Raw genomic sequence first — 144179 nt, 5'->3', positions numbered from 1 at the left:
ACGTGCGGATTTCGAGCGATTCGTCCAGTCAACCGAAGCACCATCGTTACCGATTCGTGACCTTACCGTGCAACTCGTAAAACTGCGCGATGAAAATATTGTTAAATTATCGTTGCGCGATGCTTGTATTTACCTAAAACCTGCAACTATGTTATTTATATTCAACTTGGAACATTGTGTCGAGCACATGTATTATACGCTGCATCAAAGCATTGCAACTGCGACTGAGAAATTTAAACATTTTGTAAAATTTTTACGTCAAAACTTTGCCATGAACAAACCAGACGCGACAGAATTATTGCGCAAATTTTACGATAAGAGTTCGCAAATTGAGTGTGAATTAATAGCTTACGCTATTGATACTATTGTGAACGAAGCATTACATGAACAATAAAAAAGAATTTTAAAAAACTCTTTAAAATGTATTTGAAAATCTATCCTTATCCATTGTTTCCTATTTTCTTAGTAAATAATATGCGAGATAGTAGACATTAAGGAGGCACGCGGAAGAAACAAGCGTGTCGAGGTGGAACAGACTAAACGCGCAAGCACACGCTTGACCATGTACGAGAAAATTGAGCGAGCGAGCACTATAGAAGAGTTTCTTTCTTTGAAAGTTTACATTAGTAATCGGGGGATACTTCAGTTGTTTATATGACGTAGATTTTTGAAGAGGAGGAACTGCATAGACTTCTGCTTGCAGTCAGAGAGTCAGTCAGTCGTGAGACAGTCTTCTTGTGTAAAAGACTAAAAACAGTATTCAGTTTTTCGAAAAAATGGAAAGATTATTTCACGTAATTCGAGTTACGTATCCGGCGGATGCGGTAAGTTCTTTTCATCTTTTTTAACCCTGACATTTTTGAAAAAATATATACATATGTTTTTACATTTTTAATATTTTTTTTCAGAGATTGATGGTACATAATGAGGAGCAACTCGTTGTGCCGATAAGGCACTTATTAGAATTAAGGATTACCAGTCCCCACCCCGTAAGTTTTATTATTTATATCAATTTTAAATTACTATTTTATGTGTACAATTGTAATATTAAATGTTTTTTCCTGCTTTTGTTTCAGAACATTTCTCGAGACCAAATTGAGATAGCAGGATTTATCAATATATCCGATGCGAAATATAGGCGCTGGTACTGTCAGTGGGACCAGTGGTATAATGAAAGAGAGTGGGTCTGCAACGAGTGGGACCTGGAGGATCAATGGGACCTTCAAATATTATTCGGAGAGCGGGTCTACCAGGAGGAGATCTGGTGAAAAAAATTATTATTATAGAATTTTTTAATACAAAAATTTTTTTTCTGTTTTTGTGTAAAATTTTTCAAAATACATATATGAATTTTAATTTATGTACCAATTTTTTTCTCCTATCACTTGTTCACCTTTCCTTCAATCCCCTCATTAAAAAAATTATCGTGAAAACAGCAATAGCGGTAGGGCGGTAGCGGGTGCTGGGTGGGGGGATGGGTCGCATACGACGAGCGAACGCGCTATAGAAGCGAGTGGATGGAAAAAGCGAGCGAGCGAGCGAGCGAGCGAGCGAGCGCGTGAAAGAAACAAGCGTGGCGAGGTGGGGGAGACTAAACGCGCAAGCATGCCCGTTACCGCGTACGGGAAAATCGAGCGAGCGAGTAAGCGAGCGAGGGACGGAGAGAGCGAATGCGTAAGCGCCAGCGGGTGGCAGCAGCGGTGGATGGTGGTGGTGCCAGCGGCGGTGGCGGATCGCCCCAGCGGACCCCGCGTTAGACGCGCATCCCCTGCACGCACGCGGCGGCGGCGGCGGTGGCGGCGGCGGCGGCGGGCCCCGCGGAAATAGCCGCGCACACCCCACAAAATATTCGCCATCGTATCGCTTATCCCCCTCGTGATGACAGACATTTCCGATTTCAAAGTACAGTCATACACACCTCCTCGCGGTGTGATTTATTATGTTTATGTAAACAGAGTGACAAGTACATGGTCCATGTTTACATTAAATGGTCAGTTGCCTCCACGCGGTACATTTCGAAGGTGTCAAATTTATTTAAACATCGGCCAAGAACATGGTCCTCGAATCGTTATCACTGTTTATATAAACATTGATTACGCAGAACTACCGGTTAGGTTTACACGTGTGACCCCGTTTTAAGCCCCCCTCCCCCCCCCACCCGGTTTGGTCCACCCGCGGGACCTTATCATCGGTTAGGTCCCCCCCGCGCGACACGAAATATTCCCTCCCTTCCCCGCAACCCCCTGAGATCCCTGGGTTAGAACCGGCTTATACATTCTACTTATAATAATAACAATAATAAAATGATACCTTTGATTATCCAGATCTTGTTGCGCACTTCTAATTTTAGAGTCGAGTTCTTTATTTGCTCTTGAACGAAGTCGTCGAGGTCTAATACCATTAATCGACGTAAATCTAATTTTTGATCAGTAATTAAATGTGACAATTTATCTGAGAAAAAAAAGAAAATATAAAACAATATAAAACAAACTAGAAAAGATCGTACTGTGTATAATATGTATGTATAATATCAAATGCTGTGATTTAATTTTAACAAAACAAGATACTGATATAAACATTGTAAAACTTGATTGTACTGTATTTTGAAAGACGTATGTTTATAGAAATTGCGGCTTTTGGAGTTATTCTAGGTCTAAATATCTAATATATAGAGATTTTATTTGTGCAAATGCATGTTGTTAACCAAACCAAAGATATTTAAACTTGTTTTGTATATGTAATTACAAGCGTTGTAATTTGAAGCAGTACTTTAACAAAATAAAATATTGAAACATTTTAAAACTTTGATTTATATACTGTTACGTCCTGCGGAGTAACGATTCTTTCCTTCGCAACCAGCGGATATTCTAATTAACGGGCGAGCGACGGTGATCTCACCCCGATCCCAAGAATTCGGTGACTCTCACGGCAATAACCGGATGTCGGAAATTAAGTAGTTATAAATTCATCAATTGAGGAGATCTGAGGTGACACCGTTGCTCGATACCGGAAACACTCAAGATAGTAAAATCAGGGATCTGGAAGACGCACGTGTGCATCCCTTTGAGTTCTGATGCCCGACACCCGCATAGCAACAAATCAAAGAATTTTTTGACATTTAATGCTTCTGAGAGTTCAATTGTCAAACCTGCCGCTTTCTCGGATAACAATTACCGAGGAATATAAAAATGTCGTAAAAGTAAATATTGCACGTGGGCGCATTAATGAATAAAGTGGTGCACACGGCCCTCGATGGAACAAAGGGAATCATAGACGAAAATTTGTATAAATAGGCGCGTTTTCCAGCGGAGCGCGCAGTCTAGTCTTGATCATTCCGAGTCGCAGTTCCGTGGCATCTTGTATGCTCGAGTTCTCTGACTCTCGGATCGCGGCCTTTAAACTCGTGCGGAGCGTACGTCTCGGTCGAAAGAAAAAGTGCCATTCGAAACGTGGCTGGTTGGGGTCTGCAGACCATTGCCCATCGCACGCGGAATCCCTCCGACCGGACCATCTCCCGCTGAGTACGGCCCAGTTTGGAGGCCTGCGGCTCCGAGAGTATTCCATTCACTATTATCAACACTCACACATTCAGCAAGTAGTAAGTCTAGAATTAATCACCTAGTTTACTTCCGCTCTTGTTCTTTTTCTCGAACACCTTTTCTCTCTTTGCGAAGGATTTTTTTGTATAAACATAATATATTCACTAAATTTATTACTCTCCCATACTCTCTCTCTCTCTCTCTCTCTCTCTCTCTCTAATTTTCCTCTTTCTTAGGATTTACTCACAAGAGTCAATCCGGAGGAATCTTTTTATTATTAAATTTCCTCTTTCTTAGGATTTACTCACAAGAGTCAATCCGGAGGAATCTTTTTATTATTAAATTTCCTCTTTCTTAGGATTTACTCACAAGAGTCAATCCGGAGGAATCTCTTTATTATTAAATTTCCTCTTTCTTAGGATTTACTCACAAGAGTCAATCCGGAGGAATCTTTTTATTATTAAATTTCCTCTTTCTTAGGATTTACTCACAAGAGTCAATCCGGAGGAATCTTTTATTTACTAATTTTCCATTCTTCTTGGGATTTACTCACAAGAGTCAATCCGGAAGAATCTCTTTATTATTAATTTTCCTCTTTCTTAGGATTTACTCACAAGAGTCAATCCGGAGGAATCTTTTATTTACTAATTTTCCATTCTTCTTGGGATTTACTCACAAGAGTCAATCCGGAAGAATCTCTTTATTATTAATTTTCCTCTTTCTTAGGATTTACTCACAAGAGTCAATCCGGAGGAATCTTTTTATTATTAAATTTCCTCTTTCTTAGGATTTACTCACAAGAGTCAATCCGGAGGAATCTCTTTATTATTAATTTTCCTCTTTCTTAGGATTTACTCACAAGAGTCAATCCGGAGGAATCTTTTTATTACTAATTTTCCATTCTTCTTGGGATTTACTCACAAGAGTCAATTCGGAAGAATCTCTTTATTTCTTCTCTTCAATCGTAAAAATTTCTTTCTTCCTCTTCCTCTCTTTAGATTTAGCCGAACCCTTTTTACCTTCAATCTCCTCTGGTTTCACTCGAACCCTGTTCGGGTTAACCCGAAGGAGTGTTTAAACTACAACCTTTCGATAAACATAGAGAGAAACGGAGTTTCGTTTTTTTTTGTCAATAATGATAATATTCCCCGAATCCACGAATATAAGTCCCGAGCAGCCGTGAAGCATATTTGATTTTAGCCTTCTCTTAGTTTAACATTATAATTATATCATAAGTCCAGTTGTATTCGACATTGTAATTGTTAACTTAAAAATTATAGAGCCTTTAGTTTAAACCGTTGTTTTTTTTTTATGAATATAAATCATTTTTCAAAATAAACAAATTTGTATTCTCATTTACTACTGATTAAAATAAACCAGGTACAATAATTAATTGGTGCTAATTTCATAACCACTACCACCATCCCTCGCTCTTACAAGATAAGCACTAGGTCCAATCCAGAGGTAAAGCAGTTAAGTTTGTTGCCTCAAAATAGGACCAAGGGACGCGGAGCATCCCGGATATTTTGCCATTGGGGCCTCCCGCTGCGGGCCCTACTGACCTATATCCCGGGTTGTCGACGCGGTCTCCCGTGCCGCACGTGCACACTCTCGAATTGTTACGTCCCTCCCTTCTCCCTCTATATCTTGTCTACCCTTCTTTAACCCTGGACGTAACATATGAGAATTTTTGGGGGCTCGTCCGGGATGACAAGTGCAAGCTTAAAGAGCAGGGATGAATACGAGGTCGGGATCGAATAAAGAAGAAGTTGAAAGTACTTACAAAGGTGCTATCGAGAATCAGGGTATTCCTGGACGTTCAAAGAACACGATAATACACACATCAACCCCTGTCCTACCCCCTCGAATCACTCCTAAATCAATTAATTTTACCTATTACGATTCAGAAGCTTCATTAAAGGATAACGACAAGACGCTTGTACCTGGTTCTGGTGATTCCGACGATTCTGGCGATTCCGACGGTTCCGGCGATTCCGGAGACAATACCGTGAAAGAGCGCGACGCCGAACTTACCCTTAAGCGTAAACTAAAGCGTAAAAAAATGACACATCCTCTAACTTTAAATACTTTAAAATACGCTGTAGAGGCCGTCCCGTTTTTCGACGGGCAAAACATCCCGCTATTCTATTTTATTGAAGGATGCGAAGAAGCAAAATCTAGGTTACCCGGCGAGGCCGAATCTCAATTCGGGCGTATTATAAGAACGCGAATTGTAGGCGAAGCTCGTCGGACGATTCAAGACCAAAATTTTGACAGCATTGCTCAAGTAACCGCGTTTTTGAAACAAGTTTACGGCCCATCTAAAACTTTATACCAGTTGCAGGGAGAATTAGGTTGCATATATCAAAAAAATGAAGAGGATGTAGTTACTTACGCGAATAGAGTGAAATTATTGGGCAAACAGATATTGGAAGCGTATAAATCTTGGGGAAATGCCCCCCCCCCCGATCAAAATATTAAAGCGTCATTAGAGAGGGATATGAGCAAATGCTTTATTAGAAGATTAAAACCCGAAATTGAACAAAGAATCGCGAGAAATTTAAGTGTTCACGAGACAGTATCCGACGCGTTACGAATAGAAAGAGAATTGCGTTCTATAACCGACCTACGACAGGGTAAAAATAACACCCCAGGGCAACTATCAATTATCAATCAATCACGTGAGATCTGTCAAATCTGCTACAAAGAAGGACATTCTGCTTCTAAGTGTAGGAAGTTGACTCAAACTGTTCAGAACCTTGATAAAATTAATTTAGGAACAGAAATTTTAATCTGCCAAATTTGCAAAAAACGCGGACATTCTGCTGACAAATGTCGATTCCGCGATCCTCAGAATCGACAATCCGTCAAATTAATACAACAAACTAATATTATTTGCCAGCTGTGTTCCAAACCCGGTCATAATGCTAAATCCTGTCGAACTAATAGGACTAGTAGTCAAAATAAGCCCTCGGTAATTTGTCAATGGTGCGATAGACTAGGGCATATGGCTAATAACTGTTGGAAAAAGCAGAATGAACAACGTAACACGGAAAATAAGCCTAGGCCCACCTGTCAAAATTGCAATAATTTTGGGCATACCGCGAGAGATTGTCGGTCTAACTCGAGGGCAAATGTGGCGCCTAAAGATACAGTAACGTGCCGTTATTGCAAAGAGCAAGGGCATCTCCTTGAGAATTGCGAACTGCGAATTGCAAGTACTAATCGAAGGAAAGCTAACGGTTCGGGAAATGCGAGCGGGCCCTCGACGTCGGGTGTGCAGCAGGGGTCTGGAAGGATCTCACACCCGCCGGGAGCCCAAGAGACCAAGTGAGTAACCATGCATTTACCGCCCGTCAAGTTATCATAAATCTCGACAAGCATAGTCGTGTACCTACCATTCAGGTAAAACTTTGTGAATCAATTCCGCAAACTACCTTTTTATTAGACACAGGCAGTGGACCCAATATAATTAAAGAACGCTTTGTACCCGAAGATAAAATTATCAATTATAACAATATTTTGAAATTAAGCGGAATAAATGAGTATCCTGTTTATACTATCGGAGAAATTATTCTGCTCCTTTTTGGGAAGGAGATAACATTCCACAATGTGTCAAGTAATTTTCCGATATCACAGTCCGGTATTTTAGGCAACGATTTCTTTAAACAAACCTTTTCGAAAATAGACTATGCTAAAGGCTATTTAAATGTATCAGGCACTAATGTTCCTTTCTTTTCTCCAGAAATTATTACCGCAGCTCCCCGGTCTGAGTCACTGTTTTATGTAAGAATAGGAAACCCTGAAGTAAAAATCGGGTATATCCCTAAACAAAAAATCGCTCACGGGATTTATTCGAGAGAGACCATAGCAGAAAATATCGACGGCAAAGCATACCTTAGCATTATAAGTACCTTGGACGAAGAGGTAGACGTTCAGGTACCTACATTGCATCTTAAACCCTTGAATGATATATTCGACGATTATAAGTTAGAAGATGAGAACAAACCAGAAAAAACTGTCGACTTAAGGGATGAAATTAATAAAGGAGAAGCAGAAGAGGAAACTAATGACGGAAGAAGAAATAATACACATTACGGAGATATAAAATTGATTGATGATAAAAGTGAAATCTCGAAAATAAAAACGAGAGAGCATGGTAAAAATAAAAATAAAGAAATAAAAAATAAAGATAATCAATCTAAAAACGAGACAAAAATTAAAAGGAAAAATGAACATAAGATTCAAAGGGAGAACAAAACATTAAGTGAGAATTCTAATTCTCGAAATTATGGAGATGGAAGTTTCCAAACCTCTTCCAAAATACTCTTCGATCCAAAAATTCATGAGGAGGGAAGTTACCAAACCTCCCTTGAATTGTCCAAGGATCTAAAATTTATTAGAGGGGAAAATTTCCAAACCCCTCCCCCTATGCCCCCCACTCCTGCCGATCGTGAAAAGGGAAGTTACCAAACCTCGAGCGATGCGGTTTTTATTCCAAGAGAGCCGGAAGAAAAGAGCTCTTTTACTCTCCCTGAAAAAATAAATGTTCTAAAAGGGGAAATGCTTATAGGAAGTGATGACCTCTTTCGTTCTATCATCAAGAAACCAGCAAAAGAATTAAATAGTTTACGCTGTTCTGAAGAAAGCGAATCATCCTCGGAAAATATGGCCTCATTTCAACAAATAATTGGAAAATCCGAGGATAAACAAATTTCAACAAACACAGAGAAGCAAAAGATGCAAAAGGAAATATCTCACGAATGCTTAAAAATCTCCAAAACAAATGAACAAACTAGACTTGCAGAAATTATAGAATTATTGCGATTAGAGCACTTAAATACGCAAGAAAGAAATAGCGTAACGAATCTTATATCTTATAGTCAAGATAGATTTTACATTCCCGGAGAAAATTTAACGGCAACTCATGTGTTGCAACATCAGATACCGACAACAGATGATCGACCCATTAATACTAGGCAGTATCGGTTCCCACAAATCCATAAAGAAGAAATAAACAAACAGGTCCAGGAATTGTTAGAAGGAGGCATAGTAAAATTATCTCAGTCACCTTACAACACACCCATATAGATAGTACCCAAGAAGGAAGACTCAAAGGGAAATAAACGTTGGAGAATGGTTTTAGATTTCCGAGCTTTGAATGAAAAAATCATAGGCGACGCTTACCCATTACCCAACATTGTTGATATCATTGACCAGTTAGGTGGAGCACAATACTTTTCAGTGTGCGATTTAACCTCCGGATTTCATCAGATTAAAATGGATCCGGTTGATAGTCACAAAACTGCATTTACGACACCTTTTGGTCACTACGAATTTGAACGAATGCCCTTCGGTTTAAAAAACGCTCCAGCCACCTTTCAACGCCTCATGAATCTAGTATTATCTGGATTACAAGGCAAAGAATTGTTTGTTTATATGGACGACATCGTCATTTACGCTACCTCATTAGAGGAACACGAAAGAAAATACAATCTGTTGATGGACCGACTCCGAAAGGCTAACTTAAAATTGCAACCCGATAAATGCGAGTTTTTAAAAACACAGGTAACTTATCTAGGGCATATAATAAGCCGAGATAGGATTAGGCCCGATCCCAAGAAATTAGAAGCCGTCCGACGATTCCCCAGACCCAAGACACCGAAAAATATTAAACAATTTTTAGGATTGGCAGGGTATTATAGGCGATTCATACCAAATTTTTCAAAATTAGCCAAGCCTTTAACAAATCTCTTAAAGAACGATGTCCGCTTCGAATGGACATCGGATCAAGAAAACTCCTTCGAAACATTAAAGGAGAATTTATGCAAAGAACCAGTGCTTCAATATCCCGACTTCTCCAAACCATTTATTTTAACTACCGACGCATCCGGTATAGCAGTAGGAGGTATCTTATCACAAGGTGAAGTGAATAAAGACCGACCGATAGCATACTCGTCGAGAACCCTAACAGATAACGAAATTAAATATGACACTTACGAAAAGGAAGCTTTAGCTATTGTATATTGTGTAAAACATTTCCGACCTTATTTATACGGACGAAAATTTACATTAGTAACCGATCATAAACCTCTGCTTTGGTTTAAAAATGCTCAAGATGCAAATATGAGGATACTTCGCTGGAGATTGAAATTATCGGAATACGAATACGACGTTGTATATAAAGCAGGAAAAACCAATGTAAACGCGGATGCCTTGTCTCGAAACCCCGTAAATATGGAAGAAGTTGACTGCAATGTCATCACTCGGAGGAAAATTTTTAACCCCGATGACCCAGAAGGTGCGAAAATCATTTCTAAAATATTAGAGAAGTCCGAAGATGAAGAAAGAGAAGAAGATGACGATTTCAAACTTTACCTTTCGGACAATGAGGAAATTGAAGATCTAATACCCGACGAGAATTTACCTGAAGAAAACTCCGATCTGACACCTTCCTTGTGCAAGGAACAAAATGAATCGCAGCCATTACAAACCACAGAGGAGGTATTAATACATGAACCACCTCGCTCTACTGGAATGCAAACTCGAAACCAGACCAAAAATAAAAATATCCAACAAAAAATATCACTTCAAGATTCGCATGAACATATAGATGAAATAGAGCAAATAGAAGAAAGAAACGATCCGCCGGACAAAGGTAGGGATGACGAAGAGGGGAGCCAAGAAGAAGAAAGAGAAAAAGAAGTAAGGAGAAAGAAACATAAATCAAAACCCATTATTGTTGAACATCAAATAATTAAGGCTAATATAATCGATTCTCGCGAATTATTATTTTTACGAAAAGATAATATTGCATATTTTGTTGACACTGATGGAAGTCCGTTAGATTTGGGCTCGCAAAAATTATTTGAGCGAAATGAAATACCAAATTTAGGAGCTCTAACCCTGGGTGAAGCTAAGACAGTAAAATATAAAAAACATTATCATGTAGCGTTGCCCATTAGCGAAAGACAACGTGAAGGACCAACTATGACTTTAATTCAAATCACAACAGTCATCAGAGACCTACGCAATATTATTGAAAATTTAAAACTGGAAACAGTAAGCATCGCAAAATCAGACGTTGTGAATAACGTCCCATGGAGTAGCATTAAGCCTTTACTTCAATCAACCTTTATAAATTCAACTTCAAAATTAATAATATGTAATGGGTTAATTAAATATCCCCCCAAGGATCTTCGTCCAATCATAATCGGAGAGGTACACTGCTCACCCACAGGCGGACACCGTGGAGTTACAAAAACGTATAGCAGAATAAAACACCATTATTATTGGGAAAATTTAAAGTCCGATATCCAACGATACATACAACAATGCTTACAATGTCAATTAAAAAAGTTAGTGCGAGTCAAAACTAAACAACCCATGATAATTACTGACACGCCTGGTTCCTCTTTCGATAAAGTAGCTATGGATATTGTAGGACCTTTGCCAAAAACTAAAAGAGGAAGCGAATACATTTTAACATTACAAGATCAATTAACTAAGTTTTACATGGGAATACCCCTTCCAGATCAAACATCTGAGACAATCGCAGAAGCCTTTGTTGATAGATTTATTTGTGTGTTGGGAGCACCTAAGGCGATACTAACAGATCAAGGACGAAATTTTATTAGCGAACTAATGAAAAAGATCGCAAAGCTGTTCAGAATTCGTAAGTTTCGGACAACTGCCTTTCACCCGCAATCCAACGGATCTCTAGAAAGATCACATCACGCGTTAGGTGAATATTTGAAACAGTACGCAAATAATCAAAGAGAATGGGATCGATGGATCGGATTGGCAATGTTCAATTATAATACTGGTGTCCATGAAGCCACCAAGCATACACCATACGAGTTAGTTTTTGGTAAAATAGCAAGAATTCCATCAGGCGAATTATTCGGGCCTGAGGATAAACTAACAAGCTATAACGATTACTTAATAAACTTAGCCACTCAGCTCCACGCTATCCAAACTAATGCCCGAGAAAATGTAATTGAGGCAAAAATTAAATCCAAAAAACATTATGATAAAAAAATCAACCCGCAAACATTTAGGCCTGGGGATCAAGTGTTCTTATTAAAAGGGCCTAAACCCGGTAAATTTGGGGATCATTACACTGGGCCACATGAAGTCTTAGAAATACTGAACAAAAATAATGTAAAAATTAAAATAAAGAAAAATAGCCGAATTGTGCATCCAAACCGATTGAGAATTTCTTATATAAAACCTGCCTCTAACAAATTAAATAAATAGTAACAACAATAATCCAAATTTCAGATGGATTCCCGGCTTATTGCTATAATGTTGATAATAGCATGGACGCGCAAAACGAATGGAATAATAGGCTACGATTGTGGATCACCAATGGCTAATATAACTACAATGTCTTTACTCAATACCGAAGAATGCGATATACCCCCTCAACGCGTGAACCAAACCAAAACCTACATACAACTCATACAGATTAACGAATTTAAAACCGTAAGGGTCAGGCAATGCAAGGTCGAAATCGATAGAATAGTGAAAACATGCGGAATGTTTTCCCATACCAGCGATGTACTTAATGGCAAATATTCGTACATAGAGGAAACATCTCGTGAATCCTGTATGCGAATGCAATGGATCGGAGTCTATCGACATGGAAACACTGTTATATCCGAATTAAAGGCTAATCAATCAATCTCCCGGCCGTTGATTTTAGCAGGGCACATAGATGAAGGAGGGTGCCACGGAGGTAGTTATTCCGACACTTTCGGGAGTTGGCCTAACGTGATCGTGCTCGCCACTGTTAAAATCACACTTCAAGATTACGAAGCAACAGTCCAACTAAACTCTAATCGCTTAATGCTCCGCTCAGGAGTGACTTGCGATTTCAAGGCTACTCATTGTATAGATTTAGAAGGAGGAAACACATTCTGGGACCCGCTTCCTGCGGATCAATGTGCACTCTCTAATTACGCATCCCTCTATGACGGATTCGCAGACGTGTTAATAGATGATACCGGGAAGGAATCCCAGGTAGTCTACACTGTAAAATCTCACGAAACAATTTTCGCATTAACAATGAGGGGAAAGTACACACATTGTGGGTATACACTCATAAGAACCGAACATCCGAAACTATTGATTTACGAAACAACCTTCGGAAATTCGATATTTGGTAAACAATACCGCCCACAAAACCTCGATATTTTTACCTATATAAACTCTAAATTTTTGTACGTAGAAAAACATGTGCGCACCCAAGTAAACCAGTTATATCGAGATGTTCTCCAGCAACAATGTATTCTCGAACAGAAAGTATTAAAGAATGCATTGGCTCTCGCCACTCACGCCCCAGACGCTTTCGCTTATCACATAATGCAAGGGCCAGGATATATGGCCCTGCTAGCTGGAGAAGTGATACACATAGTGAAATGCGTACCCGTTGAAGTAAAGATCGCTCGTACTGAAAAATGTTACGATCAACTGCCGGTATTACGAAATAATGAAAGCCTGTTTTTAACTCCGCAAACTCACATTTTGTTACGCCAAGGAACAGAAGTTACGTGCAACTCACTTGCACCTGCCATGTACCTTCTCGAAGATTCATGGTATAAGTTTACACCTAGACCAGTCGAATCACTTCCTCCAATAATTATGAAACCCATGACCAAATCGACATGGAAGTATATTAGTCCCGGCTCACTCGCTACGAGTGGAATATATACAGATAATGACTTTGAAACACTTCGAGATCACATAATGTTTCCTGCTGAACGACCCGCGTTACTCAATACGGTGGCTCGAGGAATGATGGGCCAATCAAGCTCTATAAATGGGGGATCTATTTCTAACCTCTTGGACGAAGCCTCCATACAGAAAATAGCCGCGACAGCATGGGAAAATTTTTGGAATCGATTCTTAATTTTTGGAAACGTCAGCGCCGGCATAATTGGAATCTATATGTCGGCAAGAGTTGTTAAAATAATAATAGATACCTTTGTACACGGGTACGCCTTACATACCGTGTACGGATGGTCAGTATATTTAGTGGGAGCAATATGGGATTCTATCACCCAACTCCTGCTACATTTAGGAAAGGAAAAATGCAAATTAAGAAAATCATCGCCCTCAGCTCCTACTGAGTCCGAACTACAAGAAGTAAGACTTTCTGAACTACAAGACGATCCTACGCAAGAAAGACATACCTATCCCTTGCTTCCCCCGCGGGAAGCCACTACCTACACCCTTGAATTAAAAAACTAAACCAATCCTTTACTTCCCAATTCCCATTCTATTGTTATAGATGACTATGGATATTGGCCACACGAACATAAGACTTCTGACAAGAAGCCCATTGAGAGTGAAAATAATAAAAGCAGACGCGCCCACTCTAATCTGGGTACATCTGCAAAACTCTGCCGACGACTTCGAAGAGCTACTAGAGGAACTCCAACGCAGAATGGCACGGCGAAGCCGATTTTTGCACTACCCACCCGAAGATATTAAACCGGACGAAATTGTTGCTGTCCATGATAGGCACAGATGGCAGCGCGGAATTATTCTTGACACCCACGAAGATGGGACAGCCACTATTCTTCTCAGGGATTGGGCTCGCGTCGTCGAACGGCTCTTCTGCGACATTTACCAGCTTGAGGACAGATTTCGCGACTTTGAATGGCGGGCAATTCCTTGCGCAATAGCTCACGTAGGGCCCTGTCCAATAAAAAGGATATGGCCCCGACGAGCCAGAGAGCTCTTAAAGTTCCTAGTTGAACAAAGAGAAGGTTGGATCAGCATCATGGGCGATGTGGAAGAAGAAGCAGCGCTTGTAAAACTAGAAACAAGAAACGACTGCGGGAGCGAAATGCTCAACGTCAAAGACATTCTTTTGAAATTAGAGCATGCTCGGGACACCGAGAATATTTTGGAAAAAGTATACCCCTCGATCTAAAGCATAGATGTAGTAATAATAAAGTTGGTTAGGTAGAAAACCAATAGTCTAATAATAATCAAGCAACTATCTTATAAAATACTCACCAATATTTACTCACATAATAAAAATATATACACGTATATACATATCTCGCAATTAATATGTGCATTCTTAAGGCTAAGAAGTCTGCAACCATTCTCTTATAGATATGCAAATCGAACGCACTAACCCAAGACTGCTGACTGAGAACCCACAAGCGGTCGAAGTGGTAAAAGTAGACTCACCCACTCGATTCTGGATACATCTGAAGGACATGCGGAAAGATTTTAAGAAAATGCAAAGGGATTTAAATAAAAAGGCGAGCCGAAAGGCACAATTGTTACAACCTATAATTAATTACGCAATAAGCGGAGAACCAGTAGTTACACGAGAAGGACAAAAATGGAAAAGAGGAATCATTACAGATGGAATCGAAGAAAATGGTAAAGTAACTGTAGCCCTGTTAGATTGGGGACGCATCGTCCGAAGACGACCCACAGAAATTTACACGCTAGAAAATAGATTCAAAACACTACCATGGCAAGGAGTACCTTGCGGACTGGCTTACCTAAAATCAACCTCGGGAGGACCATGGTCACCAAGAGCAAAAAGGGCAATCAAAGCAATAATCGAAAAGCAAGAAGGATGGATCAATATATTAGGAACCCTAAGGGATGAAGTAGCCCTTGTTGAATTACGATTAAGGAGTGAAAACAAAGGTGAAATCAAAATAAAAGAAATAATGATATTGCTAGGACATGGTGAACATTGCGACGATATTCGATCCGTCCCAGCGGTCGAAGTACCAACGAGTCGCGAGGATCCATGGATCACCACGTGGAGCCAGACCGTAAGCCACGATTCACGAAATAATCAATACCTGAGAGAGGAACTTCGATGCATCACCCTGTTAGAAGGACGACCAATCTATATGAGCCTCGACAACCTACAACTGTTCTGCAGCGACTGTTACCAGAATATGGCGGCTGATCAAAAATCAAAATATATACCGCTATTCCCGCACAACTTGGTCCATAGGAAATCAGTAGAACGCAGAGACAAATGCACAATTTGCAAAGGAAGGATGATAAATATCAGACCAACAAGTAGCTGTAAGGGATGCACTACGGGATATCAACGTGCCTTCAAAAAACGCTTAGACCAAGGATGGGGAATAGCCATCGCAATCACACCTGAGGACTACAACAATCATCGAGAGAACTCCAGCAACCATCGAGAGGGCGAGACATCTACAAAATTTTAATACCGCGTTAACATTATAAACAACTACATATTTCTTTATACCATCAGGAACAGTAGCAAAAAATTAATGTCCATCAACTATGTCAAAGATAGTACAACAGAACTAAATACTCAGGGAGGGGGAAGAACCTCCCAATTAAGGAAATTCATCGAATACCTTATCCCCGAATAATAATAATAATAAAAAAAAAAAAATATTTATATATGTATATATATATGTAGTAGTAGTTAAATATATAACTCAATCGATGAATTTTCAATGACAGCATGTAACATGCGGGAGTCCTTCAGCCTCCACTGGGCCGAGTTGTTCTGGGAAGACTATCTATATCTGAGCGATCTCCGGTGTGTTACCAGCTTAGGAAATTTGAGAGTATTTCAACAACTTGATGATTATTCAAAAATTTGCAGCAAATGTTATGTAGTTCTGACACCCGTCGTGAAACTCAGATATACTCGTCTATTTAGGCACCATCTAGTCCATGTAAACGCCGTGCGCCAAACCCATTGCGCTATATGTCACGAAATAATGGTAATTATTAGAATGGCCAAATCTTGTCAGGATTGTCTAGAACGTTTCGACCACGCCGACAAAACACTCCTAAATGCCGGCCACGGCATACCTGTAGCCGTTCCCCCAAGGGAAACTTAAGATTACACAAGAGTAGTGTTACGTATAATACTAAGGGAAAATAAGATTGCATTAGGATAAAAAAGAATAACAATTTCTCAAAATTTACTGAACTGATCGTCACCTGTATTTGAGCATAAGGTAAAACGAGGGAAAATCTTCCTTTGTTCCTTTTATATGTATACATCTATTCACTACTTGATCGATTACAGCACACGTATACGCAAAAGATGTCTGCAATTCGCAACTTCTGCTGGGGAAAAAAGGGACGAGAAGAAGAAGAAAAATTTTCATCACGTTGTCTGAGCACTGTCATACTCATGGGAAAACTCCGATGCGTCACTACATTGAGAGGACGCCCGATATATCAACGATTCATCAGTTATAAAAAAATATGTGAAGGTTGCTACCTGGCAATGACATTCGACCAACAAAGAAAATACGCGGCTGTCTCAGCACACCTCCTGGCCCACATGGATTTTCTCCACAACCAGGACAAGTGCACCTGCTGTCTGCAGGTAATGCTGAGATATAGGGATATTGAAGAATGTCAGGAGTGCCTCAATACATTCGAATACGCAGACATCGTGGGCCTGAAAATGGGATGGGGGTATCCCTCTATTGGTCAACAAAGGTATCATAGACCCGGTTAGACCGGATGAATGATTCTCCCCTGCTGTTAACCGCGATCAAGTAGTGTTCCACATATCAGTACAAGAAAGAAAGAGAGAAATAGGTAAACCTTGTGCCAAAGATAACTATAAACGTATATTTTACCAAAGATAACATAACACCTAGCACCGCAGGCGTAACCTCGGTAGTTTAGGTAATTAATAGGGGACAAATAAGCAATCAGAAGCATAGAAGAGAAAAAAAAATAATAAAAATTTACCTTTTCTTCCATGTCTTTACAATTAGGAATAAAAAGAAGAGTATATGCTAATTATAAACATACATATTCATAAAACAATAATATATATATATACATATAAAAAAAAAAAAAAGAATCTTTTAATATATTCTACTCTTAATAACATTAGGGACCTTAATTCTGTATAAGCATCTTAAATATTAAGGTAACTAACAATAAACAATTAAGCAGCTAGCGATAGACCAATAAGTATTCGATAGACCAATAAGTATTCGATAGACCAATAGGTATATCATACGAAGAAAAAAGGGGATTTAAATTTGCCTTTTCTTTCCGTCATTACTCACACGTAGCATACGCATACGTATATATAAATATACATATATATAATTATACGCATATAATAGAATAAAAGTGAAAAAAAAAATGGAGAAGAAAATTATGTGAGAAAGGTATATATATATATATATTTCTATCAACAAATTATATAAATTAATAACGACAATAATAATAAAAAAAAAAAAAAAAAATTTATTGATTTATCTTTACAGAGAGTGTAATTGTAAAACACATATTTATATATATATATCTTCCCTTGAAATAATATAGAACTCTAACCTTGTGTAAGTACCTTAAACGTTTAGATAATTAAACGAGTGCTAATAAATAAATAAGTGTTTGGGAACACGAAGGAAATAGAAAATATTCTTTGTTCTTCCTGTTTTCACCCACATATATAGAGAAGAATAAAGGGATAAATATATAAGTATGTAAGAAATGCAAAAAAGAAAAAAAAATCCTTATAAAAAATATTATTATTAAAAAAAAAAAGAGGGGAAACCTTTATTGTATATTATGCAAATATTTTTATAAGAATATATATATTTATGCCTTGCATCTATCAGGGAATTATGTAAAACCTTACCAAAAATAAGAATTTTTATATTATAAACGCGGCGGTGGTAGTTAAGTAAATAACACTAAACAAATAAATAACCAGGAATACGAAAGAAAAAAAGGGAAGGGGATCTGGAGGTCGCCCTTTTCTTTCCTATTTCTATATAACTCACAACGCACACCTGAGCGCAGATATAGATCTTCCCTCTTCGATATAAGAATTTATATTTGTCGAAGGAAAAGAATCAAATCTCTTTGCAAATGTTGTACATCCCCAACATTTGTCTAAGCCGGGGGGTGTTACGTCCTGCGGAGTAACGATTCTTTCCTTCGCAACCAGCGGATATTCTAATTAACGGGCGAGCGACGGTGATCTCACCCCGATCCCAAGAATTCGGTGACTCTCACGGCAATAACCGGATGTCGGAAATTAAGTAGTTATAAATTCATCAATTGAGGAGATCTGAGGTGACACCGTTGCTCGATACCGGAAACACTCAAGATAGTAAAATCAGGGATCTGGAAGACGCACGTGTGCATCCCTTTGAGTTCTGATGCCCGACACCCGCATAGCAACAAATCAAAGAATTTTTTGACATTTAATGCTTCTGAGAGTTCAATTGTCAAACCTGCCGCTTTCTCGGATAACAATTACCGAGGAATATAAAAATGTCGTAAAAGTAAATATTGCACGTGGGCGCATTAATGAATAAAGTGGTGCACACGGCCCTCGATGGAACAAAGGGAATCATAGACGAAAATTTGTATAAATAGGCGCGTTTTCCAGCGGAGCGCGCAGTCTAGTCTTGATCATTCCGAGTCGCAGTTCCGTGGCATCTTGTATGCTCGAGTTCTCTGACTCTCGGATCGCGGCCTTTAAACTCGTGCGGAGCGTACGTCTCGGTCGAAAGAAAAAGTGCCATTCGAAACGTGGCTGGTTGGGGTCTGCAGACCATTGCCCATCGCACGCGGAATCCCTCCGACCGGACCATCTCCCGCTGAGTACGGCCCAGTTTGGAGGCCTGCGGCTCCGAGAGTATTCCATTCACTATTATCAACACTCACACATTCAGCAAGTAGTAAGTCTAGAATTAATCACCTAGTTTACTTCCGCTCTTGTTCTTTTTCTCGAACACCTTTTCTCTCTTTGCGAAGGATTTTTTTGTATAAACATAATATATTCACTAAATTTATTACTCTCCCATACTCTCTCTCTCTCTCTCTCTCTCTCTCTCTCTAATTTTCCTCTTTCTTAGGATTTACTCACAAGAGTCAATCCGGAGGAATCTTTTTATTATTAAATTTCCTCTTTCTTAGGATTTACTCACAAGAGTCAATCCGGAGGAATCTTTTTATTATTAAATTTCCTCTTTCTTAGGATTTACTCACAAGAGTCAATCCGGAGGAATCTCTTTATTATTAAATTTCCTCTTTCTTAGGATTTACTCACAAGAGTCAATCCGGAGGAATCTTTTTATTATTAAATTTCCTCTTTCTTAGGATTTACTCACAAGAGTCAATCCGGAGGAATCTTTTATTTACTAATTTTCCATTCTTCTTGGGATTTACTCACAAGAGTCAATCCGGAAGAATCTCTTTATTATTAATTTTCCTCTTTCTTAGGATTTACTCACAAGAGTCAATCCGGAGGAATCTTTTATTTACTAATTTTCCATTCTTCTTGGGATTTACTCACAAGAGTCAATCCGGAAGAATCTCTTTATTATTAATTTTCCTCTTTCTTAGGATTTACTCACAAGAGTCAATCCGGAGGAATCTTTTTATTATTAAATTTCCTCTTTCTTAGGATTTACTCACAAGAGTCAATCCGGAGGAATCTCTTTATTATTAATTTTCCTCTTTCTTAGGATTTACTCACAAGAGTCAATCCGGAGGAATCTTTTTATTACTAATATTCCATTCTTCTTGGGATTTACTCACAAGAGTCAATCCGGAAGAATCTCTTTATTTCTTCTCTTCAATCGTAAAAATTTCTTTCTTCCTCTTCCTCTCTTTAGATTTAGCCGAACCCTTTTTACCTTCAATCTCCTCTGGTTTCACTCGAACCCTGTTCGGGTTAACCCGAAGGAGTGTTTAAACTACAACCTTTCGATAAACATAGAGAGAAACGGAGTTTCGTTTTTTTTTGTGAATAATGATAATATTCCCCGAATCCACGAATATAAGTCCCGAGCAGCCGTGAAGCATATTTGATTTTAGCCTTCTCTTAGTTTAACATTATAATTATATCACAAGTCCAGTTGTATTCGACATTGTAATTGTTAACTTAAAAATTATAGAGCCTTTAGTTTAAACCGTTGTTTTTTTTTGTGAATATAAATCATTTTTCAAAATAAACAAATTTGTATTCTCATTTACTACTGATTAAAATAAACCAGGTACAATAATTAATTGGTGCTAATTTCATAACCACTACCACCATCCCTCGTTCTTACAAGATAAGCACTAGGTCCAATCCCGAGGTAAAGCAATTAAGTTTGTTGCCTCAAAATAGGACCAAGGGACGCGGAGCATCCCGAATATTTTGCCTTTGGGGCCTCCCGCTGCGGGCCCTACTGACCTATATCCCGGGTTGTCGACGCGGTCTCCCGTGCCGCACGTGCACACTCTCGAATTGTTATGTCCCTCCCTTCTCCCTCTATATCTTGTCTACCCTTCTTTAACCCTGGACGTAACATACTGTACTGTGTTATAAATATTTAATACTACAATGCATAAAGCAGTTAATTAAAACAAATGTTCCAAAATTGTCAATAATAACACATTTGCTATTAATCGAATAAAATAACTTGCGACATACTTTTTCTGCGTTCGCCAGGCTCAAGAGAGTACGCCCAATAAAAGGGGAAAAGAGAGCGGTAGTGGAAATTTCTTAGCGTAATTCGTAATTGGGCGCCAGGCGCGATCTCTCGCACCACTTCATAAAGAGCGGTAAATCTGCGACACGGTAGGACGAATCTCGCTGCCCACGGCTCGCTCTGCAAATGGCAGAGGGGCGTGGTTCTCAAGTATAGCGGGAAAGGGGAAGGAAACGCAATCACAACGCTCGGGGTAGTTTAACAATGAAAGATAATATATTTGAACATGGTTATAGACACGGTGAACGATTACCGGGGGTTTTACAAACGTTACGCAGTTACAAGCGGGGAAAATACTCTTAACGCAACCGGGAGAATAGAGAATTAACGGGAAATACGGATCAACGCGAACGGCACGTGAACCAGCGGACACGCAATCTCGCTACTCGGAAGCATCCCTAAGAAGATCGAGGGATCTCCACATCGCGGTACCCATCAGGACGGGACGAATTACTAACCACGCGGCACAATAATCACTACGACCTAACAACACGCGGCACGAGCATGATCGCCACGTGAACTCGCACGGCGCAAGCAGTGCTCTTCTCGCCCGCAAAATCCGTACGGGCGTCACAGCCTCACTCGCGACTAACAATCCCGACAATTATCCCGCGGAACTCCGATCGCCGGCGGCTCTCGCGGCAACCCCGCGGCGCTACGAATCTCGCGGAGACCGAACGGTATCGCGTCTCGCCGAGACCGAGTCGCGCGAACTCCGCGCACCGAGCGATCTTGCTATCACACAAAAAAACTCTCCACGACGGGATCGATCGGAGCACAATCCCGCTCCGAAATCCCCCGGGTACGGCACAATACGGTACGGTAATTCCTAAGGTTGCGGTTCGATACGAGACGGCAACTTACAATCACGCGGCACAAAACGATACGCGATTTTGCTTACAATCTAAACGATACGAGTGACTGTCGGTGTTCGCGCCCCGAGAGGGATCTGACGATACTTGAGCTACGGTCGATCTCTCTAGACGTGCCCTCACTTCGGCACGGTTAATTACTCGCGGGAGGTTCCGCTTCCATAAGTGCGGTATACGGTAGGGTTACGGGAAAAATACGGAGATCGACCCTCACTCGAGAACTTAACTTACGATTACCGGAGCGGCGGCTTACAATGAAATCTCGGCAGGCGGTAGTTCTCGGCTCCTTGGCTGTCCTCTCTCCGTCAGGGCACACACGACAGTGATAAGCCGGTCCGCGCTTTCCGGCTCGTCGGGCTCGGCCGAATTTTCTCGTGACGTCACAATGTCCCTCTTCGCCGATTTTCGCCGTTGATTGGCTCGCGTTCCCACACGCATCCTTCTCGCTCCTAGCGATAGTCTCTCTTGAGCGGTCGGTAGTGCGTCCCTTCTCCCTTGCTCCGGTACTTGCGATTTGCTCTCTCGCTCTCCCTCGGTGCTCCGCGCCGTTGTCACGTGATGCGATGACTGCCGCTTTCCTATTCAGCGGTCGGCGGGACGGACGGGACGCTCCGGAATTTTCCTCGGCGTTGATGCTCCAGGTTCGCATCCTAGTCCCGGTTGCGGTCAGGCTGGCCAGGCCTTTTGATGGCATTCTTCGGGATGATGGTTCAGCGGCCTGCAGTCCGCTGATTTTATTAGGAGGCTCCGCCGGCAAGATTCACTACGATAAAGGATGGCGTTAATACAGGCGTTACTCGGGAAGATAGGCGGTAGTGATAGATAAGCGGAACCGCGACTTAGCTTTCCGGCGCGGGTCCGGCGGCAGCGTGTCTTCCGTCGTTCCTTTGGTTTCCTCGTTGACGTCCCCGCTCGGATCTTCGTCGGGCACACACAGTTCGCGCTGCCGTCCGCTCGGGTTTCGCCGATTCGGATACTCCTTAACGCTCTCGATAAGACATACGTGACGGTGCAAAAAAAAGAACATGCGGATAATTTAATTCAAAGAGCGGTAAAAGGCGGTAAAAGGCGGTCCAACGGGGTTTTCGCGTCCCCGTCTCCCTCCCGGGGGAGAGAGAGGCGCAACCCAGGGTACCCTCCACGGCCTTATCGCTTTCCGGGACGGCGCTGCGGAGCGTCACGTCACAAACTGTACGGTCTTCGTTATGTCTTTATTAATCTTTTTTTAATCCCATCTTTATCTAAATTATACTTGCTTGTGTGTATCTCCATACAATATAAAATATATAAAGCGTGCTGAAATCAATGTAAAGATCATGACAATACCCTTGGGTTACATGGACATATGAGTGGATTTCACTTTGACAGATATTATAAATAAATCAAATGTCACCTTTTTACGATTTCACACTTTTGCATATATATATACTGAAATAAAATAAAAGCACTGAACATATTTTTCCAAAATTAATTTTTATTTTACACCAAAACCATTTAAGTCTGCGATATTTCCGTACGGGTTCCGATAGCGATCCGGTGTGATAGCCCACCAACTAATCATCTTGACTTATCTAACCTAAGCTACGGAAAAACATTAGGCATTGGACGCTGTAAGTGGTTGTGTGCTATCGGTCCTGTGCGCTATCGGGACCTACTCGACCAATAAATTATGATGAATTACATTGTACATGGTACACGTCACATAGTATTATATGTGTACCAGAAACACAGTATTATATGTGTAACAGAAACACAGGCGTTTTTGTACCGATAGCACACATAGTTACGTGCTACTGCTATGTATGCTAACGGGAATTAAAATATCTTTTTTCCGATAGCGCACATAGTCGCGTGCTACCGGGATGTGCGCTATCGGGATGTGAGTTATCGGGATGTGAGCTATCGGGATGTGCGCGAGTAAACGTGCACAAACTTGTTTGAAGGCACCCTCTCATTCTCTCTCACTCTTTTCTTCCCTTTTCGTACGTTTGAAATGTGGTATTTTTAACTTGCAAATGATATTTGAGCGATCCTATTTGCCTTAAATTTTATTATTCGCGAGCGTGCACACAGCATAATTGATTCTGTCCCTCGAAAAATTTTTTATTTTGAGTAATCGCTATCTTTAAAAATATTTACAGAACATGATTAACGTAACGACTAATAAGTTTTAGTCATTACATTAATCATAAACTGGGAATATGTAGAAAGATGATAACTCCTCTGTTTGGAAAATTTTCCGATGTAAAGAATCAATGACGCTGGATGTACATTCATTACAATAATGTTGCGCATATATGTGGCGTCTGTGAGCGTGTACTCGAAGATCTCACGGTCATCCTGGTATTTGACGGCCAGATGACAGAGACCGGTATTAGACAAGTTAAATAGAGCATAATTAAAGTGAAAGAGAGAAAGCGAAACTTTAAATGTGAAAATGTCGGTATTCTGTTGTGTCATCTGAGTGCATCAGGCGCCTCACGGAAACACCCGCATGTAACAGTGAGTTGCGCCTCCCCTGTATACCACTATTATCCGACACGTCATACGCTATTTCTTTTTATAACTTAACAACTAAGTTCAAGACAAATATTTTTCTAAAGGAAAAATCATCTCAGAGTTCAATTACGAATATGGAAATAAAAAGACTAATACATTATAATGAATCACATTGTATACGGTACACGTTAGTATTATATATGTGCTAAGGGGAACATACGCGTCTTTTTCCCAATAGAGGACATAGTCGCGTGCTATCGAGATGTGCGCTATCGAGATGTGCGCTATCGGGATGTGCGCTATCGGGATAATGCGCTTTTTGCATTGTGTGCTATCGGGATAATGCGCCTTTTATGTTGTGCGTTATCGGGACAACGCGCCTTTCTCTGTTGTGCGCTATCGGGATGTGCGCTATTGGGAAATACTTTAAATTTTATGTGTGCTATCGGGATGTGCGCTACCGCACTGTGCGCTAACGGCACTCACTCCCGGAGGGCGAGGTCCAGAGCTCTCAGCTTGTCCGAAAACGAGGCCGAGCCCCTTTCTCGGCCGAGCAAGCCGTCTCCTATGTCGGCACCAGTGGCGGCGCCCTGTACAATGTCTGTTGCGCGGCGGGCAGACGACAAAGCGTCGCAGGGGATGGGTGAGTCAGCCCTACCTCAGGATGACATGCTTGTCCGCAGAGTCCTAGAACAGGTGGAGTTGATGCTCGACGCGCGTCTCGGCGCCTTGCAAGGGAGACCGCTCCCTGAGCAGCCGTTGCGCCCCCAGCTGGGAGCCAAACTCTTAAGTAAAGAGACTGCAAAAGGGATGAGGACATCCCTGGAGAGCCGGCCAGCCAACAATCAGTCCGCTTACCGACCCATCTGCCTTATAGATGAGGTCGGTAAGCTGTACGAGAGGGTCCTGGCCGACCGGGTCACGACGCACTTCTTCTCAGTGGGCCTCGACCTAGAATACTGCCAATACGGGTTCAGACCGGGGAGATTAACCGTCGGAGCTATCCGGCGGTTAAGATCCCTGGTCGATAAGGCGGTTTTCCGGGGCAGAGTGGTATTGGCTATCAGCTTGGATATCTCCAACGCTTTTAACACTCTGCCCTGAGAAAGTATAAGGAAAGTATAAGGACTCCGCAGGAAGGGCGTTTCCCCATATCTCGAGGAAGCTATTAATTCCTACCTCGGGGGCCGCGCTGTCACTTGCGGCGACAGAGACGGGGGACGCATGAACCAGACGATCACACGGGGTATTTCACAGAGGTCGGTCCTCGAACCACTACTGTGGAAAATAGGCTGCGATTGGGCCATCAATTGATACACCCCGGCGAGGGTGTCGTTGGTATGCTACGCCGACGACACCCTCGTTGTGATCTCCGGCGACGACGGCGGCCATGGGCATCACAATGATGTTGAGGAGGATCCGCTCCCTGGGTCTCAAGGTAGCCTTCCATAAGACGGAGGCTTTGTGGCTCGGGGGGCCCAGGGAGGCGGGTCCGCGCTGGCGAACAGTCTTAGTGGAGGACGCTTGGGTCCAGGTGAAGTCCCAGAGAAAATATCTGGGACTGATCCTGGACTCGAAATGGACTTTTGGTTCACATTTCGATTGGGTGGCCTCTAGGTTGGACAAAGCAATCACAAGCTTCGGTCGCATCATGCCCAATCTGGGGGGCCCCTCAGAAAGTGCACGTCGCCTCTACATGGGTGTGATGCGCTCTTTCGCGCTATACGGTACCCCTGTGTGGTACGAGTCTCTGGTGGCCAGCAGGCGCAACTTTGACGTTCTGTATCGAGAACGACGAATGGCCATCAGGGTTGCACGCTCGTACAACATCGTGGCTTGGGATGCCGCTCTGGTGCTAGCCGGGTCAGCTCCATGGGTGTACGTGTCGGGCACCCATGTTGCTCGACATGTATGATTGGAAGGAGGAGCTGGTCCGGGAGGGCACGGTGGTGACGCCTAAGATGCTGGAAGCCAGGAGAAACCTGGCCAAGGCGGGCATCATCCAGCACTGGAGAGAGCGGCTCCCACACGCCAGGGTGGGCCTAAGGGTGGTGGAGACCTTCTAGCCCATCCTCAGGGAATGCGGGGTGGTTGCGTCGTATGGAAGCCCAATCTTTCATATGACGCAGGTACTCTCCGGGCATGGTTGCTTCGGAGAGTACCTGCACGAGATGACCGGGCGGAAGGCCACACCAAAGTGTTACCACTGCCCTGAGGAACGGGACACGGCCCAACACACCTTGGAGGGGTGCCCAGCGTGGGCGGCGGAGCGGCGCGCCCTTGTAGAAGTGGTAGGGAGTGAGCTAGATCTTCACACAGTTGTGGGGAAGATACTGGCTGTCCCCGAGAACTGGGACGCTTTCGCCTTTTTCTGCGACACTGTTATGTCGCAGAAGGAGGCGGCAGAGCGAACGCGGGAGGAAGCTCCCAACGCGCCGCCGGAGAGGAGGCGGAGGGGGGGGGGAGACGGAGGAGGGTATACCTGCAACATCAGTAAGTCCTCCTCCCTCTCCATCCCCTTCAGCGGTTAGGACGGGGTAGGAAGAGGGTTGGTTTCGCCGCCCTCTCCCTGCCCTCTAGAGTTCGCCGGCATCTCGGCGATGACAATATGTCGTCGCCGGGAAAGCCCGCCGGCGCGGCTATTTGCTCCCCTCATGGAGGGTTTGAGCGGAGCCGAGAAGGAACAGTGGGGAGGGGGTACTCTCGCAGCGCCGGACAAAAGGCCCTACCCTCTCCACTGTTGAGGAGGTACGCCTCGGGCGGAGTAGTTACCCGGCTGACCCGCCTTAGGGCTTGGGATGCGGGAGTGCAAACCTAGATCCCTCTTTCGCGGGGGCCCGTCCCACTTCTGACATCCCGGTTCGGGCAGTTGGGACTCGACTTCGGTCGAATCCCGGCTGTTAACCCTGGAGGGGTGTTCTTGCTCTCAGGCGGGGACCCGTTTGGGCTAGGACGGATCGCGGTGCATGCTCGTTCGATCCCGTGATCCGTCCCGAGCCCAGATGTCAGAAAAAGTTGGATTTTAGTGAGTATGCCGGCCACTTCTAGGTCGGAGAGTCTCACATACCCCGCATCCTGTCCCCACAGGACCGGGGACCCATAAAGGCTTTTCCCAACTATAAAAAAAAAGGATAGTAATCGTGTTGTCGAAGTGATCTGTCGGTCAAATGACCCTGTCGGTCAAATGACCCTGTCGGTTAAGTGATTTGTCGGTCAAGTGACCCTATCGGTTAAATGACGAAGTCAGTTAAGTGATTTGTCGGGCAAATGGTTTCGGTTAAGTGACCCAATTTATATACATATAGTGATATGACATCTTATAGCATATATATTTCAAATTTATATAATTGTAATACTTAAATTAATATTTTGGAACGTGATACTATCGATTATTTTAAACAAACAAATATTCATACTCGCGTGTATTATTTATTCACACAATTTCCGAGATAGTTTAAATTTGATATTGCCACTAATGGGCCCCCAGGCCCCAACCATCGTTGGATTTTTGTTTATGAAATTAAACGAAGGGTCAAGTGTACAAAAAGAATGAATATCTTTTGAGATCTTTCCTACTGAAATATTCTGTAGATAAGAGGAGAGTAAGATGACAACCTTAAAATTTGTCGATCTTTGCTCATATATTTCTGTATTAATATAAAAATAGCAATCTATTTTTTCAGATTTACTAAAACCTTGTTTATCATCAATAAAAAATAGAAATTGTTAAATAAACTAGAATTTTTTTAAATTTGAATTCTTTTAGGACATGTCAATTGTCATCTTGCTCCTAATGGGGGTAAGAACACTTTTAATGCTACGTAAGATGGAAAAACAATCAACTAAGATTAAAAATGTACTCTTATGAATAAAATACATTTATTATAAAATATCTTATACTATTTTGTTATTACAATATAGTTAAAGAAAAACGTTAATAGAACAAAAAATACTTATATAATCTATAAAAATAATATTAAAATTGTGATATACATTACGATACATTTTACGATTAAAATTTCATTATATATATATATATATATATACATATACAGTCGGAATGCTGATAAGACCAGAAAAACTAATACATGAATGCATTATCTTAATACCAAAAAATAATGTAAGTGCTTTCTTATTTTATGGTATAGTACTTTTACAATTCTTCAAAGCTAAGAAACTCAGGAAAAGTGGATGTCCCCCTAAACGTTCAATTTCTATTTCCATTTCCTTCTTTAATTTCTTAAATACATCCTTCGTGTATTTGAGAGAACCAAAACTTTCTAGTAAATTTACGCAGTACCGTTTCATCTTTCTGTCGGTTGTCCGTTGTTTTAAAATATCTTTATATATTACATTAAGGAGTTATATTTATAAAAAATATAGAAATTATACACATTTTTTTCTAATTAATTTCTTATATATTAATTACATTATTTGATATTAAATATAATGTTTAATAAAGGATACTTAATATTTGTTTATCCTCGGGATTTCTTGTAATTGCGTGAATTACAGGAAAGCTAAATTTTCCTTCAGATAAATCCGAACAATAATTGTGATCATCATCAGTTTCCTATAATAACAATAAATTTAGTCACAGTACAAATTCATTTAATTAATTTCATTTAATTAAATTAAACAAATATTGCTTACCTCACACAAATTGCAATAATCGTCATTTATCTGATAATATAATGCGATATTATTAATTAACGGTGATAAATCTTCTTCGTACAAAGAAAATAATTTCATTAACTTATATGCCAACCTTGGAAACCAACCACATTCTGCAAAATTAATTAATGTTTGAATTTTATAGAGAAAAAAAGCATTATCTTCAGATAGTGTAGTAATATGTAAAAAAAATAAATATTTACTTCTTGCCACCATTTTATATTCCTCTTCGGTTGGACAAATATAATTTTCTTTCCAATACATGTCCAATCCTTGACCTCTATAAAATTCTTGTAATCCTTCTATTGTTATCTTAATTGCCTGTTAAATTATTAAAAAGCTAGATAACTTAGTTTACGTTTTATTTATTTATAGATAATACATTATACTAGTCCGATTTTAATATATAAGCTTTTATAAATGTGCTTAAATAGATCATTAAGTCATCCTTTTACCGATTAAATACAATAACTTTCAGGATGTATTACTTTTATATATTTGGAAATCCTTTATCTCTTTTTTACAAGTATAAGATGCAATTATTTACCTCTGGATGGATGGTGCCCATTTTTTCTAACGCATTCATTTGTGCGTAATTGGCAGCATTTATAGTATTACCAATTCCATAAATGGAATTGGCTACGGGAAAGTCTCCTCGATAAGTAGCCTTATCTTGAATATCGTCTAATCTAAAAGAAACAAAAAGGTTTTATTATTTTATAAAAATATGTTCAAATAAATCTTTTCAATTAATCATTTCAATTATAAGATTAATTAAACTTTTCTAGAATTGTATTTGTATATGTTTAAAAGTAAATACGAAAGAAAAGAATAAGATTAAATAGAAAGAGAGAAAATAAGCAGTATAAAGACCATAAAGGTGTTGTATGTATAAAATATATTTCTTTACCAAAACTTTTTTGTGCGATTTTTTTCGTGAAGTTCATAATTCCTAACTAATCTATTTGTAATATTTATTTTTTTTTATAAATATAGCCAAAATCGTTCTTTAATTCTTTTATTCCGTTTATTTAAAAAAACTAATAATGCAATAGGCAATTTTTCCAATCACTCGTGTTTTTCCACGTACAATTAAACAAAAAATTTTTCATACATAATTATATATAGTTATACATAATTATATACTAAGGTATTATATATATTAAATAGGTCCGTATACTATACTATATTGTATCTATAATTATTATATATATTATTATTGGTACTTTAATATATATATATATATATATATATATATATATATATATATATATATATATATATATATATATATTAGGAGTACAAATTGAAAACCGCCGTTTTCCAGTAGATGGCGCCAGCGGTAAATGCTGGCGCCAAACGTTAGATCAAAAATTTTAAATGTAAGTTTGGGCATCTGGCAACAATTCCTTATCATTGCAGTTGTGAATTTTTATCGGCGTTATATATTTTTTTGTGATCGAAAATGTCGAAATTTGTGCCCAATAAGCGTCATTTGCGGGAAGTTTCGCTTTTTGCCTTCAATTCGAAAAAATCTGCGGCTGAGGTGCGTCGAATGATTGTAAAAACTTATGGTGAGGCTTCCATTAGTGAAAGAACGTGTCGAGAATGGTTCCAACGCTTCAAAAGTGGTGATTTCGGCGTAGAAGACAAGGAGCGTCCCGGATAGGTGAAAAAGTTTGAAGACGCACAATTGGAAACATTACTGAATGAAGATTCATCTCAAACGCAACAGTAGCTTGCAGATTCATTGGGCGTGACTCAACAAGCTATTTCACATCGTTTGAAAACCATGGGAATGATCCAAAAGCATGGACACTGGGTGCCATACGAATTAAAGCCGAGAGACGTCGAACGGCGTTTTTTCGCATGCGAACAGCTGCTCCAACGGCAAAAACGGAAGGATTTTCTGCATCGTATTGTAACCGGCGATGAAAAGTGGATCCATTATGATAATCCAAAGCGAAAAAAATCGTGGGGCTACCGCGGCTATGCATCAACATCGACGGCCAAGCCAAACATCCATGACTCGAAGCTCATGCTGTGTATTTGGTGGGACCAGCTCGGCGTGATTTATTATGAGCTGTTGCAACCGGATGAAACCATCACAGGAGCTCGCTACCGAACACAACTAATGCGTTTGAGCCGAGCATTGCAGGAAAAACGGCCACAATACGAGCAAAGACACGAAAAAGTGATGTTGCTGCACGACAACGCTCGGCCACATGTTGCTCAGGTCGTTAAAACCTATCTGGAAACATTGAAATGGGACGTCTTACCTCATCCGCCGTATTCTCCTGACATCGCCCCTTCAGATTACCACTTGTTCCGATCAATGGCTCATGGCCTGGCTGAGCAGCACTTCCATTATTACGAAGAGGCCAAAAACTGGGTCGATTCGTGGATCGCCGCAAAAGACGAGCAGTTTTTTCGACGCGGGATTCGTATGCTGCCCGAAAGGTGGGAGAAAGTAGTGACCAGCGATGGACAATACTTTCAAGAATAAGTATGTAACCATTTTTCAATAATCAATCCTCAAATTTTGACAAAAAACGGCGGTTTTTAATTTGTACTCCTAATATATATATATATATATATATATATATATATATATATATATATATATATATATATATATGTATATATATATATATATATATATATATAGACATGTTTGATATATCATTATTCATAACTGTATATAATTATAAATGGAAAAATTTTTTACCGGAAAAATTGGGTAGGAAATCATTTATAATTATCAAACAACAAAATTCGCAGAATAATGAGATGTGTTATGGAACACTGCACAATACAGGACACACACACACAGACACAGACACAGACGCACGCACGCACGCACGCACGCACGCACACACACACACACACACAAGTCGATAAAGGGTATAGCGGAATAAGAAGTGTGATTTTGGGCCCCGCGCGTAATCAATCGTTATATAGAGCAAAATATCCAACTAGATAAAAGAAAATTTGGTACCAAGTTTTATTTCAAAAGACCCCCACAGTTTCGAGATATTGCAAGAAATGTGAGTTTTCATTAATACTTTTTTCTCCGTTAAATCTAAATTAATCTTTACAAAAAAATGTATGGTTATAAAGGGCAAAAAATTTTGTTTTTAAAAAATCTAGAATTCTTAAAATCGCATTTTTTTTATCTAAAATAGTGGCCATTTTTAAAAAAATTCAGTGAATGAGTAATATACATTATATTCAAGATTTTTTTCAGATTTTTGAATTTAGTGGAACGTGTCGAAAAAAAAAAAAATTTTTTAAATTATTTTTCGGTCTTAATTACATCTGATTGACATATATTACGTTGTTTTTAAATACAATTACCTCCAATTACACATCTGTAAACAGTAGTATAAAATTATAGAGTTCACGTAATTTAAACTATAAGATTTTAGTTTTTTTGTCAGAAAAATTAATTTAACTAATTGTAGCAGTTTTTTCATTTTCTTCAAATGTATTGGATGTACATCTTGATTCGGTCTGTTTTCAAAAAATGGCTCTAAGTGCTATAAATGTGTGGCGGCTTTCTATTACGCCGACAGACGGCTGGACAAATCCCACTGGACAAAGAAAACAACCAATTAGAACGCTACACGTAATACCACGGAGTCCGCGCGCGATTCTTGGCGCTAGCATGGGAGACGCTCGCTCGGCATCACTCACTCCGTTAGAGACCACGAGGAGAGACAAGACTTAATTTGTGCCATTGAATTAAGCCAAAGAATAAGACTGACGCATTATTGAATAAAGTTTTGTTATCTTACTTAATCTTGTGTATATATTGGGAACCTTTACCCCCACAAATGGTTGATGGCGACAGTTGAGTTTTGCTGTATCGTAAAGTGTCAACATCTGTCAACCAAATATTGTTTACAAGTTATTGAGTTTTGTACAACATTTTAATTTTTACTGCGTTGAAAATGTCGAGTTTTGTTCCAAATAAACCACATTTGCGGGACCCTGGTAAAAATTACGGATAGAAACAGACAGAAAACGTATCCTATCCGTATTTGTCTGCTTTACTATGCGTTTCTTAATCCGTAATTACAGACAGAAACCGATAGAAATGTGTTTTGCAATTTATCGGTTACTGTTTGTAAAAACGGATAGACAATTCCGAATTCTATCCGTTTCTGTCTGCAAATGCGTATATGCATCATATGCATTTCTGTCTACAATTGGATACGTACGCACCCTATCCGTTTCTGTTTGCAAATACGTACACGCATCCTGTCTGTTTCTATATGCAAACGCGTATACAAAAAATTTTTATTATAAAAAAGATTTTTTTGTTTTCTTGCAAATCTTATTATTCTTATTTTTATTATAGGTTAATCAAATTCGCATATATTCTATTTTATTAATTACGATTACGCATTATTTTACAATTTTTAAAAACGCATATTGGCATCGGCGGGATTCGAACCTAAGATTTTGAGACAACAACCTAATACGCTAACACTGAGCTAATCGTACACATGTGATATCGTTAATAAAAAGTTATATTTGAAGTAAAACTGATTTGAACAAGAAGAAACTTACATGTTGAGTATCGCGCGAACACTCTCACTAACCCTTTGATTTTTCGAGCTTAGATATTTTTAAAATAAACTATATAAACTATATAAATAATTAAAACCTGTTCTTTTTCTTTCTACATTCTACACTCCAGGATTCGCATTGATCTGCAATTACGCATCAGAATCCTATCCGTTTTTATCCTCATTATATCCGGCGCGTTCTTTATCTGCACCTGTCCGCGATTACGGACAACAGTCCTGTCCGTTTCTATTTGCATCCGTAATCACATTTCACTGTATCTGTCTGCAATTGCATACAGAAATTCTGTCTGCATTCTAGACGCCGCGATTTCTGTCCGCATCTTTTTGCAATTACGTACAGGAATCGTATCCGTATTTATCCGTATTGCATCCATTAATATTTCTATCTATTTCTATCTGCCAGCATATATAATTAATTAAAACCTGATCCTGCTCATGGTCCAACCAACAAAAATAGCAACAAGAATTTAAATTAAAAATAGGACCAAAGCATGAAAAAACATTACTGACGTAAAAAGAATTTTTCAAAACTTAATTTTGTAACCAATTGTTATAAATAAATTACTAAAAATTGATTGTAAAGGAAAACTGATTATGATTCTATGTAAAAAATGACTCGATAAACATATATACTAATGCTTTCTTAATTGGTATAGTTGTTATAATTGTTATAAACAAATTAGTTTCAAAATTGCTTTTTGCAATGTGCTTTTAATGTTTATAACAATTACAATTGTTCCGTTTGCAATATGCTTTTTATGTTTATAACAATTTATTTATAACAATTAAAATTGTTGTAAACATTGTTATAAACATAAAAAGCACATTGCAAAAACCAATTTTTCAACTAATTTGTTTATAACAATTAAAATAACTATTATAATACCAGTTAAGAAAGCGTTATATATGTTTATTGAGTCATTTTTCACGCAGGATCGATTAGCGTAATCAGTTTCTTTTACAGTCAATTTTTAATAATTTGTTTATAACAATTGGTTGCAATATTGAGTTTTGACAAGTTCTTTTTACGTCAGTAATGTTTTTTCATGCTTCGGTTCTATTTCCAATTCAAATTCTTTTTGCTATTTTTCCTGGTTGGACCATTGGCAGGATACGGGCAGATGCAGATAGAAATCTTGATGGACACAATACGGATACATACGGATCGAATTTCTGTACGCAATTGCAGACATATACAGAAATGTAATTACGGACAAGATGCTAATAGAAACGGACAGGGCTGTTGTCCGTAATCGCGGAAAGATGCACATAAAATCGCAACAGATACAATGCGGATAGATTCTGGATAGAATTCTGATACGTAATTGCAAACAAATGCGGACAGAAAGCGCGGCGTATAGAATGAAGACAGTAACTGACAGAACCTCTGTACGCAATTCCAGACAGATACAAATGAAATATGATTCCGGACAAGATGCGCATAGAAACAGACGGGATTGTTGTCCGTAATCGTGGACAATTGCGGATAGAAATCGCAATGAATAGAATGCAAATAGAAACGGATAGAATTCGTTCACATAATCGCGGATAGAAGTAGACAGAAATCCCGATGGATACATTGCGGATAGTAACGGATGTCTTCTGTACGTAATCGCCGATAGGAGCAGATAAAAATCGCGACGGATACAATGCGGATAAAAACGGAAAGGATTCGTTCACCTAATCGCGGACAGAAGCAAACAGAACTCGCAATGGATACAATGCGAATACAAACAAATAGGATTCCTGCACGTAATTGCGGCCATGTGCAGATAGAAATCGCGACGTATAGGATGCTAACAGAAACAGACAGAACTTCTGTACGCAATTACGGACAAATGCAAGTGAAGGGTGATTACGGACACGATGCGGATAGAAACGGACAAGATTGCTGTCCGTAATCGCGGACAGATGCAGAGGAAATGTAATTACGGACATAGACCCTAATTCTAATTTCACCTCAAAGTCCCCAGAGCCAACTACTTCGTCTTCTATTACTAATATCAATCAAAGTAATAATTTGGCAGTTAATTCTAATGTGATTGTAAAGGATCCAGCTTTATGGGTAATAAACGATGCTACACGTAAATACGTTTTGCAGCATGGAATTAACCAAGATCATGTTCATGATAAAAATTTTGATTTTTCCCGCTCAAAGAGACTTTGTGGTAAGCAATATCGATATTTAAATGAATCTTTATTTAAAACCCAACTTGTCAATGGCCAAATAGTAAAGCGATCGTATTTAATGTACTCAGAAAGTTCTGGTTCAGTGTTTTGTGTTCCTTGTCAATTATTTGGTGGAACTACAAAAAGAGCAAAAGAAGGATTTGACGACTGGAAGCATGGCAATGATGCATTGAAAAATCACGAGAATTCTTTTGAACACAAGTCGTGTGTTTTAGAAATGAAAATGAGATCAAACACTCTTGGAAAAATTGATACAAATTTTTCTTGTCAAATAGACACAGAGAAAAAGTACTGGCGTAACGTTTTAAAACGGGTTGTAGCCACTGTCCGTGCTTTGGTAACTGCAGGTTTACCTTTAAGAGGTCATATCGAGAAGTTTGGTTCGTCAAGCAGTGGTAACTTTATAATGAGTCTTGAACTTATTTCTGAATTCGATCCTTTTTCGGCAGAGCATATAGCTAAGTACGGTAATCCAGGTCAAGGCCACACTTCGTATTTATCTTCTACTACATATGAACATTTCATTAAGTTAATGGCTGAAGAAGTAACGAAACAAATAATTAAAGAATTAAAGAGTGCCAAGTATTTTTCTATTATAGTAGATTCAAGTCCAGACATATCTCATACTGATCAACTTGCAGTGATTGTGAGATATGTTTTGGAAAATGGACATCCTGTAGAGAGGTTTCTGTGTTTTGTTCCGAATGCTGGTCATAAATCAATCGAACTTTTTGATGCTGTTGTCACTGTGCTTGTGGGTTTTGATATCGATATTGCAAATTGTAGAGGTCAATCATATGATAATGCCATGAATATGTCTGGAAAATATGCCGGATTACAAGCTAGAATTAATGAAATTTCTCCAAATACTGTATACTCTCCCTGCTCAGCTCATTCCCTGAATTTAGTTGGAGAACATGCAGCAAGTTGTTGTAAAGAAAGTAATGACTTTTTTCTTCTTCTTCAAAATTTGTATGTATTTTTTTCAAGTTCTACTTATCGCTGGGAAATATTACAGAGACACTTAACACAACGTGAAAACAGAACTCTAAAAGGCTTGTCACAAACACGATGGTCAGCCCGTTATGACGCGTGTCAGAGTCTTAATAAAGATTGGAATGAAGTGATTGAGACTCTTACATCAATTGCGGAAGATGAAACAGAAAAATCTTGTACCCGATGTGAAGCTTCAGGTATCCTCCGACAACTACAACGTCTTGAAACAGCTATTCTTTCTTCAGTATGGATAATTTATTACAGAGATTTTATTTTTCTAGCAAGAAGCTCCAAGCAGCTGACATTGATCTTTATACTGTAGCAGAACTATACGGTTCACTAATAAACTATGTTGAAAGTATTAGGAAAACTTTTGATACCTACGAAAATGCTGCTCTTAAAAAATCATTTGTTACAGAGTATGAAGATATATCGAAAAGAAAAAAGATAAGAAAACTCCAAGACGATGAATCACGAAATTTTTAAACCGAATTTATTGGGCGAGAAAACTTTAAAATCAATACTTTTTATGTCATAATTGATAGAATAGTTGCAGAGTTAGAACGTCGAAAAGTAGTCTATGAAAAGTTAAGCACGAGTTTTGGTTTTTTAACTAAAGGAATTACAATGGATGATAAAACTATTGCTAAAAATGCTGCCAGATTAAGTAATGAATATAAAGAAGACTTGCCAGATTCAGAATCGTTTCAAAATGAATGTCTCCATTTCTTTGGATTTTTAAAAAATTTAAATGAACCTCCAAGCACTATTCAAGAGATCTGCAAAATGATTTACGATAAAGGCCTCCAAGAAGTATATCCTTACATTAATATCGTACTTAGAATCTTCTTATGCATAGCTGTAACAAACTGTTCAGCAGAAAGATCTTTCTCAGTATTACGGCGCGTCAAAAATTATCTCCGATCTACGATGTGTGATGAATGTCTCAACTATTCAGCAGTTCTTACAATTGAGTCAGAAATCGCAAAACGTATAAATTATGATGATATAATTGATTCATTTGCTCAGTCGCGTAGAAAGGTAATAAAATAAGTAATAATTGAAGAAGTAATTCACAATTAAAGGACCTTCATTTAACAAGTATTTTATTGTCAAAATCAACATTTTAATTAAAAATTAAACTATAATAAAATCAAATAAAAAAATAAACTTTAAAAAATTAAAAAAAAATTAAAAAACAAGAAAACACAAAAAAACAAAAAACCGGAGTGTGAAGTCCTATCGTGCAGCCTTCTCGTGGCACACTCTGAGTGGTATTTAATAATTCATTTAATATAATAAATAATCAATTATGATACCAGCTAATGCGCGTAGGTTTTTTTACAATATTATACAGAGTGACCCAGAAAATCTGCCCATGCCCTCATGGGTTGATAGAGCAAGTAAAACTGAGAAGAAAAGTCCTTTACCATTTTTCGAAATTCGCAATAGTTAACGAGATAAAAATTAATTAAAGTCGGCGAATGAAGGCGTACTTTCCCTACCCACCGCGCGCGGGACCGCCTAGCCGTCACCAAGCCCTTGGCTCGGCGACAGCCAGGCGGTCCCCCCCGCGCGCGGTAGTTGCTGCTTTACTCCCTCCTCGCCGCGCCGCCTGGTCCTAGCTTGGTGACGGCTAGGCGATCCCGCGCGCGGCGGGTAGGGAAAGTATGCCTTCATTCGCCGATTTTAATTAATTTTTATCTCGTTATTGCAAATTTCGAAAAATGGTAAAGTACTTTTGTTCTCAGTTTTACTTGTTCTATCAACCCATGAAGGGCAGATTTTCTGGGTCACCCTGTATATACAAGTTGACAAGTTATATCCTAATATTAATCTATTAAAAGCTGTTACATTTGGAATTTATTTTACACAGGCATTAGACTTGTTAAGTTAAAAGTTGTTACATTTAGGAATCATCATGTTCAGGTCGCGTTATGCATTTCTTATAAAAATTCTAATTTTCACTGTACAAGGGGCGGCTGCTACTTTTCAGCCCCAAGCAGCAAAATACGTAAATCCGCGCCTGGTGCCGGTAATTGAATGGAGGCACTTCACGCGCCTAATCGAGAGAGAGAGCCTAAAACAAAAGGGTTTCCATAGAGATCGTGCTATCGAGGATAAATAAGTAGGTAGCGATCGGAGAGAGGATTGAACAGTACAGAAAAAGGAAACGTGTGTGATCGACGCGAGCGTGCACGCTGTATGTGTCTTCGATTTATTTAAATTAATCGTGAAGGAACTGGTTGGATCGTGCCTCACAAGCACATTAGTTGTCATATCGTGCCTCACAAGCACATATCGAGGCAATTGAGTGGAGACTGTGCCTCACAAGCACACAATCTAAGTATAAAGTGCCTCACAAGCACAAGGGGACTCGTCTCCTGTCGATATTTTTCTATTCACAGGTCACGCTGTATTCATACATAAATCCAAAAAGAAGCAAGAAGGAAAGCTAAACCGATGAATAATTTTCGAGACAAACGACTTCTTACAGACTATAAAAAAGGTTGAACCTCTTAGGCATTGTAAATAATTATCTTGTTTATGTGTGTTGCTAAGCAACCACGATTTACGCAATACGCCACTTTATAAATAATTCATTTCAATATTCTAATCCTTTTATTGTATTTTCATCATTATCGTCGTAACTTATTGAAAGATTTAAGACAGATTTATATATTAGATAAGTTTTGAGTGTCTCGAGCCTGCAAAATGTGATTTTTAATACTACGTTTCTTTTATTTTCACTCTTTCTTTTAATTACAATTGAAAGAATTTTGCTATGTTTAGTGACTTCTGAAAACGTTATAATTCTATGCTTTTTGACTAAGATTCGAACATTATATATTATCAGATATTTATTATTATTTCGTTTATTCTAATCTGTTAATTAAAAACTATATTGTTCTTTTTTGCGAATGTAAGTTTCTATACAACGTTACTAAAATAAGAGTTATATGTATGTAAAAAATACATTCTTATTAAATAACAATAAAGTGAATCTCCTTTTTTTTGAAATATTAAACTCTGCAATTAAATCATCTTAGTTATTTCAGGTAAGATGTCTTCCCATTTTGTTGTTCTTTCTCTGTCGTCATAATAAATCAATTTATCTTATTTAACAGAATCTACTACTGTAAATGCGGATTTTCTATCCGCATGTTGTATTTGCAGATAGAACGGACAGCTTGCAGTCTGAAATAGATAGAAATCCTGTCTGTTTCTGTCAGTTTCTGTCTGTAATTTTTACTAAAGAAAGTTTTAATTTTCTGTTTCAATTGAAAAAAAATGCAACTGAAGCTCATCAAATGCTTGTGGAAGTGTATGGTAAATCTGTATCACCGAATAAATCTTGTAGAGGATGATTTCGACAATTTAAAAGTGGTGATTTTAGTGTTGAAGATAAAGAGCGTTCGGTCCAACCAAAAAAGTTTGAAGATAAGGAATTAGATACATTACTCGATCAAGATTTGTGTCAAACGCAAGAAGAGCTCGCAAAAACATTGAAAGTTACTCAACAAGTTATTTTGAAACGACTCAAAGCTGCGGGATACAACAAGAAAATTGGGTCCCATACGAATTGAAACCGAGAGATATCGAAGGACGATTCTGCATGTCCGCGATGTTGCTTAAACGGTACAAAGAAGAGTCTTTTCTGCATCAAATCATTACCGGAGACAAAAAATGGATTCACTACATCAACCCGAAACGCAAAAAATCGTATGGCCAACCGGAAACATCAACACCGAAGCCGAATATCCATGGCGTCAACGTAATGCTCTGTATTTAGTGGAATCAGAAGGATGTGATCCATTATGAGCTGCTAAAACCTGGTCAAACCTGGTCAAACGGGAGACATCTACAGGCAACAATTTAAAACGAGTTACAATTAAAAAACGTCCAGAATATGCGACCAGACATGAGTCCATATTTTTTCACCATGACAATGCTTGGCCTTACGTTGCTGTTTCGGTTAAAAGCTATTTGGAAAAAACGGATGGGAAGTTCTGGCTCACCCGCCTTATAGCCCATACCTTGTCCCTTCTTATCATTTGTTTTGATTAATGCACAACGCTTTGATTGGAATACGCTTCACTTCAGAACAAAGTATCAAAAATTGGCTCGATTCATTCTTAGCTTCGAAAGATGAATCCTTCTTCCGCGACGGAATCCATAAATTGCCAGAAAAACGAGAAAAAGTAGTAACTAGCGATTGATAATACTTTGAATATAAGATATTAATTTATTTTATCGTTCAAATAAATGCGTTTTTAAAGCAAAAAAAAAAAAACAGACCGAATTAAGTTGTACACTCAATATATTTTCTTCAATTTTTAACTTTGTCGAGTACATAATGCATATGATAAAGTTATCTACTTATGATGATGCTGAAGTTAGCGGCCACTTCCAGCGGCCAGATCTGAAAAACCAGGGGCGAATAGCGGTGCAAGGCCCCAGATAATAAAATGCATATAACAACGTGTTTAAGTTAAAAAAAGAATAAATACCTATAATTTACAGTTAAAAAGTTATATAAATTATAACTTATGTTATATAATTAAACTCAAAATAAAGATAAGTAATGAAAATCCACGCGGTTGTTGGTGAGTATAGAACTAATTTATTCTAACATTATAAATATCTAGTACAGAAAATAACAAACGTTTCGATCCGATTTTGGGCCATCTTCAGCAAAAACACAAAATTAACAGAGAAAGCTTAACCTTATCACATGGCGAATGCAATAACTTTATCCTATTCAGGTGTTAATTCGAGTAATTACACTATATTAAATTGTGACAATAAGCATCAGTAAAAAGATTGATTCTGTGTAAGTTACGAGTCGCCATGCGAAAAGAGGAAATGCGAAGAATATAGTAGTTGACTCTGGCATATGGTTGAAATTCAATGTATAAGAATCCAAATCTACAGCGTTGCCCCAAGTGTCAATAGTTCTGTTCACTGGGACGGTCCAATCAATAGATATTAATTAGTTATATATGTATACGCACCAACAACCGCGTGGGCTCTCATTGCCTATCATTATTTTGAGTTTAATATTCGTGAGTCCTGTTAACTTTACTTTATATAATTAAGTTATGTAATTTTTTTATGTGCGTAAAAGACATCACGTCTTTGAGAGACGTCATCTTCGTCAAAAGGAGTATGTAACAAAAAACTTTGTCTATGAAAAATATCGCCTGATGAAAACAGGTACGTGGATTCCACGTTCTATCCACGTGTATTATGTAAAATTCGTGGATAAGACTTCATCGACCTGATATACACATGAATTCTACGTGGACATTTCTATGTAGATTTTAATACATTTTATCCACGTAGAATTACTGATAAAATTTTACGGAGATTAAAATAGGTAACAGCAATGTGGATTTCACGGGAATAAATTCACATCAATTTTTTTCTTATACAATCTACGTAGAATTATTGATTAAATTTGAAGGAGATAAAAATAGGATATAGCAACCTAGAATTCACGTGTGTAAATTTAAATTGATTTTTAGCCTATGTAATCCATGTTGAAATTTTGTTATTTTGATGATATGGAAGTAGACACATTAAGCTCACAAAAAATTTCTCTGAATTTCATAAAATATATAAAAAGTAGAAAATTTCACAGAATGTTTAATTTAGATAAATTATATTTTTTTTAAATTTATACCGATATTTATCCCATGTAATCAATTTTATAATTGATAAAAACAAATGTGTTATTCAATAAATGATTGAATTACTGATTAAATTGATATTATTTTATAATATTCTATCATTAAATCTAAAAGTATATCTATTTTAAATGTATTTAATTTATATATAACAGACAATATATAAACATTTACAATTAAAATTAATGGACACAAATTAATTAACGATGAAAAAAGTCAGCATTATTTTATAAAACGATTAAGTCTATGCGAGCTCATACCAAATAAATTTTTTTATAATTATCATTTAGAGAAAAACATTTAAACAAAATAAGCTTATATGTACAAATAAAATATATAAAAACGCAACTAATGATATATACTAATAGAAATAAATTGAAACAAGGAAGTATAAATAATTTCGTCTTATTTATTTATAGTCAACATTGGCTATTTTACAAAAAAGTTGAAAATCTACATAACACTTATATTGAAATTTATAAACATTCGACACAGCACAAAGCTCCGATTAAGTTCCCAGGAAGTTCAGATTACTGAGCTCACAGGGAGCTTCCAAAATAAGACAAATGAAGCTCCCAGGGAGTTCAGATTGCTGAGCTCACAGGAAGCTTCCAAAATTTGATGAAATAAGCTCCCAGGGAGTTCAGATTGCTGAGCTCACAAGAAGCTTCCAGAATTCCATGAAATAAACTTCCAGGGAATTCAGATTGCCGAGCTCACAGGAAGCTTCCAAAATTCAACAAAAGAAACTTCCACGCTAGATAGCACATTGCCGTCTTTGTTGTCGTTTTGACACCAAATTGACGCCAAAATTGTCACTTGACACCAATTTAACGTAAAATTGATGCCAAGTGACAATTTTGGTGTGATTTTGGTATCAAAACGACAACAAAGACGGCAATGTGTTTCTGGGCACAAAGCTCAAATTGCTGCGCTCACAGGGAACTTCCAAAATTCGACAAAATAAGCTTCCAGAGAGTTCAAATTGCTGAGTTTCTAGGAAGATTCCAAAATTCAATAAAATATAAGTTGGAATACCTGTAAGATTTTTATACAATAAAAATTATATATAGACATATATGTATATGTGTGCGTGCGTGCGTGCGTGCGTGCGTGCGTGCGTGCGTGCGTGCGTGCGTGCGTGCGTGCGTGCGTGCGTGCGTGCGTGCGTGCGTGCGTGCGTGCGTGCGTGCGTGCGTGCGTGCGTGCGTGCGTGCGTGCGTGCGTGCGTGCGTGCGTGCGTGCGTGCGTGCGTGCGTGCGTGCGTGCGTGCGTGCGTGCGTGCGTGCGTGCGTGCGTGCGTGCGTGCGTGCGTGCGGGCGGGCGGGCGGGCGGGCGGGCAGGCGGGCGGGCGGGCGGGCGGGCGGGAGGGCGGTATATGTGTGCGTGTGTGGAGTGCGATTGATGAGCAGGTGTTAGGGGATAAGGTGATACGTGGTGAAGTACGAGGAGGTGAAGGGAAAGAAAAAAGGTTGGTGGTGGAGAGTAAATAAGGGTAAAGAGCAGGTTAAAGGAATGGTGAGACAGGAGTAATAATAGGGCTGGGACGGGATTTGGTGGTTAGACGGGAGAGCAGGTAAAGAGAGTAGAGAGGAAGCAGAAAAGAGGCGGGGTAGTGACATCAGGCGTTAGAAGTGAGAAGCGTAGCAGGAGAGAGTAAGTGCAGTTGCGGGAAATTTTGAATTGGAGTCACTTTTGAGTAACCGATATATTATCTTAATATATAATTTCGTATTTTTACATTTGCTACATCTGTATAATGATTCACAAATAAGCTAAAAATATTATTGAACTTGATTAAATTGTTTTCTTAGATTAAAAAGTGTGATCATCTTAAATATAAAAAGAGTCATAATTTCTACTAAATATTTTCTGCAAAAATAGATCATTTAATTAAAAAATTTTTTCATTTACATTTTATTTACATAAATATTAAAAAAAATAAATAAATAAACAAAAAAATAATTAAATATTTAAAAAGTTTTTAACCCGACTGCAAGTAAATAAACTCTTGAATAGGGAAAGTTGGCAGGTTAGAAGAAAGACAAGATAGGGGAAGGAAAGAAGGGAGGAAAGGAAAGGGAAAGGGAAGTAAAGGAGGGGAAAATGGAGGAGGAGAAGAAGGTGGGAAGACCGAGCAAAGCAGAAGGGATGAGGGATAGAATATACAGTCTGTCGCTAATAGATGCGTTTAAGAGAGGAGAGTGAAGGAGATAGATGCATTACAGGCAGACATCTTAAAGGAAAGTATAAAGGTATTGAGATCGTCGGAAAAACAGCTGGAAAAGTAGCCGGGAAAGCAAGGAAAAGGATGGTTGAGTGAGATGTTAAGGGAAGTGAGGGAGGATTTTGAAGAAATTAAACCGGAATTAAGAGAGGTGAAGGAGGGGAAAGCAGAGATGAGGGAATGAATGGAAGATATGAGGAATAGATTAGACAGTTTAGAGAAATGAGTAGAAGAGATCGAGAAAGTTAGGGGGAAGGAGGAGAAAAAAGAAGGGGATGAGGAAAGGAAGGAGGAGGAAAAGGTAAAGTAGATAGAGAAAAGAAGAAAGAGAGAGATGAAGGAATTAAGAAAAAAGGATAAAGAAAATAGAGTTAGAGGGGGGAAAAGAGGAAAAGGGAAGAGAGGAAGAGAAATATAATCATAAAAGGAGTGAAAAGCAAAGGAGAAAGGGATAGAGGGCTTAAGAAAAGAAATAAAAGAGATAGTACGGCGACGGGGGCGACAGCGAGAGTAGAAGGGATAAGGAGTACAGGGAAGAAAGATAAGGAGGGAAGGGAAATAGTATGGGTAATATTAGCGTGTGTAGGGGAGAAAATTGAAGTGAAGAAAGGAAAAGCGAAGCTGTGGGAAAGAAGAAAGTGGATAGTAAATGATCTGACAAAAAAAGAGAGAAAGTGGATAAGAAAGAAAGCGGAAAGGATAAGAAGGGAAGGTAGGAAGGTAAGAGTAGGATATATGAAAAATGGATTCAGGAGAAATTATGGGTATGGAATGAGATTAAGGATGAGTTGAGGGAATGGCACGGAAAACAAGTAAGAGAATAGAAGGTGGCGATAGAGAAGGGTAGAGGGGTGGAAAAAAAGAAAAAAGATTTTTAGTAGGGTGGTGGACGGAGGGAGAGAGATAGGGGAAAAAGGAAGGAAATATAGAAAATGAGAAGCATAAAAAAAGAGGAGGAATACGAAAAAAGAAAATGGTAAAAAGTATAAAACAAGTTTTTGGAATGTGGCAGGCATGGAAAACAAAGAGAAGGATTTCAGGGAGAGACTAAAAGAATGGGATGTGATGTTCCTGAGTGAAACTTGATTACAGAAGAAGGGATAAGAAAGAGTTTGAAAATGGCTACCAAAAAGATAGGTATGGGAAGTGCAAGAGGCGGCAAGGAAGAGTAAGAAATGGAGGGCAATGGGAGGAATAATTGTGGAGATAAGGAATGGGATAGGGAGAGGAAAGGATGATAAGGAAAAAAAAGAGGAGGGATTACAAGCAGTAAAAGTAAATTTAGGGGGAGAGTGGAGGATAATAGGAGTGTATGTGAATAGAGATTTGAAGGAAAAAATGGGGAAGCTGAAAGAGTGGATGGAGGATAGAGTGGAAGAGGTGAGGGTGTTAATAGAGGGGAATTTTAATGCTAGGACAGAGAGAGAAGGAAGAAGAATAGGTGAGGATAAAGAGGGAGGGGTAGAACAGGGAAAGAGGAGCTCAAAGGATGAAAAGGGGAAAAAAGAGAGAAAGAAGCTATGTTTTATACAGGGGAATTGGGATGGTCAATATTGAATGGAAGCGTAAAAGGGGATGAGGAGGGAGAATGGACGTATACAGGAGAAAAGGGAGGGACCGTAATAGATTACGTGATCGAGAATGAGGAGACAAGAAGGAAGGTGGAAAACATGAAGGTGGAGGATTGGATGGACTCCGATCATCAGCCGATAACGGTGGCCAGAGGAGGGTGGAGGGAAGAGAGGACCGGGAAAAGGAAAGGGAGAGGAAGAAAGAGGTTTGGACGGAAAAGAAAAAAAAATTTGAGGAATACTTTGAGAAGAGAGATAGTGATGGTGAGGGGGTAGGGGAAGTTTGGAGGAAAATGAAGAGAAAAGTAGAAGTAGCATTAGAGAGAGTAGAGCAGGAAGAGAAGAAGGAACGGAGAGGATGGTGGAATGAGGAATGTAAGGATATGAAGAGAGATGTTATGAAAGAATTAAAAATGTGGAGGAGGAAAGGGGTAAGGAAAAAAATATAAAAAAATGAGAAAGAGGTACAGGGAACATTGTGAGGAGAAGAAGAAAAGGGACAGGGAAAAATGAGAAAGAAAAATAGAAGAAATAAGATCCGAAAAGAATGTGTAAAAGATAGTAAATAAAGGAAGGAGGAAGAAAAAGACAGTCAGGGAAGGGATTGAAATAGGGGAGTGGAAAAAACATTTTAGAGGAGTGCTGGGGGGAGTGGAGTGGAGGATAAGGGGGGAGGTAATGGGGAGAGGGGTAGAGGAGGAAGAAGAGATTAATAGAGAGGAAATTGGTAGGGCGATAATGAAATTGGAAGACAGAAAAGCAGCAGAAGGGGATGGGATTATGAACAAAGTATGGGAATATGGGGGAAAAGAAATAAGGGAATGGCTTTGGAAGATATGCAATAGAGTGTGGAAGGGAAAGGGATGTCCGGAAGAATGGAGAGAAGGGATAGTGGTACCGATAATTTAAAAGGGGGATGGGAAAAAGGTAGAAAACTTTAGGGGGGTTACGCTTACGGCGTATAAAGTGTACGCGGCGGTTTTGGCGGAAAATTTGAAGGAAGAAGTAAAAAATAAAGGGATAATACCACCGAGTCAAACGGGGTTTAGGAGAGGGGTAAGAACGATAGACCACATAAACGTGTTAAATTATTTAATAAATAAGAAAATAGCGGAAACGAAAGGCAAAATAGTATTTATGATCGTGAATATGAAAGCAGCATTTGGCTAGGTGAATAGGGAGATACTGGTACAGACAATGAAGAGGAAGGGAGTGAGAGAGAGTTTGGTGGTGAGGTGTGAGAAAGTTTTGGAGGAGACAATAAGTAGAGCAAGAGTGGGGGAAAAGGTAGGAAACTTTTGGACAGGTAGAGGAGTGAGACAGGGATGTCCGTTGAGCCCATGCATGTTCACACTACTGTTAGCGGATTTGGATGAGTAGTTGGAAAAGTGGGGATTGGGTGGAAGTAAAGGTGAAAGGAAGAAAAATCTATTCCCTGGCGTATGCGAATGATGTGGCGGTGGTGGCAGAGGATGAAGCAGAGATGAAAGGATTAATAAAAACATTAGAAGAATATGTAGAACAGAAAAGATTAGAGGTAAATGCTGAGAAAACAAAAGTGATAAAGGGTAGAAGAGGGGGTGTGAGACAAGTAAAGATAATATGGAAATGAAAAGGAAATGAAATAGAAAAAGTGAAAAAGTATAAATATCTGGGGTACATGATGATGGCAAATGGGGGACAGAAAGAACATATAGAGGAGAGAGTCAAAAAGGAGCGGTGGTGATGAGAGAGATATGGGGAATAGGAAACAGGAAATTCGGAAAGTACTGGGCTAGAAGGATGTGGTTATTTGTTAAGTTGGTGTGGACGGTGGTTAGTTATGGTGCAGAAATTTGGGGGTGGAAAGAAAGGGAAAGTGTAGAGAGGATACAGGACAGGTATTTGAAATAGGTAATAGGGGTGGGAAAGTACACACGGAGTACATGGTAAGGGAAAAGGTGCAGAGAAAAAAAATTAAGGGGAAGGGCAGGAATGAGGGCATGGAGCTATGAAAATAAGCTGAGAGAACGAGAAGGGGGGGAGTTGGCAAGGTTGTGTTGGGAAGAGATAAGAGGTAGAGCGAAGGAAGGAAAGGTGATGGGAAAATGGGGGGAAGAAAGAAGAGATTTCTATGAAGAAAGGACCTGGAATATCAAGGAGATAGAAAAATTGTGAGAAGAGGGAGGGTTAAGGGGGGAAGAGTTGATAGCAAGAGAGAGGAGGCGGCAGGAAGAGGAAAGGTTGGAAAGAATTAGGAGCTCGAGGTTCAACAGATGGTATAACATTGTGAAGGGAAAGGGAGTGCCGGAGTACTTGAAGACAGATTGGAAAGAGGAAAGATGAAAAAGGATTGCGAGGTTTAGGAAACGGTATGAGAGGCGGTAGATACTGGGAAGAGAAAGAGAAAAGAAAGTGTAAGATATGTGGATGGGGAGAGGTAACGTGGGAACATATATGGGAGGAATGCACGGATTGGGGGACGGAAAAGGGATGGCAGGAGATGGTAGATGAGGTTTTAGATGAGAGGAGGGAGGGAGAGGTTTGGATGAAGAAACTGGAGAAGATGAGAGAAGGAGGAGGGTGGCTGGGTATGAATGAGAATGTGGAAGGAAGAGGGGAAAATGCGGCGAAAACGGAGGTCCAGATAATGAGTGTAGAGGTATGAATGGATGAGTAATCTTTTTCTTTTTCTTGTGAAGGATGCAAGGAATAAAATGTTGAAACTATGTAAGCGGAGTGGAGGTCCGCAGTGTACTCGGCAAAGAATAAAGTACCTTTGTTAATATTATAAAAAACTACAAATTTGGTGCTGCTATATAAGAAAAGCATTAAAAGGAATTTACATAAAAAAAATAAAATAACACTTGTAAAATATGCGTTATAATAGTAATTACGCAAAGTTAGTTACAGATTAAGTTTCTTTAGTATTATTTAAGTAACATTGGAAATCATTATAAATTTTCTAAGTTACTATAATTATTTTATTTTACAACATTATATTTAGTTATAATTAGACATCTAGCAGCGCCAAGTTTTGTACATTAAAAATTTTTTATTTTGATAAAATTTTCACATTTTGTTTTTTCTCCTCTTTAATTCTTTGAAATTAAATGTTATACACTACTCAAAAGAAAATAGGGAACACTTTCCAGACACCAAAAATTAGGCTATCTTCAAATGACTGTAACTCGGTGAAAAATCATCGTAGATAAAAAATAAAAAAAGCATTTTGAAGCTTGAAGATCCAACTTTAACGCTCTATCAGCAGATTTTCAAAATTCTTTTAACTTCCTTGTCTTATGCAGTAAAAAAGCACACCCTGTTTTGTTCCTTAAAATTTTGTATTTTTGACACTTTGCAGCTCGACCAACAAATTTTTTTCGAACAATTCAAGTAAAGCTTCATAAACTACAACATTTTGCCTACAAAATGCTTTTTTTAAAATTTCTCTACGATTTTTTTTGACCGAGTTACGCTACTTTGAAGCTAAACCTGCATTTTTTACAAATGATATCCCTACTCCGTGAAAAATCATCGTAGACAAAAAATCAAAAAACCATTTTAAAGCTCGAAGTTCCAGCTTTAACATGCTGTTAATGGTTTTCAAAAATTTTCTCAATTTCTTAGTACTATGCCCCAAAAAAGATACACTGTTTTTTCCTTAAAATAACGTATATTTAACAGCCTGTAGCTCAATAAAAAAATTTTTCTCGACAAATCCAATGCAAGTGCCATAAAGTATGACATTTTCTCTACAAAATGCTTTTTTTAAAGTTTTCTCTACGATTTTTTTTGACCGAGTTACAAGACTTTGAAGATATACATTTTTTACAGTACATTTTTCCGAAAAATGACGTCTACCGCCGACATTAGCATTACCCAATGTGCACCACGTGGAGGTTGTCGGTCGGATTTTTGCACATCGTGTGTGTGTGTGTGAGTGTGTGTGTGTGTGTGTGTGTGTGTGTGTGTGTGTGTGTACGTATCACAGCAGAGATAAGGACCCCGCAGTTCGTCACTTCTGCAGTATTTAATGACTCCAAACCCTCTCTGCTGTGTGTGTATGCGCTCGCGCGCATGAGAGTTCAATAGTGTGTATTTCCTCCTCTCTGATCAATTACTGCTTGCAAGCGTTCTCGCATATTTATACATCTTGCAATACGATCTTGCGGAATGTTGTGCCAAATTTCCGTTAAAATTTCTCCCAATTCTTCTAAATTTCGCGGCTGTTCCTCGCGACGCCTTAATCGTCGTTCCATTTCATCCCAAATGTGCTCGATTGGATTTAAGTCCGGGCTATTGGCGGGATGATTTAACAGTCTAATTGCGTGTCGTTGAAAAAAACGTCGCGTTATATTCGCCGTATGAGGTTGAGCGTTGTCCTGCATAAAAATAAAGTTCCGACAGGTTCGATTTAATAGCAAAACGTGTTGTCGTAGAATATCGTTGATATAACGAACACCCGTCATTGCCGGAGGTGGCAGGATCACTAGATCACTTCGTCTTGTAAGTGATATACACCCCCACACCATCACGGAACCGCCGTTGTAGGATCGTACTGGCATAACGCAACGTCGATCATAGCGTTCATTTCGTCGACGCCAAGTACGTATACGAGCATCATTGCCATAAAGGCAAAAACGTGATTCGTCGGAGAAATATACATTTCTCCAATCCCTAGCGGTCCAATTTATGTGATCGCGCGCAAATTGATAACGTACTTGGCGATGTACGAGTGTGAGTCTTGGTACTTGTGCACGAACACGAGAACGAAGACCGGCTTCTCTCAAACGGTTGCGAATTGTTTGTTCGCACACATGGCGCAAATGAATGTCATTACGAATGTTTCTTGCGGTAATTATTCGTCTTTCTAATGCATAACGAACAATGGCTCGATCTTGTCTATTTGTCGTTAATCGAGAACGACCACTACCTTCACGTCTCGTGTAATTTCCCGTGTCTTGATATCGTAACCAAGCTCTACTCACTACGGACACAGATGCACCAATATCTTGCGCCACATAACGCATACTAAAACCTTGTTGCAAAAGCGCAATTAGGCGTGCAACTTCTACGGCCGATAAATGTCTACGCGGCATTTTGAAAATTCCGTGTCGCTTATCACACTGCGAGAATCGCCGGCGTACTAAACAAAATTTTATTGTATTGAGCATGCAATGTTTACATATGGTCATCTTTGTCTAAAAAGAGATTTTTTTTAGACTAAGACGACTATATGTTTACAGTTCACAGGATTGGAGAAATGTATATTTCTCCGACGAATCATGTTTTTGCCTTTATGGCAATGATGCTCGTATACGTACTTGGCATCGACGAAATGAACGCTATGATCGACGTTGCGTTATGCCAATACGATCCTACAACGGCGGTTCCGTGATGGTGTGGGGGTGTATATCACTTACAAGACGAAGTGATCTAGTGATCCTGCCACCTCCGGCAATGACGGGTGTTCGTTATATCAACGATATTCTACGACCACACGTTTTGCTATTAAATCGAACCTGTCGGAACTTTATTTTTATGCAGGACAACGCTCGACCTCATACGGCGAATATAACGCGACGTTTTTTTCAACGACACGCAATTAGACTGTTAAATCATCCCGCCAATAGCCCGGACTTAAATCCAATCGAGCACATTTGGGATGAAATGGAACGACGATTAAGGCGTCGCGAGGAACAGCCGCGAAATTTAGAAGAATTGGGAGAAATTTTAACGGAAATTTGGCACAACATTCCGCAAGATCGTATTGCAAGATGTATAAATATGCGAGAACGCTTGCAAGCAGTAATTGATCAGAGAGGAGGAAATACACACTATTGAACTCTCATGCGCGCGAGCGCATACACACACAGCAGAGAGGGTTTGGAGTCATTAAATACTGCAGAAGTGACGAACTGCGGGGTCCTTATCTCTGCTGTGATACATACATACACACACACACACACACACACACACATACACTCACACACACACACACGATGTGCAAAAATCCGACCGACAACCTCCACGTGGTGCACATTGGGTAATGCTAATGTCGGCGGTAGACGTCATTTTTCGGAAAAATGTACTGTAAAAAATGTATATCTTCAAAGTCTTGTAACTCGGTCAAAAAAAATCGTAGAGAAAACTTTAAAAAAAGCATTTTGTAGAGAAAATGTCATACTTTATGGCACTTGCATTGGATTTGTCGAGAAAAATTTTTTTATTGAGCTACAGGCTGTTAAAAATACGTTATTTTAAGGAAAAAACAGTGTATCTTTTTTGGGGCATAGTACTAAGAAATTGAGAAAATTTTTGAAAACCATTAACAGCATGTTAAAGCTGGAACTTCGAGCTTTAAAATGGTTTTTTGATTTTTTGTCTACGATGATTTTTCACGGAGTACGGATATCATTTGTAAAAAATGCAGGTTTAGCTTCAAAGTAGTGGAACTCGGTCAAAAAAAATCGTAGAGAAATTTTAAAAAAAGCATTTTGTAGGCAAAATGTTGTAGTTTATGAAGCTTTACTTGAATTGTTCGAAAAAAATTTGTTGGTCGAGCTGCAAAGTGTCAAAAATACAAAATTTTAAGGAACAAAACAGGGTGTGCTTTTTTACTGCATAAGACAAGGAAGTTAAAAGAATTTTGAAAATCTGCTGATAGAGCGTTAAAGTTGGATCTTCAAGCTTCAAAATGCTTTTTTTATTTTTTATCTACGATGATTTTTCACCGAGTTACAGTCATTTGAAAATAGCCTAATTTTTGGTGTCTGGAAAGTGTTCCCTATTTTCTTTTGAGTAGTGTATATTCCATTGAAACTTGTTAAAATTGAATACATCCACTTGTGTTAAATAAAAAGATTTTTCAATGGAAATACAAACATAAGTACTACTTGAATTTTGTTTTGGAAAAAATTAATAATATCACCATTTGGATTAGACTGATTTTGTATTGGTTAGCATAGAAAAATTTTTCTGTCAAAATACAAAAATATTACCACTTGAGTTTTAAAGAAAGAAAAATAAAGATTTGAGGTGCGTTTATTATACAACAGTTATTTCCAAATAATATATGCTTTTTATAATGGCGCAATTTAAAGATTTCATACATTTTTTTGAATACATACCACTTGAACTAGAATAGGAAAATTTTTCAATAAAAATACATAGTACATTGTAATACTTCGATTTTGTAGAATTAGCAGAATTAATTTTGTAGATTTAAAATTAAACGTAATTACCACATCGGTTAGCATAGAAATTTTTGTATTTTTTCTGTTAAAATACAAAAACAGTACCACTTGGGTTTTGAAGAAAAATTAAAGGTAAACTGCGCGCACACACATACTTTGGCGCCTTTTTTTACCTTTTTTTTCTTCTTTACGTCAAATAAAATATTTTCCAATTTTTTCGATAGTACAGTTTCTAGACCCAAATAATACCATGATACCAAAATTCTTCACCACCTTTAAATTTTTTTATAAGTGACGTTGTTTTTCTTGGAGTTCTCAAAAATGTCTTTGCACATCGAGAGCGGAATGGGTGATTATTTTCTATTAAAATTATTAGAAGTTCAGATAATGCATTAAGATTTATATTATTTTGAAGAGCCCACTCAACAAGTTGTGCTAACTTGAAGTCAAGTTTTTTAGTTTCTTTCATATTTGCGTTTATGTATTATTAATGCTTCAATAAATATTAAATACGAAATTTGAAAGAATTGTACTGTAAATTATAAAAATTATATTAAAATTATACTAAAATTATATTAAATTTTGAAATCATTATTTTTTTAAAATTCTTTATATTTTATGTTTTTATTCTTTTATAATAGAAAAACTGTAGGTTCTTACATTGGAAACTGGTTGAAAGATGCGAAAAAACGTTTTGAAAATGAGTTAAAATGAAAAAAGAGATTCAGCAAATATAAATAACAGTGATGAAGATGTTAAGGAAGTAAAACAGCCTCTTGTACAAGATTTTTAAAAGTAGATTTATATGGGTGATAAAAAAATATTTGTGTTTGTAAATAAGAAACAATTCAATAATAGGCTCAAGTACGATCCACAAACAGACCCTACATGAGAAGCCGTCATAAGGATCTTACGCGTCACTGCACGTGCTCCCTTCACTTTTGCTCTATCTTGCTCAGTTTCCGCCTATGCACACGCATACGTCTCTTAATTGTATTGCGTTATAGAATAAAATCTGTGATTAAGCTTAGTTCTCCAGTGTTTTCTATCGATCCGTCTGCCTCGTATTCTGCATAACTCTAACAGGTTATGGGACCAGGTGCACCGTGATAATCAAAATAGTAAAACTATCGGATTCTGCGAAACATAATCTCTTTGACCATAAACATCGGTGGCGTGACACGAATCGAGAGCCTAGGAAAAGACAACTACGATACATGGAAGCTCCACATGGAAGCTCTCCTCATCAAAAACGACGCGTGGTCGTATGTTAACAGTAATTCCGCCAAACCTGAAGTCATTGCCGGCGATCCAGCATCGGAAGCCGCGCGGAAGGCATGGGATAGAGGCGACGCAAAGGCAAAGTCTGATATCATCCTGGCGATCGGCAGCTTTGAGCTAAAGCAGATCAAAGGCTGCACAACCGCACGCGACGTTTGCCTAAAATTGTAGACTACCTATCAATCGCGGAGACCTGCCAAAAAAGCCACGCTGCTCAGAAAATTAATGCTTTACAGCATGGAGGAAGGCAGCGACGCTCGCAAACATATAAGTAAGTTTTTCGACGCAGTCGATAAACTGCAAGATATGCAAGTCGAAATTTATCCCGACGTTCTTGCTACAATGTTTTTAACAGTCTACCGTCGAATTTCGACAATTTCCGATGCGTAATCGAAGCTCGCGACGAATTGCCCGCACCGGATACTCTACGCATAAAAATCGTGGAAGAGAACGAGGCGCAAAAGAGTGACACACAAAACTCTGGCGCTAAGGCAATATACGTCAATAAAAACAGAAACTGAACATGCAGAAATAAAGCATTCGAACCTAGAGACAGTGCACAAGGTGACGAACAAAACACAGGCAAGTCTCGCTGCAAGTGCAATAAACCGGGTCACAAAGCCGCAGAGTGTCGTTCGAAGAGCAAATCGGCGAAAAGTGGAGAGGAAAAGGTGTCATTACGTCGACGTTGCATTACGGCGTACCTCCGACGCAATCGAATCGCGCTGAACCTGTGTTTGGATAACGGCGCGACCGCTCATCTGTGTAGCGATTTAGACACTTTCCACGAAGTTAATCTTTCTCGACCCGGAAAACTAAATCTGCCAAACAGCGCTTCAACTGAAACGTCTGCCGAGGGAAAAGTAAAGTTCACAGCCGACGTACTCGGCGACAATAAAATCATATCTCTGAACAAGACGTTGCACGTTTTGGACTTACGCACTAATTTAATGTCGGTAAGCAGAATAACTGATAACGGTCTTAACGTGAATTTTACAAAGGAAAACGCAACAATAATTGACGGAAATATCAAGTTGATCTCAGATAGAGTTGGCGGCTTGTATTTCGTGCGCGAATCCGGTCAGTACAATTCTAAACCTAGCTGCGCGTTAACGTCGTCAAGAAAACTTTCAGCCACCGAGCTATGGCATCGCAGACTTAGCCATCTGAACGTGAGAGACCTCATCAAGGTACAGCAACAAGAAACAATCAACGGTGTAAAAATTGACACAATTGCAAAAAATTTTATTTGCAAAACCTGCCTCGAAGGAAAGATGACTCGCATGCCGTTTCCCAAGAAATCCAGTAGAATTTCAAAGTTCCTTGACTTAATTCACTTGAACGTTTGCGGCCCCATACTGGTCGGATTAATAGAGAAAGCCAAATACTTCATCGAGTTTATCGACGACCATTCAAGATGGAGTAAAGTTCGCTTTTTGCGACACAAGAGTGAGAAACTTCAGGCGACCAGAGAATTCATCGCACTCGCTAAAAGACAAGTAGGTAAAAAGGTAAAATCATTTTAGTCCGATAATGGTTTGGAGTTTACAGGCAAAAACTTTGACAAGTTCCTGAAAGACAACGGCATCACTAGACGACTTACTGTCCCGTACAATCCTGAGCAGAACAGGATTGCGGAACGACAAAATTGTACTTTTCAGGATATGGCCAGATGCTTGCTCGCACAGTTGGGCTTGCCATCCAAATTTTGGGCCACAACTGTCAACATTGCCAACTTCGTCCGGAACCGATGCCAGTCTAAAAATTTTGATGGTTTAACGCTACATCAGTTGTGGACCGAAAATGTTCCCAACGTCAAGCACCTCAGGGAATTTGGATGTCGAGTCCTCTGTTTAAACACAGAACCAGATCGAGGAAAGCTGGACCGACGCTGCAAGGAAGGCATCTTCATAGGTTATCCCAACGAGTCTAAAGGATTCAGAATATGGCTACCTGACGAAAACAAGGTTATTATATCACGTGACGTCAAATTCATCGAGGATGATAAATTACTTCCCCAGAATCTCGACCTCTTTGGAATCATCAACCGATGATTCCAAAGAGAGATCAGCGAATGTGTCAAACACGGAACCCGAAACCATTGACATTGAATTAGTCCCCCACATCGAGGAAGAACCCGTCGAAGAACAATCCGATAAAGACAGCTACGACAATGAAATTGCATCTGAACTACCCCGGTCTTTATCGCGGGGGAGAGGAAGACCAAAAGTCTTGAAAACAGGACAAAGAGGAAGACTTCGCAAAGTTTATTTGTCCGCCAGTACCCATGTCGGATATGCTGAACAAGAAACAATCGTCTTAGTATCTGAGGTACCAATGAAACAGGCCCTGGCGAGCCCGGAAATTAAGGAATGGCATGACGCTATGGTATCCAAAATCAAATCCATAATACAAAACGGAACTTGGCAACTTGTGGACCGTCCAAAGAACTCTACCACAATAGGAAACCGCATCGTTTTGAGAAACAAATTTAATACGGATGGTTCTTTTTGCAGACGCAAAGCCCGCCTAGTCGCTCAGAGTTTCGGCCAGCAGCCTGGATTACATTTCGGCAAAGTCTTTGCATCCGTAGCCTGACAAGAAACAATACGGCTGATCACAGCATTATCAGATCGCATAAGTATGAAAATGCATTATTTCGAAATAACGACCGCCTACCTAAACGGCGACTTGGACGAACAAATTTTCATGGAACCTCCTAAACAACTAGCCGGAATTCTAAGAACTATTTCGGAGGAAAAAAACGATCAAAATCTGGCAAATAAAGCCAATAAAATGCTTTTAGACCTGCAAAACAGAGACAAAGTATGCCTTCTGAAGAAGTCGCTATACGGTCTTTGCCAGGCCGGAAAAAATTGGCACACCAAGTTGAACAGTACACTCAGGAAGCTCGGGACTATTTCCTCCGACGCCAATCCTTGCCTTTATACACGAGGAAAAGGGGAGGATTTCATCGCCATCGTGGTTTATGTCGACGACATCTTAGTCGTTTCTCGTAACTCCAAGAGTATCGTAAAATTTTGCGACACGATCACCGAACTTTTTGACGTGAAGGATTTCGGCGAAATTGGTTACTGTCTCAACATAGAGTTCAACATTTCTCAGAACGTAGCTATTATGCATCAACAGGGTTACATCGACGATATACTTAAACGATTCGGGATGCAACCCTATTAGCACACCAATAGACGCTAGTGTAAAGCTCACCAAGAAGAAATCGAAACATGATAAAGAAGAAATGAATCTTCCCTACCGAGTGCTTGTAGGAGCTCTAACCTACCTGGCTGTATCAACACGTCCCCATATAAGCTACGCCGTTAGCTACCTGGGGCAATTTAATAATTGTTACGGCCAAGAACACTGGACTGCTGCTGGTCCTTCGATATCTCAAAGGATCCTGAGACCTTAGATTAGTCTATCGAAGAGACTTCAAGCCCATTAAAAGTTGGGGCAGCTGCCTTGAAGATCGACGATCATATACCGATTTCTTGTTCAAGCTTTTCGGCAATCCCATTTCCTGGGATTTTAGGAAACAACCAACGGTCGCCCTTTCATCCACTGAGGCCGACTACATGGGGCTTACCGAATGTGCCAAGGAAGCTATTTACTTACAAAAATTTTTGGAGCAACTCGGACTCTCCAAACTTGGCAACGTGACCATTTTCAACGACAACTTGGGGGCGTTACGACTGGCCCAAAACCCTGTCTTTCACTTCCGGAGTAAGCATATCGATATGCGCCATCATTTCATCCGCGAGACTCTAAACCGAGGATTATTGAAGGTGACTCACGTCTCTACAAATGACATGCTAGCCGACATGTTGACCAAAGGTCTTCTTAGACCTAAGCACGTCAAGTGCATGGAGATTTCCGGACTTGAGCGCGTTTCCGCATAACATCACCGTTCATAGATCGAGGTGTCGGAGCAACTATAATAGGCTCAAGTACGATCCACGAACAGACCCTACATGAGGAGCTGTCATAAAGATCTAACGCGTCACTGCACGCGCTCCCTTCACTTCCGCTCTCTCTCGCTCAGTTCTCGCCTATGCACACGCCTCAGAACATATACTATGAAAAATAAAAGCTCTGTACTTAACATGGGAAACAAAAAGCAAGACACTGCCATCTAGTGGTGAAGTGGGAAATTAAATGAACTGTAGAAGGGTGTAAGGGGGTCTTCAGAAGAAAGAACATACAATTTTATTTATGCAGGCAACAACCATTAACTTATGCCGGAACCGATAAAGTTCATTATTAGAATTTCAATGCTTCTGTTTACCGAGGTCTCGATAAACAGTAGCCGTGAAATTCTAGTATTGAACTTTACCGGATTCTGCATAAATTAATTGTTATTATCTGCATAAACTGTTACTCTGCATTGTTGAAGAAAGCAGTTTATCAATGCTACCACACTAAAATCGAGTGAGCAGACGCTCACTCTTACCAACTTATATCAAGGCATTTTCTGATTAGTCATTTTAACTCCCACTTTCAAGTGAGCTACACTTTTTCTGTGTTTCCCCACCGGAAACCGCTGTATTATTTTCACCCCTGTGGCACACACATACGTCTCTTAACTGTATCGCGTTATTGAATAAATTCTGTGATTAAGCTTAGTTCTCCAGTGTCTTCTATCAATCCGTCTGCCTCGTATCCTGCATAATTCTAACAAAAAAGTATTGTGTCAAGCATAAAAAAGTTAAAAAAATTACATTAACTAAAATGTTAATATTGGATTAATAACAATGTTAATTACGAATACATGTAAGGGTGTTTATGACGCTCTTATTGGCCTTCGCTGTCGTGAGTAAATAAAGCTGTTCGATGCCTCTATAAACAGGAATCGAAAGCAATGCTCCATCTCATACGGTCTTAGGTTAATTTGGATTGGAGTTGAAAAAGTCCTTCGTTTACCTATCTATTTCGCCTATTCCAAGTAATAAAGTAAGTGGTTCCGTCCTTTCTACAAACCAAGAAGACAAGTCATCCTTGCGATTTCTACAAATTCCAAGCTGTCGAGAGTAACTAGCAAGCACACAACTGCTCCCGTCAACGGCGAGTGTAGCAGTGTAGCACTTGAAAGGAAATCTTCATATGGTTTTCTTTTACATACATATTAATGTTTTAATTTATTGAAAATAGTTAAACTTGTAAAACGTTTACCATTTTTCTTAAGAGGTAATTTGTTAAGAAAATTTTTAAAACTTTTTATATTTTTTTTTTTTTTTATTGAACTTGCAAGTTTCAAAAATTCAGAAATTTTATGATTTGGAGAATTGTCAAAACATTTCACAATTCACGGTTAGCTCGAGTGAACAGAAGTTTAAATTGCTGAACTCAGTTTAGCGCATTTGTAGCGTTCCACAACTATCTTAAACCTTCGTTAACGTTCATTTGCCTCGGTTAAAAATGAACCCTTAGATTTTGGGCGTTTAACTAATTTAACCGAGGTTTATAACCAATGAAATTGCTGTAAAAGTTTCGCACATTTTGCAATCATATTTACTTTTAAGATTATGTATAATTATATATACATATATATATATATATATATATATATATATATATATATATATATATATATATATATGTGTGTGTGTGTGTGTGTGTGTGTGTGTGTGTGTGTGTACTTTCTGTTATTGAATAGGGAGATTATTGCATTTTACGATAAATATTGGAAAGTATACTCTTAAATTTATTGAAATTTAAAATTTGTTATATACTATGACTCTTGCACATGTATTATCATCATCAGACCTTTGACTATATACCGCTAGACTGCTAATACCTCCATTTTTCCATAAAATAAAAGGAGAAGTCTGAGAATCTAAGATCTCAGCGCCCCCGAGTCCGGAAATTGGCCAAATCGAGAACTACTTAGCAATTTTCTAAGTAAGAATCGGTACGATCGGTACGAATAACTCCGAATAAATGATTGAGTAATTCAAAAGTATTACTAAATAAAAAAAATGATTCGTTCTTGTTTTGTTAAATTATGTAATAATACGAGATAAAAAATTGTAGGAGTAATTAAATGTAATCCGTGAAAAATACAAATTGATTTAAAATTAATTCAAAAAAATTAAAAAATTTAATAATCGTCAATTAATAATAAAATAAAGTATGTACATAGTAAATAATACAGTAAAATAAAATATATGTAAAAAGAAACATGGTACTAACAAATGTAAGTAATAATAAGTAATTCTTTAAATTATTATTACTTGAACAGAAAACAAGTAAAGTGTAAGATGTGAAGTTCACATCTCATAAAATCTAATTTACCTGTAAAATAACACATTTTTAGATTTTGTTGAAGCTGCTTCTGCAGGATTGTATTTCATGTTTTTATTATTGCACATTTTTGCAGAACAACAACGAACCATTTTTATATTTTATATTTTTGTTTGTACAACATAAATAGGTCAAATAATAATAACCTCAACACGCGCTTCGGTTGTACCTTTGACTGTACAGTCTCAAAGAGTCAAAGAATTGTACCGATTATTACTTGAAATGTAGCTAGGTAATTCTCAATTTGACCAATTTCCGGAGGGGCGCTGATGTCTTAGATTCCACTAATGGCTGCCGTTAGCAGTCCAGAGGTATATAGTCAAAGCATCAAACAATGAAGACTTTATTTTTTCATCTTTTAAAAAATTTGGCAGTCGCTTTTTCAGATTATATTAGGTGTTGGAATTAATTCGTAGCGTTTTTTTAGAGAGAAACAACGATTTATTCTAAGTTTAAATATAAAAATACATTACTAAAAATATTTTCCATCGCTTGCCACAACTTTTTCCCATCTTTCGGGTAAGAGACGGATACCCCGTCGAAAAAACGCTTCGTCCTTAGAGGCGATCCATGAATCAATCCAAGTTTTGCATTCTTCATAAGAAGTAAATTTCTCCGCGGACAAACCATGGGCCATCGACCGGAACAAGTGATAATCCGAAGGAGCAATATCTGGAGAATACGGCGGGTGGGTTAGGACTTCCCATTTCAGTGTTTGCAGGTACGTTTGCACTGGCTTTGCGACGTGCGGTCTAGCATTGTCGTGCAGCAAAATAATTTTGTCGTGCCTTTCGCTCCATTCCGGCCGTTTCTCCTTCAATGCCCGACTCAAGCGCATCAATTGCAGTCGGTAACGATCCCCAGTGATGGTTTCATTCGGATTCAGCAGTTCGTAGTAAACCACACCCCGTTGATCCCACCAAATGCAAAGAAGAAGCTTAGATCCATGAATATTACGTTTTGGTACTGATGATGATGGTTGTCCAGGCTTAACCCATGACTTTTTGCGCTTGGGATTATCGTAATATATCCACTTTTCATCACCCGTAACAATCCGTTGTAAAAAACTTTTTCTTTTGTACCGTTGAAGCAGTAACTCGCAAGTTAAAAAACGCCTTTCAACGTCTCTCGGCTTTAATTCGTATGGGATCCAATGTCCTTCCTTTTGGATCATCCTTAACGCTTTAAGTCGTTTTCCCACTGTTGAAAAGTCAACCCCCAACGATGTGGACAACTCTTCGAGCGTTTGAGTTGAGTTCTCCTCAAGTAATGTCTCCAATTCTTTGTCTTCAAACTTTTTTGGCTGTCCAGGTCGTTCCTTGTCTTCTAAGTTGAAATCACCGCTCTTGAATCGCGCAAACCACTTCCGACACGTTTGTTCAGCTAAAGCTTGCTCACCGTAAACTTCTTCTAAAATCCTATGGCTTTCCGCAGCAGTTTTATTCATATAAAAGTAATGTAATAAAACTCCCCGCAAAAACACTTTATTTGGTATAAATTTAGACATATTTAAATAATTATAACTTGATGTTATTAACAAGTGAAAGTAAGATGTCGTAAAAATAACACCTAACCTAACAACTGATTTAAGATAAATTTGCTTCTGACGGTAAAAACAGAAAACTGTAGTATCCCCGCCATCTCTCGTAAAACGCTACGAATTAATTCCAACACCTAATACTTTACGGACAATTCTTTTTGATATCACAATTGTTTTATTAACTTTTATTAAACAAAAGTAAAAGTTCTTCAATTGTTTAAAAGCTCTGACAAACACAACAATTCTTCTTTTTCTTATCCTTTTGAATTATGACGGTGTTTTTACGCACCTGACACAAGTTTCAGTCGCTCACGGCAAATCTCAGGAACGCGGTGTTGGTTTTCCCCAAATAATTATCAGCGGACGGAATTCGGCGCCAGGCACGAGAGAGCATGCCACTCTTTTCGGGTCATTAATTTCGCGACTCTACATTAACGTGCTAACCGTGAGCGGTGACGACACAATAGCTCCCCGCTAAGTCGGTAGAGGCGCAGGGGTGGGTCGGTGCGGGTAGATGGTGATCGGGGGAGCGAGGAAAAATTGCAGAATAACGAGGCCGGAATTTAACAGAGAAAATAACAACGTATATTTCGAGTTTCCGGGTTAGTAAACTACAAAACCTCGCACGCGGTTCACCCGCGTACGGAATGCGGTACAGATTCGCGGAATGTTACTCGAAGCGACTCACTAATCAAATGACATCGTATGGCAGTCACAAGCGGAACGTTTAATCGCTTCAGCGAGGTGGTCGCCGCGGGAGAAGATGCACACATCAAGGCGGAATTTCGCGAAGTGAGTCATGCACACGCTAGCCGAGAGATCTCGTGTTTTCTTTCACCGCTACTACCGTAACCGAGCTACGCTCAACCCGCAAAATCAGACGAAACTCACACACGTACAACTACATAAACTTACGACACAACGACGGCTTGGCTGTGGCGATACAGGCGCAAATACCGAAACTAAAGAAACGGCATTAATACGACGGAATCGGGCGAGCAACGTCGCTGCTGTAACAACGGTTACGCTTACGATTTTACACACGAATATGAGTGGACTCTATGTAATCCAGTCAGTCGCGACGTCACTGGTCCTCGATCGCGAAATCGGTGACTTTACAATACGTGAGTTACGCTCGTCTCACCCTTTGGCGCGGCACGGAACCTCTTTCTGTGTCCTCTTGTGACTTAGCCTCTGGTGTTCGGCTCTCCGGCTCGGGACACGCTCACAGCACAAGTGAGCATCGATCCTCGATCCTGCGGGAGGCCCGCGGTGTCGCGCCCCACTTATCGCCGCTGCCGCTTCCGCATTGGCTGTTATCAGGCGGCTAGATCCTGGCGGTGTGCGCATTATTCTCTCATTCTGCGTTTCTGACGTTAATAGCGGGCGAGGCCCAAATTCGGCAGGTGATTCTCGGCTTCCCCGGGAACTGATATCGACCGGCCTTATTTCCGGTGGCGGATGGCCGCCACCTCAGACCCGTGGTGCCTCCTCTGCACGGTTCTCGATGTCGCCTCATTCTCCGTTTTGCTTTTTAGCTTTGCACAACTTCCGCCTGCGAAATCGTAACTTTGCCGTTTCTGAAAAATTAACTTCTGACAGACCAGGTTCTCGTTTGGCGGCAAACAAAAGAGACAGTGTGGGCGGTACAACCTGCGAGTCCCCGCGTCTCGGGGTGCTCTGTAAATCCCTCGGCGATGTTCCTAGATCCTTGCTTCCTTCCCGGTGCTTTTGGGTGGGCGAGACGTTTTTGCCTGTACAAAATGTTCTCCCGCAGTCACCGTGTCTCTCCTCGGCAGACCTATCGCTCACTTGAAATTAACAGCGGACGCAGGGACGGCACAGAAACGAACACACACACTTATACGATCGCGCCAACGGAATCGCGCCTGCTCCCGAGCCGGAAGGACGCAGCATCCGCAGCAGTGTCGCGCTTCGCGATCAAGTCCTACGGCCCTTGTGACGGACAACAGACGCAAGTTGCACCGTCACAGAATGATACCCAGTAACAGAACAGGGAACGATTTAACCATAATACAAAAATAAACGCGATAATAAAATATGAAAAGACAATGATCATCCCGGCAAATATATCAGTAATAAACGTGCATGCGGTCCCAAAACGGACTCTAGCTTCCAACTATAATATATATCATAGAACTTTACGATTTTATGTTACGGTTATTGTAAAATGAGCTATATCGGCAAGCTTTTCCCTCTTTTTTTCAAAATTTTAACTAACCAATCTCATTTTACGATTTAGAAGAAAAAAGCGTGTATTCTGAGTTTTAGTAAATAGGGTATAGGTTTACGTAATCTATGGTTAAAAATGAATTGTGGAACGCCACGCAGGTTTAACGCCGGCGTCAATTTTGACGAACGTTCAACTAAACTCGGCTTAAACTGAAAATTGTGAAACCGGGCCTATATAATTATTTTTATTTACATTATATAAAATACAATGTGAATAAAGGATTATATTGTATTAGCAGACATAAATTAAGTAAAAATTTTAAGACTTTAGCATTTAATAATTATGTTACAATATTAATTTTTTAGTTAACAGCTGTAACTTTGTAAAAAAAGGAATAAAATTTAAATTAAAAAAGTTTTAAAACTTAAAATCTCTACTTTTGAAAAATCACTGTTTTTTTGTAAAAAACAAATAAATATTTTTTTAATTTTTGTATAAAATTTATTATATTTATTAATATTATATATAAAAATTGATTTAATTGTTTAATTATGAATTATTTAATTAATAAATTATTATTAATAATTATTTAATTATTATATAGGAATAAATATTGACAACAAAAATGTTTCATATATGGGTGATTTATATTTTATTACTTATATTATGTATAAGATACGTTTGTTGCGTGTACGCAAACAACACGGCAACTGAGTAGATTTAAATCGGTTTGCAGTCGCGCCTTATCTATGTGATACAAGAGGAAAAAAGAAAGAAAACAATCAAAGCTAGTCTTGCCGAGTATTACTATCAATTCAATACTAAAATTACTATCAAATCAATTGTTAGTAGCAATTAGAGACTATTGGTTTGTACTTTTAGATCCAGTCAATCACCTTTAATTACTACTTACGCTATCAGTGCCGTGAGCGGTCGCGCATCTGGAAGTGGATGCACATCTTGTGGTACTACGTTATCTTAGATAACGGAAAACCACTTACGGAGGTGAAACTAATATAGCGGTTTCCGGTAACATGGAAAAAGTGGGGCCCACTTGAAAGTGGGAGTTAAAATGACCAATCAGAAAATGCCTTGATGTAAGTTGGTAAGAGTGAGCGTCTGCTCACTCGATTTTAGTATGGTAGCATTGATAAACTGCTCTCTTCAACAATGCAGAGTAACAGTTTATGCAGATAATAACAATTAATTTATGCAGAATCCGGTAAAGTTCAATACTAGAATTTTACGGCTACTGTTTATCCAGACCTCGGTAAACAGAAGCATCGAAATTCTAATAATGAACTTTATCGGTTTCGGCATAAGTTAATGGTTATTACCTGCATAAATAACGCAGATAGCACACAATATTTATGATAAGTATTAATAAATATTTATCATAAATATTTTTTATAAATATTATAGAAATATTTTATACATATTTTATATATATGACGGAAAAAAATTATAAAAATCTTTATCAAAAATATTGTTAAAATATTTTTTAAAATATTGATCGCAACTTGGATGGGTGACCGCTTCGAAATTTCCAAAAAAAAACTTCTACGAATGGATTTCTTTTGCGAAAACTGTTTTTTAAAATATAGAAATTTTGTTTTACTCATTGGGATTATGTGGTGTAATATAATATTTATGTGGATATTTTGAACATTTTCAAAATAATTATCATAAATCATAAATATTTTTAAAACATTTATGATAAATATTTATAATCAGTCCAATTTACGGCTATAAAAACATTTATTAAATGTTTTGATAAATGTTTATAAAATATTAAAAGAAATATTATAAATATTTAGTAAATATTTTATAAATATTTTGTGCTATCTGGGGACATTCCATGTTCTTTCTTGTGAAGAGCCCCTTACTCCCTTCTACAGTTAATTTAATTTCCCACTTCACCACTAGATGTCATTGTCTTGCTTTTTGTTGTGACTACTACGTTTTCGTAGTGGCCAATCACTGACGTATTCTGACTGGCGGGAAATGGAGAGTTATAATGAATATTTAAGCAGCTAGGCTTTTAATAAAATAGATTTGCTTTATTAAAATCGCTAAGACAATTAAACCCACGAGTATCTGGACGTGATCGCGTGCTTATAGCTCGAGCCTCGATCGCTATGATTAGAGGTTAGAACTCCCATCTCGGGAACTTATAGGCCTACTGTACAAGAGTAGTAGAGTCTACGCAAACATGGGTACAGGTATCGGAACTAATATCACAAATGATCCCGGAGGATTGATTAGGAAATAGATTAATCTTACCGAATAAAACTTAGGAATAATAAGCTATCGTTTGCGAACGTTCGCATCGGGTACGCCATGCACGGAGAGAGAGCGAGAGAGAGAGAGAGAGAGAATGAATGAATGAATGAATGAATGTGCGTTTTATTAGCCCTAGGGTAAGCCCTCTAAGGACACAGGTGAGCAGCAAAAAAAAAAAAGAACAAAGCTCTTACAAACTAAAGACAAAATAGCCTAGTGACAAGATAGAAGCTAAATTGAACAGAGACAGCGAAGTATAAACGTAAGATAAGAAACAGGCAAATCGCAAGCGTGAGTAGAAAATAAAGTAAAATAAAATAAAATAGAATAGAATAAATGTAACATAACAATAACGCAGGTAAGCAATTAGAGCTGCAATATCAGAGTAGTATTAAAAATAAAACAAAAATAAAAGCAACGCAAAAAAGCAGAAAAGAGAAAAAGAGAAAAAAAAGGAAAAGCTCAGATAATGCAAATACAAATAACGGAGAGTGAGTATAACGCATAACATAAGTAAATAGAATTAACGCAAGGAATAAAAAGAACTAAGAATAAGAATGATTAAATATGTAGCGCAAAAGAAAGAGAAAAATACGGATAATGCTAAACGTAGTACAAATAATGCTAAAACTAATAAGCGTGAGAAAAAGTGCGCGTCCCGCTAGGCCAGGGACGGAGAGGCACACCGCCGCTGCAGGAAAAGGAGGAGACCGCGTCTGAAGGTGTGGATGGTCTCGGCGTTGCGAATAGAGATCGCGAGTGAGTTCCAGAATGTGGGCGCAGCCACAGCGAAGGATCGTTGGTAAGTGGAGGTGCGAATGGCCAGGTCCGATGAGGAAGCTCTAGAGGTGGCTCTGAGTCTAAAACAGGAGGAGAGCTTGGAGGCCAGGTAAGACGGGGTGTCACTACGGATGATAGAGTAGATAAAGTATCCAAATAGGTAAGATCGTCTATCGTCCACTTGCAGCCAGCCAAGCTGGGTATAATAGGAGGAAACATGATCGTCCCAGCGAAGGTCAAAGATGAATCGTACGCAAGCGTTCAGCAATCGCCTGAGTTTGAGACGAAGCTGCCCAGTGAGGTCAGTCAGGACGGCAGCGCAGTAGTCGAAGAAGGGGAAGATCAGAGAGGACACAAGACGAACGCGCAGGAGGCGCGAGAGACAGTGGCTAAAGTATTTAAGACGCCAGAGAACGCCGTTCTCGCGCTGGGATACGGATTTAACAAGTTCATTCCAGCTGAGCGAGCTGGTGAAGGTCAGGCCAAGATTGATCACCCGGTCAGTGACTTTAATAGGAGTATTATTGAGGAGTATTATTGAGTTCAAGGACTATCTCGTTATTCGCCCGGATGTTGTTAACATAGCGGGCGCTGCCCAAGAGAGTAGCCACGGTTTTCTTGGCATTTAGTGTAAGACAGTTGACGCGCGCCCACCGCTCAACCGCAGAGATATCCTCCCTGATCCTATCAAATGCGTGCTCAAGGTCTGCAGGAGGAAAGTCGACATAGATTTGTAGATCGTCAGCGTAAAGAATATGTCGACTGTGGCGGATAACGGATCGTAAGTCATTGATGTAGAGAGCAAAGAGTAGGGGACCGAGAACAGAGCCCTGAGGGACGCCCGGATAGAAGACCAAGATGAGAAACCGTCGCGTCCACGGACGCGCTGACTTCTGCCGGAAAGGTAAGATTCGAACCAGCGGATGACCGGTGGAGAGATACAGAAATGCGAGAGTTTACGCAGGAGTAAATCGTGACTGACGGAGTCGAAGGCCTTAGAAAAATCAAACAGGATAAGAAGAGTTACTCTTCTAAGGTCAACCGCCTGCCTAACATCATCCGCCAGTTTAACCAAGGCAGTTTGAGTGCTGCAGCCGCGACGGAAACCGGACTGAAGGGGATCAAGGAGATGGAGAGAGGAAATATGGAAGGACAACTGGTCGAAGACGATGCGCTCCAGGACCTTGGAAAGGAAGTATAGGAGAGAAATAGGCCGATAATCGGAGGGGGAGGAAGGAGCTGTGACTTTGGGAAGAGGAATAATGTGAGAGCGCTTCCACGAGGAGGGGAAAATAGAGGAATTGAGTAAGAGATTTAGGAGTTCGAGGATAGGGTGGAAAGTGATGGGGAGAGAGTCGAGGATGAAATGCCGACTGAGGTTGTCGGGTCCGGCGGCATTGGATGAGCACCGGGTGAGCGCCCTCAGGAGAGTGTCAGGAGTAATGTGTAGGAAGTAAAAAAAAGACGGATCGGATAAGGCGGCAGATGAAGAAAGAAGAGAACCAGGGAGAGAGAGGGGAGGGATCGACGCAGAAGAGGGAGGAGGAGAGCAGGAGGTAAGAGAAGGGAGAGGATGGTGGCAGGGAGAGGAGAAGAAGGAATTAAGCTGATTAAGGAAGAGGTCAGGAGGCAAGGCGGAGGATCGCGGCCTGGCCAGGCCGAGCGACCGAAGCTCAGACCATAGCCGTGTAGGAGAGGCCGCTGCATCCAAGCGCCGGCCAAGATAGGCGTTCTTGGCGGCGTCCAAGAGAGCCCTCACTCTATTATGCAAAGAGCGGAAATTAGCGAGATTGACGGGTGAAGGATGCTGACGGTATACTCTCCTGGCAGAGTCCCTGGCGCGCATCATAAGCCGAATGTTCTGATCGATCCAGGAGGTCGGAGGTCTTCTAGTGCGGATGGAGTAAAGCGGAGCAAGGGTGTCGAGAGCAGTGTTGAGAAAGTTAGTAAGGGTGGCAGTCATGTCGTCCAGCTCATTAGACCGGTAGAAAGAGGCCCAGTCGAGGGCACCCAGGAAGCCAAGTAACGTCACGGAGTTCAGTTTTGTGAGATCGCGAACCGAAATAACGCGAGGCGGGAGTCTGTTAAAGTTGCAATCCAGGGTGACTCCGATCAGGTCGTGACAGGACAGAAAAGAGAGGGCACACTGAAAGTGCGACAACACGAAAGACCGATTGCTAACAAAGCAATGGTCTATCCGTGTGTGCGACGTGGCAGTATGATGAGTAGCGGCGTATGGGACTATGAAAAGGTGATTGCTTTCGCAGAAGTCATGCAGGGAGTCGGCATCAAAAGAACGTCGGTTTAAATCTATATTGAAGTCGCCAATCACGACCGCGGCTGGGAAGGATGGGAGAAATCTTTCAAAATCCTGCCGAAAGTTGACGATGTAGCCCAGCTTAGGCGGCCGATAGACGATCGCTAACAAGAATGGCCGCTGTCCCGCAGCGGAGATACGGACCAGCAAGTATTCGGGCTGGCCGCAGTAATGGGCGAGGATGCCAGCACGCACGCCGAGAGTCCGTCGCGCACGTAAACGCCAATCTCCCTCCCCTCCCTGTCAACTCGTAGGAGCGAGAAACCGGGGAGGCGAACTAGATTGTCCAAAGCAGGGGGCTTGAGCCACGTCTCCGACATGGCGATAATGTCATACTGATTACGCGAGAAGTAATCCAGGAAATCGCTAAAGTGGGGGAGAAGGGACTGACAGTTAACGTGACAGAGCCGGAGAGGACCGTCAACCGCAGCGGCAGATGCGCGTCAGGCCCTGCAAGCAGATGAAGGTTGGGTGGCAATTCTGCAGGCAGTCCCGGACGCGCTGCCAGAGGCAGCCGGGGGACCGCACGAAGCCTGACAGCGGACGCCCGCCGCGGACGGGGCCCAGACGCCACAGATGATGATGTCACCGCGGCCACAGCACCAGATGCAGCGCACGAGCTGGCGACTGGAGGCGGGGGACCAGTCTGACGCCGTCAGACTGTTGAGATGCTAGCGATCACGAATCCTAATAGGCGAAGTGTCGGCGTGACGCCTGACGAAGACCAGGCCGTTGCGGACCCAGGCGCGATGTAATTTGCCATCCCGCACAGCACGCCTCGCCTCGCTGAAATTATTCCTAGTAGTTGATGTCAGCCTCTCGTTGACCTCGATTCTTGATCCGGAGAGCTCAGCCGACACCTCTGCGCTCTCGAGGACACCCTTGGTCTTCTTCCCATGAATCCACCAATTGCGCATCTTATTGGAAGGAAATCTGACAATAATAGGTCGCAAACGATCTCCCTTGGATGGGATGCGCGAGCAGGACAACGCACCGGGAGAGGCGGCCACCCCGAGCGCAGCGGCAACGCCCGCAACGACAGCGCAGGTATCCTCAGCGGGAAGCTCCTTCACGCCGAAGAGAATGTGTTCGCTATTGAGCTTGGCACGCTCAAGCGCGTCCAGCCGCTCCTCGATATCGCTCGATGGGGCGCACGCACCGCCAGAAGGCAGCGCCTCCAAGACACGGACGCGGGCATCGAGGTCAGCCTGTCTCTCGTCGACCAGGCGCACGGACGCCGCCAGTTCCTCCGTCCTAGCCTCTATGGCGGCCAGGGACTGCTGGACGCCGCGCTCCAGGGAGGCCAACTGCGCCCTCATGGCAGGAAGCTCCCCCAAGCGATCCCGCATCGCAGGCAGGTCCCGCAGCTGGCATTCAATGCCCTCGAGCTTGGCCAGCATCACGGCGAGAAGGTCCCTCACGGGGTCCGGTTGAGCGGACGCAGCCGCCACCGCGCCATGGCCAATCGCCACGGGACCACAAGAGTCCGACAGGCGTCCAGGGAGGCCCTGCCCGCAGCATGTGGGGCAGGGGAACACCGAGGGATCGAAAAACCCCGATTCGGAATCAAGCAGACCATGCTCGCAGTTCTTGTGGAAAATGTGCTTTGGGTTGCGGTCGCAACACAGGGCATCAGAAGCGGAGATGAAACTCTTACAACTAGTGCAAGCAAGCGGCATGGCGAAAAGAAGCTGATCGGCGGATAACTTACGTTCGGACCAATGGCGACGCGCGCAGGCAAGCGCGTCGGATATGAACAGACCTTAGAACGGCGCGCGCAGACAAGCAGAGTGCGGCGCGCAAGAACGGACTCGAACAGCTGACGGTGGAAACTAGCACTAGTGAGCCGGTCCGAAGTGTGAGGTTAGGCGGCAATGACAGGTGAAAAGCCATAAAAGAAAAGCCGTGGTAGCTCAGGAAGCGCTCACCTTAGGAGTAGGCGTCAAGCAAAAAGCTCCTGACCGATGGATCTGCAACAAGTGGTCCCGCAGGGCAGAAAGCGGCAGCAAAGTCTCGGAGATACAGGAGCAAAGAAGAAGCGCGTTAAAGCTCTACTCACCAGAAAGAGAGAGAGAGAGCGCACACAAATGGAACAGATCAGCGCCGCCGCTAGCGCTCGTAACGCCACTGTACCCCCCCCCCCAGTGTAAACGTAAGAAAATACGAGTTAATGGAAAATACTGGAATGGAAGAGTAAGAATAATAGTAAATACAATATGATATAATAAACAAACAAAAAAAATTATTGCTCTTTGAATGCTTAACGCTAAGTTGTACATTAGAGTTTTTTCTTATTGCGCGAATTATTCTTTAAATCTGACGGTCTTTGGCTTGGTCGCTAGACTGGAATATGTCCTTGGTTTTTGCTGGCTCGGTACACCAGCTGACGCTGGAAATGTAGTTGACTCAGAAGTTTCGGGATCTTGGATTGCTAAGTAAGCAGGCTTAAGCTTGTCGACAGTAACATTAACGCGTTCATCATTAATATCCAAAACGAAAACTTTATCCGAGATGCGCTCTAAAACCCTATGTGGGCCGGTATACAGCTGATCTAAGGGACGTTTGCTACTTTCTACTTTGAGAAAAACATGAGAACAACTACATAAGTCTTTGTGAAAAAACATTTTAAGTTTAATATGACGCGAGGTCGGTCTAGGTCGCAGCTTTTGCATAATTACGCGGAAATCCTTAACGAAAATCCGTGGATTACTCGGCATTTCCTCGGAGGAGAAAAATTCACCTGGGACCTTGAGCGTGCCGTAGACTAATTCCGCTATGTAGGTGCTTAAATCTTCCTTAAAGCAGGTTCTCAAACCAAGCAAAACCACTGGTAGTGTGTCGATCCATTGAGCTTCGCCATGGCACATCAATGCGGACTTGAGGGAGCGATGCCATTGCTTGATGATCCCGTTGGACTCCGGGTGATACACAGTTGTTTGGCAGCGCTTCAAACCAACAAGTTGGACCATTGCATCGAACACTTGTGCCTCGAATTGTGAGCCTTGAGCAATTGTGATCAGGCGTGGGGAACTGAACCTGGCTACCCAGTGAGTGAAAAGATTCTTTGCTACCGTATCTGCGGTGCAGTCCTGCAAAGGAATGGCTTCGGGCCAACGAGTATATCGATCGACCATTGTTAACAGATATCTGAAACTTTCAGATGGAGGCAGGGGGCCGACAATATCAATATGCACATGTTCAAAACGTGAGTCAGGTACTGGAATTTTAGTGAGCAAAACGTGGTTGTACCGACGGATTTTCGATTGCTGGCACGCTAAACATGTTCGGGCCCACTCTTTAATATCTTTCGCCATAGATGGCCACACAAATTTTTGCGAAATTTGTCGATGCGTTGCTCTGCCGCTTGGATGCGACATTTGATGCACCATGTCGAATACTCGTCTGCGTAATGATGTAGGGATGTACGGCCTGATGTCGTCTTCCGAGGTGTCACAGTAGATGGTGGATGCTGTCTCCGATAGGGTAAACTTTTTGAGCTTCAGTGACGTTGCTGCGGATTGCTTCAACTGTTGCAGTTCTTCGTTCTGAAGATTGAGCTTCTGCGATTTCCTGCATGTCAAGGCTGGTTACCATCACGATGGTGTCGACGCGAAATAAAGCATTTGCTACGATGTTCTCGGCGTCTGCGATGTGGCAAATGTCAGTCGTGAATTCTGAGATGAAAAGCAGCTGGCGAGTTTACCTGGGACATTTGATCAGACTTTCTCTTAAATGCGAACACGAGGAGCTTGTGGTCTGTTACGATGTAAAAATTTTGTCCCTCAAGCATGAAGCAAAAGTGCTTGATAGCCGAGTAGATAGCCTGCAGCTCTCTATTATACGCACTATACCTAGTTTGCGTGGGTGTGAGTTTCCTCGAGAAAAAACTAAGTGGCTGTAAAATTCCGTTGCTGCGCTGTTGCAACTACGCTGTATCTGAGGCGTCCGTCTGCAACGAGAGTGTTGCCTTGCTATCAGGGAATACAAGTAAGGTGGCTTGAGCAAGGTGTTTTTTAACTTCCTGAAACGCTTGTCTGAGATCTGGGGTCCACATTATTTTTGCTTTATGAATTAACGTCTACGTCCGGAGATTTCCTTGAGCAATGGCGCCTGCATGGTTGCAACGTCCTTGAGAAATCAGTTGTAAAAGTTGAGTATGCCCAAGAAGCGTCAAAGTCGTTTAACCGTTACCGGTTCTTGGAAATCAGTAAAGACTTGGACCTTTTCAGGAAGAGGTTTGATGCCTTCCGTGCTGATTGTGTGTTCCAGGAAACTGACACTTTTTTGACCAAACACACATTTATTGGGGTTGATTGCGATTCCGTACTGTTGGAGTCTGCCGAGGAGTATTCTCAGGTGTTCTTTGTGCTGTCCTTCATCCTGTGAAGTGATCACGATATCATCAATATAAGTAAAATAAAAGTCAAGTTCTGCGTTTACCCAATCCATGAATCTTTGAAAGGACTGCGCCGCGTTACGCAGCCCAAAACTCATAAACGGAAATTCAAACAGTCCAATAATTTGGCGTAATAATTTGGAATATCCAATTCATAGACTGGTATTTGTTGAAATGCGCGCACCAGGTCTAAAGTGGAAAGTCTCGCACTAAAGTGGAAAATATAGTCTTGTCTTGCAGGAAATGCGTGCTGTCTTGCAAAAAAGGAATTGAATAACGATCTGGCAAAGTTACCTCGTTGGGTTTGCGGTAGTCCCCGCACGGGCGCCAATCGCTGTTTTTTTTTTATACTAGATGTAGGGGACTAGCCCAAGGACTTTTGGAGGGTCTATATAAGCCTTGTTGAATTACATATTCATATTCCTGTTTGGCTGCCTTAAGCTTCTCCGGGCACAGTCGTCTAGCTTTGGCTGACACAGGGGGACCCGTTGTCTCAATAACATGTTCCACTCCGTGGGCAGTTTTCTTATGAATGACGTCTTCGTTACTTCTGGAAACTCACTTAGAATCTCTTTAAATGGTCAGTTTTCGGTCAACGTTGTTATGCGAAGCGTGGCTTGTTTGACCAGCTGAGCGGAGACTTCGATGAGCGTATTGCCGTTGATCAACCGCTTGTGTCGAATATCGGGCAATAAATTAAAATGTGCCAGAAAATCCGAGCCGATGAGGTGTCCACGTCGGCAATCACAAAGGTCCGACGGAATCCCAAGTCAAGTTTGAGTAACTTCTGTCCAAACGTACGGATAATTTTTCTATTAGCCGCGTATGGTACATGATCGCTCTGATTCGACCGGTTGCGTCTTAAGATGCGGAGAGTCAAGACGTTCGCCCTGGTGTCTATCAAAAATTTAATTGCCGGTGACACGGTCTCTGACTATGAGACGGCGAGCTGCCACGGCCAAACTACCTGCCGCCTGAGGCAGTTTGGCTTCTAGTTTTCCTATGAGGCTGGTTTCCAACTTCACGGCTTCGTACACCTGTTGGCTTTGCTGCCAAAACGTCGATGGTATCAGCAGCTGTCGGATTGGCTCCCTGAACTGGATATTGAATAACTTCCGCGACGAGAACCCTGCGGAGTTCGTAAATGGCTGCGCGAAGCACGAGTCTCTAACTTTTCCACTTGCTCTGCATAAGCGCGGAGGTCTGCGAACGTTGCGGATCCGTTGGAAGAGTCTGTTTGGATGTTGCTGCCGTGACCACGTTAATGCCGGCGGGTAACACATCTGTTACTCTATCCGCTAGCTGCGATAATTCTTCAAGGTCATACTTGGTACCTGTCAATATGGCTTGCACCTGCTGTGGTAGTCGTTGTAGCCACAAGGATTTAAGCACTTCTTTGGACACACCGGATTGTGTAAGGTCTCGCATTCGTCTAAGTAATTGCGACCTAGATCGTTTAATAGCCTACGCAGTTTTTTTTCGGCGCTGTCCGCGAAACTTTTAATTAACCTGTTCTTAAGCGCATGATATTTGTCCACCGCGAAAGAATTAAGCACAATATTGCTAACCTCAGCTAAACAACCTCGCTTCGTCGAGGCATTGTATCACGTAATTATACTTTGTATCGTCTACTATTATATTAGCGGTAAGGAACTGAGTTTTCATCTGCACGAACCATAGGTCCGGCTTCGATTTCCAAAACGGCGTGGATCTAATACCGACCGCGCAAGTGCGGGAACCTTTATTACACGCGACGATGTACTGTTCTCTTGGTCGCCCGACGGGGGGGGGGGTCGCCTGAGCCTGAGCCATTAGCCATGACTATTCGTTACATGTACGCGTTGATTAGTTTGAAATTTTTACAAGCGTAACGCGCCGTGATCACGTCGGGGTCACCAACTGTGGCTACTACGTTGTCGTGGTGGCCAATCACTGACGTATTCTGACTGGCGGGAAATGGAGAGTTATAATGAATGTTTAAGCAGCTAGACTTTTAATAAAATTGTTTTGCTTTATTAAAATCGCTAAGACAATTAAACGAGTATCTGGACGTGATCGCGTGCTTATAGCTCGAGCGTCGATCGCTATGATTAGAGGTTAGCTCTCGGGAACTTATAGGCCTACTGTACAAAAGTAGTAGAGTCTACGCGAACATGGGTACAGGTATCAGAACTAATATCACAAATGATCCCGGAGGATTGTTTAGGAAATAGATTAATCTTACCGAATAAAACTTAGGAATAATAAGCTATCGCCTGCGAACGTTTGCATCATGTACGCCATGCACGGAGAGAGAGCGAGAGAGAGAAAGAGAGAGCGCACAAAAACGGAACAGACCAGCGCCACCACTAGCGCACGTAACGTCACATTGTTTTCCATATTAAGTACAGAGCTTTCATTTCTCATAGTATATGTTCTGTGGGAAAACCATAGGCAATTTGAGGAAATGGATGCACCCATTCTTCTTGCCTCTTTACCCATCTCTACCGTCGCCCGCCGCCGCTTTTCTTTTTAGTAAAAGTTATTAGCGAGTTCCACGCAGTTTTATGTACGTTTATTCACGTGTTTTGCACGCTGCAGAGGATCGTATCAGGCCGTTTGTTCGTTGAAATATATATAAGTATCAGTTAACCTTTTTATTATATACTACGCCTTGTTTTGCGTTAAATAACCTTAAAGCCCGGTACGGGCAGGATGACGACGCGTATCCCAAATATGGGACAACTTTTAAAAAATACTACGCGTACTTTGAAGAAATCTGACTTAATTGACATTTAATTTTATTCGAAAGTGAACCTCTCGAGACTGGCGGCTCTTTATCAGTTTTCCATAGTCAATCTACAACGAGTTCTGTGCCTTGCGACTTTCTTTGCTTATTATGAATGAACCAGCGATAAGTTTATTTCATAGCAACGTTCATATGTAACAACGTACATACATATGTAACGCTATAAGTATTTGCCTAGACGCATATCAAAATGCTCAATATAATTTTTGGCAAATCAAAAATTGTTATAACGTGCATGTATGCTTGTTCTGTATCTCATTTTCTATTTCATGAGCCATTTTTTGCCATTAACTCCCACCTGTTACACAAGAAAGGTGTTCTATATACATATACGCTGAGAGAAAGAATATCTTAAAACAGAAAAATTTTACCTGTCACGAAATAATTATTAAGAATTTATTGAAAGAACTTATTTCTTTTGGTGAGTCCTAATAATATGTAACGATGCACACCCCCAAACAAATGTTATGCATCGTCCCCGGCCACCGACAGCCGAAGAAAGAGAGCCGCCGGGCTATAACCGGGGGTGCCTCGGGCACCCAAATATAAAAGATAATAAGAACCTCGCGCGGTAAAACCGTGTCGAGCCATCGCGCGCGTCAAGTCGGCACGCACGCGCACACGAAGGAGCGCGCGTTCGTCCCACTCCGGCGACCCCGCCGTCAAGCGCCGAAAATGACGGAGGCAAACGGAGTCGCCGGGTATATATAGGGCCGCGTACTCCGATACAGGCACTTTTTCCCGTCAGCCAGCATCACCCGCTGATCCGCTACGTCTGACACTCCTGGAAATAAAAGTGGTCGAAGATTGCTTGGCCACGGCGGAGGTACTCCGCAATTTCTGCACCGCTTCTCATTTTCCGCATCCTCGCGAGCCTGAGCGTCCAACTCTCGTCAAGGTCTTTGGCGAGGGGAGGACTCCCGACCAGCTCTCGAGCCGCGATTACCTCCGCTCCTCCACGAAACGCAAGCAAGCGGAATCGCCGACACGGGGTTTTGGCCAAGGTACTCGGCGCGTTTCGTGGCATCCCAGCCGTCATCGACATGCACGCGGCCGCAGTCGCCCTGCCGATTCGCGCCTCGCCACATCGCGTCGCGGAGCTCCGCCCCTCGCGTACCGCTATACCGCGGGAAAGCCGCGCCCGCATCGCAGCATCACTCGCGTTCAGTCCCCTGGCGACACCTCGCGAACCGTATGTATATATCGACATGTAAATAGCCGCGTTTTCAAAGATCCGTCCGTCCACACGCCGTTCTAGAATCATGTATCTTGTCCGTCCGCGCGCACCGAATTACTGTATTCTTTCGGTTCCGGAAGAGCTTAGTAAATAAAATGCACGTAGATTGTGTTCGCTTATCGCCTCGGTCCAGACGTACTCTCTGGACTTAGAGCGCTTACACGAAAATTACAAGTATCTTAAGAGACACGCACTAGAGTTTTAATCAAGTTCACTTTATTTCACTTTGGCACAGAGCTCAGCGATCTCTGCGCCAACACAATAGAAACGCTCTGTACCATCTAAGAATTACCGTTCTCGCAAACGGAGTCACAAAGGATCGCGGTCGCTAGTCGCGTGCTTTTCCTAACACCGTCCTCGAACGTGAGAGCGAGCGCCGGCTGTCGAGAGCGCGAAAAGCCGCGAAGCCCTGCCCCCGCGTCTCCCCGTCGTTCCCAGCTCCTCGATCCACCGGGAACGACGACGAGGCCGGGGAAGCAGACAGAGCCGTACGATTACGGTAGGAATCTTGCGACACATTTAAATTAGTTTCAAATAACGAACAGATTGTATCACACACACCGCCGACTCATCATTTATACACGCACGACTCTTTCCTCTCTTCCCGTTCGAGCCCTTTCTATCGCACCGCTCCGATGAGCTAATCCGCGCGAAAGAAAAACGGCAACATTACAAATATATTTACTTACAGTCAAGTTAAAATTTTTTTATTCAAATATTTTATAAATAAAATAATTTTTAATCAAGCACACAATCTGCGTTTTTTTGTAGTTCTAGAAAATTTATTATTGAATTAGTTTTATATTTAAGATAATCAGATTTTTTAATCGAAGAAAACAATTTAATTAAATTTAATAGTATTATTAGCCTATAAAATCACTCATTTAAATGTAAAAAATGTAATAATACAAAATTATATGCTTAAAGTAATATGTCTATTTATTTAAAAGTAAATGTTTTTACTTAAACAGAACAAATAAATGCTTGCATTAAAATGTATGTTTTTAGTAAGACGTATTTTTTCATTTAAAAAATGTTTTTTTTCAGTGTACAGTAATAGTTTCTCTACGCCATGTTGCATGTCACGATTGATCATATTATTATCTTGTTATTATTAATGATTTTGTTATTATTTTGGAAAACAAAAAAAATTTCCTTATAATGAATTTGGTCGGATGCACTAGTGTGTACTAGTGCATACTAAAGTCTTTGTACATTGATCTAGTATAAAAATAAACTGCAAATATATCTGAAAAAATTTTAAATACTTGTATTTTATCAAATAACATAAAAGAGTGTAACAAACCGCCTCCTGACGCCCTCCCTGGACCGCCTAACCGTCCGAGCCGTTCGGCCGAACAATCGCCGGACAGCAATAATCGGTGCATAGCGCCTAATAAGCAAACCGAAAATCGAGCGAGCAAGCGAGCGCTCCCGCACGCTTTGCATCTCCGCGCGCCCGCGCTCTCGTTTCATCGTCGTCCGCAGCCACGCTCTACGCGCGTGGCCCAAAACGAGAAAACCCAAGATCGAGTGGCGGGGATGCTGCCGCCTGACCGTTCCGCTGCAACACGTCGCACGTTCCCTCGCTTCGATTCTCGGGTATATAAGGCGGCGTCCGCCGGACGCAAGAACCTTGTCCGCTTCTGGCCGGTCCCCTGGTTGCAACTGAGATCGAGCGCCTCGGTCTCTGCCAAGGCACTTGGCTCGCAACCGACTCCGATTCCGACTCCGTTTCCCGACTCGCCGCAACGGGCTCAAGTGAAACTTGGGCCCCGTCAAGACACTTGGCGCAGGGCGATTCTCTCAGCCTTCCGAGTTCGACGCTACCTCGCGTAAGGGGGTACGGTGTTCCGTGCCTCCACCAAGCGCACTTGGCGTAGGGTAGTGTCTCCCGGCGATTGCTGCAGCGGTATGAACTGCCTCGCGACGGGCCGCGCGAAACCGACGACGATTACACGGAGCCGTGTACGCGCCGCGCCACGCGTTATAGTTTCCACAACAAGGCCACCTGGATTCTAGGAAAATAACCCGACGCCGTTCTGCAAAACGCGTCTTGCATAGCAGGTGCTCTGTTTTAGAATTTATAAATAAATTTCCGTATTTTTGTCCACGAAGTTCATTGTCACGTCCATCCGCGCGTTTTCCGTTTTCTGGTTCAAGTTACGCGATTAATTATCGTCCGACTGCGTCTCCGTAGTTTCTGTAAGCACGTCGCCAACATTACTGTGCCTCACCGACTGTATATACACGAGACGTATGTTGGTCTCATCACGTCTTTTCTGTTAAGAATAAACACTTTTTATTTCACACACCACCAAACGACGTCTAATTCCTTCAAGCAACCTTTCGCGCACGTTTTCGTACCGCCAACCGTCCGCGCGCGAAGTAGGGTCGTTACAAGAGTATTGAAGATTTCAAAATTTAATCTGTTTATATATTTATACTGAACACACATCTTACATGAATTCATGTACGTTGACTTTAATGTGCACCAGTGCACACTGGTGCAGTCCAAACGAATTCGCTATTAATAAACTTTAGTGTTTTTAAATACATACTTAAATTAATTTTTAATTACATACACAAAAATTTTCAAGATATTTGTTTCGCAAATGTACCTTTTTATTTATATTTAACTTGATTAGTCGCAACATTTTTAATTTAACATTAAATTCTGATATTGTTTAACAAAGAGTCTGTGTTACTATTGTTGTTTTGTTTTAATATTTTTTATTTTATAAAATATCTATTAATATTTATTATGTGGTAAAAAGTTTATTCAAAATTAAATGAACATTATAATAAAACTTATCTTTCACTTAATACATTTTTATTACAACACGTATTTATTAAAACATTTATAACAATTATATTATTGGGTATGTTTGTGGATATTATTCTCATATAGTTTGTTCTTTATTTATTTATTTTTTTTACTTAATCAGGTTAGTAAAACTTATAAAAGGAAATTACAAAGAAATGCACTTAAAACTTCAACCAAAAGAATAAAAATAGATAATATTATTTATCGCATATATCGCCCAACTGAGCAAAACAAAAATAATGAGGATAATGATTCTAGTGATTTGAATGAAGATGGTAAGCATAATTTCGAACAAACTAACTTTATAGAGATAAATAAAAATATACAATCAACTAATGAGGACAGTGATAGTGAAGAGGATGTAGATATTCAATCTAATGCAAGCTTACCCTTACGGAAATGGACTATTGTAACTATTAGTAAAGCTATTAAGACTTCCGTTTCCGGTAGCGAAAGTGATTGATGTGTGTGTGTGGAGAGTGCGATTGATAAGCAGGTATTAGAGGATAAGGTGAGACGTGGTTGAGTGCGAGGAGGTGAAGGGAAAAGGAAGGGGCTGGTGATTGAGGGTGAATAAGGGTAAAGGGCCAGGGTAAGGGAATAGTGAGACAGGAGTAATAGTAGAGTTGGGACGGGATTTGGAGGTTAGACGGGAGAGCAGGTTTAGAGTGTAGAGAGAAAGCAGAAAAGAGGGAGGGTAGCAACATCGGGCGGTAGAAGTGAGAAGCACAGCACGAGAGAGTAAGTGCAGTTGCGGGAAATTTTGAATTGGAGTAATGTTTGAGTAAGCGATATAATATCTTAATATATGATCTTATATTTTTACATTTGCTACATCTATATAATAATTGTAAAAATAAGCTAAAAATATTATTAAACTTGATTAAATTGTTTTCTTAGAGTAAAAGTGTGATCATCTTAAATATAAAAAGAGTCATATTTTCTAGTAAATATTTTCTACAAAAAATAGATTACTTATTTTAAAAGAAAAGAAATTTTTCTTTTTCTTTTTTCATTTACAACCCGACTGCAAGTAAATAAACTTTTGAATAGGGAAAGTTGGCAGGTTAGAGGAAAGACGAGATGGAGGAAGGAAAAGAGGGAAGGAAGAAGAAGGAAAGGGAAGTAGAGGAAGAGAAAGGGGAGGAGAAGAGGAAGGTGGGAAGACCGAGCAAAGCAGAGGGGATGAGGGATAGAGTATATAGTCTGTCGCTAATAGATGCGTTTAAGAGAGGAGAGAAAAGGAAGGAGATAGATGCATTACAGGCAGATATCTTTAAGAAAAGTATAAAGGTATTGAAATCGCCGGAAAAACAGCTAGAAAAGCAGCCGGAAAAGCAAGAAGAAGCGGGGTTGAGTGAAATATTAAGGGAGGTAAAGGAGGGTTTTAAGGAAGTTAAAGCGGAATTAAGAGAGGTAAAAGAGGGGAAAGCAGAGATGAGGGAATGGATGGAAGATATGAGGAAAAGATTAGACAGTTTAAAGAAAAGAGTGCAAGAGATCGAGAAAAGTAGGGGGAGGGAGGAGAAAGAGGAAGGGGTTGAGGAAAGGAAGGAAGAAGAAAAGGTAAAGCACATGGAGATTGATTGATTGATTGATTGAGCGTTTATTTCTGTCCTAGGGCAAGCCCTCTAAGGACAAACAGATAAACAGAGCAAGGAAAAGTACAAATGTTCACTTAATAACTAATTATAGAAAAGGTATCGAAATACAGCAAAGAAAATTGAAGTCTTACAAACTAATAACGCAATGGAGGTACAGATAAAGAGAAATACAAAATAAAACAGAAACTAGCCTACGCAGGAGAAATAGACAGCAAAAGCATAAATAATATTATGGTATGTAAGCAAATTAAAAATAAGATATACAGAGCAAAAATTAAAAGTAATGGCAACGAAAGCGAAATAGAATGATACTTTTACTGACCGCTCAACTAAACAAAGAAAGCTATACAAGCGCAGAGAAAAGAGAAGATAGAATAAGATAAGACTAGTATTGTAATATATAAGTAGGCATAGAAACTAAAAAGTATAAGCGCGAGTGAAAAGAGGAATCGCAGAGCTAGTCTTGGGGCTGAGTGTATCAGTTGCAGTAGGAGGTGTAGAAGGCCACGTTGTCGGACAGGCAATCGATCAGGGATTGAGCGCAGAGGAAGATGAGGGCCCGGCGACAGCTATGTACTCAGCTCCAGACGCATCCCTTGAGGCCGCCAAGGACGCGCGAGGCTTAACAGCAGGACCCCGTTGATGGTGGGAGAGATCGTCGGCGCTCTGGTTCAGTGAAAACGCAGATGCCGCGACGCCTTCACGCGTAGATGATGTTGCAGAGGTAGCAGCCGAAGCTACGACGCCCGATGCCGCGACGGGGGGCGGGGGGCCGGTCATGAGGCAGTTCAGATGTTCTTGGTGACGGACTCGAATGGGAGAGGTATCAGAGTGTCGTTTGATGTAGATGAGGCCGCCGCGAACCCATGCGCGGTGCAGTTTGCCCGAGCGAACCGCAGACCACGCTTCATTAAAGATAGTCCGAGAGGACAATGTCAGCCTCTCGTTGAGGTCGATCCTAGATCCGGAGAGCCTCTCAGACACCTCCGCACCCTCAAGAACTCCCTTGGCTCGCTTCCCGTCGATCCATCGGTCGCGAGCGTTGCCAGAAGACAGCCTCACAACAATCGGTCTTGGGCGATTTCCCTTGGCAGAAATACGCACGCAGGTAGAAATCTCGCCGAGAGGGGCGGCAACTCCCAACGCAGAGGCGATGTCGGCAACGACGGAGCGAATATTCTCAGAAGGGAGCTCCTTTGCGCCGAAAATGATGAGCTCGCTGCTGAGCCTGGCGCGCTCAAGCGCCTCGATGAGCTCCTCGAAAGCCGAAGCGGACGCAACCGACCCGCCGGAAGGTCGCGCCTCCAAAGCGCGGACACGGGCATCCAAACTGGCTTGCCCCGCATCAATCAGTTTTAGCCTCGATGACACCCAGTGATTGCTGAACGCTACGCTCCAACGAGGTCAGCTGCGCTCTGATTGCAGGAAGATCCTGAAGCTGCTCCCTCAACAGGGGAAAATCCTGTAAGATGTGCTCAACGCCCTCAATCTTGGCTAGTACTGCAGCGAAGAGATCCTTGATAGAATCAGGCTCGAGAGAGGAAACGGCTGAAGTCGAATCACTATCAACGAGCGCGGGACCGCGAGAGTTGGAAAGATTTCCGTGGATACCCTGCTTCCGACAGGTAGGACAGGATAGCACAGTGCAGCCCGGAGCATTAAGAGAGCCCGGAGCAGAGGCCTGTCGGCCGCGAGCGCAGGCCTCATGGAAAATGTGTTTGGGATCGCGGTCACAACACAGCGCATCGGCCACAGCGATGAAACGTTTACAAGCTACGCAGGCGAGAGTCATTGTTCAAAGCCGATTGGCGAGCGACACACGAACGGACTGTAGTCGACGGCGCACACAAGCGAGAGCAGCAAACGAACGGACCCGTCAGGCGGACAGCACGTGCACGAGGCGATGCCGAACAGCCAGCAGCAACAGAACTAGGTTAGGCCACAGAGATAGCACTTCAGAAAACCAAGGAAAATAATGCAAAGATGATCCAGATGTGCTTATCCAGAGTGCAAATAACAAGCCAAGAAGTCCACGATTAAACGGTACACAACGAACGGCCACGCGGAGCAGAGAACAGCAACAAAACGGAGAGAAGGAGAAAGGGAGAGATGAAGGAATTAGAAGAAAAGATGAAGAGAATAGAGTTAGAGAATGTTACGTCCAGAATTCTCGAAATAAGTCTCTCGGGACGGTTGGCAGGTAGAGACTTAGGGAAATAATTTGAGCGAGGTATTAAGAACGGAACAGGTCTAATCACACTAATCTCTCGCACACATGTTTCCGGGCGAGTGCGACGAGTAGAATGCATCAGGTGAGTCAGAATGTAGGTCAGGTGTCGAGAATGACGACCTATAACTCTCATTCAAACTCTTGCATTCGTGTAGTCCTTATTTTGCGTTAACGAATTGAATCGCTTTTACGCGGGATCGGACCAAGTGCAATTTTATCGGAGCGGGAATTAGAGGTGATTGAAATAACGAAAATGATTAAAATTAAAGATTACAATTTATTTTAACATAATAAAAGAAATAAGCGATTACAATGATAGGTGATGACTAAAATAATAATTATTAATTTGTAAATAACATTTTTGTTAGTAGAGAACATGTATGATAAAAAGAAAAAAATCTTATGATCTTAACAGAAAATGCAATTATAACTTAAATACTAATTGGTTACATTTGTGCTTAACGAGATATAAATGTGCGTGTGTGGGTGTATATTGTGATCAGGGGATTTTTAGTTATCCAGGTAGGTTTTGGAGCGAGTTGAAGATTTCTTCCAATTCATTGGCTACTCTTCGATTCGGTTCGATATTTTCGTTTACTATATTCTCTATTTCTTCGGGAGTAAATAATGAGTAGGAATGCGGGTTTTCTTGAGGAAACTCTAACGCGGGGGAGTATGGATCTTCCGGGGGTCTTCGAACAGGTGAATCGGGATTACGATGAAAAAAATCGGGGGAAGGTGTAGGAGGAAAATCTGTAGGAGAAAAGGTTGAATCCCGAGGAAATGCTATGGACTCTGCAAAGGGATCAAAGGTAGAAGAAGATGACCCTGGTGATTGTATAAAATCTGTTTCTACATGAGATCCAGGGGAGTAAGAGGGGGAGGAATAACGACAGGGGGAAAGAGAGAATGATTCGGGACACGGATTTGAGACTGGTGGAGATGAATCAGTCGGTTTGTGGGAAGTCCTTAAATTAATTAGAGCGTTAGGCAAAACAGAATTTTTTCCTCGCTGATTGTGTAATTTTCCGTACAGCGATAACGATGCGCCAAGCTTCCGGAGCTTCCTATTTCGACGATTCCGACATTTCTTAATGCTTCTTCGAGATTTATGTTCAGGGACTCGCTTACGCACTAGAATGAATTTGAGAATTAAAGCTACGTTCTCTCTTTCTAATAAAGGAAAATAAAATCTACTATATATTGTAACTTCTTGAAAGAAAAAAAAGAAAAAAAAGAGGAAAAAGTTTGAATTAATAACAGGGACGGAATTCTTCGTTTCCGATGAAAGCAAAGAAAGCTGTGAATTCAATCGAACGAGAGTTCGATTGTATCCAGCAGGGAATAAAAGGTAGTTGCGGATTCAATCAAAAGAGCGCGATTATATCCTGCAGAAAATGAAAGGAGAGATGCGGACCCAATCGAGAGAGAGAGTTCGATTGTATCCTGCGAAATGTGAAGAGAGTCGCGGACCCAATCGAAAGAGAGTTCGATTGTATCCTGTGGGAAATAAAGAGAGTCGCGGACCCAATCGAAAGAGCTCGATTGTATCCTGCGGGAAATAAAGAGAGTCGCGGACCCAATCAAAAGAGCTCGATTGTATCCTGCGGGAAATAAAGAGTCGCGGACCCAATCGAAAGAGCTCGATTGTATCCTGCGGGAAATAAAGAGAGTCGTGGATCCAATCGAAAGAGCTCGATTGTATCCTGCAGGAAATAAAGAGAGTCGCGGATTCAATCGAAAGAGCTCGATTGTATCCTGCGGGAAATAAAGAGAGTCGCGGACCCAACCGAAAGGGCTCGATTGTATCCTGCGGGAAATAAAGAGTCGCGGACCCAATCGAAACAGCTCGATTGTATCCAGCGGAAAGTGAAAGGAGAGTAATAGAGGGAGGAATAGAAGGGTGGTGAAATAATATTGGGTATATGAGTGTTTTGAAAAATATAATAAATATCTTACTAGAGAGAGAAGGTAATCTTATGATGAGTAAAAAAATAATGGACGGCTAAGACTTACTGTTGGGTGAAATTTGTGAAGGTGCGAACGATTTGGTGTTTGGCGGAGCGGATTCAGCTTACAACGGCGGACGGCTGGTCGACGGTTGGCACTCAGAGTGTTCGGAAGTTGCAAAGAACTTGTTGTCTAATTCTCACAATGCCGCGTTAAATTTAAGTACGATAAATACGAATCCGAACGTCACAAACTCGGACATATAATGTCACTCAATGTGCGACGGATCGAACTGAAGTGAATTGCGAACAATGAATGATGAAAAATGAGCGATTGAGCAGAATGTAAAAAGGTGCGGTAAGTGCTCGCGAGCTCCGGAGCTCCTTCCTTTTATACCTGATTCTGCCTATGATTCTTATGGGATTTTAATCCGCAGATGTACTGTCTCTTATTATTGCCCACGCGCTACCTATTAATTGCGCGACAAGTGTTTCGTGTCGATGGGGTCAATCATCCGTGTTTCAACGCTTGCTTCCGCCAAAATCGGCACGTGTTAAGGGTGGACCAGCCGTATTGACTCGACCGGACAATTTTAGCGTATCTGCGCGGTTAAGATAGACCATCTTCTCGCAATTTTTGATTGCTTGGCTGCATCGATTTCGAAAGAAAAGAATTGTTACTCCGCAGGACGTAACAAGGGGGAAAAGAGGAAAAGAGAAGAGAGGAAGAGAAATATAATCGTAAAAGGAGTGAAAGCAAAAGAGAAAGGAATAGAGGTGTTAAGAAAAGATATAGAAGAGATAGTGGGGGCAACAGCGAGAGTAGAAGGGATAAGGAGTATAGAAAAGAAAGATAAGAAGGGAAAGGAAATGGTATGGGTAAGATTAGCGAGTGTAGGGGAGAAAATTGAAGTGATGAAAGGAAAAGCGAAGCTGAGGGAAAGAAGGGAGTGGATAGTGGATGATCTGACGGAAAAGGAGAGAAGGATAGAGTGGTGGATAAGAAAGTAAGTGGAAAAGATAAGGAGGGAAGGTAGGAAAGTAAGAGTGCGATATATGAAAATATGGATTGAGGAGAAATTATGGGTATGGGATGAGATTAAGGATGAGTTGAGGGAATGGCACGGAAAAAAAGTAAGAGAATGGAAGGGGTGAGGATGGAGAAAAGTAGAGGGGTGGAAATAGAGAAAGAGGATTTTAGTAGGGTGGTGGACGGAGGGAGAGGGAGAGGGGGAAATAGAAGGACATATAGAAAATGAGAAGCATAGGAAAAAGAGGAGAAATAAGAAAAAAGAAGATGGCAAATAGTATAAGATAGGCTTTTGAAATGTGGCAGGCATGGAAAACAAAGAGAAGAATTTCAGGGAGAGACTAAAAGAATGGGATGTGATGTTCCTAAGTGAGACTTAGTTACAGAAGAAGGGATGGGAAAGAGTAAATGGCTGCCAAAAGGATACGTGTGGGAAGTGCAAGAGGCGGCAAGAAAGAGTAAGAAAGGGAGGACAATGGGAGCAATGATTGTGTGGATAAGGGAAGGGATAGGGAGAGAAAAGGATGATAAGGAAAGAAAAGAGGAGGGATTACAAGCAGTAAAAGTAAATTTAGGGGAAGAGTGGTGGAGGCTAATAGGAGTGTATGTAAATAAAGATTTGGAGGAAAAAATGGGAAAGCTGAGAGAGTGAATGGAGGATAGAGAGGAAAGGGTGAGGGTGTTAATAGGGGGGGATTTCAATGTTAGGACGGGGAGAGAAGGGGGAAGAAAAGGTGAGGATGAAGAGGGAGGGCTAGAACAGGGAAAGAGGAGCTCGAAGGATGAAAAGGTGAATAGAGAGGGAAAGAAGCTATCTGGTTATATAGGAGAATTGGAATGGTCAATATTGAATGGAAGCGTAAAGGAAGATGAGGAGGGGGAATGGACGTATACAGGAGGGAAGGGAGGGACCGTAAGAGATTACGTGATTGGGAATAAGGAGGAAGGTGGAAAAGATGAAGGTGGAGAATTGGGTAGACTCCGATCATCAGCCAATAACGGTATGGGAGGAGGGAGGAGAGCGGAGGGAAGAGTGGACCGGAAAAAGGAATGGGAGAGGAAGAAGGGGGGTTTGGACGGAGATGGGAAAAAAGATATTTAAGGAATACTTTGGGAAGAGGGATAGTGATGGCGACGGGGTAGTTTGGAGGAAAATGAAGAGAAAAGTAGAAATGCATTAGAGAGAGTAGAGAAGGAAGAGAAGAAGGAACGGAGAGGGTGGTGGGATGAGGAATGTAGGGATAGGAAAAGAGATGTTACGGAGGAATTAAAATGATGGAGGAGGAGAGGGGGAGAAAGGATAAAATACAAAGAAATAAGAAGGAGGTACAGGGACCATTGTGAGGAGAAGAAGGAAAAGGAGTGGGAAAGATGGAAGAGGGAAATAGAAGGAATAAGATTCGAAAAGGATGTGTGGATGGTAGTGAGTAATGGAAGGAGGAAGAGAAAGAGAGTCAGGGAAGGGATTGAAATGGGGGAGTGGGAAAAACACATTAAAGGGGTGCTGGGGGGAGTGGAGTGGAGGATAAGGGGGGTGGTAATGGGGAGAGAGGTAGAGGAGAAAGAAGAGATTAGTAGAGAGGAAATTGGTAGGGCAATAAGGAGATTGAAGGATAGAAAAGCGGCAGGAGGGGATGGGATTACGAATGAAGTTTGGAAATATGGGAGAAAAGAAATTAGGGAGTGGCTGTGGGAGATATGTAATAGAGTGTGAAAGAGAGATGGATGGCCGGAAGATTGGAGAGAAAGGATAATGTTACCAATAGTAAAAAAGGGATAGGAGGGAAAAGGGAAAGGATACGGGGGTTACGTTTACGCAAACGGCGTATAAAGTGTACGCGGCGGTTTTGGCGGAGATATTGAGGGAAGAAGTGGAAAATAAAGGGATAATACCACCGAGTCAAACGGGGTTTAGGAGAGAGGTAGGAACGATAGACCACATATACGTGTTAAATTATTTAATAAATAAGAAAATAGCGGAAATAAAAGGCAAAATAGTAGTTATGTTTGTGGATATGAAAGCAGCCTTTGACTCGGTGGATAGGGAAATACTGGTACAGACAATGAGGAGGAAGAGAGTGAAAGAGAGTCTGGTGGTGAGGTGTGAGGAAGTTTTGGAGAAGACAATAAGTAGAGTAAGGGTAGGGAAAAGGGAGGGGGAAAACTTTTGTTCAGCTAGAGGAGTGAGACAGGGATGTCCGTTGAGCCCATGCATGTTCACACTACTGCTAGCGGATTTGAATGAGGAATTGGAAAAGGGGGGATGGGGGGGAGTAAAGGTGAAGGAAAGAAAAATCTATACTCTGGCGTATGCGGATGATGTGGCAGTGGTGGCAGAGGATGAAGCAGGGATGAAAGGGTTAATGAAAACATTAGAAGGATATGTAGAACAGAAAAGATTAGAGGTAAATGTGGAAGAAACAAAAGTGATGAGGTGTAGAAGAGGGGGTGGGAGACAAAAAAATATAATATGAAAATGGAAAGGAAATGAAATAGAAGAAGTAAAAAGGTATAAATATCTGGGCTACATGATGATGGCAAATGGGGGACAGAAAGAACATATAGAGAAAAAGTCAAATAAGGAGCGGTGGTGATGAGAGAAGTATGGTGAATACGAAAGAGTAAATTCGGAAAGGACTGGGCTAGAAGGATGTGGTTATTTGATAGGTTGGTATGGACGGTGGTTAGCTATGGGGCAGAAATTTGGGGGTGAAAAAAAAAGGGAAGGGATAGAGAGGATACAGGACAGGTATTTGAAATGGGTAATAGAGGTGGAAAGGTACACACCGGGGTACATGGTAAGGGAGGAGATGCAGAGGGAAAAATTAAGGGGAAGGGCAGGAATGAGGGCTTGAAGTTATGAAAAGAAACTGGAAGAAGGAGGAGTGGGGAGTTGGCAAGGTTGTGTTGGGAGGAGATAAGAGGTAGAGCGAAGGAGGGAAAGGTGATAAGAAAATGGGAGGAAGAAAGAAGAGGTTTCTATGAAGAAAAGAGCTGGAATATCAAGGAGATAGAAAAGTTGTAAGAAGAGGTAGGGTTAAGGGGGGAAGAGGTGGTAACAAGAGAGAGGAGGCGGCAGGAAGAGGAAAGGTGGGAAAAAATAAGGAGCTCGAGGTTCAACAGATGGTATAACAGAGTGAACGGAAAGGGAGTGCCAGAGTACTTGAAGAGGGATTGGAAAGAGGAAAGATGGAAAAGGATTGCGTGGTTTAGGTTTAGGTTAGGAGACGGTATGAGAGGAGGTAGATATTGGGAAGAGAAAAAGAAAAGAAAGTGTAGGATATGTGGATGGGGAGAGGAAACGTGGGAACATATATGGGAGGAATGCATGGATTGGGGGACGGAAAAGGGATGGCAGGAGATGATAGGAGAGGTTTTAGGTGAGAGGGGGGAGGGAGAGGTTTGGATGAAAAAACTGGAGGTGTGAAGGAAGGAGGAGGATGGCTGTGTATGAATGAGAGTGTGGAAGGAAGAGAGGAAAGTGTGGAAGGAAGCGGCGGAAACGGAGGTCCAGAGAATGAGTATAGAGGTATGAATGGATGAGTGATTTCTCTCTCTCTCTCTCTCTCTCTCTCTCTCTCTCTCTCTCTCTCGTGCGTTGTAAAGAATGCGAGGAATAAAAATGTTGAAACTATGTAAGCGGAGCGGAAGTCCGCAATGTATTCCGCAAGGAATAACGTACCTTACTACTACTAGTAAAGCTACTAATAAATCTATTGGATTATTTGTCATAGTTTTTTCGCGGATTATTGGAACAAACTATTACACAGAACTATTGAAAAATTATTTGAGCCCAATAGTCACTACAATTTGTATAGTCATATAAAATATGTATTAATAAATCAATAAATTAAACGTAATAAATTATAGTTTCCAAAAAAAAATATTTTTTCTTTTTCGTTTAAAATGATTAAATAAAGATTAAATTTAAATTAAACATTTATGTACAAGATTTAATAACAATACGAATTGTTATTTTTACATGTAAAAATAAAAAATTTTATGTGGAACAACGAACCACATACACATCACATTTGAAAAAAGAACGAGAGCGAAATTCGTCTCGAGGTTACAACAACTAGTTCCCAAAAGTTTCACTGAAGTGCGATTTAGAATGATGATCACGGTGGCGCCTAGATATAATGCCTGTGACCACACTCGACTCACGAAAAAATCCCCCGTGGCATGGCCACCTAGTAGAAGCTGCGCAAGCCGCGGAGGCGCGAAGACTGGCGTCGCGAAAAAGCTTTGAGACCATAGACGTAGTACAAAGTCTATGTTTGGGACTCAAAACCAAAGCAAATCGTTCGATTTTTAAAAGCACCGTAATATGTTTTTACGTATAAATAACTATTAATAATTGAATGTCTTGGATTTTAAGCGTATTCAGTGATTCTGAAATGATTTATAAATGTTTTTCATTTCATAAATAATATACGTTTTTAATAAACCTTTAATTAGCTATACCAAATGTGTATAAAATACATTTATTATTCGTTTAAATATTGCTGCAATAAAAACGTATAAATATAATTTAAATATAAACTTTTATTAATTTAAAAAGTATATCATACCTGGATATTAAATCCTATTTTTGATACGTTATTTGAAGGGACAACTTTTACAAATTGTAAACATATTTAAGAATATGTTTAATTAGTATATGATAGTATTTTATATTATTTTTATACGTGTTATAAACGTAAATACATTTCTGGTATTTTATAAACCATTTTTCAACGTATAAAATACGTTCCGTATTATACATACGTAATAAGAACGATTATTATAAACGTACATTGCACTAATGTATAAAAACCATTTGACCTATATACATATCTACCACATACCTATACCTGTTTTATATCATACTTGCGTTTAATAAACGTATAAAATAATCCAGTTCTTATTGGGTTTATTGTGAATAGTCGACTAATAATCCTTTATATATTAACTATTAAAAGTTGTGTGCTGGTGATTATTCCAAATAATCTGATTATGAAATCAATAATCACTCATTCAAAAACTATTAGGAAATGATTATTGCGAATAATCCAATTATTAGATGCTACATAATCACTATTAGAGAATGAATAATCACTATTGTAAGTCAATAGTGATTATTGCCTTTCTACTAGTTGATTTCCGTAAGCGTACAAAGTGAAAGACAAGATATTTCCGATAATAGTGAGAGACAAAATAATTCTGATGTTAGTGAAGATTACAATAAGAATGTTATTGTTAAGGGGGCTTTTACATTCGCCGGCCGAAAAAATAGCCTATTTTTACGAATTTCTAAAAGAAAATTTATTATATATAGAAATATGCGGTTTTTTTTTCACGGAATTATTTAACATTTAAACTACAAAAAAAAATATTTTTTATATATAAAAAGACGCGTTTTAATGCCTTCAAATGGCGATCGAATTAGCGGTCATCAGAAAAATACGCCTTCATGGCGGAAGTGATAGAGCTTCTGCAAATTATCTGAAATCAAAAAACCTACAATTTTTATTAATTATATGAGTGCTTCCATGGCTGGTACCAAAATGAAGTCAATAGCATAAAATTTATAAAAAATACAATATCGCAAAAGAAAAGTTTGATTTTTTCCCATACATTTGTTACCTTTTTGCTTATAAAAAATCAGATTTGTGTTGTAAAAACTTAATTCTGGTACCAGACATGCGCAAAAGTGTTAGGATCAAGAAAATATAAACCACAGCAGGTTATCTTTATTGGTTTTTAAGTTATCACTTCCGCCAGCTCAAAAAACATGGTTTTGAGAAAAACGCGTTTAAAGTTTTAGTTTGACTTTTTTCATAAATAACTAAAATTTCAAGGTATTTACGGTTATTCTGCAATACCAGGACCATATAATAAACCCTCTGTTTCTTAAAAAATAAAAATCAATTTTTTGAAGCCGACGAATGTAAAAGCCCTCTTAATGAGAATGAGAAAGAACAATATCTTATAAAATTAATTTGAGAGTGGTTTTTAGAAGGAGGGCATCTTTCTATACAAAAACTGGATAATTTACTTAAAAAATTAAGCACAATTTTTATTCATATTCTTAAATCATATAAAACTCTGTTGAGTACTCCAATAAATTCAGAGATAAACGAATTTCATGATGGATCACAGATGTGGTATAAAGAAATAAAAAAAAATTTAGATGCTATGCAAACGGAACCATATTTACATATATATGGACAAGTTTTAATTGATGTTAATATAGATGGATTACCATTATTTAAATCTTCCAAGGCGAAATTTTGGTCAATTTTAGGCTACCTTGTAATGACTAAAAATTTTTCTTTCATTACAGCCATTTACTTTGGAAAAACAGTTTCTAAAGATTTAAATACTTATCTTAGACAATATGTAGAGGAAGTTGAAGATTTATTCATTAATGGTTATATTTTTAATAATAGGAGATACCCATTTCAAATCAGGCATTACATTTGTGATGCACTTGCTCGTTCCTTTGTAAAATGTTGCCTAGGTCACTGTGGCTATGCTTCCTGTGCAAAATGTACTGTTGTAGGCGAATAGATTGAAGATAGAGTGACATATGTTTCTTTGGATGAAGAGCCAAGAACTGATCACTCATTTCTGCAACAGACTCAACCCCAACATCATCAAAATCATTCAATATTGGAAAGGATCAATACTGGAATGGTATCACAATTCCGATTGGATAGTCTTCATCTTGTATATCTGGGTGTCTTTAAAAGATTGATCACAGCTTGGTGCAAATGGAATGGTATATGGAAACTTCATAGAATTACTATTGCTGCAATGTCAAGAGTATTAGAATCTCTCTTACATTATTGTTCTCAAGATTTTAACAGGAAGCCACGATCATTAGAGCAACTGAAATTTTTTAAAGGAACGGAGTTTCGTAGATTATGCCTGTACGATGGCATTCTCGTTTTCAAGGATTCTTTAAATGAAAATATTTACAAAAATTTTTTTTTACTACACTCAGCTATATACATATTATTACATCATATCTTGGTTCAGTCTATGAATGATTATGCAAATCAGTTGTTAAGAACATTTATTAAACATGCTGGTACTATATATGGAAAGAAGTTCGTAGTATACAATGTTCATGCACTATCACATTTGGCAGAAGAATGTGCCTTACATGGCCATTTAGAATGTTTTAGTGCATTTAGATATGAAAATTTTTTAAAATCAATTAAGGACTTACTTCAATCTGGATACAAGCCTTTACATCAAATTGTCAATAGAGATTTGGAGAGAAATATATCTGTACCAGTCATATTAGAATCTAATGCTCCAAAAATTAGATTCTCTAAAAGACACATACCACAGAATGAAATTGTGCATGGAATACACTATAAGCGTATTTCTACAGATAATGTTATCCTGCAAATTGGAAAAAAAGATTCGTGTTTTATATCAATTACTAATGAAGTAATAATTCTTGAAAATATTGTTTATAATAAAAATATGACATCTTTAATAGGAAGATCATTCCGACAAACTAAAGATTTTTACATCCTCTTCTTTCATTTGTACTCAACATTGTATCTGTCTCTCACATTAGGAAAAATGTAAAAATTGTATCACTATCTGAAGTAAAAGCCAAATGTTGGTTTATGCCAAGTTATAACTTTTTTTTATGTGTGCCATTGTTGCATACATTTTCAATTTTTTAAGTTTTACAATGATTTTAAACTGTATCCTATACAGTTCAACATTTTATTATATAAAAGTACGTGCATATATAATTTTATTGTTTCTATTATATTATTTAGAACCAACTAGAACCACTAATGTTTAATGTTGTAATTTATACTTTGTAGTATTAAAGTTTACATGCAAAGAAGATAAAAATGATAAGACAGACATTAGTTATGAGATTGGTCTCACAAAATGGTTAACTGATATGAATGATGAACAAATAAAAGGTTATACCTATTGGCCTCCATCTGATCAAGATGCTGGAAATTTTGTGAGAAAGGAAAAACCTATAAATCAATCTTGGCCAAAATATTCAATTGAAGTTTTAAGATACTATGGTAAATTTTTGAAATATTATTTAAAGTTATTATTATGTAAATATTTGTTATTTACTTTATTCTTCTATTATCTTTATGTTTGTATTTATTTGACTTTATTCCAGATCTTTATATAAAAGTAAAAGCTGGTGTTCAAGGATTTATAGCAGAAGGTTCAGCCTATGAAACTGAAAAAGAAACTGGAAGAGGAAAACGTAAAAGAGTACGAAATAGACTTTTTGAAGATTCCTCTTCTGACAAAGAACTTATAAAACGCAACACGAAGTTAATTCCATCACCGCCAGATATTCCTTTCAAAAATAATAAAAAAACAGAACACGTGCCCAATTGTTTTCCAATGACTTCTACTCCTTCAAAAGTGAGTTATGTGTTGTAATTAGTATTATACATAATTTTACAAAATTATACAATAAGTTTGAAAATGCTAATATTAAAAAATATATATTTAGGCACGCTCAAAAAGTAATGTGGATTGGCTAAAGAGGATACAAAATACAAATAAGAATACTAACAATGCTAAGAAAGTACAAAGTTTACTTCTTGAAGACCTTGATTCTGATGAAGAATATGTTGTGCACACAAAAAAAGTCTATTTTTGTACCGTCAAATATTTTGTTTAAACACAAACAAGTCAGGATTGTGATTGTTAATACTTTCTTAAACTGAATTAAGTTAAAATTAATGTTGAGGAAAATTGAGCTTGAGAGCCACGCAAGATGTCAGGTGCGAATAAATAAATAACAGCATAAATCCAATGATAAACGTTTCGACCTTTAATGTCGGTCATCCTCAGTATAAAAGTCTATGAGAACAAAATAATCGCAATAATTATAATAATGTTACAAATTTTTTCCCGAAACAAACGAAAAAAAGAAGACACAATTAAATCTAGTTACCAAAAAATTAGAAATTGTGATGAGCCGCGATGTACATCCTCTATCCTCGTAACATAATAAACAAACTCAAGGAGCATGTGCCGAGACAAGAGCTTCGAAAAATCAACATGACTTGATTTGCTGATTAAAATAAAGAATGATATTAAGGAATGAATATTAAACTTGTAACAAACAACAATACGAATTTAGTAATTAAAAATAATTAACAGGAGATTAAAATTAAGAAATAAATAATAAAATAAATATTGTAATTAAATAATTAAGTAAATGTGGAAAAAAAGTAGAAAACTGTACAAGTCAAGAGATGTAAAATAGTAAATAAGAAATAATACTCGAAACAAAGAATTGTATACTAAATACCTCTAGGCACCAAAACTCGTGTCACAGTAATATGAGGAAAGATGTTACATCTTGGAAGGAATAGATACAAATAATAAGAACCGAACGAGTGGGATGGCCTCGGCGGACCGCACGAAAAGAGTACAAAGAGGAGGGATGATAAACCTAAGAAGGGGGAATACGTTCGAGAATAGGAAGATACGCATCCGAGAGGAGTTCGGTATCACTTTGTTTGTTGAGTCCATGCGATTGATTTTTGATGTGTAACATCTCGGATATAGATCTTTTTACGTAAGAAGGCTCTTTGTCTAAAATTTCGACGTTCTCCCAATCAAAATCGTGGTTTTCAGAAATACGATGTGACGAAATAACCGAAGGAGAACTGGCCTTTCTAATATCCGCTTTATGTTCGTTTACTCTTGTTTTTAGCTGACGCTTAGTCTGTCCCACGTAAGAAGAATCGCAGTCTTTAAAATCAATTGTAAAGACTGCGATTCTTCTTACGTGGGACAGACTAAGCGTCAGCTAAAAACAAGAGTAAACGAACATAAAGCGGATATTAGAAAGGCCAGTTCTCCTTCGGTTATTTCGTCACATCGTATTTCTGAAAACCACGATTTTGATTGGGAGAACGTCGAAATTTTAGACAAAGAGCCTTCTTACGTAAAAAGATCTATATCCGAGATGTTACACATCAAAAATCAATCGCATGGACTCAACAAACAAAGTGATACCGAACTCCTCTCGGATGCGTATCTTCCTATTCTCGAACGTATTCCCCCTTCTTAGGTTTATCATCCCTCCTCTTTGTACTCTTTTCGTGCGGTCCGCCGAGGCCATCCCACTCGTTCGGTTCTTATTATTTGTATCTATTCCTTCCAAGATGTAACATCTTTCCTCATATTACTGTGACACGAGTTTTGGTGCCTAGAGGTATTTAGTATACAATTCTTTGTTTCGAGTATTATTTCTTATTTACTATTTTACATCTCTTGACTTGTACAGTTTTCTACTTTTTTTCCACATTTACTTAATTATTTAATTACAATATTTATTTTATTATTTATTTCTTAATTTTAATCTCCTGTTAATTATTTTTAATTACTAAATTCGTATTGTTGTTTGTTACAAGTTTAATATTCATTCCTTAATATCATTCTTTATTTTAATCAGCAAATCAAGTCATGTTGATTTTTCGAAGCTCTTGTCTCGGCACATGCTCCTTGAGTTTGTTTATTATGTTACGAGGATAGAGGATGTACATCGCGGCTCATCACAATTTCTAATTTTTTGGTAACTAGATTTAATTGTGTCTTCTTTTTTTCGTTTGTTTCGGGAAAAAATTTGTAACATTATTATAATTATTGCGATTATTTTGTTCTCATAGACTTTTATACTGAGGATGACCGACATTAAAGGTCGAAACGTTTATCATTGGATTTATGCTGTTATTTATTTATTCGCACCTGACATCTTGCGTGGCTCTCAAGCTCAATTTTCCTCATCATTAATTTATTTAAGTGAGCCTTAATCTTTGACTAATTGTTAAAATTAATGGTTTATAAAATTATTTTAGTCACATTAAAATATGTATGATCAAAAAAACTAACTCTGTTAAAGATTGAGTTTAAATTAAATTAAATATAATAAATTGATTATTAAAAATTAATTTTTAAAAGCATTATGTTAAATTAGAACATTTTCCAAAATTTTTCATATTATATTACTACAAATAATAAAAAAATTGCAATTAAGAATCATCAAATAAATTTAATCCTTTATTTCTAAATTAAGTTTCTATAAAATAACAATAAAATCTTGTTTTTTATAGGAAATTTTTTTTTTATATTAGTAAATTTTCAACTTATTGTTAGAAAAAAGTTAATAAATCAAAATTGATGTCTTTTAAAAATAATTAAATTTGAGTTACAAATTAACTTATTTAAAATAAACTAATAGCGTTTTTGAATGGAATGGGTTCAAATTCAATTCGAGTCGGGTTAATGATGTCATATGCTAAAATTGTCCAATTAAATCTTAAAATGAAACATGTAACGTCATTAATCCGCCTCGGGTTGGAATAAAACCCATAGCACTTGAAAGCGCTATAAGTAAAGTTAAAAATTGTAAACTTTTAAATTTATTATTTAACTTTAAACTTTTAACTAGTTACTACCAAATTCTGAGGAAGATGTACACGAGAAGCAGAACACGAGAATAAATGTCTTTCGACTTCCTTTTCTCTTTTAAAAGTGAGTCATATGTTTATAAAGAATTTATGCTTAAATTTCAGAAATTATGGTCTAATAGCAAATTCGATTGGACTGCATTAGTGCTCACTGATCTACATAAAAGCTGTACATTAATTTATTTGCCATATTACATATTACATACCTTTTGTTGATTTATATACGACAACTTTAATGTGCAATGCGCAATAGTGCATCCAATCAAATTTGCTACAAATTAAAAAATTTTTATCTTAACAAATTATCTGTTCAGACATCTTCAAGCAGCAATATTATTGAGAAACTAAAGAGGACACAGGAGATTAATAATGCTTCTGTTAGTCACATTAAGTTAAATACAAATGAATCCAATCGCCAAAACAAAAAGTCATCTTGCAAGGACATGGTGCAATCACTCATTAAGGAGACATTAGCGGAAACGGAAAGTGTTTTTTTATCAAACTCTATTTCTTCTTCTCCGCAATCGAGACGCTTCAGTCCAATTAAATTTGGATTTTATCAGCATATGCTTTCTATTTCAACAACAAATAATTCTTCAGAAAAATCTGATGGTAAATTTTCTTTAACAAATTTAATAATAAATATATTATTTTACTTTTAAATTTATTTTAAAATTTAATAAATATCAAATAATTAAACAGTAATTAGTAGTGACTCAAGAGCCTAGCCCCCCCATCACCTATCTGGTTCTCATTGCTAACAAGTGTACATAATATCTTACTTAATTACAAACTAATAATAGATTAAACAATCTTCAAATGACAAACGTTTTGACCTATTTAATTTGGTCTTCTTCAATATCAATCGACATAAACAAAGTAATTGTAAGTGTCGACATAAGACCATTTCTCCGCAAACGTGCTCTTTATCGAATCCATAACATATCCGTATACTTTAGAATTCTTTTTCTCATTGTTCCATTCCTATGATCCGTTAAAGATTATTTAATCAATCATTAGTTTGTAATTGCGAGTAAGATAATATGTACAATTGTTAACAATGGGAATCAGCTAGGCTCTTGAGCTCCTACTGTTTAATTGATTAATAAGAGCCTGAATAATAAATTATTATTTAATAATAAATTAAATTTCAAGAAAAAGTATTATATTTAACGGTTTTTTTTAATATTGAAGAAGATAGGACAGAAAAACTGGAAAAGCTGTGTGAGGGAATATGTGTTCAACTAGAAGAAATTAATAAAAAGATATGTACAATAATTTTGAATCTAGGAAGGCGCAACAGATCTCTTCCGAATAAAAAGAGAAAACCAATAAATCTTTCAAATTTGCCAGTTAAAACAGAAGATGATTTACATTTATTGGAAACATTTTTAGAAAATGACAACAATTATGCAGCTTTGGTAAGTAAACTTTTATATTCATGTTGATATATACTTATAGATTCATTTTTACTTATAGCTGGTATTCATAGTTGATTTTTGTTTCAAGATCGTCTTAAGTAATGTCTTAAAATGCTAATACGGCTCTCTGATTGATTATTGACATCTTAAGATAATACTTAAAACAATCTTAAATATAAGAATCGACTATGAATACCGACCTTAATCATTTTTTAATACTATATGTAAAGAAGAAAGGGATAACATGACACTCATTTTATTGAAAAACTTTGTTTGTAATCAATATTTGATATTGAAACTTGAATAATTATATTCGTTAAAGTATTGTTTAATAAATTCTACACTCAAAATAATAAAATATTTATTACTTAGAACGTGATTTATAAAAATATATTCCACTGCATAATCGGTGGAAGAAAAAAAGTGTTGGTAATATGGATAGCCCAAACATAATTTTAAAAAATTGGATTAGTTTAAAAAACACAGTATTTTGTTATAAAATTATATATTTTTAATTTTCTTGATTTTAAATTTTCCTGCATTCAGAAACTTTAGGGATATTAAAAATATCATTTTATCCCTGTTTAACATTAAACAACAAACAAAATGATATTTCTAATATTTCTAAACACCGTCTTCTCTCCAAGCAACAATTGATTTATGAAAGATATAAATTATTTCAATATGAAAATTTTACTTAAAAAACCATATTAACAAAATTCCATGTTACTGTTTAATTTTGTATAACTCGAAATGTATATAGCCGAATAAAAAGTTAAATAACAAAAAAAACACTCGAGTGTACATACACTCGCGTGATAATACGCTCAAGTTTAAAAACAATGAGAAAAATTTGTATAATTAAGTGCTAAAATGTACCTAGAAAAAGTTTAGCAGTGCTCAAAAGTAAAAATGCCTTATAACAATTGAGTATTGGCATAATAGCGCCATTAAAAAATGAATTACTAAACAAATAATTCCATAAGCAATTGTCACAATTTGTCACTTAATAATGGAGATAATAGAGGTAGTCGTAATGTACACAATAGCCATAATACCCCCTTCTCTTCTACTAGTTGTACATATTGTATTATTTTTCTAAAGAAAAAACTTAAATTATTATTTTATTAATATGTTAGTATGTTAAATAATTAATTTAATAGTATTTATATTTAAACTCTTTAAAAAATTGTTTCAAAAATAAAATGTTATACAATAATACTTATTTTTAATATCTTTAAGATTATATTATATATTAATTAACTATAAGCTAATTTTGTCCCTTTCTCTTTTTTTTTCATTTCAAACTGTTAAAAATTTAATTATAATTCAATTATTTTCAATAATTGTGAGGTCATAAAAATATTTTGAAAATACATCATTAGTCGTATTTTATATCTTCCTTTAAAAAATATTACTTTTCCATTATTTTTAGATTATTTTTATTTTAATCCTATTTGAAAAACTTGGTTATGCGGTGATAATGTAACTTTATTGTTTGACAATAATACAATAATAGATCTCTTGGATATATAAAAGATTCGAGTGGATACTTAATTGCACGTGAGAATGTAATGTACGGAGCACAGGTAGAGAGAAACGAAGTGACGATTGATAGATCTGAGATCTCGCACCAATTCATCGCCGTTCGAGATCCATTGATTGTCGATCGATGACGAGTACTCGCATCAATGATGCGCGCGCATACACAACAGAGCACGTATTGTACCCGGGAGTTTTTAAAGCTCTTATTCCAACAAAAACCAATGTGTTAAGTTTTTAAACCTTATCATAAGTGCTCTTTATGAGTTAGGTAAAAATTAAAAAAATTTATAGTCAGTTGAAACACGAGATATTTTCTTACGTTTCTATTTTTGATTTTTTTAGTACGATTATTTGAGTGCGTTTATCACATCTAAAGATGTATCAAAATCCACAGTAAAAATTGCAATGAAACTTTTCAATGGCAGTTACAATGAGTTTCAAAGGACCAAATAAGAAAAAATCGTTGTCTAAATTGAAAATCTGGGAGGTTATATAAAGTGAAAATTGCTCATGATATATTTCTTAAGGCTTTATGCTATATATATATATGTGTGCGTGTGCGTGTGCGTGTGCGTGTGCGTGTGCGTGTGTGTGTGTGTGTGTGTGTGTGTGTGTGTGTGTGTGTGTGTGTGTGTGTGTATGTGTGTAATCATTTATTCTTTTTTTTAATTTAAGACTATATTCTTTTGAGACTATAATTCCATGTGTTTCAGGTTCATTGTTAATGAAATTCGAAGATTCTGCGCTACAAGAAGCAGAAGAAACGATTAAAACATGGTTGGCCAATGCCCCGTGGCGCAAACAGGACAATGGCTCTTATAAAAAAAATAAAAACGTAAACTGATAATATCTACATTCTTTTTTTCTTTTCTTTTTTAAATTTGTTGTAATTGATGTTCAATTTAATAAATGTGATATTACGTGATATTATTATATTATTACATAATTTTCAATATATTTCACTAACATTATTAAATACATAAATAGTAAAATAAATTGTTCTTATTGTATGGTACAAGACAATAATTTGTTTTTTGTTTTTGGGGACCAATTTTTAAGTTCATACGAATAACTTTTGCATACGAAAATAGCAATTTTTTACACAATCAGTTAATCACAGTCGAAAAACTATTATTTTTGTATGCAACAGTTATTCATATGTACTTAGATTGAGGTTTTAGTAACCCAATTAAATATAGCGGCAGTAAAAGAACAGTATTCGAAATCTAGTCGAAATCGAGCTAAAATCGAGCCAAAATCGAGTCAAAATCGATCATTTTTTAGTCAATAATTTATCGAAAAATGTGACATAATCGAATTGAAATCGATGAGTATTTCGATTAGTTTTCGATCACTATTTTCGATGTCAAATCGACATCGATTCGATGAGTTATTTCTGGCTGGGGAAGTGGTCGCTAACTTCAGCGTCATCATAAGTAGATAAGTTTATCATATGTATTATGTGCTTGATAAAGTTAAAAATTGAAGAAAGTGTGTAACATTACGCCCTTCCACCGTGCCGCCACACTAGACCGACCGTCCGTCAAGACGCACTGCGGCCGAGCACGTGCACGTGCTCGGCCTTACGTAAGATCACCACGTGCTACCGCGCGCGAGCGGCGCGCCACGCGCCGCGTTCGGCAAGCGTTCCCACTCCGGCCGGCTCGAACGCGCGAGCTGATTGGTGCGTCCAGCCGCGCGGAGCGGTATATAAGCCGGCAGTGGGCAGCCGAGAGGAGAGATCCTTCCGAACACCTGATCTCACCGGATCATCCCCGGCGCTAGGCATACTCGGCGTCTCCTAGCTCGGGGATTTTCGAGCGCCACCTCGGGAACGGGCATTCTCGTTCCAGCCATCCCGCGGCGGGTTTTCTCGGCCAATCCGATCCGCTCAGCCGCGCGACGGGCATTCTCGTCGCGCGGGCAATCCAATCCGCTGAGCCGTGTGACGGGCATTCTCGTCACCCGGCCAATCCGGACCGTTCAGCCGAACGACGGGCATTCTCGTGCGTCCAGCTAAGTCCAATCCGCATCGGTTACGCCGTGCGGCGGGCATTCTCACCGCACGGCCTATCCGTTCCGTTCAGCTGGACGGCGGGCATTCTCGTCGTCCGGCCAATCCGACCAGACGGGTCCGAGTGTCCTCGGGCATTCTCGGGGACTGTCCGCGCCGACACCGTTCCTGTGTCCGTTTATCGTACCTCACGGGGTGTTCACCCCGCGAGATGAGGCCGCCCAGGCCGACACCGTCGACGACCCTCGCGCAGCGCAAAACTGTCCGTTGCGCCGCGAGCCGTCGAAACCGCCGTAACCGGTCAGCCGCACGGACCAATCGCGACCCGATCACGGCATTCAGAGTTCGCCGCCGTGCGACAAATCTAAACACGAATATCGCACGCCCAGCGCGTAAGCCAACTCCGTCCGTACGTTTCCCGACTCATCCGAGTCCGTCCGTTTCCGTAACCGCGAGTCCGTTCTTGTATATTACGCTACACCGCGAATTATATATTTTTTCTGCGAAACCGAAGATTGTCTAACCGAGCAACTCCGATTGCTACCTCCGAGCGCCTAGCGCATAACCAGCGTCCGTGCGTTTTCTCTAGTTATTTGAATCCGTTTCTTCTGTGTGTTTAGATATAAAGTGAGCCGCGAATAAATTGCGTTCGTTCTTTTAGTTTCACGCATTGTGCAATTAAGCGCTCCGGTGCCATAATACCACTCGTGTATCTCATTATTATCCGTTACCGATATCGAAACCTTATGAGTATTTTGTACGAAACCAAAGAGTTGAAAAATACATTTAAGCTATTTTCTTTTACCATCAAACCATGGCGTTATCATTTAACACGAACCCGGACATCCGGCGAGCACATCCGAGCAACCGATCCTGAACACAATCCCGTAACCAGTACCGAGAAACTACCAGCGTTACAAGTGTACATTTGAAAAAAATAAAAGACTGTTAAAATCATTTAAATTAATTTTTCTGACAAAAAAAATTGAAATTTTATAATTTAAATTACGTGAATTCTATAATTTTATACTATTGTTTGCAGATGTCTAATCGGAGGTAATTGTATTTGAAAACTACGTAATATATGTCAATCGGATGTACTTAAAACCAAAAAATAATGTTAAAAAATCGGTTTTTACTTTTTTTTTGACACGGTCCAACAAATTCAAAAATCTGAAAAAATCTTGAATATAATATGTCATAGGACACATCTACTGAATTTTTTTAAATATGGCCACTATTTAATTAGATCAAAAGATAATGCAATTTTAAACATTCTAGATTTTCTTAAAAACAAAATTTTTAGCATAGAACAACAAAAAATTAGAGTTTATGTACATAGATACCCTTTATAACTATAAATTTTGTTGTAAAGATTAATTTCTATTTAACGGAGAAAAAAAATATTAATGAAAAATCACATTTCTTGCGATATCTCTGTGGGGGGTCTTTTAAAATAAAACTAGGTACAAAATTTTCTTTTAACTAGATGGATATTTTGCCCTATATAACGATTGATTACGCGCAGGGTCCAAGATCACTCTTCTTATTCCGCTATACCCTTTAGAATAAATCTTTGTTACTTACAGGAGACATGATTTGAACAAAATACTTAGTATTTCGTCAATTTGTTGAAGGTTCTCCGGTGATACTTGAAGCCAGTAATTAAAAATATTGGTACAATTTTTGGACAAATTATTTAACTCACATTGAGAAATGTATTTGACCGGCTCCAGAAGTTTCTACAAAAAAATCATTATTTTTTGCTCCATTATCAAAGCAATAAAGAAACAAAAAATTATATATAAAAAGTTGTTAAAAAATTGAATTTTATTATTAAAAAAGGAACAAACAAAATTGTATTAGAACTGAAGTAGAATGTATAGGCGGATTCTAACCCCGGGATCTCAGGGGGGTGCGGGGAAGGGGGGGAATATTTCGGGTCGCGCGGTGGGACCTAACCGGCGATAAGGTCCCACGGGTGGACCAAACTGGGTGGGGAGGGGTGGGGGGGCTAAAAACGGGGTCACACGTGTAAACCTAACCGGTAGTTTTGCGTAATCAATGTTTATATAAACAGTGATAACGATTCGAGGACCATGTTCTAGGCCGATGTTTAAATAAATTTGACACCTTTGAAATGTGCCGCGTGCGAGGAAGGGGGGAATATTTTGGGTCTCACGGGGGGTCTAACCGGAGACGACGTTACGCGACCGAGGCGGGGCGAGGGGGGATTAAATCGGGGACACGTGTACGAACCTAACCGGTAGTTCTTCGTAATCAATGTTTAAGTAAACAGAGATAACGATTCGAGGACCATGTTCTTGACCGACACCTTTGAAATGTGTCGCGTGGAGGCAACTGACCATTTAATGTAAACATGGACCATGTACTTGTCACTCTGTTTACATAAACATAATAAATCACACCGCGAGGAGGTGTGTATGACTGTACTTTGAAATCGGAAATGTCTGTCATCACGAGGGGGATAAGCGATACGATGGCGAATTTTTTTTGGGGTGTGCGCGGCTATTTCCGCGGGGCCCGCCGCCGCCGCCGCCGCCGCCGCCGCCACCGCCGCCGCGTACGCGGAGGGGATGCGCGCTGTCTAACGCGTGGTCCGCTGGGGCGATCCGCCGCCGCCGCCGCCGCCGCCGCCGCGTACGCGGAGGGGATGCGCGCTGTCTAACGCGTGGTCCGCTGGGGCGATCCGCCGCCGCCGCGTGCATGGCGACCGCGTACGCGGAGGGGATGCGCGCTGTCTAACGCGGGGTCCACTGGGGCGATCCGCCGCCGCCGCTGACACCAACACCATCCACCTCTGCTGCCATCCGCTGGCGCTTACGCATTCGCTCTCTCCGTCCCTCGCTCGCTCGATTTTCCCGTACGCGGTAACGGGCATGCTTGCGCGTTTAGTCTCCCCCACCTCGCCACGCTTGTTTCTTTCGCGCGCCTCCTTAATGTCTACTATCTCGCATATTATTTACTAAGAAAATAGGAAACAATGGATAAGGATAGATTTTCAAATACATTTTAAAGAGTTTTTTAAAATACTTTTTTTATTGTTCATGTAATGCTTCGTTCACAATAGTATCAATAGCGTAAGCTATTAATTCACACTCAATTTGCGAACTCTTATCGTAAAATTTGCGCAATAATTCTGTCGCGTCTGGTTTGTTCATGGCAAAGTTTTGACGCAAAAATGTTACAAAATGTTTAAATTTCTCAGTCGCAGTTGCAATGCTTTGATGCAGCGTATAATACATGTGCTCGACACAATGTTCAAGGTTGAATATAAATAACATAGTTGCAGGTTTTAGGTAAATACAAGCATCGTGCAACGATAATTTAACAATATTTTCATCGCGCAGTTTCACGAGTTGCACGGTAAGGTCATGAATCGGTAACGATGGTGCTTCGGTTGACTGGACGAATCGCTCGAAATCCGCACGTTTATCTAACAGAGCTCTCCACGTTTTATAAGGTAGAACGATCCGGTTGCCGCGTGTATCGCCGAGCGATATCTCCACGGAGCAGGAAACAGATCCAACGTTGATCGCTACATCAATCCATTTGTAGGAAGTTGATGTTAGCGCAAACCTTCTACCCAAAATACGCGGCGTATACCGCGATTCCAAAGACGTGCTGAAAAAAAACGGAGAGATAAGTAAAACGTACAATAAATGTATAAAACGTAATTTAAATATAAAGATACTTACGATCTCTCGCACGCTTCAGTCTGGATTGGAACGTAATAGTTTGCCATTGTTTATACCGAGAGAGAGATGCGTTGTCTCAGAACCGTTCAAACGAGCGACTGATTCAAAACTGATTATAAATTGCGACGTTTGTAGGAGGATTAAAGCTTCTGCAATTGTAAAGGAGTGGGGGATACTTTTCCCCTCTATCAAACAATTTCATCATCATCGTTATCGCTTGAACGTGTCACGACACGTTTTCGCGGTCTGGCAACGTTGTTCATGAAACGTGAAACATGACGTACATGAAACATGACGTACATGAAACGTGAAACATGACATACATGAAACGTGACGTACATGAAACATGACGTACATGAAACTTGAAACATGACGTACATGAAACATGACGTACTTGAAACATGACGTACATGAAACGTAAAACATGACATACATGAAACATGACGTACATGAAACGTGAAACATGAAAAAAACGTTAATCTAAACATGAAAAAACGTTAAACTAAACGTGAGAAAAACATGAAAAAACGTTAAACTAAACGTGAAAAAACATGAAAAACGTTAAACTAAACGTGAAAAACGTTAAACTAAACGTGAGAAACATGAAACGTGAAACGTTACGTACATGAAACGTGAAACGTTACGTACATGAAACGTGAAACATGACGTACATGAAACGTGACGTACATTAAACGTGAAACATGACGTACATGAAACATGACGTACATGAAACGTGACGTACATTAAACGTGAAACATGACGTACATGAAACATGACGTACATGAAACGTGAAATATGACATACATGAAACATGACGTACATGAAACGTAAAACATGACATACATGAAACATGACGTACATGAAACGTGAAATATGAAAAAACGTTAATCTAAACATGAAAAACGTTAAACTAAACGTTAAACTAAACGTGAGAAACATGAAACGTGAAACGTTACGTACATGAAACGTAGATGTAATGGAGGGGGAAAAAAAAATGTATATCGTATATTACATATGTTTATTTTTGCAATTGTGTCCACCAATTGTAAAGTTTGAATACATTTTGTAATGCACAATGTTTATTCGTACGGTGTTTCCCACATTGAAAAGTATTAGCATCATCTAGATTATTCAGATTATCCACGTCTTCGTAATTCACATCCAGGCTCTCGATGTATGCGTATTCTCGCCGATTGTCCAGAAGTAATTCTCCCAGCCATTCTCGTTTCTCATGTCCTTTGACGTATACAATCTCCTTGTCGTCAGGATTTTCAGTACCCAGTACTGCAGTTGTAATCACTTGTCTCGCTTTCCGGTACGGAACCACCCCGTCGGTGCCCCATCTTAGCCCATGATGCATGGCAGTGAGCCAAGAGGCGCAAGATCTTTCGGATTTCATCAGCCAATCCCATGGCTGGGGGCTGTCAAAGATATAATGCGCGAGGACGTTTCCCCCTCTAAGAGCAGCAAATTCTTTTACGACGAAACCTCTCAATCGTCCAAGGGGGAAACCTTGCAGATCCACGAACGTCGGCACGGACATGTCGCTGTCGAAACGAAGACTGTGGTCTACGTCGATGTACCGTATAATATATATATGCGTGGAATTAAGTGATTTTGCGCACAATGTTTGTCAACGGGTTGTACTGAATCACGCGATTGTGTATTATCAAGCAATAGGCACTAGTATTTTCTGGTATGTTATCCTTTGTCTCAAATTCCAATCGCACGTCAACGGTTGCGCTCTTGATTGATTCAACTTGCCGACTACAATCTATTATTACGAAAGGACCGTGACGTATAAAATTTGTCACTGTGAGATTCGGCTCGAGATACTCGTATCCGAGATAAGTTTTGCAGAGACGTGCATACATGTCGTACAGAATAGCCCATCTATTTTTACTAATATCTAAATTCATATCTTCATAAGGATAACTATCAGAGTTCAAGTACAGTTTCACGTTGATTAAATTGCAATGGTCGAATCGGCTCGTGTCCACGGACATGACGTTTTTTCGACCGGTTTGCAGAGCAAAGATGACATATCGCGGCTTCTCGAGTTGAGTAGTGGTCTTGATAGCCCACGAGTGCTTGGTCGTACGTTGCAAAAGCGGATACTCGTAAAGATCCCAGGAGCGAAAAGCCATGCTGAGGTATCGTCCGCTCTCCAATGTGCGCAGCATCGAAAGTTTATTTATTTCATTCAGTATTACGTGCGACATTCGCCACTGAATCTTAAACAATTCTATCACAGGCTCTACCGCTGAATTGCCCTTTAGGCAATTGTTATCGTTGCGCGCTCGTATCAAGATCAATTCGTGACGAGCGTTGATCACTACTCGACGGTAATCCTCGCAGAATCCCAACAGCACGTAAAGCGGAATGCAAAAGTTGAAGTAGCCATCAGCGGTAGTCAACTGTTCTTCCCAGCCGGCATTTCGCAAAATCACGCTTTTGTCGGATGACAGCGTTACATAGTTTTTGAGTGAGCTAGTTATACCCACGTTTCTATTACGATCAATCTCGACACCGTCGAGTTCATATCTTATCTCGTCAAACATAAATGCAACACAATTATTTCCCAAAACCACGTCACCGTTGACCTCCTCAGGTTTCTTCTTTTTTGTCAGCCTCCCTTCGACATATAGAAAGCTCTCGTACGGCAATGTATACAAATCCTGTTGCTGTATGGGTATTCTTATCTCGTCGCTGTGCCCGTACGTTGTGTTTGCATACGGCGAATAAGCATGGGTCTCAATCTTGACAATTCGATCGTCAAAGATAGGCTCGTCCCCGATATTTAGAATATCAGTCATTTTTTCTTTTTTTTTTAATCAAGATTGTCGTACCGCGAATCCCAGTGATTGTAAAAATTTAACGTTTGATACACTGAGCTTCTTTCGCTTCTCAGTTGATCGAGTCGGATTATCAATCGATGATGATGATGATGACGATGATGTCGCCGGTCTTGTAAAGAATGCGTTATCTCTCTTTGCTCGCTCAGCTCCACTCAACACAAGAATCTCATGTGTCGCGTTATTGTTTTCGAACGTGCAACCTGACGGTAATTTCCTCCCCTCGAAAATCCAGCAATCGTCCGTTTTGATCGACAATGCGTATGGTAAGATCCGTAACGCTTCGTATGATCACTGGCAAGTAAATGACTGTTGCATGCCTTTCACTGAGCTTATATCCTGAAGGCACGCTCGGAGAAAATTCATGAATCGTATGCACACGCGCACCGTTATTGTATGCACCTGCGGTGATACTACATTCGACGCGGATAATATTTACGTTCATAATATTAATTGACATGTCCGATTCGTGCCATCTACGTAGATGCAGTATACGCTTCGAGAATCCCAGCAGCGATCCAATGCTATTGGCTTTGTTAAAGTTTATTTTGTAAGCGCATTTAATTTCACATTTTATCGTGTTATGATTAGCTCGAATCACTATCGCTTCCTCGCTGTCATCATTGATCACGCCGATATCGCCGCGGACAACTAGCGTGTCACCGGCATCTGGCGCGTTGCGTCGTGGACGTTTCTGCGAGATTGCGCGTTTCAAAAATTCGATAATGGCCGGCAACTTGTACGATCCCTCGGGTATCGTAATCTCCACATCGTCTTTGCCGAAATAAAATTTATTGTTTGAGGCGTTCACGTTCGGTATCGTGTTATAAGTTTCAAAAAGCGTTAAACCGACTTCGTATTCGGCATCGGTCAAATCTATCGCCGGAGAGTAATTTGCAGCGAGAACGCTGCTCTTTTCCGCTTAGCGTTAGCGTAAACGACATGATGGAAAAAGCGTTCAACGAATACCGAGACTCTTCGACACCTCATCGATCTTTTTAAAAGTCAACAGTTTGTAAAAATCTCAGGCACATTTGTCCGCAGAAATTTTGATTGTACGTCTGATAGGACATTTGATTGTACTCTATTGTAACATTGCTTCCGAAATATCGCACCAACTCTCGAGGCGGTCGAAGATTGCCAAAGCTGTCGAAATACACAACGCGGTTGCCCCTCTTTGCGTAAGCCACCCAGTGCGTGCCAGGACCCGTGGTATCGTCCAAATTAACGATACCGCTCTCGTTTCGACGTACGCCACTCGTCGGTAAAGCATTACGTATGTACACACCTCTAAAATACGGTATGCGCATACGTCTCGCCAGCTGATTCAATTGCACGTCGGTGGTCACGCCTGCAGGCATTTTTATCGTCTTTTCGACGTTTTTTTTTTTCTTTTAGTTGATACGCCCTGTCCGCGTTTATACGGCCCGAGATAAATTCCTCGTCCGTATTTATAAGGTGTCAAGTATAGACCGCGACCTTGTTCCATCGCGCGATTGTGACGTTGCAGTTCTTCAAGTTGACGTCGCGCATCTTTGCGGGCGCTTACCGCTTTCGCTACATTTGCAGCTCCACCGATCAAAGATCCTAGAACGCCCAACATTGGCAGAATCGGTAACATGCCGCCTTGTTTTGCCGACAGAAGTACTCGTTTTTTTTTTTCGTCGTCGTCGTTTTCCTCTTTCTCGTCTTTGCATTCATACCCATGCCGATCTTAGTCTTGGCCTTCATCGCTGCCCAGATGTCTGCAGCGGCGGCTCTCTCGCCCAAAGTCGAGTCTCTCGCGGTAATGCGTTTCCGTGCTGACGCTGCGAGTATATCGTCAGCAGCGTGTCTATCGACGAGTTCGTTACTTTTAGAATACGCAATATCGTGTTCGCGGCACGCTGCGTCCAATGGATTTACGCCCGTGTCGCCTCTGGCTATTCGTTTCTTCAGCCGAGTGCCCGGACCGCAAAACTGGTAACCGGGGATATGTAACTCGAAAGGAAGCGCGTTTATGGCTCGATTCAACAAACTTCCGGTTTTGTTCGACGCTGACATTCGCTGCAATCTTTTATCCTCGGTGCAGGGCCATCAATGTGCGTACGCTGCCAAGGTTGATTATAATGCTCGTCGCAGCGACGATAAGTTTGAACTACCGGGTCCACTTGTATATGTTTCGGAAGCCGTTCCCAAACGTGGTCGATGTAATTACCGTACACGCGTAACAGTGCGACTTTAGGTATATATTGGAACTGCTCAGCGCTTAGGTCCAGAATATCGCTGGGATGTGACAGCGCGAGAAACATTTTTGATACTGAGCTACTCAAGATTTCACACATCTATAAATAGGCCCTCGACGCGTCAAGCGAATTTAGTGTGAAACATGAAATTAGTGCGGCAGTCGCTGACGATACGTGTCACAAACTGCGACGAGAAATTGCGAATGATGGGGGACAACGCGCAGTTGCGGAAACACGGTGAAATGCTGCCGAGTACCATCCGCGCAATAATTGCGGGACCATCTTCGTGCGGCAAAACTAATGTTCTGATAAGCCTGCTCGAGAGTCCGCATGGTGTACGTTTCGAGAATGTTTATATTTATTCCAAGTCGCTGCAGCAGCCTAAATATCAATATCTCGAAAATCTGTTGAAATCGATCGATGAAATCGGCTACTTTACGTTCTCCAATAATAGCGACGTTATTCCACCGAGCGAGGCGCTTCCAAATTCAATCTTCGTCTTCGACGACGTTGCGTGCGATAAGCAGGATGCGGTGAGAGAATACTTTTCAATGGGCCGCCACTCGAATGTCGACTGCTTTTATTTTTGTCAAACGTACGCGAGGATACCTAAACATCTGATACGCGATAACGCCAATCTCCTAATTCTGTTTAAACAGGATGGTACCAACCTCAAACACGTTTACAGCGATCACGTAAACACCGACATGTCGTACGACGAATTTTGTGCTTTGTGCCGTGCTTGTTGGCAACAAAAGTATGGATTTCTAGTGATAGACAAAGACAGCGCGCTTAGTAACGGACGATACAGAAAAGGATTTAACGAGTTCGCGGTACCGCAAAACGATTAGTCATTATCGATACGTCAACGTTGAACGTTAACATGGCGGAAAATAACAAAGATATACGCAAGCGTGAGCAACTCGCGAGGGAGATTGAAAAAACGAGCGATGCGATCCGCAAGAAACATCGCGCTTTAAAAACCGGCAGGATCGAGGAGGAAATTGCAATGGAGAGACGTTTCAAGCCCATCGTCGCACCTCTGAAACAGATTGCCGAGGAATCTCAGCCTATTAAAAGAAAGAAGAAATCAAGGAAGAAAGAATAATTAAGAAAAGACCAAGCGACGACGATGACGACGATGGTGCATCTTACGAATTGTCGAAAGCAACATCGAGCAAAAAGCAACGTTTTGAACAAGCGTACGACGCAATGGATTCACCAGCGATAACGTCAACACCGCGTACGATGATTGGTCCTGCAACATTAACTAACAATGCTCTCGAAAACGTTTTCGAAACCACAGACGATTCGTTTGGAACGTCTGTTCAACATCAGATGCAAACGTTGGAAGGTTGAAAAACGTTGTCTGAGCATTTAGGCCCGCTCGGTCAAAAGTACATCGGAGATTTCTTCAGCGGTGGTGGAAAAGAGAAAATTATAGACACCGTGTATGGTGTTCGTCTCGACAAGGATGGAATGATGCTTGGTAATAAAAAGTTTGACGTGGACATCAATGATAACATAATTATCTATGGCGTGCGATACGCTGGCACACCTGGTCTTTACGAGTTGATTTTTAAGAGACTCCCCGATGATTTTCTCTATAAGGAGGACGATTTGCAAAAGTACAAGAGCATATTGTTGACTACAAACGTACATAGACGTAATTACACCGCGGAGAGTCGACTACGACGCAACAAAGGATACAAGTATAGATACGTGATCGCACCATTGATGTCAATCGAATCCACACCAAAGAGAACGAATAAATCCGGAAAGGGATTACCTCGCGCTATGATACTAAACGACAACGCGATTGATTACGTGCACTGGGACGATCCCAACGAATTAGTAGATCGTCTACGATTGCTAGACGCTTCACATCGAGCGGGCAACGACGCTCACGGCAACGAGATGTTGTCCATCGTGGAAGAACTTCGTGAAGCTGGCATAATTATAAATTAAATCGTATACCCACGAAACGAGTCAGACGAGAGGTTGATTTCGTTTGAGAAGGACGTGCGATAGACGACAAAAATGAGCAGCAATGAACGTCGAAAAGACGGTTACGAACGTTTAACGAATGACTTTGAACGATTCTTAAATAAAAATCGGACGTTTCAAGAACGGTTGTCAGACAATTATCGATCGGCTCAGGATCGCTATGAAAAGACACAAGAACGAGTGAAGGATGGTTATCGAATGGCCGTAGATAAAGTCAAAAATGAGTATGAAAAATTATCTAATCGACAGAAACCGGAAGACAAAGAAAAGTTATTAAAGGAAGACAGAAAATACTGATAAATGGAGAAAAAACGTTTTTTTAATCAAAAGTAGAGGAACTTTGCAATTTGCCGACATTATAAATTACATCGTGTAACCGCTAAACGAGTCAGTCGTAATGCAATTCGTTTACGCGCCGAAATATGAGTTCATCGAAGAAAACAATAAGCTCCGAGAGGCGAGGAATCGTCGAAGAATTACACGCGTCAGCTAGACGCAATTTTCCTAGAAGACGTGTTATAATCAAAGGATTCAACGATCTTTGGCAAGCTGATATCGTCGAGATGCGTCCCTATTCAAAGTACAATAGAGGTCATAATTACATACTTACCGTCATCGATGCGTTGAGTAAATACGCCTGGGCAGTACCGCTCAAGAGCAAGGCCGGGCGTGAGACGGCTGACGCAATCGCCAAGATAATTCGAGAGAGCGGAAGATGCCCGAAAAATTTACAAACGGATATGGGAAAGGAATTTTATAACGCCGATGTGCAAAAAGTCTTGAAAAAGCATGACATTAATCATTATTCTACATATTCGGTTTTAAAAGCATCGATAATAGAGAGATGGAATCGCACACTTAAGAACGATATGTGGCGTATGTTTACACTTAACGGGTCGCACAAGTGGGTTAACGAGCTGCCGCGTCTGGTGTCGGATTACAACAACCGCAGGCATCGTACTATCGTCATGCGACCAGTCGACGTTAATTCGGAAGTTGCTGAAAAACTCCTGGGCACTGTATACTCTCACATAAAAATCATGGGACCCGCGAAATTCAAAGTAAACGATTCGGTGCGCGTGAGCAAGCACAAAACGACATTCTCTAAGGGGTACACCCCCAATTGGACCACCGAGGTGTTTAAGATCGTTAAAGTACAGCGCACTAATCCCGTAACTTATCTCCTGGAAGATTATCGCGGTAAACAAATAGCGGGTGCCTTCTATGAGTACGAGTTGCATCGCACGACTCATCCAAATGTATACCTGGTAGAGAAGATAATAAAGAAGAAAGGAAACAAGGTTTACGTCAAGTGGCTGGGATTCGATGATTCGCACAACTCATGGATAAATAAAAAAGATGTTATTTGATTTATTTCAATTAAATATGTATATATTTTATATCATATAAGCGTTTACAAAATATATAAAATGAATACAAACAATTTTTAGGTCTTTATTCTTCTTCTATCCTTATTAATACAAAATGTCATATAAAAATTTTTATTAAAAAACGTATATCTAAAATTTGAAAAAAATATCAAAAATATCTTATTCATAAAACGTCAAATATATATTAAGCGTGTAACATATATGAAACAATACATAAGATGTATAAAATGAAGCATACAGAATATAAAACAAAGTATAAGGTATGAATAACGTACTTATATAAAATATTACTAGCATATTAAACGTGTAAGAAATACAAAAAAAATGTAATACAATGAAAGATTAAAATGCATAATATTTGTAAAAATGTGAGAACATCTTATGATTATAATTGTATCTGCCAATGTCCCCATGGTAATGTATTTGTTAATGATGATGGAACAAGGTATCTTTTATCATCATATGGCGAGAGCGCCACTTTGGATTCTGAAACAATAAACACTTGATGCAGCTTCGAACGTATACACGATTGGCTACGAGTTATTTCTATTTCATCGTTCAAACATCGCATATAATCTTCAAAAGTAATAGTTCGCGCTACTACATTGTTTTTCACACCTTTCGCTTTTTTGGTATCCTTTTTACCATCTACTTTGATCGCGTACATCTTTGCTCTAAGCCCTACAAATTCGGTCATGATCGCACCGTTGTTTTCATCTTTCATTAGACCGAGGACTTTTTTATTCGCGAGAGGCATACCGTACGGGTTGTCTGCGAGATAATCGCTTGTATCATATCTCGCTATATCACGTTTCATCGTTGAATAAATATCATCGCACTCGAGGAAATAAACAAGACTATCAGTATCTGAATATAACAATTTGCACTTGTCTTTATATAGCGGAAACATATATTCGTGATGAAATTCGTACAAGCAGATTTTTGATATGTCAAGTATACACATACCCACATAAATCGGCTTGTTAAACTTCACCTCGAGTTTACGCAGTTCGACGGCAACTAAATTTTCCGCAAAGACGCTGCGGCTGTGAAAATTTGGTTTAGCTATTATTGCCTCTGCACCGTAACGTCCTTCCCATTTTGTCAATAATTTTACGTCTACGTGATTACGTACGTTTTCCATAGTTTTTCCAAACACGGCGTTGTTCAATTTGTGCAATCAATTGTACAAATTCTTTTCGAAATCATTTTTTGCTCATTCTAAATTTTGTGTTCAATTCTATATAATCGCGAAGCCATGGAGATTGAGCAAACTGTAATACGCGATGTATTTTTGTTACGCTAAGCCCATTGCGCGTGCATTGTTGCAAATAACGGTAATGTATCACATACCGCTTTTTATCGTACAACGTTGCGAGAAGTTTTTTCTGCCGTGATCCTGGCGGTTTATCGTGTGTAGGGCAGAAAGGTAAGTCAGTGTGTCGATCGTGCAGACATTGTGGATATGTGAGATCGACTTCTAGCACATACCCAGTGGGCGAATCCGAAGCGATCGCGTTCACGTCAAAATTGTCAACGTTTTCGATCCATTGAAACTCACCGTATGGTAATGGTTGACACATCGCAAAACCATACATATTGTTTATGTCAAAATACATTAGATAAGACGATGGTTTCGATGGATCGTAAGAACGCATGTACTTATTATTGGCTTTAGCATATCTACCGGAGCATTGACTCAAACCACCGCGTATACCGCGTTCTATAAATAAGATCATGTCTATATTGGTGAGCAACTCAAATCTTACGCTTGTTAGTTTCAACATTGCATCCCAAGTGTAGCCTGGCAATGTGTAATAATGCGCGGGATCAAGACCATAACTATTAATGCTACTTTCGCGGAAGTTTTGAAAAATATCAGCCAATAATAAGACATCGGTCTTGAGATATAAGTCGCTGTATTCACCCAGGGTTTTGATTGAGAACTGCTGCCAAACTTTCTGAGCATGAGCATAATCTGTCTGTCATACTGTCTGCTTGGTAAGAGAACTATAAAATGATTCACGCGGTGGCAGTTGCGTTTCATACAGTTTGTCAACATTATCAACGTATTCGTATGGAAAGACACCTTTACGTGTCAGCAATTCAAAGTCTTCGTTTGATAACGAGTAAAATTCCGAATGAGAAATTTTTAATTTATCAAGACTTAAAAAAGATGCCAATTTGTCAAGACTTGAACTTAAAAACTTGTACGAATCGATGAACCGTAGCCGTATATAATTTCGTGCATTTTTGAAAATTATGTCTTTATCACAAGTATTTTCAACATATTTGGTAAAAGATATATATTTTTCTTTATTTATCGGTAGTAAATCGATTTTACCTTCGAACGTGGTGGCAATTTCTTTTATGATGAAATGTGCATCGTAACCAGATAAATTATGAAATACGATCGGAATAACGTATGAATTTTTGTAATTTAAATTACAATCTGAATGAGCAGGACCACGGTAAGACCCTGTCAAATGGCAATGATCGCGCACACTTATACTATTCGGTGCGAACGGTTTTTCACAGATATGACAATTCCTCGCGTTACTGTATGCCTCTTGCTGCTCTTTAGTTAATGATTCCATAGGAACATTGGCGGATATTCTGGCTTTCACGCTATGCGCCAGGTTTTCGAGTTCTTTCGCGAACCACACGACGCAATCGTTATCGCGACGAAAGTGATACTCTGACAACGCGTCGTCGTATGAGCACTTAACATAATATGCTATACTAAATACCTCGTGATGCTGATACGGGAAATTTGAAGTGTTCTCTGTTCCTGGGTCAATCTTCCGCAGTACGCACTCCAAATCTGAATAAACAACAAAGGGTACACGCTCCTTGTTGTTGTAATTATCGAATTCAAGCCACTTGTTATCCTCGCTCGGTAGTAGAACGGCGCAGTCGTTTAATTGCTGACAATCCACTTTGTGTGACTGCAACTTTTCTTCTGAGCTGAAGTAATGCAGACAACTATAAAAAAATAGAAGACGATTTTTAAAATTAAAATAATTTTTATAAGTGAGAAATATTTTTTTTTTTAACAGATTTTATTATTACACTTACCGATCACAGATGTACTTTCTTCTTTTATTATTGTTCAGCTGTAAACTGACCAGTCGCGACAGGTTCTTAATCCACGCAAAGTGGCTGAGGCTGTTCTCACGTTCATCTTCCAAGTACAGTAGATTGGCATGCTTCTCCTTCTTATCCTTGGTGAGTCTTATCGGGAATACGCGTAGTCTCTTTTCTTTTCTGTCGAATTCGGTACCGTACACATTTACCTACACGTCGTTTAATCGTTCAAATTTTCCAATGTCTTTTATGTTCATTGGAAATTGTATATCGTCAAACTTCAAAACAGTCGAATAATGCGGATATGACGACTCCCGGTCTGCATGTCTTTCGACAGGGTACAGAGCGGCCACTACCGACCACGCGAAACACGCATTGTCTTTCGATTGCACATTAATCACGGCACGTTTATTCTTTATTCCCCGCGGCAATTCGATGCAACATCCCGCGTGCATGGGATTATGTTTATTAATGTTTACCGTTAAATTCAGTATTCGCGTAAGAGCCCAACCACTATCGCGTTCTTGGAACTCGTCGAGCATCGCCAACGTGACATCGATGACACTCTGCTGATACCACTCGCGCAAATTTGACGATCGATAAGGTTCATTGTTCCTCGTAGCGATATTTTTAATATTACGTTCATCATGATTATTAACATATTCACCATTAAATACGGTGTTTACCTTTACACTATCATGTTTCGCGATAGCGTCTTGCATTCGCTCAATCACCAAATCACTGGCGTCCTCCAAAAAATGTCGCGGCTCGATATAATCAATGTTAATAACAGCGCCAGTCACAATGCGATTCTTGAACGCGGTCTCGATCTCGCGCCATACGAGCGATTGCTTATCATCAGCGCCAGTGCTTGCATAATTGCCACCAACGTGCATGAAACGTCTTTCTAACTGCGCTTTTTCACCTTTGAGTCGCGCGATTCTTGACACAAGTGATTGTCTTTTTCCCACGGCGAGTCGAGGACGTTTGGCACTACAATGTTCTTCGAGCTGCGCGAGGTACTCGTCGCATCGTTGCAACCACTCGAAACATTCAGCTAAATTTGCAATCTGCGAGCATTGCTCGAGCATTTCGCGTTCCACTCGCTCACTATTTTCCATTTTTTCAGTTTTTTAGTACGTATCACACGCTTTCTCGGAGCACTTGCATGCATTTTGTTTACATGATTTGCAAATTCGCTGTGTGCTTAGAACGTTACAGTGTCCGTTTATATATTTTAATTCACAAAAATCAGGAGGTACAGCGTATCTCCACCAAGGATCATCCTGCTCTCTATTTCTCTTTTCAACTCACCGATTAAATAAATTAATCACTGCAGGTTCGCGCTTATCATCGCAGTTCTGTGGTGGTGGTGTATACACGTTTATTGCAAGAAATTTGATGCACTGTCCATGACCAGCGGGAATCGTAATCTGCAGAATGATATCGTATATAGAGATATTCTGGTAAATTTTTTGCCCACTGGTATTTGTTTAATTGCTTTTCTTCACAATTATCAAACGCGCACAGATGGTCCAGTATGAGCAAATACAATTTTCTTTTCCTGTAGTCTGACAATCTACAAACACGTTCTGAGTTAATAATGACACCTTGACTCACGGCACGTTCACAAGTCCCGCGTATTCCTAATTCTCGATCGCGAAGGAATTTTATCGACGATACTCGTCGTCGTGGAACATCAGTTTCTTCTTCTTTTTCCGGCATAAACACATTATCGAGAACGTACACGATTTCTTCTAGATCATAATCTATAAATAGATTTATGTCTATATCAAGCAATGCGTCGTCAAACTCCATTTTTGACTGCGTTTAATGTGAACTTCAATATGATCAACCATTTTTTAGAGAGTAACTATTACGACTGATTCGGTGTTCACATCGAGACTGACCGTATAATACATTCGCCAAACTTATAACCGAAACATGAGTTTAATCGATCGAAATATTAACGCTTCCCTCTTGCATCATCTAAATATTGTTTCAACGTGCAGCAGCCGGATTATCGGCGCTTATCTTTACTAAGAAAGATACCTTGCACGATTAGACATGCCACTGGGTGGCAACCGCACACGAAAAAGAGCTCATGTAAACAAATCTAAATATTATTTACACGTGTCATTAGAAGCCGGATTATCGGCGCTTCTCTGTACTAAGAAAGATACCTTGCACGATTAGACATGCCACTGGGCGACAACCGCGCATGAAAGAGAGCTCACGTATACAAATCTAAATAATATTTCAACGCGTTATTAGCACAGCTGAAAGAGCTGTTCAGCGCTTTTCTCTCTCTCTTGCATCCACCTTGACCAAAAAATTATTAGAGGATAGCGAGCGTTGGGTGGCGACGGCGGCGGCGGCGGCGGCGGCGGCGGCGGCGGCGGCGGCGGCGGCGGCGGCGGCGGCGGCGGCGGCGGCGGCGGCGGCGGCGGCGGCGGCGGCGGCGGCGGCGGCGGCGGCTGCGGTGGCGGCGGCGGCTGCGGCGGCGGCGACGGCGGCGGCGGCGGGCCCCGCGGAAATAGCCGCGCACACCCCTTCGCCATCGTATCGCTTATCCCCTTCGTGATGACAGACATTTCCGATTTCAAAGTACAGTCATACACACCTCCTCGCGGTGTGATTTATTATGTTTATGTAAACAGAGTGACAAGTACATGGTCCATGTTTACATTAAATGGTCAGTTGCCTCCACGCGACACATTTCAAAGGTGTCGGTCAAGAACATGGTCCTCGAATCGTTATCTCTGTTTACTTAAACATTGATTACGAAGAACTACCGGTTAGGTTCGTACACGTGTCCCCGATTTAATCCCCCCTCGCCCCGCCACGGTCGCGTAAAATCGTCTCCGGTTAGGCCCCCCGTGAGACCCGAAATATTCCCCCCTTCCCCGCACGCGGCACATTTCAAAGGTGTCAAATTTATTTAAACATCGGCCAAGAACATGGTCCTCGAATCGTTATCACTGTTTATATAAACATTGATTACGCAGAACTACCGGTTACGTTTACACGTGTGACCCCGTTTTAAGACCCCCCCTCCCCCTCCTCCACCCGGTTTGGTCCACCCGCGGGACCTTATCGCCGGTTAGGTCCCCCCGCGCGACCCGAAATATTCCCGCCCTTCCCCGCACACCCCTGAGATCCCTGTGTTAGAATCCGCCTATACATTCTACTAACTGACCTTATCCTCCTCCGTGTTGCCACTCAGCGAATAATATGTGATCTTTTTGTCACTCATATTGTCAGTCATATTTGCAACTTTACTTTCTGTAATCATTGATTTTTACTTTTAAAATATATCATAATCGGTTAATTCAAATATGTTCGTGTATCTTATGAAATTTATTGCATAAAATAATTTGCATTATCAATAATTATACCATAAATAATCCAACTTTAAACAGGCTCTTAAATATTTCTTGCTGTATCCATAATACATATAATTGTCTACAAATAAAATGATACAGTTACTCATAAGCTGTTACAGACACAATGTTTATCCAAATTAACGATTCTTTTTAAGACAATGAGAATAGGTCCAAACAGAAAACAGTAATATCAAAATGACTTTTATTCTTTATTAAAACATATTTTTATATGTAAAAATACGTTATATGCACGTTATAGTTCATCTTATAATTTATGAAATTTTGCCACGTTACGACTATTTAAAATTCTTAATGTATGAGTCAGCAAAATGAAATCAGCGGACTTTTGTAAATTTGTATTCTTTTAAAACTTTTATTAATAAATACAAATAATTTTTTTAATAATAAAGTATTCTAGCTAGGGCCTCTTTGATGTTCATGTATGAAAAACAAGAATCGTTATTTCTGCCTGGACGTCAGTGTCTTTATACAAAGGTATTTTGTGTGACTTATAATTCATAAAATAAAGCACTTGCTTTTCTTTTAATTTGTATCTTCACTTGCATGTATCCGAGCAAATGTAATTGTTATTGTCACTGCTCTATTTCGCTGAAGTAAAAATTGTAAACTGTCTATAATCTGTTTATTATATATGTGCGCGCACGCGCGCGCGTGTGTGTGTGTGTGTGTGTATATTTATATATATTTATCTACATTTTTATATATGTTGCTATTTATGTGTTTTTATATAAAAATTTTTTTATCAAATACGTTATACATATAAGATTCATTTGTAATATTCTATAATATTTTATACGATAGCTCTTTACACTGCATGTTTTTGCAATTTAATTTTGTATATATACTAAATATTTATACATATACTTAATTATTAGCTCCATACACGTTGTTTTAATTGATTTTTTAATGAATAAATAACTATTTGGACATTAATGGTTTATTGCGCTCCAAACCCGCGCAGACTATCACTAGCCATTTTATTGAATATTTGACTTAATTATTATATTCTTATACATATTTATAATATAAACACAAATGCTTTAGCATTATATTAATTTTATTATGACTAATTATCACAGATAAGAAATTCTCCGCACGGTTATTTGTTTACTGTTAAATTTGAGATTTAAGTGGTTGTATTTTGGAAAAAAAATGTAATTTTATTGATATGGATTTCATTGTATATATATTAAAAGTTACAATGTCAAAAATATTATGTAAAAGTAATAGAGTACAGTATATTTCTAAATAATAAATAATATATGCGTATATTTTAAAAAACACGTGTCTTTTAATTATTTTGTATGGGTAATAATGATATACATGGCTAATTATAATATACATTCAAAAATTATATTAATTATTAATTCTCTAATTTATTAAATATTAAAATTAACTGAATGCTATTTACCTCTAAAACGTTTTATATGTTATGTACTTATAATAATAAATTTCAAAAATAATCCTTAAACAAGAAGTATTCGAACTATTTGTAGATGTAAAGTTAATAATGTGAGCACAAGGATCAATTACTATTTAAGTTTTGTAAAAATTTACTTGCAGTCATCAAAGATTATTAACAAGAAAACCTATAAAATTTCTATTCAATGAAATTTTACTGTTCTCTGTATTTTTACATATTATCTATAATATCCATTGATGTTAAAATATTCTGTTAACATCATCAGAACTCCCCTGAATTATGTATATGAAAAATACAAATTTACTTAATTACCTTTAATCGGCGAGAAAAAATCAAATTGTAATTTAGTACACCAATCGTAACTTGAGCAACTGTCCTTTAAAGCATAAGTAGCAATGTGAAATTTTTTGAATGCTAGAGCGTCTTGGACTACGTTGTACTTATCTATGCCTATCAGTATCGGCAGTGATGACGTTGAGGCGCCGATTTGCAGTCACACCGCCAGCCAGGGCTGCGTTCAGATTCCCCACCCGAGTGCACCCAGGCACCTAAAGAGCGTTCAGATTCCTTTAGAGTGCCCCTACCGGACATTAGGTGGGTCGTTCACTTTATCACTCTGTCACGATTTGAGATTTTCGTATCGCGGAGCCGAGTAACGACGCGCGTGCGCGCGCGCGCTATGTGTTAATATATACAGGGTGATTCAGAACGACCCATGTGTCCCTGTAAAGACGTGTTCTTGGATAAATTCTGAGACAATTTTTTCTGTACGAAAATTTTGTCCGGCGTTTACTTTTTGAATAATAAGAGAATAAAGTTAGCAAATCACGAGCCGTGTACATATGGTAGACAAAGGCGGCGCAACTCACCGTCCGACGCGGGCGCTTACCTGTGTCAGACAATGAGTTGCGCCGCCTTTGTCTACCATATGTACACGGCTCGTGATTTGCTAACTTTATTCTCTTATTATTCAAAAAGTAAACGCCGGACAAAATTTTCGTACAGAAAAAATTGTCTCAGAATTTATCCAAGAACACGTCTTTACAGGGACACATGGGTCGTTTTGAATCACCCTGTATACGTTTCCTACTTATTGTGACGTGGCAGTTTTACTTGCCTCGCCACTTTGCTCTCCGTCAAATCAAAAAGCGGAGAAACGGATATGACCGGGCCGGGCACTGAGCGAGAGAGCGAAATCTCCGGCGGGACTGCGTAGCGTTATTAATTTCTTTTATTTATTCGCGGCTTAATTTTTATGTAAACCCGGGCGCCTCGACAAACGTCGCCGAAGGAGCAACAGCGACGAGGGATGTTGACGGCGGCCAGAAAGGGAGCGGACGATTGTTCAGGGCCGGTACACGAGGAACCGCCGACGGAGAGGAGGACAAGACGACGCGGCGACGAGTGAGCGCCACGCGCGGAGGGCTCGCGCGAGGCTCGAAGGATGGATAGGCTAGAGCGGACGAACGGCCAGGCTCAGAGGGCGCGTGACTGGCTGTCGTGTTTTGCGCGGGACCGGTCGCAGTGGTCGGCGCGTTTAGCGTAATTGTTGTACGAGTTAAGATAATTCCCGCGTCCTGCTCATTATTCTTTTTGGCTAACGCCTTATCTCTTTTGTTTTTTTTCTTCTTTATGTTGGCTTATAATTTTTCCTTATTTTGCTGTATGCCGTCTCTATTATGCACTATAATACATGTGATCTCTACCTGTTACATCGGCTTAGTTTCGCTTAATTTCTCGCCTACCCGTCTTCTCCCGTAAGGGAGCCGCTTCGTCCCTGTCTCCGCTACTCCGCCTCTCTACCGGTTAGAGGAGCTAGCTAGCCGTATGCGAGCGACGATTTCGCGCTTTGGTATGACGAGCTATCGCGTGTTGTAAATCCGCGTTTGGTGTTAGAGAGTGTACCCGGCGACGCGTCTGGCGCCCAATTTCGTGATTTGGTGTGCCCGCTGTCATCGGTACTTTCGTCGCTCTCGCGCGCGCTTCGTGTATAGTCTCCGCTATCTTGTTTGATCGCGTGTTTCGCAGTTGCTCTCTGGCATAAAATAAAATACGTGACAACATATATAAAAAATACATGACGATATACCGATTTTTTTATCTTAATGGTACATTTACAAAATTATATAATATATTTATAGGCTTATTTTTCACAGCTAGTGTACAAAGCGCAACACTGCACTGATACACGATATATAATAAATACAATATATATATTTTTATAACTGAACAATTCTTGGTTTGTTACAGATTCTAAGTTAGTGATTACAATACAACTTTTTTCATATTTGATACCTCCAAAGCAAAAGGTCAAACAAAAAAGTCACACTGGGACAAATAAATACTATAATAGAGCATCCATTGCTTTGTCAAGAGATAGTATGATAAAATGTGTAACGGTTAGTATAATATATAAAATTTAACTAATATATAAAATTTTTATTTAAAAATTTACACATGGTATTTTAATTAAAATTTGATTTTATTATTATAGACTTCTGCTGATATTACAAAAATTCGTCAGGAAGCAAGCGTTAAAGCAAAAGAAATGCAAACATCTGTACAACCTTATGTAATAGTTGTGGGATCAATTACAGACTTAAACAAATCATACGTCACGATTGATGAAGTTTTATATTCGACGGAATCTACGTTAGAAGCTTTAGATGTTTGTTTTAAAACGTTCCACGTATTAAACATAAATTACCCAGATGCTAGTAAGCATCTGTGGACGCTTATACAAAAAGGATTATACCAATTCTTTACACCGTGGGATATGTCATTTTCAAATATAGAACATGTATTAAAAAAGCTTACAAATACTGTCTAAAGTAAGATACGCAGGAAAAGTTAATGTGAGTTACCATTTTTTCATTAAAAAAATTCTTTATATCGGACTTGATTATTTTGTTTTTTGTCTATTATATATAAGTACATTTAGATAATATAAGTTTACTTTATATTTTATAGTTTTGTTTATATATTTTATATATGTGTCAAATATGCGTTTATATTATATGTACATGTTATACGATAAACGCGTAATTCGTAAAGCATGTAGTATATATTGAATATATATCAGTAATTCTATTGAATATATATTAAAAACAAATGTTTTTTAAACTTTGCTACGAAGATTATATATTATATTCAAAATACATACGTGATTAATAATAAACTTATATAAAAAATGTTTAATTGTATGTTTTGCAATAAGATCTTCTCTCACTTCAAACATCTTAAATGCCATGTTAAACTTAATCATATTGAACAATTACGTTCAGAAATTAAATGTAATTTTTTGAATTGCACGAAATCATATACTACTACTTATTCACTACTTCGACACATATGTACAGTCCATGATATTGAATCAGATAAACAATGTAAAACAAATTCTGAAAAATTCCAATCAAACAAATCGATGATTGAAGCAACAACTTCTCAGGACGTAAATCTAGTAGACTATACTGCAAGTTTAAAACCTATAATAAATAAAAGAGAAGACTATAACGTTTCTCTTGAAAATTTCAGTTCTGAAATATTAAATATAACTGTATCTCTAATTACAAGATTATATTCTTTCGAAAATTTGAATAGGAAGAACGTTCATAAAATTATTAATGAAATTCTATATACTTATTTGTCAGATAGTTTTGAAATATTAGAAAAAAAATTTGGCAATATGAATAATGTATGTAATTATTTAAATATTATGAAAAACAGCTTTCAAAAATTTAAAACTGAGCGTTAAACTTTAAAATTTTTATGTGATAGTCGTTGTTTAATAAAACCATCAAAAATAACAATTCATTCTTTTTTAATTCCAAAAAGGAAAAAATTAAAGAAACAATTGGTTGTGCAATATAAAACAATTACTCTAATTCCTATAAAACTTGTTTTGAAAAAGTTTTTAGAATTGCCTAACATTTTTGCTAATATTGTAAAATATATTGACGAATGCAAAAATAATACTATATTGTTAACTTCGATTTATCATGGCGAAATGTGGAACTTTACAGAATTACAAAAGAATGAATTTTGTTTACCAATTGCAATATTTTTTGATGATTTTGAAATCAATAATTCGTTAGGATCGCATAAATCGAATCATAAATTAGGTGCAGTTTATTTAAGTCTACTTAGTTTACCTCCTGAATATAATAGCAATCTTGATAATATTTTGCTTATGCAACTCCATAACTATCAAGATCACAAAAAATTGGGAAATAAAATCTTTTCACATGTTGTTGATCAGATAATTGACCTAAGTACTAATGGAGTAACTATAAATGTCAATAAAGAGATAAGAATATTCTTTCGCTTAATGTTTATTGTTGGAGATAATTTAGGCCTAAACACAGTTCTTGGTTTTTCAAAAGGATTTAATACTCAATATTATTGTCGAGTTTGTACAGTCACCAAAAAAGAGGCACAAAGTTTTGTTAATGAAAAAAAAGAATATATTACAACAAAAGACGATTATTTTAATTGTGTCATAAACTCTACATTTGGAATAAAAGAAGCATGCATTTTTAATACGATTCCTAATTTTCACATTTTAGAAAACTTATCTATGGATCCAATGCATGATTTACTAGAGAGCGTTTGTAAATATGATCTTTCTAAAATATTAAATAATTTTATCTATACGAAACAATTTTTCACTTTAGAAATTTTCAATGAAAGACTATTACACTGTATTAATTCATATCATGAGAATGTACCTTCACCGTTTAATTCTGAATCTATTAAAACCGAAAAAATTATTATAACAGCTTCTGAAATGTATTATTTGATCAACAATTTGTCAGTAATGATTAGTGATTTTGTCCCAAAAAAAAACGTACATTGACAATTGTTTTTGCTTCTAAAAAAGATAGTATATATTTCATGTTCGCATGTCCTTACTTTTGAATGTATTGATTTATTTCATCTTGCTGTAACTAAATATTTATCTTTACATAAACAATTATTTAATATAGTGTTACGTCCCGACCGAGCGCGGTCGCCGTTGAGCGGAATACGCGCGTTTCGGCGAAACTGGCTGTTTCGAAGCCTAAGCTTCGGGGGCTCCACAGCCCAGGAGCGGATCGCGTGGCCGGATTTACCGGCGGACGGGCCCGATTTTCCGCGATCGATGGCCTAGTGAGGGGAGTTTTATAACTTTAGAAGGGGTGCCGCGAGAGCGCGAGTATGGTAGCGTCGGAATCGTTCCAGGGACTGTCTCCCTCCCGGATTAAATAAGTTACGAATTCTTCCAACTCGTGGGGGCAACGGTCACAATCGAGAGGGTGACGGCGGGCAGCCACGGGCGCGCGGCAAGAATCGCACCTTTGCGGATTGTATGGATGGCCGAGATAGATACAGTGGGTAATTACCCCGAGGTAATTTTCTTCCTTAAAGCTTGAGTGTTTGCTTTTACACTCGAGGCATAATACTGTTGACTCGTCGTCGTTGCGAAAATACAGAGAGGTTACACACTGAGGACTGCGTAACCATATACCGAACGAGCGATTCGCTTCGCGTTGGGTACGGACCGAGAAAATGGCAATGCGCTGCTGTGGGCACATACTCTAATTTACCGTATACGTTTTACTCTTCAGGGCATAAACATGTGCACGTCTCTTCGATCTCTATTATGGTAGGCTCGGTGTTAAGGTATGGCTTGTTTTCCGAGTCGTACAAATGACGCGCGAGGTCGTTCAGTGCTTCGTAGCACTCGACGCAGTCCACCGCGGTCTCCGGAAATGAGATTAAACGATTGCAGAACGAGCAGCGTATGGCTTCTTCGTCCCCGCCGACAATTAAGTAGTGACGCGTGACTGAGTTGAAAAATACGCGGTCGCGAAGGGGGAGATTATTTCGGCACCCGTCGCAAATGATGGTGTGGTTAATCTGGTGTTGATGGAAGGTGGCCAGGCTACACAACGCGGAGTTAAGCCAATTGAAATATGGGGCTTGAGTTGAGAAGTACGCGTTATGTGACATGCTTTGTTGGACGTTGCGACTTAGCTTTGGTATGGCGGTTGCTGTTGGAACTGTTGCCTATGCCTTGGTGGCCGCTCTGGTCAGGTGATGATCGTCCTCGTTCTTCTGGCTGTCCGGCTGTCCTCGGGCCTCGATCGTGATGCTTCTGTTTATGCACTACACTCGCGTCGCGGTGTTGCATGCATGGAAGCGGAGGAGGTTAAGCGTGGAAATTAAGCGAAAAGCATTTGTGTATGGACTACCCTTTTATTACTACGATATAAAGCACAATTTAAACTACGATTACATTGAAATTAAGCTTACAGTAAAAATAGCGGTGGATTTAGAGTTAGACTTAGAATTAGAATTAGAATTGGAATTAAGATGTGTCTCGATTTAGGATTTGAGTTAGAGTTTGAATTCGAATTAGAATTAAGATTGGAATTAGAGTGACTCGTTTGGATTAGCGCGAACTAGTAGCTCAGAGGAACTCGGTCGCTACAATTGTGACACGGAACCGTCCTGGCTACACTAGCCCTGATCTCTACTCTCGAGTTCGAACTGCGCTGCGTCGCGGGCTGCATCTCTATTTATAGGATTTTTGAGACAAAGCTCTGAGAAAAGCGCGGCAAGTCGGTACCCTTAGTGGGGGTTGCTGCTGATGCAACCACCACTCAGATTTCTTAAATGAGGAAACTCAAGTTCAAGTGCCGTGCGGACTTCTCCGCCGCGACCATCCGGCACTGAGAAATGTCAGGGAAATGTCAGTTCACGATTTTATGACTTTAACGGTCGCGCGACAGATTTCTCTGTCGCGGTGTCTTTCAAGTGCCGTGCGAGCGGACTTCTCCGCCGCGACCATCCGGCGCTGGAAAATGTTGGATTGAGATTTTATTACTTTTCGAGTGTCGTAGGCGCAGTTTTCCTCTAGCAACCTTCCGTCACTGGAAAATGTTATATATGATTTTACGACTTACTGGCCGTGCGTGCAGATCGCTCTGCCGCGACTATCCGGCGCTGGGAAATGTTAAATAGACATTAGTCTATGATTTTATGACTTACTGGCCGTGCGTGCAGATCATTCTGCCGCGACTATTCGGCGCTGGAAAATGTTACGAACAGGATGTGACTTGACAGTTAGATTTGTTAGCGAATGCCGGCTTGCCCGTCTGTTTTATACCGGTGTCGAAAAAATTTATACTCGCAACGTCGCGGACGTGACAATAGCATTTAAACCTAAATATCATAATCTATTACATTATGCAAGAATTATGAAAAAATATGGACCACTAATGTCATCTCTTCGTTTTGAAGCAAAACATCGACAATTGAAACATTATGCAAAAGTTATTACTTCACAGTCAAATCCTTCCTACACGCTTGCTCTCAAACATCAGCTAAAACTTTGTCATCGATTTGTTTGCGCAAACGGGTTTTCAAATCGTTTGCAACATGATACTAAAATAATTAAATTTACTGAGTTACCAGAATATCTTGATATGAAATCCAGTGTTCCTGTACATTCAGAAATAATATCTCATAATGACTTAAATACAGTATCTTGGGCTACAATTAATAGTACACAATATGAAATCAATAATATTATATGTACGAGGTGTGTTCAAAAAGTATCGCGAATTTTGAATTTTCGCGGGTTACGTATATTCGAATTTCGATCTTACTGTGGCGTTATGTTGGTACTCATGTCTCTCACTTATGCCGACAAGCTCGGCCATTTTGAATGTTCACTTAATTGTTGACAGCTGCTTTGCTTGCACGTGTTTTGGATCGTCTTCGATTTTTACCTATTCAAAAAAATGGATCAAAGAACCTGTATCAAATTTTGTGTGAAAAACGAAATTAAGTGCGCGAATGCATTCCGAATGTTGACTGTGGCATACGGAGAAGCTACCTTGGACCGAAGCAACGTTTATCGGTGGTACAAAATGTTCTCAGAAGGCCGAGAAGATGTGAACGACGAAGAGCGTGCCGGACGCCCGAGCACTTCAACAACAGACGAAAAAATTAATGAAGTGGAGAAAATGGTATTGGCCAATCGTCGAATCACCGTTAGAGAAGTTGCTGAGGACCTAAACATATCGATTGGCTCGTGCCATTCGATTTTTATCAATGATTTGGGCATGAGACGGGTCGCCGCGAAATTCGTACCAAACGCCCTGCTCACACATCGTTGCTTGTGCGCGACTTTTTGGCCAAAAACAACACACTAATGATGCCGCAGCCACCGTATTCCCCAGATCTGGCCCCCTGTGACTTTTTCTTGTTCCCTAAACTGAAGAGGCCCATGAAAGGACGACGTTACGCTACGCTTGACGAGATAAAGACGGCATCGAAGGAGGAGCTGAACAAGATAAAAAAAATGATTTTTTGAAGTGCTTCGAAGATTGGAAAAACCGTTGGCACAAGTGTATAATATCTCATGGGGATTACTTTGAAGGGGACAAAATAGATATTCATGAATAAATAAATAATTTTTGAAAAAACACAAAATTCGCGATACTTTTTGAACACACCTCGTACAAATATCTACGATCGTTCATTTGGAAAAATTCGTCATATTATTTTAAATCAAAGCAAAGAAATATTCTTTCTGTTAGAAAACCTTTCTATTTTAAACTTTAATCCACATAAGAGTGCATATAAGATATCCGAACAGAACCAATTCTTTTGTATAAAGCAGAAAGATTTAGTCGATTACCATGTTTACTTTCAAAATAATGAAAATTATATATTTTGTGAAAACTTATTTGAAATTTAAATATATTATTAATAGTAATATAAAAATGTCTTATATTGTTATAACCCTTATTTCCCTTACAGTGTGAATGTATTCATTTAAACATGTTTTCTTTTCACTGAAGTTAGAGGTATATCAAATAATCACAATTGCAAGTCACTGTGAACAGACTGTTGTGGTAATCGATTATGACCATCGACATACAGAATGGACTGATGACCGTGGTGGGGGTAGAAAGACACATAGAGTGAGAGGCAGACAATACGAAGAACGTTCGTTCTCTGTCTACTAAGTCTGATTGGTTGCTGGGGCCACAACAACCAATCAAACTTAGTAGACAGAGAACGAACGTTCTTCGTATTGTCTGCCTCTCACTCTATGTGTCTTTCTACCCCCACCACGGTCATCAGCAGTCCATTCTGTATGTCGATGATTATGACAGAATTCAAAGTGACAGTACATGGTAAATACTGACCATTTGTATGACCATATTTTTAACTTATTGATGAAATTATAATATAAAAGACAGTCGTGCTTCTCTTTACTTCTCCATTGTAATTGTGACGTCTGTCATTTCTGATGATTACTACGCAAGCTCGTGAATAATGACTCGCAATCATCATCGAACGCACTTCTAATTTTATTGAAAAAAATAATTTTTCTATTGAGTAAATTATTCCTAACTTGTAAGAAGTAGTTTGTTTAATATAGTCAATACTCATTAGAATATAAATTTTATTTTTATATTTTAACGGTTTTCTAATAATATTTATTTAATTTTAAGAAATAATTTTCTGTTAAATAAATTATTCATAACTTTTAAAAATATTTACTACAATGTAGTAAATATATATGTGCTACTGTATGAGTTTCTATCTTTTTAATAATGATTTTAAATAAAAATAAGAAAATATTTACTTAGAAATCTTAGATTTATGTTTATATACAAGCAACATAATTTAAAATTTCGATAATTTAAAAAATTTTTAATTAATGTTTGAGTTTCATTAAATATTAAAAAATAATTATACACTTTATTATTCAAATGAGTGTATACATATAAGAAGACTTTTATTTAAAATAAATTACAATTAGTAAAGAATAAATTTTTTATAAAAAAATATTTAAATTGAAAGAAAATGTGTTTTCAATTCAAAATTATTTTTTACTTGAAATTATTTCTGTCTTTAATATAGATAGTTATAATTAAAATGAAAAACAAAATCTAAATGTGAGGATTTTTAAAATTTTTAACGAAATATTCAAACATTAATTAAAAGTTTTTTTTAATTTTTGAATACGTTGCTTGTATATAAGAAAAAGATTTTCAAGTAAACATTTTTCTATTTTTATTTAAAATGACTATTAGGAAAGAGAAACTAATATAACAGCATATATACATTGTAAAAAATATTTGTAAAAGTTATGAACGATTTACTTAAGAAGAACTTATTTTTTAAAATTAAGTAAATATTGGAAAATCGCTCAAATATAAAAAAATATTTATATTTTGATAAATGTTGACTATATTAAACAAACTATTTCTTACAAGTTATGAATAATTTACTTAATAGAACAAATCTTTTTTAAAATTAAATAAATATAATTGAAAAATTAATAAATTAAGAAAAATAAAATTTATATTTTAATAAATATTGAGTATATTAAAGAAACTAATTCTTATAATAAATAAATCATTTATTTAATAAAAAAATTATTTTCTTGAATTATTAGGAAAATCACTAATTTATAAAAAATAAAATTTATATTTTAATAAATGTTAACTATATTGAACAAACTAACTCTTATATGTTATGATTCATTTACTTAATAGAAAAATTATTTTTTTAAATTAAATAAATTGAACTTTAATATTATTAAAAAATTGGTTAATTACAAAAAATAAAATTTATATTTGAATAAATATTTATTGTATTAAAGAAGTTATTTCTTACAAATTATGAATGATCTACTCAATAGAAAAATTACTTTTGTAAAATTGAATAAATTGAAATTTAATATTATTGAAAAATTGCTAAATTATAAAAAATAAAATTTATATTTGAATAAATATTGACTGTATTGAAGAAATAATTTCTTACAAGTTATGAATGATTTACTTAATAGAAAAATTACTTTTGTAAAATTAAATAAGTTCAAATTGAATATTATTGAAAAATTGCTAAGTTATAAAAAATAAAATTTTAATTTTAATGGATATTGACTGTATTGAAAAATTATTTCTTATAAAAAATGATTCAGTTTTTAATAGAAAAATTATTTTCTTAAATTAATTAGAAAATTACTAATTTATAAAAAATAAAATTTACATTTTAATAAACATTTACTGTATTGTATAAAATAAAATTGATAATTAGTGAATGATTTACTAAAAACAAGAATTGCGTTCTTTAAATTAGCAAATACAATTCCTTATTTTTAAAAAATGCGTTCACAGTGCTCTACAAACACATGGTTTACTAAAGTTAAAAAAAATTTTTTCTTTTTTAGTAAATTTTTTTCTCAGTGTAGAAAGAAATTGAAAAAATATATAGCTATATTATGCATGAAACATTTATAAATATAATTAAATAATAAAAATCTTAGGAAAACGCTCGTATTTTGAATAAACAATAAGTATAATATTAGAACGGTCAAATTAACGAGCACAATTAAATAAGCAATTTGATTACAATTTGAGTTACAATAATATAGAGAACAAACGCGGCAAATACTACGTTTGAAAAATAACTTGCATATGGAGCCGCGAGTGAGTTTTCATCATGTCGTGAGTTTCCCTCATGCAAAGGGAGGGGGAAAAAAGTCAGTACTGCTGAGAGGATTCAACACTTGGACACACACACACGCACGCACGCACGCACGCACGCACGCACGCACACACACACAAACATCGGATGCACGATTGCCCTTTCACCATCTAAAGAATCACAGACGGTATGCGACACACGATGTTTTTTTTATAAAAAAAGAGAATTTAGGGAAAACTGTAATCTTCAGATAATTGAAACAAAATGAAACTTTTAATTACTACATATATGTACTTTATAGGCTGATGAAGGCTAAGTAAAGCCGAAACATCGTCCCTAATTAAGTGTATTACTTAACTAATTATATTATTGTAACTCAAATTGTAATCAAATTGCTTATTTAATTGTGCTCGTTAATTTGACCGTTCTAATATTATAAATATAATTAATCCATATACATGTTAACAAAAATCTTAATTATTTCTAAATTACAATGTAGAAATATTGCAATATGAAATATATAACTCATATATATTACACATATTTAGCCCGGTGACATATTAAATAAAGGACCAAACGGTATCAAAATAATTATAAAATTATGAATAATGATTCATTGTTGAAACTATTTAGAATTTGGACTCTCGTGCCTGAGCCTAGTGGCCTGATGGTTCTAAGATACGGATGCCATCTCTAGGCTATTGTGTTCAACCCTTTTTTATGTATCTCTCTGCGCATTTTGTCAGTTGAACACCGACCTGCGTTTGTAACGGTTGCGTACATGCAACGGACGTATTGCACGTATATTAACATAATGCCAATTGTTAAATAAATATCCATAGAACCTTAACAGGTTATGGGCCCAGGGCGCGTGAGTGCATAATATTTTGTGAACAATTGGCATTTTGCGTTGTATTTTGGATAAAATTAAACATTTTTCCTGCGTACGCGTCGTGTGAAACACGTGGTCGAGCTCAAGATGGCTAGTGATGAGATTTCGCTACGTAACATCGTGAAGTTCAACGGTACGAATTTCCAACCGTGGAAATTTCAAATGAAAACATTGTTCGATTACAATGATTTATCGGCTATTGTCGAGGGAAGTGAGATGCTTCCTGAAGAAGCTACAGGCGCGAATGCGGCGGCGAGAAATGCCGAGCGCGTGGCCTGGAAGAAGAGGGACGCAAAGGCGCGCTTCCTCATAATTACGGCGTGTGACGAGATACAAATGGAGTATCTTACAGTGTGTGATACTGCTCATGATATGTGGAAGAAATTATCGACGATCCACGAACAGCGATCATCAACGAACAAGGTATCGTTATTAGAGGATTTTCATGGGTACGCGATGGAGCCGGGCTGCACTATGGCGCAGCACGTGGCGCGTGTGCAAAATCGTGCCTTCCGGCTACGTGATATCGGGAAGGAGATCGACGACGACACGATCATGGCCAAAATTACGTCGACGCTACCGTCGAAATATCGTGCTTTTAAGACCACATGGGCCAATGTTCCGGAGAGTGCGCAGACCATCTCAAATTTGCTTGATAAATTACTACAAGAAGAAAAGAATGTACTCAAGGAGGAACAAATCAGTGAAGGGCTCGCTGCTATGGTGGTCAATCCAGCGAAAGGCACGAGGGGCAACGCGGAAAATAAAGGCGGGAATAAGGGCAAGCAATTCAAGAAAGCCGAGAAGAAAGGAAATGCTAGATGTTTCCGATGCTCTGAAAAGGGACATTTCGCATGGGAATGTCCGACGAAACCGAAGAAGAAGCCTGCTGAAAATGGCGGTGCTTCCGGTAGTGCATCGAGTGGCTCTGGTGCAGCGTGCGCGTTCGCGTTCCCGGCCATGTTTGATCATGAGAATATGGCGTCGGAAGACACGTGGTTTTTGGACAGTTGTGCATCACTACATTCCACGTTTCGTCGAGAGTGGATCAGAGACTATAAAGATGGAGCACTTGAAAGCATAAAGGTGGGCAACGATGGAATTTGTCCTGCGAAGGGATATGGCTACGTCGAAATAATGAAATGCGTCGATGGAAAATACGAAAAGGCTCGCATCGATAATGTGTTTTTTGTGCCGACTTTGCGTAGGAACCTTTTGTCTGTGGGACGCTTAACGGACAAAAACATATGTGTGACTCTCACGGAAAGGAAAGCGGAACTAATGCACAATGGCGTTAAGGTAGCTGAGGGTGTGAAAGCGTCGAATAATGTGTATTGCTTAGCATTTAAGACTATTCCTTGCAGCGAGGCGAATGCTGCAGAGTGTAATTCAAATTTAAAGACGTTACACGAGAGACTCGGGCATATGAACGTTGGGACTATTGAGAGGATGGTCAAACACAAATTATTGCCGTCGGTCAATCTCAAGGAGGTAAAGTCATTCTTTTGTGAACCATGTCAAATGGGAAAGATGCATCGAAAATCATACAAATTGACCGAGGTTGGACGTGATACTAAACCAGGTGAGGTCATACACAGTGATTTGGTGGGACCAGTGGAAATTGAGTCAATTGGTCGATCGCGTTGGTATTTTTAAAGACGATGCTACTGACTTTCGCGTGATGCTTTATGCAAAATAAATCTGATGTATTTGAAAAATTTAAAATATTTGAAGCTGCGGTGCGAAATCGCTTTGGAAGATCTATTAAAGTACTTCGAACGGACCGAGGTCGCGAATACGTCAACAATGAAATGAAAAGATACTTGGAGAAGAAAGGTATTGAGCATGAAGTGACAGCACCGTTTACTCCTGAGCAAAATGGCAAGGCGGAGCGTGATAATCGGACGATTGTCGAGTGCGCGCGTACTCTTCTCCACGCAAAAAATCTACCGAAGATCTTGTGGGCAGAAGCAACGGCTTATGCAGTATATATTCTCAATCGTATTGCTAATCGGAAGGACAGAGATGTGTCACCTTACGAGATGTGGACTGGAAAGACACCAGATTTATCGAAATTGAAAACGTTCGGTTCCGATGCATATATACATGTTCCAGGTTTATTCCGTAAGAAATTTGACTCAAAAGCTCAAAAGGGGATCTTTGTAGGTTTTCAAGGCGAATCAGGGAACGCAAGAGTGTATCTGCCAACAACGAGAACTATCAAGGAGTCGAAAGACGTGACGATACACGAGAAAGATGTTCCAGTGAGCGACAAGGAGGCGGCGGAAGTACAAGTAAAAATTCCGATTAAAGAGGATGTTGGTCCTATGATGGAACAAGAAGTTCAAGGAGCAACTATGCTAAAAGAGCTTCCGATGATTGAAGACGAACAGGCTAAGAAGGCGCATAAGCTCTTGATTGAGGAAGTAGCGAGTGAAGGTGTACGGCGTTCGCAACGGGAACGCAGAGGACCGGTTCGCTATGAGGCGTGTTGGGCAGCGATTGAGGAGCCGAGAACATTCGTCGAAGCTATGACGGGGCCAGACAGTGAGAAATGGGAGAGAGCAGTAGAAGAAGAACTACATGCACATGAAGAAAATGGTACGTGGAAAATCGTGAAAGATGTTGGGCAGAAGACGATAACATCCAAATGGGTTTTCAAGGTCCAAGATTTAAAGGACGGCCGGCGTTACAAGGCTCGTCTTGTCGCACGAGGTTTTATGCAGACACCGGGAATAGATTACAATGAGACGTTTTCACCGGTGGTACGTTACGACTCGTTGCGGGTGTTGCTGGCGATGGTGGCACAGCACGATCTTGAATTAGTACAATTCGATGTCAAAACGGCCTTTTTGAATGGAAGGTTGAAGGAGAATATTTACATGAAGATTCCAGATGGTCTCAAAGTCGAGGACGACGAGAAGGACTGCGTCCTGAAATTGAAAAAATCGCTCTACGGGCTGAAGCAAGCGTCGAGATGCTGGAACGAGACGTTCAACGAATTCCTGTGTAATTTCGAATTTGTGAAAAGCCAAGCAGATCCGTGTGTGTTCAATGGTCGCGTCAAGGGCAGTGCGGTGATTTTAGCTCTGTATGTAGATGATGGGTTAATTTTATCGAAAAACAGTGACGCTATAGAATATACGATTAAGGCTTTGAGTGATTTTGTAACCATAAAGATTCTAGACGTGAGTAATTTTTGCGGGATGCAAATATATAGAGACTCTAAGAATGGAATTGTGTTTGTAAATCAAGAAAAATACATTGAGAAAATGTTGGATAAATTTGGAATGAATGAGTGCAAGAATGTGAGCATACCGATCGATAAGGCTTCGATAGACAGTGTTCACGGCGGAGATACGAATGATTCTTCTAAAATTCCATATCGCGAGGTAGTAGGATCGATAATGTTTATAGCGGTTGTTAGTCGACCTGACATTGCATTCGCGACGAGTTTTGTAAGTCGGTTCTTGTCAAACTACAATAAAGCGTGCTGGGATGCGGTGAAGAAAATTTTACGTTATCTATCGGGTACGAAAAGCGTAGGCATAATGTATCGAAAAAACAAATTCGATGTGCCTGTGAGCTATAGTGACGCGGATTATGCCGGAGACTCTGAAACGCGCAAGTCGATGAGTGGTTGCATGAGTTTTCTAGCTGGGGGTCCAGTGATTTGGTCCTCACGTAGACAGGATTGTGTTGCTCTAAGCACCACTGAATCTGAATTTATAGCGGCGAGTGAAACAGTGAAGGATATCGTGTGGTTGCAAAAATTGCTGACCGATATCGGGTACGAGCATAGAATGCCGGTCGACTTGCGGATAGACAATCAGGGTGCTATGAGACTCGCAAAGAATCCCGAGTTCCATAAGAGAACCAAACATGTTCACGTTAGATATTGTTTCATACGTGACATGTGTGAAAAGAATATTGTAAACGTGACATATGTTAAAAGCGAGGACCAGGTAGCTGATATTCTGACAAAACTTTTGGCGCGTGTCAGATTTGAATACCTGCGAGACAGAATGAATGTGAGAGTGAGAGAGTCAAATTCTGGAGAGAGTGTTGAAACTATTTAGAATTTGGACTCTCGTGCCTGAGCCTAGTGGCCTGATGGTTCTAAGATACGGATGCCATCTCTAGGCTATTGTGTTCAACCCTTTTTTATATATCTCTCTGCGCATTTTGTCAGTTGAACACCGACCTGCGGTGTTTGTAACGGTTGCGTACATGCAACGGACGTATTGCACGTATATTAACATAATGCCAATTGTTAAATAAATATCCATAGAACCTTAACATTCATAATGAATGCACTAAGATGATAATAAATTATTACAATTAGAAGCAGTTTTGTCAAAATAGCATCTCAGGAATATTTGTCACAAATAAAATAAGTCTGAAATCGTGATATGAATGTTTCACAATTATTTGAAAAATCGTTTGATTCTTTAATTAAAATGTTACCATGCTGAATGTGTAATATTTCATACTGCAATATTTCTACATCATAATTTAGAAATAATTGTGCATTTTGGTAAATCTTTATTTGGATTAATTCTTTCCCTTTTTGGATTATTTCTTTCAAAATTTAATTTTGCAAACATATCACTAAGATAATTCGCATATCGTTATACTTTTATCGAAATACTATTTCAAAATTAATTGAATAGTTATCAATATTTTATAAAAGATTAATATTTGTACATCTATTTTTTTAAATATATTTACACAATTGATGATTACAATTTTTATGCAAGATTTCGTCATATAATTTAATACATGTTGTCCTATCGGGGAATGTTACACGTTTCATCGCCAATTCGACAACTGCAGATCTGAAGTCACATATGGCAGTTACTGTTGCTGTAACATGATTTCGAATCTCGAGATTCTTCAGTCGAATTCAGGCGATTACAATATTCAGTACTTAATACAGCAAATAAAATGTGTTAATATTTCTGTCCACTCTTGACCACCATGCGCGTTTTTTATTTAAAATGTATCACGTAACAAAAAATTATGCTCACTTTTTATATGAAATAAATACAACTATTACCAAAATTATTTTTTTTGTATAATCTGTTTTCTTACATTTACTTTATTTTATATAAATATTTATTTACACAAACGTAGTACATAGTGTTGCTCAACGGAAAGTGCGAGAAGATGGGTTCTCTTCCATCAGGAGAAAAATGTAAAAAATTCTTATCTATACTTGAAAGTAATAAGAATTATAAGCAATATTTAATCAGCTACATTGTTTTACAGTATTAACTAGTTGCATAAAATAGTTGGAATTAGTTAACATTGCAAAATAATGTAACTGATTAAATATCACTTTTAAAATAAATTTTTTACATTTCCCTCAGTGTGTGTGTGTGTGTGTGTGTGTGTGTGTGTGTGTGTATGTTGCGTGCTTAACTTTATATGATTTTTACACGTTCGTTCTTTTTGAACGATGTCCTTACGGACAAAATATTTTGCACATGCACTCTTTCGACCAATGTCCTTATAAAGAAGTACATACATATACGTGTATAGGATAAAAATAAAAGGACAGTCATTTATATTTATTTTCGTATAATTTATTTATTGTAATATTTATTTATAATTATTGTCCTTGACCCCTACCGCCAGCACCCCTGCCTCTTCGGCCTCCTCCTCTTTCTCTCTCACCTCTACTTCTAAAAATCCTGCGTTGACGGTACCAGCGGGCACGAGAACGTCTTGCACCATGACTGTTTTGACGAACTGAAAATAAATATAAATCAATGTAAAAATAAAATTTCATATATATATATATATATATATATATGTAAAAATCAATGTAATATATATATATATATATATATATATATATATATATATACATATTTACATATAAATATTGTAATAAGTATTACTATTATTTTTGCTGCTGCTGTTGTGCATGCTGCGCCTGCTGCTGTGGTTGCTCCTGCTGCTGTTCTTGTTCCGGCTGCTGTTGTTGCAGCCGTTCCTGCAAAAGCAGATTGACCGCTTGTTGAAGGTGGCCAATCTGCTGCTGCTGCTGCGGTTGCTACTACTCTTGCCGCCACTCTTGCAGCATCCCTTATAGAAAAGTATTACTGGTTGGTCAATAATTTATTACTGAAGTATTGTAATTTATTACTGGTGATTAGTGTTTCACTCTTGTACTCTAATAGTTCGACTACTGACCTATGAGTAATAGCTAGTAATTTTAGTAATTTTATCTGGAATCTGAAGTACTGGTGCAAGTACTTCAATACTTGCATATGTAATGGTAAAATACTGAAGTACTGAGGGATACAGTAGTTCAGTTCAGACATAAAGTACTAATAGGATAAATAAGTAGTTTCAGTAGAATGTAGTGGCCGGTTCAAACTCGGGGATCTCAGGGAGGGCGGGGAAGGGGGGGGGGATATTTCGGGTCGCGCGGGGGGACCTAACCGGCGATAAGGTCCCGCGGGTGGACCAAACCGGGTGGAGGAGGGGGAGGGGGCTTAAAACGGGGGCACACGTGTAAACCTAACCGGTAGTTCTGCGTAATCAATGTTTATATAAACAGTGATAACGATTTGAGGACCATGTTTTTGACCGATGTTTAAATAAATTTGACACCTTTGAAATGTGCCGCGTGGGGGGAAGGGGGGAAATTTCGGGTCTCACGGGGGGTCTAACCGGAGACGATTTCACGCGACCGGGGCGGGGCAAGGGGGGAATTAAAAAGGGGACACGTGTATGAACCTAACCGGTAGTTCTGCGTAATCAATGTTTAAATAAACAGTGATAACGATTAGAGGATCATGTTCTTGACCGACACCTTTGAAATGTACCGCGTGGAGGCAACTGACCATTTAATGTAAACATGGACCATGTACTTGTCACTCTGTTTACATAAACATAAT

The 144179-nt window shown here is 39.3% G+C and overlaps 2 protein-coding genes across 3 annotated transcripts; one reads left to right on the top strand and one right to left on the bottom strand.

Moving 5' to 3' along the window:
• Positions 1-748: 748 nt before the first annotated feature.
• On the top strand, positions 749-1323 carry LOC120359414. The gene is made up of 2 exons (XM_039456810.1): positions 749-824; positions 909-1323. Exons 1-2 carry the CDS (start codon positions 777-779, stop codon positions 1266-1268), a joined length of 408 nt encoding a protein of 135 aa, XP_039312744.1. The 5' UTR covers positions 749-776; the 3' UTR covers positions 1269-1323.
• Positions 1324-28408: 27085 nt separating this feature from the next.
• On the bottom strand, positions 28409-125539 carry LOC105194134 (geranylgeranyl pyrophosphate synthase). Of its 2 annotated transcripts, XM_039456802.1 has the most exons (9): positions 125193-125539; positions 123449-123515; positions 123250-123335; positions 106354-106508; positions 29636-29777; positions 29292-29409; positions 29068-29201; positions 28882-28987; positions 28409-28754 (listed from the first exon to the last, which is right to left on the bottom strand). In XM_039456802.1, exons 3-9 carry the CDS (start codon positions 123316-123318, stop codon positions 28552-28554), a joined length of 927 nt encoding a protein of 308 aa, XP_039312736.1. In that variant the 5' UTR covers positions 123319-123335; positions 123449-123515; positions 125193-125539; the 3' UTR covers positions 28409-28551. The 2 variants fall into 2 exon arrangements, with proteins under 2 accessions (XP_039312736.1, XP_039312735.1); XM_039456801.1 differs by lacking the exon at positions 123449-123515 and having other exon boundaries at positions 125193-125538.
• Between the last annotated feature and the right edge of the window lie 18640 nt (positions 125540-144179).

This window comes from Solenopsis invicta, chromosome 13 (assembly GCF_016802725.1).
Source record: "Solenopsis invicta isolate M01_SB chromosome 13, UNIL_Sinv_3.0, whole genome shotgun sequence".
NCBI classification, from domain to species: Eukaryota; Metazoa; Arthropoda; class Insecta; order Hymenoptera; family Formicidae; genus Solenopsis; species Solenopsis invicta.
This window is presented reverse-complemented; position numbering and strand designations above follow the sequence as displayed.

What these genes read in the sequence shown, in the direction of transcription:
- LOC120359414 (XM_039456810.1), top strand. Translation starts at nt 777, where the DNA reads ATGGAAAGATTATTTCACGTAATTCGAGTTACGTATCCGGCGGATGCG. An exon ending in TTACGTATCCGGCGGATGCG is followed by an intron (nt 825 to 908) that starts GTAAGTTCTTTT and finishes ATTTTTTTTCAG; the next exon opens with AGATTGATGGTACATAATGA.
- LOC105194134 (XM_039456802.1), bottom strand. Translation starts at nt 123,318, where the DNA reads ATGACTGACAATATGAGTGACAAAAAGATCACATATTATTCGCTGAGT. An exon ending in TGGGCACCATCCATCCAGAG is followed by an intron (nt 29,410 to 29,635) that starts GTAAATAATTGC and finishes ATAATTTAACAG; the next exon opens with GCAATTAAGATAACAATAGA. An exon ending in ATATAAAATGGTGGCAAGAA is followed by an intron (nt 29,202 to 29,291) that starts GTAAATATTTAT and finishes TTAATTTTGCAG; the next exon opens with AATGTGGTTGGTTTCCAAGG.